We start from the raw sequence: 103,155 nt of genomic DNA, 5'->3' as shown, positions 1-103,155 counted from the left end.
CTGGATCCAAATATCTGCTAGTTAAATTCTCACTGACAGAGAAGTAGCAATAAGAAATAATAAATAATAATTCTGTGCTCCTTAATTCATCCTTGCTGAACAGCTCTGGTAATTTTGCCATGTGGTTTTTTGTTATTTTTTTATTATACGTTGTAAGTTTGCTGAAAAGAAACACCGGGTTTGTGATGCTTGATATTTACCATATAAAAGCCGGCATGGCAGTACTCATTAAAAAAAATCATATTAACATCTCAATACCAATGTATCAAAACTTAATTGGTTTTTGTCCTTTTTGCATATCATTAGCATGTGGTGTTTTATTTGTCTTTGACTAGTGCTTCCATGAAACAATCCAAATGAACAGTTTGCTGGCAGCTGGTTTAATGAACACGTTATCTTCAATAATGCACTAAATTAGACTGAAAAGCTGTATTGAGAGATGATGTACTAAATTATGTGGGGGTTTGTGATTCATCAGGCCCATTTTTCAGTGTGTAATGGATACTTTATTTTACAAAGCTGGGGCATAGCTCTACAGGGGGGAGAATCAAGCAATAAGAGGAAAGGAGTGAAATAATGCATATAATACATATTGATGCATTTAAATATGTAGATGGCTTCAAAGCTACTGGTATTTACAAGAACAAGGAATGTCACAAGAACAGCTTTGCTGTTTTAATATATTCTGTTGCATCGTGTGTAGGTTCTTACTGAATGCTCAGCCTGAGCATCCCCCCGCCCCAGCAGTGCTTGACACAAGGTGACAAACATCTGTAACATTTTCCTCTCGTTCTCTTCCTCTTGAAATAAGTATCTCTGTGAGTTTGACAAGACATGCTCTCCCTTACTTTGTAGAGCCTCCTTAGCTAGGCTTGTAAAGAACTGGTCAAAATCAAAGGGCCTTGCTTTTATTCAGTAGGTCAGCTCTATTCCTTGCTCCTTGGTATGGAGATCCATGTCGTGTTGGGATGGTTTCATGTGTTCAGTTTATTTACTCAGAATATATATAGGTCAGAACTCTGCTACTCTGCTTGCCTTCCTTGATATTTTAACATAACCCTGTTGTTTAGAATGAAGTATCCACTTTCGAGGTTGGTTTTGCTTTCTGATCATACTTGCATGTTGCTCACTGTAGCTACTCTGTTACACCAGGAGGTGGTCTTAGCTTCCAGTCAAGTTGGTATCAGGCTATGAGGGAGAAATGTAGCCTTCTTTTCTCCCTTCTGCTGCACTAAAACACCTCATTTTTCTTCACAGACATCCTTCATTCCATAAAGACAAAGGGTAAAGACACTTAATACTTAGGTAGGTTTGATGTGCCGAAGTCTGAAATTGCTGACCAAAATAGCTCTGTTTAGCTGCTTAACAGATGCAGAATCACTGAAGTCTTAAACTCATGAGATATTTCCTTCTTTGAGTTCAAAGGCCTACTGTCCTGTTTTGTGCTTTGCTTGGTCTGAGCAACTCAGCTCTAATCTCCTACATCAATAAAACTGTGACTTAGAAACATTCCTTGCATTTCAGGGAGGAGAATCTGCAGATACTCTCAAAACATGTTTGGCGTGACTTCTAAGATCAGACCTCCTCAAAAACCTCCTGGTAACTACTGCCTTCTAAAATCATGGAGGTGGTGTTCTCCTCTTTGAACAGATCAATGGCCCAGAAAGTGGGAGGGCCAAGTTCAATTTCTGCCTCAATGTACCTGTGTTTTAACCAAGTCGCGTAACACAGTGGAACAGGCTGGTGTGTGGAATAAACTAGATGTTCCCATTAATGTTTTTGCCAAGTTCCCCGACCTGTGCAGGGTGGATCCTTATGGCCCATGGCCCACAGGATAGCTGCACTGCCTGCACATTCACTGTGTGCATATTGGCCCCTCAGGAATGACTGCAGATTAGAAAATATAGAGACAGTCCTGGGAGCAAAGACCAGGTCCCGGAGTTTCTCCATCTCATGTGAGTGGTCTAATCCATAATTAAAAGCAGTCCGAATGATTCTCTGTTTATCTCTGTGAATGCTTTGTTCCTTTCTAGCAACATTAGAGGAGTTGTCTGCACTCAAGATTTGGCTGGAGTAGGATGGTGAGGGAGTGGAATTTGGGGGGCTTTCATGTGAGACTACTAGAAATGTCTTCATATGATGATCTCTTCTAAGCCTTAGTATCTTCTTTGCCTTTCCAGTCTCTGAGGTCTTTTGGATGGGAACCAATTCCTTCTCTTTGTGCAGTGCCCAGCACAGCACTGGCCTCTGGGTGGTACTGCTGCACCTGCGTAAGTGGCTCAAGAAAAATTCAGATTTCACCTCCCTTTCCAACAAGCTGCTTGTAAATGTACTATTTTTGTGGAGTTTTTGTAACTGTGTCAGTTATAAATTGACAGCTACAGTCTCATAGCCTGTGCCAAGACTTAAAACTGGTTGGTTTTGTCCTGTTAGAGTCAATATCTGAGTATAATCATGCCAAAAGCACTTGTCTGAGTCTTGGCATTGCTGTGCAGTCATCAGACATCTGTTTAGGGAGCTTAGACAGCTATTGGGGTCAAAATAATGGGCAGCCAACATTTTAAAACTACCTACTCAGGAAAAAAAAAAAAAAAAGAAAGAAACAGAATCCTTTCTGGAAAGAAAATGCAAAGTTTTTCTGGCATTCAAGCCATTTTTCCTAATGGGGCAAAAAAATAGTGTTCGCATGTCAAAATACCCCAAAGAAGCAGAAAAAGGAGAAAAGATTAAGAAACGGATGAAAGCATTATGCAAAGAAGCCAATTAAGGGCAAGTAGAATCAGTGATTTTGAAAACTGGGCATAGGAATTTAAAAAGTAATAGTGTTGCCATAAATAATGGTGCCATTGAAATCAATAGTCAAACTTGACTGTAAGATGAATATTCCAGAAAACATTGGTCTGTCATTACATCTTCTGGTTCCTCTAGGGTGTTTGCACCCATGGAACTTTGAATTATGTTATCCCTGTATGTAGTTCAAACCTTGGAATTAAGAATGAGAATCCAGCTAACCATACCTGTAGCATTATAATCTCAAACAGCCAAATATTTAAAATACTAATATTTGGAAAATCTACAGAAGTATATGATTGATAATGCATTTGAACACTGTTTTTATCTGTTTATACAATTGATAATGCACTTGAACATTGCTTTTATCTGTTTACCAAAGTAACAGATAAGTAAAAGTAACAGTAAAGCCTTTTGTAGTAAAATACCAGTTTTCTCATGACCTAATTCTCCATGGGAGCAAGCGCACCATTTTTGACATGAATGACATCTGAGGAAAGCTGAAGGAGGAAAGCAAGGAAGGAGCACTATTTTTTCTGCCTCTTCTAGTGTAAGACATCCCAGATACTCAGAGGAGAGCACATGCTTTGAGAACTCCAGTTTCTGGTTTTTAACTCAGAGATCATCAGGACTGTTTAAAAACTTCCCTGCCTTCAATTCAGAACCAGGATCTCCCCAGTAGGAACATAAATGAAACAGGGGAGTGGAGCTAACAGGGACTTTGCTTCTCATAATGAAATTGGAAAAAACACAAGGAAAAGATCTAGCTAAGAAGAACATGCTCTTTTTGTAACACCACAATTCATACACCCTTCATCAATCCAGTGAGCGTACTCAAGAAATGCCTTCGCCGCACCGCATTTCTTCTATTTCCAGATTGTCTCAGAAAGGGCTGATTGTATTGCAGCTCTCCTCCAGCCTTGGAGGTGTGTCTGGCACTGACTGTACACCTCCAGAATGGACAAAAGGGACCCAGAGGCAGAAAGATTGATAGATCCATCACTACCCGGACCCAGGAGACCTGGCATGGCAAGAGGAATGGCAAAGGTTTTTATGCTGGTCTAATGATCCGTTGCAGGAAAGATCTCAAGTACTCTGCAAGTTCTATAGTATATGAAAGAGAGGGTCTGGAAAACAAGTTTGGATTTAGGTTTTCTAACTGTACCTAAATTCGCCTTTAGGTATCTTTGCCATTTATTGGATCTTTTGTGACTGAGTGGGCCATAGATAGTGCAAGGACAGGTTTTTGCATGGTAAGCTTTTTTTTTTTATCCCATCTGATGGGAAAAAAGAAATCACAAAAATAAATTACATGGGCATTTCTGGATATTTGGCAAAGATTTTTGCTTGATCAAACTGAACTTGGATGAAAGTTCAGACACTTATTTTTTGAAACCATTCCCCATCTAAAAATTTAACACACCCACTTTGACACAAGAAAAACCTTCCAAGCAACTGCAAACTTTCCATGATCTTTTGACATGGTATCAGTGCCGCTCAGATGTGCCTTTCCAAAAAACATATTTACTGCTGGACTGAGGGGGTTTTGTAATATTTAATTTTTCTGAGATATGTCACATAACCAATGCTAAGCATATTGTTGCTTAGTTTTTTAACATGGTAACTTCTAAACCATTTTACAGTATCATAAAGCGTTCAGTCTGTTGGCCTATACTTACTAAAATTTTACAAACTGTAAAAATCACTTAGTTATCCATATGATGGAGTAGCTAACATGGATAGTAATTTTTTTCCGCTTTATTGCAAAGCTGCTGAATTTCTTCAATCTGCTTCTCCAACTATATGCAGATAGACAAAATTAAAGATGACAGAAGACAGAAAAAAAAAAAAAAAAGAAGAAAAAAAGGACTAGAATTAGTTGAACCCTCCAGGATATTAATGTCATCATGAAATAAGGCATTTTTCCTGTGTCAGTGGCCACTGTTCCTTGAAGACAAATCAAGCTGAAATCTGGATTCTGGCAAAATGCGTGTCATGGATTTTTAGCCTCCTGGAGAGAAGCTGTACTTTTGTCATTATGATCTTCAGCATTTTACACTTAAACAGCTTATCTGCTATTTCAAAACCTTTACTCTAACATTATCAGCTCATTCATTAACAACCTTGAACTCCACATCTCCCCCTCTACCTTCTCCTTCTTATTCATCAGTGGTAAGGTTCTGTGAACCAAATTATACTCTCCAATATACTTGTATTCTGGAGACAATGCAAATGCTCAAGCTTCTTTGAAAGCATAATTCGTCTCTGTTTTTGATGAAGACTCATTAGAAAGAAACAACCCATCCTGACTTGCAAGATTCAGGTTGTTGCTTTCTGTCTATAAGGAAAGGAAAGGAAGAGAAGGAAAGGGAAGGGATTAATGCATTTGAAAGCCAGAGTGATTTGATATGGAACTGATGAGTCAAAATAAAATAACAAACCATTATATTAGAGCTGTCATGGATAGTTCTGTCTAGGTGGATCTACAAACTAGCAGTCCCTAACCTTAATGCACAGACAATATCTTTGGATACCACAAATGCTGGTTTTCTGGAGCAACTGGGGCTCACAGAAAATGATGCAGTTTTGACTTTGATCTATAGAAAATCCATTCTAATCATGATTACAACGTACTTCAGTTTAATATTAATTCAGTAAGGAAAAAGCCAGAAAGAATCATGGTAGTTTAAAAAAGGAAACCGTATAATAAAGAGAAAGTAAATTAGCAGGAAATTAGCAACAGCTAGGGAGTCAAAATGTTTGCAGGAGACATTGAGAATGAAGAATCTGTGCTATAACTCTGGGAAAATGTCTGATTGCTCAAACATTTTAGGGCAAAGTTATGAATTTAACAATAACAAATTGCTAGGACCAGGTAGTATCTATGCAAAAACTCTACAGGAGCTCAAGTGTGACATTGTTGAACTTCTCACAGACATTTACCCCCTCATTCAAAGCAGACTTGGTGCCAAACGAATTGGAAGCATCAGCTTGAAAAAACATGAAAGCTGCTCTGGGGAACTACATTTCAGTTAGTCTGATTTTCTATCAAACCAATTTGTACAAATTATAATAAATAACAGAATATAGAGGCATCTGGATATGTATGATATATAGGAGGAGAGTCCATAGAGCTTTTTTAAAGCAAGGTATACTCGTGATATATGAGTGTTTCTGAAGGAGCCAATATGCTTTTGGTTAAGCTGATTTCTTTAAATGAGTATATTTGGATTTACAAGAATTTTTTGTCAGAGTCTTTCCCTAAGCTATCATGACATATGAAAACATGGAGTATTAATAGAAAGGAAACAATGGGTTAGAAAATTCAGTTTTCATTATGGAGGGAGACAGGAAACAATGGGAGGTTCAGCCTGACTTCTGTAGGGGCAAGGCTATATAAATTAGGGCTTGTCAGCTTGGAAGAGAAGTAACTGAGTTTTCTATAGTCATGAATGACAAAGAGAAGCTGAATAGAGAATGATTAATCATTCTGTCTTTCTCAGAAAACCAGAACTAAGGGACACCCAATTAAATTACTAGGCAGCAGATTTAAAGTAGATAATAGGAAGTAGTTTTTCTTACAATACATAATTAAATTGCAGCGCTAATTGCCACAGGGTGTTGTAGAGCCCTAATGTTTAAATGGTTTAAAAATGGGGCTCAGCAAATGTAATATTATTACACAGGTAGTTATCAAAAATAAACGGTCCAGATGTCCCGATTCGGCAACTTCCGAAAGCTGGAGAAAATCCCTCTATACTTTTCTTGTTTCTGAGATATTTTCCTTACAAAGCTACCACCAGCCTTTGTTAAAGACAGAATACTGGATTAGATGGGCTTCTGCTGGCATGGTAGTGGCTCTATTTTTATAAAACTACTTTCACAATAATTTTTCAGACTGGAACTGCACTTCAAAATAACCTCCCCAGACTTGGAGTTTACTGTCCGTGCTCTGACCTTATTGTAAAACATCTTTTGTACAGCCCAGACTGGATTACTGCAATTAATTCTTTACTGGCTTGCCTGAAAGGCGGGTCCTGCCTGCAGCTATTGCAGCATAAAGCAACAGGCTTATTATCAGAGAAGAGCAGATGGGATTTGTAGACTTCCTGCTTCTTTGTTCTCTGCATTGGGAGCCTATTAGTAACTATACTGATTCAAAAATTTCTACTATAGGATACCATGTAAGTAGCATCCTATAGTAGATCTCTATGGATTTAGGGCATATAATTTCTCAGGTCCAGGAATAACAGGTTCCATGGACACATTAGGATGTTTGGGGTCAGTGTTAAACACATTTTATCAATGCCTTAAAAAAAGAAATGGAACCATCAAGTCTTCATTGTGGTTTGTAAAGAGCTTATGAAGTTCTGGGTTGATCAAACTCATCAGCTAGCGTTGGGATATCAAATGGAGCTCATTAACAATTATTAGTAACATCAATACTGGGAGGAAAATAATTTGTGTTTTAAAAATGAAACAATTAGGTCAAATATTTTAATGACTAAAAAGTTCAAACCATCTTTGCAGAAGACTAGCAGGCCAGCATGAAGACCATGAGATAGCGTGTTCATGAACACACATTTTATCTGCCAGCACCTCTACGCGAACCTACGCTGTCAGTGAAATTACATGTTAGTGAAATTAGATGTACATTTAAAATACAGCAACAAATACAACACAGCGAGATGCATTTTTACGCTTTACTAGATCCACCCGTCCAGGAAATGCCTGGGAAAAACACAGGGTCTCTCACACTGACTGCGAGCATGGTGTGAAGCGTGCACAAGTTTAAGCTGTTTTCTACCCATACTGCTGGATGGAAATTAGGCTCAAGGCAGTCTCACTCAAGGAAGAACCAACCTTCCGGACCATTTTCTTGGGGATGAGATGTAATGAGCCTGATCCTGCCTGTGATCAATTCATCCGAACTGCCAGGAAGAACTTTTGTACCCATGCTAGGGCACTATGCTCAGTCCTAAGCTTTTTCTCCTAGGGAACTCAGTTCTGAAACAAGTGTCTGCATGCAACATTTGCGTAGGCGGCACAAACAGAAGAAGGCAGTTGAAAATTTGCAACTACTTTTACTCATAACTGAGGACGAGCATTTCCATGGCGACTCTTAAGATTCTGCGCCATGATGCTACATGCTCTAGCTTGTCTCCAAAAGCATCTCCTGATGTATCTCCAAACTGTTGTCTGCATTCGTTAGATTTTTTTTTTTAACAATGCAATATCCTGACCACATTGTCATGTTCCTGTTCTGGCAATTGAAAAAAATCAGATACCCGTTTCCTGTTTTTTTGCTGGCCCACTAAGTAACATTGCTTGCCTGGTTCAAAGAGAAAAAGTAATTCCTCCATTTTGAATCTCTTTTGAGTATTGCCTCTCCCTCATTGCATCATCCAGCACTGATATTATCATAAACTTCTTCTTGGCTTTTTTCATTGTATATTACTGCTGTCTAATAAACTCAATATTACACACACTGCTAATTATCTTTTTTAGCACTTTACAGTCTTACTGGATTAGCATATGTGTTTCTAAGAATTAAGGCTAGTACCATTATTAGTGAAAATAACCTGAGAGATATGCCTTTTGCCTGGGGCTAAACATGTAGAAACTCAATTCTTCTTTTACTTACGGGAATAAAGATTACAGCTATATGTAGCAGTGAAAACTGGATTATGTTACTCACTCTGATGACGCGTGGCAGAACTGGGGCCAGATGGTTTTTACTCTCATTTTTCCACTTCTTTCTTCCAAAGGGACAGAGGACACCAAACAAAAGTTTTGGATTAAGCCCTATCTGGTTGCAATGTAATATACTGGGGGCTGTACTTGCTCTCTTCTTTGATAAAAGTTACGTTATCTGGAAGCCATTGCTTTGTGCCCTGCTCTATCTTCCTTTCCAGTCATTCCTGTAGTTCCAGCTGTTATTATTTGCACTGTAAGAGCGCTTAAAAGACTGACAAACATTAGTGCCATTGTCCCGTGCACGCGCAGAAGAAAGTTTTCAGGCTATAAACAAAAGAGAGAAAACTGTGACAGGCTGGATGATTTAAAAGTTGACTTATGCCCTGAACGGAGAATTAGTGTCCGTTCCTCCTTACCTAGGAAACCTGAGACAGCGACGCAGCACCGTGGAGGCAGTGGTGGCCGTTACGGCTACTACTCTGCCCGAAGCTGATGCTCAAGAATTGGGTAGCGACCGACTGACAGCTATTATTAGCGGGGGCTGAGCAACTTCCATGCTTCCTGGAGGTTTGTTCTCCATTTCATATCAGAGCTTTAGGAGACTTCAGGACAGTAACTTGGGAGGTTGTCCCCTGCAGCTGCAGCTAGGAGCAATGAACCCGATGAGGGCTGCGTGATGGCTGAGCTACCTTGGGCGACACGGAATCTCTGCTCACCTGCTAGGTGGGAGGAAGGGACGCAAGCGATGGTTCCTTCCGATACTAGGCAACGAAGGACAACGTAAAACACTACCATGAGTGAGCGTCGTTCATCCCTCTCTCAAAGACTGGAACGTTACAAACCCATCTACGTATCTGGACTGTGTTAAAAAAGTCATTTCAATGCGAGGGCATCTTTCACCTCAGGGGTTCTCCTATCCATAAACAATGAAGTAGTTATGCGGGTTTCTGCTACGCTGGGTTCAGTATTCCTGCTTCACCAGCAACGCATCTTCAAGAATACGTCGCTTTCCTCGCTGTGAATCCGAATTCCTAGAATCAGCACGTTTCTACCCCACAAATGCCTGCTTTGGGCTGAATTCGTTCCTTTCAAACCCAACAAAGCCTCTATTCGCGATTCCCATTCCCATCACACTTGCGATCTGCATAATTACAACCCTGACACCACCAGGCTCTAATTACGCGGCTCACGAGAGGAGCGGCGTCCTGGGCCACATCCAGCCCGCGGCTGGGGTGGGGTTGGCGGGGGGGGGGGGAAGCCCCTTTGTTTCCAGACCCGCGCTGAGGCGGCCCCGCCGCCCCCGGGGGCTACCCGCCGAGGTGCCCGCCGAGGCGGCCGCCGCCGCCCGTCCCCGGGGCCGATGGCGGGGGAGCCGGGCGGCTCTTTGTTCCCGCCGCCTGCGTGTGCGCGGCGCTCCGGCTGCCGGAGTGGGAGGGGATCCCACCCGCGTCCTCGTCGCCGCTGACGGGAGGCGCGGGATCGGGCAGCGCAGGGCCGGGCCGGGCCCCCAGCGCGGCGAGCGGCGCTCCCCGGCGCTCCCGCCTCCCCGCCGCCCGCGGAGGAGGGCGGGGGGGGGGGGCCGGGCGCTGCCCTCCGGCGGCGCGGCGGAGCAGGTGCCGGCGGTCGGCGGCGGGCCGGCAGGATGGAGGCTGCCTTGCTGAAGCCGGCGATGATGGCGGAGGTGAAAGGGAGCGGCGCCGGCCCCGCCGTCAGCGCCGAGCTGGAGGTGAAGAAGCTGCAGGAGCTGGTGCGGAAGCTGGAGAAGCAAAACGAGCAGCTCCGGAGCCGCGCCGCCGCCGCCGCCGCGGTCGCCACCGGCCCGCCCGGCCCGCACCTGCTGCTGGCCCCGCCGCCGGCCCCCGGCGGGCTGCGCCCCGCCAGCCCCCCCTCCGTGGCGGGCGGCGGGGCCGCGCCCTGCATGCCCAGCCCGGTGCCCACCCTGCTGTGCGCCGCCGCCCTGGGCCCCCCGGAGCCCCTCGCCTATTTCAAGCCCTCGCCCGGCCTGCCGGCGGCCGGCGGCGGCCAGGAAGCCGGCGGCGGCGGTGGCCCGGGGGCGGCGGCCGCCGCCGCCACGGTGCTGGACGAGGTGGCGGTGCTGGAGCTGGAGGACGGCTGCTGCGGACAGGACGAGGATACATGGTACGTGCGGCTCGGGCCGGCCCCGGCCCGGCTGTGCCCCCCGGGCCCCGGCGGCCCCCGCCGCCTCCCGCAGCGCCCGCCCCGCTGGCGCTCCCCGGGCTCTCACTAGCCTTAGCCCCCAAATCCACTTGGTCTCCTTCTGCTTAAATCTGCCTTCCCCCCCCCCCCCCCCCCACTAAAACGTGCCATCAGTGCGGTTAACTCTGCCGGCGGAAGGGGGCCGTCTCCGGGATGGCGTTCAGGTGGGGGCTCTACCCCCCAGTCTCGCCCGCGCCCTCGGCGGGCGATTTGTGCTCGTTGTCCCCGCCGAGGGCGGTAGCCTCTCTTTAATTTCAGGTCTCAGCCTAGTTTCGGCCTCCTCTTTACATAAGGAATTAAAAATAGCGGAATTGTTCCGGGAAAGCCGTTATCTGAGCAGCGCTGCCTCCCCATCCTAAAATCTGTGCCCAATTGTCTCCCATCTTCAGGGATTTGGGAGGGCTTTTGTCTTTTAGACATTGATCTAAATGCTTGGCTGTGTATCTTCAGCGCCTGTGTAGCTCCAGAAGGCACGGCTGGGCGCCGGTAAATTGAATTAAAAGCAGAAATGAATAGCGAATGAATATAGTGGAAAATAAAATCGACCTAGAGGAATGATAACGCTCACTTAAAAACAAATAGAAGGGGAAATTAGACTAGAGAGATAAATAAATAAATAAGTAAGCCTGGTGCCTCAAAACTTGTCTCAGCAACGTGGACAAACGTTGTAGGGACACTGCTGGAATACTATGGAAGTCGTTGGCTGCATGACCACGTTAAACATAATTGATGCTCAGTTGTCTTAAAGTGTCAGTAATAAAAAATATATTATTTATATTTAAATAACTCTTAAGTACCTGTCAAAGTTTCAGTGTGTTTTTTTTATGTGGTTAGCTTTTAAATCGAGCTGAGGTTTTACATCAGCTAAGAATAAAATACAGTATAATGCAGCTGAGATGCATGTAAACATCCTTATTTTTGGTAGAAGAGAATTAATTTATTAATCCATATGTCATAAATACGTCTTGAATGATGGTTGTGTGTACTTCGTGGCACAAAAAAATACCATGCTGCAGTTTCTGAAAATTGCTTTTGAGAATCATCAACAAATTGTATGGAAATTTTTGTCAGTGTTGTTTCATTGTGTGTACCATTAGTCTGCGCAGGGCTGTTTTGAGGTTGGTGATCCTGACTTGAATCAAATTTTACCTCGGTCCTAACCTCTAACTTTCCTTCACATTAAGGAATATTGAATTTGTTTGATCCCGTCCTGTTAAACAAAATGTTTTCCCTGTTTATATTTCAGTGCAATACAAAGTCAGTCTTTTTTGATGTGCCTCAGTAGAGTTTCCTATTTGATTTGCCCCCTGGAAGCAATCCTAAATGCTTTTGGGGGGCCAAAACTTACCTTCATGACACACACATATGTGTCTGCAGGAAGAATTTGGTGACAGGGATTTGTTAACAAATTTATCCCACTAAGAGTGAGTTGTTTTATCTGTTGAATGTTTTTAGTTCAAGGCTAAATCTCCCTCGTTGTCCATGAAAGGTCAGCTGTGTGATGCCAGCTGCTTGGGGCTTTTTTGTAATGTCAGTCTTGAAAGCAAACTGCTATCTGGAAAGCCAAAGACCAATGTGTATCCTAGTTGTTGATTAGTAATTTTAGGCCTTAAATACCTTTGCTTTTTTTTTTTTTTAACTGCAGTTACAAAAAAACGTAGAAAAATTAGCATCGTTGCAGACAAGTCAAACCTCTTTTTGCTGTTCAGCTTTTTACGCAAACGTCTGATCATCAGTCAGATACTTAGCTTCTGAAGCACTTCTGCAGGTTAACAGGAAAGCTGAAAGCTTTTTTAAATTTTTTTTCCTTTTCATTTTTTTTCAGTATCATTTTTTAAACGTGTAGCCAGGCACCACAGGAAGTCAGGGGAAATGAGTCCTCTCCTCAGAGAAATTCAATAGTTCATCTCTGCTGGGATTGCCAAGAGAGATAGCAATCGCAGCGAGGATATTTATTCCTTGTGAGCTGGATAGAGAGTGCTGATTGACTTCAAAGGAAAAAAAAAAAAACCAACATAGAGCAGACATGGGAGAACAGTTGCTCTGGGGGGACTTGGGTGGCTGTTGAGCCAAAACCCTGAAGGTGAAAGGCTGCTGCTACCTGTTAGCGGTCCCCTGAGGAGCTCAGTCTTTTTTTTTTTTTTTTTTTTTTTTTATCTTGGTCTTGCCTTTTGCATCCGCTGTGTGCAGGCCAGATTCTTTTGCAGCCCGTGGAGTGTTTTGCTGCTGCCTGAGAATCTGGCTCTGACTGTCCGCGTGGATCAGAAGTGGTCAGGCCAGAGAGCTGCGAGCCGTCTCCAGCGGCCCGGAATAGCTCCCTTCCCGGGAGATTTGCAGTCTGCCAGGTGAACCGGCGTCTGCTGGTGTACGCTAATCTGCAGGGGCGACGGCAGCAACGCAGGTCCCAGCTTCAAGAATTTCCCCATGAAATCTGCTTTGATACCTGGCTTCCTAATGTGCTGGACCATCTGATGAGTTGCCTGCTCTTGTCTGAGAATAATGCATATACGCTAGCTTGTCTTGCCTATTTCTTTTTTTCCTGCTGGAATTGAATATTGAAATTGGATTTTCATTGTTTCTCAGAACATGTTTTCTAATCTTTAAAGGTCTGACTTGTACAACATTGGGTTAATCTGGGAGAAGATATTGTGTATGAAAATTAAATTATAATCAGCGCTCTGACAAGCAGATTAAATTGTTATAGGTAAAAGAGTGAAATAAATAACAGTGAAATTGTGATTTAAATGTAAAATCAAATACTGAAATTATCTGATCTCCAGTAAAGATAAATATAAAAGGGAAAACTGGTAGGACCTTTGGCGTGTCTACAGCACCTAATGCATTTCGACTTTGGACAGTGCTGAAATTCAGACAGTGGTAATGACGAGATGGAAGATTTTTGTGAGAAATCTACTTGAACTTTGTTTTGATGTGCCAGACCCGTAGAGTTCATATTTCGCCACCTACTTTTCTGAGGAGGGAAGAAGAAAACTAATGTAAACTCTTCTACTTCGGAATATGTTTTGTTATTAGATATCATATTGCAAGGCTTTGCACTGTTATAAATTATTAGTGGGCAGGAAAGTGAGAATACAAAAGTAAACTTTTAAGTATTGCATATCTTGCTGATATTTGTGTGTATTTTGGTTAAGGTTGTACGTCTTGCCTACCAAGACTCTCACTCCTCAAGAGAAATCACTGAGTCCTATGCAGTGGTGCAGGCGTGTTCTGGATCATCCAAGTCCTGAGATAGAGGCTGCAAAACGTTCCCTATGCTTTAGGTTGGAACAAGGTAATCCTATTCTTTGAATTTCTTTACTAGTAAGTTGGCATTTTTGGTCTGGCATTTCACTCGTGTTTGGTGTTTTTCACAATTTAGCAAGCTTTACGAATGGCAGACTTACAGTTCTTTTCCTATGTACGCAAGTCTTCCTTCACTACATAAATGCTAACAGTTGTTTGATTTTTTTTTTATTTTCTTTTCTGATCATGCATTTCTTCAAGTGTTCTCCTCCTTTGTTATCCTTTTCTTCCCCTGCATAACTTGTGTCTTTTAAACTTCACAGTTTTCATCCATTGCTTAAAATAGTGGACATCTTGGCAAGAAAACTTTGATGCTAACTTCACTATTGGTACCTCTTGAGATTTGAAAACAGTGGTTTTGGTTTTTTGTAAAGTCAAAAGTATCCTGGTGCTATAAATTTTTAAAGGCATATTTGTCCACATCTAAGGTAGTATCAGGACTTTGCTAAGTATAGGACAGACCAAGAAAAGCTGTAACTTGACTGCTAGCGCTACTTTGGTGGGCTCTCGGTAGTCTCAAGTACTGGGATCAATCTGGTGGCTGTTCGGTGCCGTTATTTTTACTTTTTTACCATCTGGGGTCCCATTAAGATTGTAGTAAGTGTTGTTGAAGAAAGTGATTAAGGTGTGATATTATCTTCAGGTTTATAACTTACTTGGAAAGAAACAGCAAATGAACGATATAGGAAGATGACAGGAGAAGGAAATAAAGCTAATGACAATATGAGCATATGGTCGTACAGCTGTCATTAAGAGAGATTGAGCATGCTCCTCTATGCTTTGGAGGATATGGGTAGCTGTGGATTAGTCTTATCCAAAATCAGGCATTTAACTGAATCAGTCTCTGAAGGCATCTGTCTCTTTGCATTCACTATAAGAGATCCTACAATGATTATTGTCCTAGCAATATTTAGTTGAGCTCATTTGCCTGCAGTTCGGTGGGCCGAACTGTGGTGCCTATGTTGGTAATCATCCCACCCAGCTTTAGGGTGGAATTTGGCTCGTGATTTGGCCACCGGAGTTCGGGCGTCTGCAGCGTGAGCTGGGTGTCCGTGCTTGGCGGTCAACGGGAGTTCTGTCCGTCCGCCGAGTCGGCGGAGTCTGCGGAGCTGCCCAGATGACGCGGTGTAGGTGCTGGCCTTGGGACGAAGTCAGTAGCTCTCCTCAGCCCACTGGCGGTAACGGGCGCTTGGCCCTCAGCGCCCACCTGGTGACCTGAAGGTATGTCTGTGTGGTGTAGGGCGTCCCAGTCGGGAGCCGAGTCCCGGTGTAGAAGCTCCATTTAGATTGTCCCACACAGGCATCTGGTGCCGTTTGAGACGGCCTCGGTTACCCTGGCTGACCTCCAGCTTCCACTCAGGACGGGTGCAGACCTCCCGCAGGTCCTGTGCCTTACCGGCCGTTCCTTTGATGGTATCTTGGCCTCCCAGGTGGCCCAACGCATCCAGGTATGGGCAACTGAATCAGGTCCATAATGTGCCTGTGGAAACAAGCCAGGGGAGTCTGTGACCTCTTTTTCCCCTTACAAGGTATTATTTAAATTTAATAGGCAATAAAGACGCTAGAAAAGCACGTTTATCGTTTCAAATTTAAGTCACTCTGTGGTTATTGGTTCAATCTCTCTCTGTGCAGAAGTCGCAGCGAGTGATATATGTCACGTAAGGTTACGTTGGGTTGCTTTGATCCATATGTTCTAGTCATGATGATGGGTTCACGAATTTCCTGGGCTCTGCAAAAAGTTTCTGAGAAATTATGTGCCATGTATAAAACCCATTATGGGAGCAGTATGTTCAAGGAGGGAATGGACTCGAGTTTCTGCTGCAGCAGTTTTATGCTAAAATTGTTTTAATTAATAATTCAGACTTGATTAATGCTCATATTTCTAAAGATTTTATCACCTATACCTTTACAAATAATACGTAATAAGCAAATGCCATGTTTCTTACCCTCACTTTGTAGAATTTGGTTTCATGGTATTTATTTCTTCTTCAGTTTTGAAACCAGATGTGAGATTGTTGTAAGTATCTAATAATTCTGTTTTAAAGTACAACAGATTTCTGTAACTTGACTTTCCTGTTTTTTGTTTTGTAGTGCACTCTATCAGTAAGTACATGTGTATAAATATGAACACGGAATTTTATCCTAATTTTAAAAGTGACTCAGTAAGAATGGCATTCTTCTTTTCTGGTACTGAAGTTTCAAACTTTGTACTTGTAAGTTGAACAGTGTTTTCCCCTTTTAGCCATATGCTTTGAAAGGGCATTTTAGAGGGATGTTTGAAATCTCATTGTGCCTCTTCTGTTTGGCACTGAGTCAACAGTAACACTAATGTACTTGAGAATTATTAAATGTGCAGTCAAAAAACTTTTATAATGTACCGGTCTGTGATTTCTGAAACGGCTTATAGGTAGAATTCGCTTAGTACTTTTGTCCATGGTGCATTAGCCAAAAATTAATCCACTTTAGATTGTCATAGCTCTTTAGGCACTATAGTGTGCATAGAAATAAAAAGCAGTAAAAATTGATTTTTGTCTGCAAAGTCAGCATATCTGAGTAAGTGCACACAGAGAGAGAAGCTGTGAGCCAAAAGAAGTAAAATTTTGCCAGGCTGTTTTTCTGAGTTCTAACTAATTCCTTTATCTTCTTATGATTTTTCAAGCTGTGCTCATTTATTCCTGCTCATGTAATTTTTCCGTATTATATTATATCCTGATTTTCATAAAAGTTTTCATTTGTTGTTTGAAACATCCCAGCATTAGGATAGCTCAGAAGAAGGCTAAAGGTCTTGTGAGAGACTTCTGCCAAAGCAGACCTAGGCGATGAAATAATACAGGCTGGAGAGTTACTTGGATGATGCTAGTTAACTTTTCACCTTGTTGCGCTCACCAGCCTGTTTCGTTTCTGATGAAAATGTTTGGTTTAAGTATTTCATGGTGGAAGTAAGATTTCATCTTGGCATAAATCTTTAAGGGTATAAGCACAGAGGTGGTCTCTAGCAGGTTGTTCTGCTGTGAAGCACTTTGAGAACTTGGACAAGCTTCACAACGTTCCTCTGGTCTACCACTAAGTAGGTAAAGCTTATATCTAGTTTATAATGAACTAGGCTTGTTGAAAGCCCTGTTTCTGTGGATTAAGTATGCTAGCTTTAAGAAGGATGAAAGTTAAATGTAACCTCCTATGATAAGATGTCTGCTTAGCTTTTTCCTGTTTTCCATGAGCAATTCTAGTGTTGAGGTAGTATTTGTGGTTTGGTGTTTTTTTTTTTTAATCTGTGACCTGACCTGGACCACTTCTTTCTTTTTCCTCTTCTTCAATCATCTTTTGTTTGAAACCTTTCTAGTTTGTTTTGTTAACAGCAGTTCTCTATCTACTGTAGGGTCAGCTCCCTCTCCCTTTGTTTTTTAATATTGCTGTCTATTTTAGTTCTTTAGCCTCATTCAAATCAACAGGGCCACATCACAGTCTTAATGGTGTGGTAGAGCTTCTTCTATATTTTCTTGGTAATACTGGGAGATGTTGGGACATGTCAGTATTAAGCCCAGCGAGCAGAGAGATGGTGATGTGTAAACTTCCTAGCTGGTGCAGAGGGGTATAACTCCTCTGAAATTGATGAGAAGGTGTTGATTGACACCCTGGCTGTAGATACCTTATATAGCTTCACTTCTGTAAAATGCTGTGGAGTGGGTGGGTGGATAAACTGAGGAGTTAAGAGGCTTAGTGAGGAGTCGGTCTGTAGGAGCTCAGCTTTTATGCAGGCCTTCAAAGCATATCTCATCCAATTCAGCCTTCCAGACAGAAAACTCCTCTTTCCTGGAGAATATGAAGTATTGGCTAGATTCAGAGTTTGGCTTTGAGTTCTTACTCAGAAATACTGCTTCAGATGTTTAAAAAGAGTAGGCAACAGAAGTCTGTAGGTTTTGCAATTGGCTGCAGTAATTTATAGTCTTAAGATTAAACTCTGCTTCATTTCTTAAAATGAGTAATGTGCTTCAGGATGAATGCTGTTATGTCATCAGTGGACAATAAGGTATGTTGTGAAACAGAACCGTTGTCGTTTCTCTCCAATTGCTTATGATTTCACAAACCCCAAGAATCTCATCAGTGAAATTTTAGCTTTTATTGTGACACTGGGATCCAGTACGTGTCAGTTAAGTTTGATATCCAAACATATAACATATCCAGAAGAAAAACTAGGGGGGGAGATTTAATTTGACAGTACTACAGTCTTTTTACCTGTTAAAAAAAAAAAAAAAAAAAAAAAAAAAAATCTTACAGCTAAAAGGGCCCCAGAAAGTTTTACCTGGAGGTGAAACTTGTTACACAGAAAGAGGTAAGGTTCTGTCCCATTGTCCTAAATTCTTTTCCACTTCCCAATGGTTCATAGTGAAGTCATTTAGTTTGGAGTCTTTAAGATATAAAGTACATTTCATCAACTGTTAAGAATTGCTGTAATAGTGAACTTTAAGGCTGTACTATGTTAACAGCAGAAGCAAACAGAAAATACTATAAATGGATGAAAGCTTTTATTTTGTATGCTTGAGCTGGATCCAGTGCTGCACCCAGTGCAGGGTGGGATTTTTTTTTATTATTCTAAAATAGGTTTATTTGCTGTCCACTGATGCATCAGAGATGTATGTTCTAGCACTCAGGATGGGATTAATAAGATTTAATACAGCTTTCTCATCCTTATTTTTCATATGTAATGGAGATTAAAGTTTCATGTAAAATGCTTATGGGGTAGCAAATGATAACGTGCTGAAGCTTGCAGATGATTGGATTGTTGTTTCCATCATAAATAATAAAATTTATAAAGCTCTAGAAGGAACGAAAGAAGTGGCACAACTGATTCGGTTCCTTTTTGTGTATGTTTCTGATAATAAAAGGTGATGAGCAGCTGTAACTCCTATCAGCATCTGAGCACCTTGCAGGGAATGTGACATCTCAGAGGACGGGGTACATAGCAGTCTTCTGCTGCAGTACAAGCTTAGTGCTCAGAGCACGCATATACACGCAGAGGAGTTATTTCCTATTAGATTGCATTTATTTGAAGTAACCTGTTGTAACAGCTGCATAATTCCAAGCACTTCTTAGAGGTTTTGCAAATGCTGATATCGCTGGATTTTTTAATGCAGCTGCTGAGGATGATTTGTATATTTCAATTGGGAAAAACTCAGGTTTGATATTCTATTTAGAAGCGCGTGCTTGCATTTCACACAGAGTATTTCTCTCTAGCACCGAACATTTCTACTCTGCAAGTACGCTTCAAGGTAGAAGTGTCTCATTGAAAACCCTTATGGCAACAAGTGCATAGAAGATCAGACATTTTGTATTCACTTCACAGATATCCCTTGCCTTTCTAATATGGCTCTTAAATATGACTTCTACTTGTTATTAAATTATAATATGCATACTATTTAAGAATTTAATTTCATATTTGAGGATTGATTGTTGTGCAGCTTATAATTAAATATTTTCCTAGAATTGATTTCTGGTTGTTATTAGAAGATGATGCTGAATTCTGAAGTCTATGTAAATGGTGGTAGAGAGGTGGTGTTGGATCTGACCTCAGTTGAGAAGATACCCATCCCGTTTTAGAATATAAGTGTTCTGTTAATCCATGCTAGCTACTGAACTGGGATTATCAACTCATCATGAGTAGTTAAACAGCTAGAAACACTGTCAAATTTTATGTGAGGATTTTAGTAGGCTTATTTAAGATAAGAATAATTTGTGCTTGTAATATAGGCTCAAATGCAGCATATGTCTAAAAGCGATAGTAGTAGCATCAACACTGACAGTTACACTAAAAATACAGGCACAATTAGTGTTATCCAGCAGAGTTCTGGTCACTGTTTTTGTTTCCAAAGTACATGACTACTTTCCTGGATAAGAATTAAAAGGAAACCTAGGTTTTATTAATGGACCTGTGAGCACTTGAAAGCTTATCCACTGAAGATATTTTTTCTATGGGGTGTTCTGGAGCTCTCATTTCATTTTTGCTCCTGATAGTCTATGTGTCTTGCTCATTGTTTGCTGGTCCCCAAATTATTGTTACAGCTTTTGTCTTTACATTCTGGCTTTCTTTCACTGGCTATTTTTGATGTCTGCAGAAGAGAGCTGGGAGTAACATTTCAGAATGTAGACGAGCTTCCCCCATGTGGTATATAGAGGTAGCACTGCTTCTTTACTAAAATTTTGTTTATTTCTCTATTTTCACTTTAGGGAGCACTTTGGTTCTTGTCTTCATAGCACTGCATCTTTTGGGAAGCTTTTGTTCGGATTGTTTTATTCCATGACCCCTAAGTATCCTTTGAGAGTTGTGTATTTCTGGGATATAGTCCACAGTCCTGTAAATATGCCATACAGTCTTTGCCCTTAGCAGCTGACCTCGCATTTTGATACATCAGAAAGAAGTCGATTATCTGCACTTGCTTTACCAAGTGTTCCACATTCAGTATATCTCTGTTTGTATTTTGTGGAAATACAACATTTACACCGGTAATTTCCTTTTGCTTAGGGATCATGCAAAAGTTCTTGTAATACGATAAAACTTTTTTGACTCTACCTGATAATGAAATGTAGTCAGTAAGCTCTAATCTGAGTATTTGTGAGGCCTGGGCATTCACAGATATGCTTGATCTTTTTTCTGTTGCAAGACAGAGGATAAGTTAGTATGAAAGATAGAGACATAGGAGTTTATAAAAATCAAATTCGCGAGTCTTTTATATAATTTTCCCTTGTGAAGCTCCCCTAAAATATTATTTTCTTAATTTTACTTCTAGATAGGATATATTTGTAAAATTTACAGTTGCAGAAGAAGGTTTTTTTTGTGGAATATTCACTTTTGAGGGGGTTACTAAGCCATTCTTAAAAGTCTTTGAATATGGCTTGATTGCACACTGTAATTGAATACTTAATTAAAAGCTTCACACTTCTGAGAAGACTGAGGGAGAAAAGTAGTGTAAGTCTGCCTGCAAGACTAAAAATTGCTTTTCTCAGGGGAAAAAAAAAAAAAAGCTGAAACCTATGTAATTCTTGTTTTGAAAAGCACTTGCAGCAGTATAAAGATTACATTTTTACTAATTTTAAAGAATCCTAAGGCAATAAGTGACAAAATAGACTGCAGCATGTTCTTGAATATTTTATTTTACGATCGAAGTATTTGACTATGAGATGTTACGGAAAACTGATATGGAGTAACAATTTTAAAGTGACATTGAACTGATAGCTTAGGCGTTATTTATTTATTTTGTTGTTTTATTTATTTTATTGTTTTACCACAATTAAAAGGTCATGTAAACCAAGACATGAGGTGAATTTGGACCACCATTACCACTTCTACAATGTAAAGTACCTGAAAACTGATTGTACCCGTCTGGCTGAGCTGAGATTGTACCCACCTTGTAACACCAGAGAAATTGGTATGGTAACACCATTTGGGGATAGCTTTTTCATGAAAGCAGAAGCACGGAAGCACAGCTGAACATACTCAACCCTGTGTGCCCCCCATGCTGCAGAGGGTCATTGCAAATGCATAGTAACTTGGAACAAATAAGTTTTCCCACCTTTGGAAAGAAAGCCAGCTTCTTTTGGATTCATTTGTCTTCATTACGTAGTACCAATATTGATCTTGCTACCTGTGCTATATTAATTCAGGGTGAGATGACTTGTACCTGAAGTGTGCATTTCTAAAATGGTTACACATAGAAGTAGAGGTGGCTAACTTTGATGAAGTTGCCATCATGTAGGCAGATAAATTCCACTGTAAGAGTTGATGAGTTGTATCCTGTGCTGCATAGGAGAGAAGATCAGTTAATTTCTTTTCTCGCTTAGTTTTTTCTGCGGTTGCTGGAGGACAGATTGTTTCTCACTAAGTAGGGTAAGCATTAGTAACTAGAGAGCTCTTGTAATGTTGGTACTAAAAGTTATGATTAATTTAATCTAACTTTAATTACTAAAGTTAGATACCTAGAAAAAACTAGTTGTCCATTGACTCTGAAGAAGCCAAAGGGCAATTCATCCAACCTGTCTCACTCCATTCTTAAGCAATTGTCTGAACTGAGTCTGGAGATACTCATTTCTCTCCACTCATTAGAAAAAAAACTTGGGTAGTACTTAACATTGGAAGGGATTAGATGACAATATTCCTTCATACTTTTAACAAGTCTTGAATACCCTCTGCATTTTGCAAGAATAGCCCTGATGCCTTTCGTTCTGAGATGGTTTTTCATTGTCTCCTTTTTCTTCAGTCATGGCACTTCAGACCTTGCTCATAATCATTTGTTTAGATGCCTAAGTTCATTCTCCAGAATGGGGACAAACAGGACACTTGGGGTTTTTTGTGTGTGTTTTCACATACTAGTAGCTGATGTGAATCTTTCTGTGGTAGTTAGGCACAACAATTTTGTGGCGGAGTCCATACAGCTGTGAAGTAGTTGATGGAAAAGCTATCGTATGTGTCTGCTGGTCTTAGCTGACGTACACGGGGTATTGCTTTGTGTTGCATCTGAATCGCAGAGGAAAATCTGGGTGATTGAATCTCCCCTGGAAAGACTTTTTTTGTGTCTCAGTTACCAGAGCCAGACATGGAGCTGTTTCTGTTGTATCTGACTGTAAGTACCTTGTCCTTGGGTCTCAAGCATTTAATATGTGGATTCATAGAACATGATATGGCCCAGATTTATTCCACCTAATTTTAGGCGTCTGGTATACCTAATTCAATAGCACAGTCACTTTGGCCATGATTTACTTATCTTAACAAAGTTGCTAAGTGTAATTTGACATGCTCTTGGGTCCTTGAGATATACAGATGGGGCATATGGGTATGATACAGGAGCTGCACAACAACCTCGCTCATCTGGACCAGCTGGAGCACCTTAAATGTCATTACATTCTGGTTTTAGACAACTGAATCATGCCCCTGCTGTTTTGGGCCGAAGAGTGGGGTCTGCTCCAGACGCTAGGGACTTAAATGAAGCACTGCTGACCTTTCAGGACTCTGCCCCCAAAGATCCCTGGTGCTCTCCTTCAGCTGCCTGTGATGTTCAGCTGTTTCTCATGGAACGCCCCTCAACCCGCCATGAGACCCAGCCATCTCTTGTGGTGGTGTCGGTCACTTTTGGCAGCTTCACAGCCTGTTCTTTGTTATGTTGAACAACATCTCGTGTCCAGTCCTGTAGTTCCTCATGTTGCATTCAGTTACCTTCACCTCAAGCCAAGGAGGACAAGCCATCTCCTGGCATACCTTCACGCAACTGGTATTTAAATTCCCATTATAGCCAACAGAAAGACAGGGCTAGGTTTGGTTGTCCATATACATGGGACTGATGCCTTTGAAATGCCGTGACCAATTGTCTAAATGGCATGAGATGCTTAACTGTAGGCAGTTGAATTGACTGTAATTAGAGCTTATATGCGAAACTTACTTGCGGATGTTGTAGACGCTCAGAGGAAAGGTCTGGGACATAGCAATGAATGCGTGAAACAATCCTACAAGAGAAAGTTGTTTTCTTTTTCTTCTTAGGGATATATGTGTTAGTGTGTTAATTTTTTTAATAAACTTTGGTTTTATCATTAACAAAACTAATCTCTTCAACAATACATGTATTGACATTGCAGGTGACTTTAATATGTAACATGTTAATTTGATGGAATTACTCTAAGAGTTTTAGAAGGAAAACTTGTAATTCTTTTCTAATTAATTCTGGATGTAGCTTCAGGCTATAGCTTTTAAATTATTAGCACGTTGGCATATGGTTCCCAAGGTTTTTCATGTTCATTTCAGCAGTATGTATTCATTATTTTGCCTTTTCCATTTAGAATTGCTTTTTACATATGAAGAAATTCAGCGTGCGCTTTATATTGATGCTATCATGTCAATGAAAAGTTATCAGCACACAAGAAAATAAGTTGTGCAAGATAACTTGCATATTTTTAGCACGTGAACAGACTTTAAGTAGCATTAACTGCTTGCCACTTCTTTTAAAGTCACTTGAAAGCCATGTAAAGATTTGTGTCAGAAATGAAAGTAAGCTGTTAGGGCTAGGGGCTGTCATTTGTTTTATCCTTCAGGAGTGGCTCATATAATGTAATTCCAATTTCATTGAGCTGAAGGTACTACCACAGTATAGCCTTAGTAAAAGCGTGGGATTGAGTATTAAGTCTTAAGAATTTGCATCTGACTGGTAGCATATCTTTTTTTTAATTTTAAAGTTATTTGGCACTTGATGTATTTGTGATTTTTGGCTTCAGGCAATTTTTTCTTTATAACATGTCTTAAGTCTTTTATGGCTGCAGGGAAGGATTTTGTGGCCTGTAGTGTGTGGGTGGTAGCAACTTAGTCATCTGTTGTGGTTTTGCCTGCAAATACAGAGGACTGGGCTCAGCATCCTAACGCCTTAAGGTTCTTTCTTCCTGGAAGTCCACCACGTCCCTCAAGTAGCTCTGTGAAACACTAGCAAACCTTCTCAATGTTCTTTGTTCCTCCTTCCCAACCCATAGGAAAGGCGGGGGAGAGAACGATTTGTAGGCCAGCACAAAATAGGGCAGGATGGAGTGATGGAGAGAATCATTGCTTCAGCCTGTTCCTCCATGGTGTCACCAGTTTTCTTTTTTGTCATTTCTGCTTCATGTGTTGCAGTTAAATAGCCAACGTTATGAGTGCCTCATGGTTGTTTCTTAACGTCTTTTGAAATACTGGGTGTGAAGTACTTCACTGTAATCACAAATGGATCTTTATTTATAAATAAAAAAATAAATTTCAGTATGTAAGTAGGCACATATGTTCTTCTTGTGATGGACTTAGTCCAAAAAAGATTTTGTTATTTTTGGCCTGTGTGGGCGCTGACAAATCTGAGATAATTACTTGGAAGAAACAAAATGGTTTTCATGGAGAAGCTTGAAGAAACATCTTAAACTTTTGATGTCCAAGCCCATTTCTGCTTACTGTGGACGTGACAAGTTCTGGCAGTGGAAACGCTTAAAAGATACTGTAGAGTGCCTTTTATTCCTAAAAAGTAAGATGTGGGCAGAAGGATGTTGCAGCAGTGTAGCAATTGTATTGACGGTGCTTCTGCAACTTGTGCGCTTTGACTCTCATCTCTTGTGCCATTCTCATGCTTTCCCTGTTGTACTGTACTCTTGGTTGATAACATTATACTCCTCTCTCCTTCTCTGTCAGCTTATACCTACGAGTTTGCGAGGAGCAAGGATTGCCTCATTATTAAATGCTTGTACAGTTCTTGCTGCAGTGTAGGTACTTCTGGGAGGTACTTGCAAGGCAAAGTTTACTGAGGGAGTCTCTCTCGAGATGTCTGAAATCACCCCAGGGGTGCTTAAATCTAGGAATGTGCTCTGAGTTAGTGCCAGGAGAAATCAGTCTTTCTCTAGGGAGTCTGAAGAGAGAAACCTGCTTAGGCTAAAAATTGTCGTTGCAGAAGCCCTGACCCCCATGACAGTAATGATAAGGGTAATAGTATCTATAGCAAACATCTATGTCATTTTACCCATTTTCCTAGAAGTAACTATGGTTAGTACTTCTTAATTTGACTCTAGGTTGGTGTTGAACCTTAATTCTACATGAGGATATGTATTCTGAATACTTTTATTATATGTGGCAGTCACTTAAACCTTTATCAGAACTTTTCTTAATCCTAAAATGTCATGATTTTTTTTTTTCCCTGTTTGGTGTTTTAGAAGTATGAAAAACCTATTTTACAGTATATTTTATTTTTGAAGGGTTTTGTATCTCTTCTCTGCTTTGGGTAATAGTGTTAACACTTTCTCATAATAGGCACATAACTGTGACACCTGCTATATTTATCCAAAAGCCACAGGGGACCTGGAGGGTAAGTGCTGCTTTTGACCTTGATTTGAGCCTAACTTTTAGCTTTTCCAGTCTGATTCAATTTTGGCAGCAGGTATACTTGTGCAAAGAAAAAGGAGTGTGGCATCTTGGAACAGGGTGTCAAGAGTCAGAAACTGTAGACAGAGAAGCTCTCTTGCAAAACCCTCCTGTCAGAGGTTTAACCTGTGAATAAAGATGGCAAGTAGATACAGTCGTAGGGGGAACTATAATGTGTTTATGAGTGTTTCTTGGATGCAGGGAAAATTCAGGACTAACTAATAGGGTTAGAAAACATGTAGTTTAGGGTTAATGTTTGAATTATTTTATCTTTTTTGTGTTATGATAAATGATCACGAGAGTTATATCCCAACAGACACATGTATTTGAATTCCACCTGGTATGTAATTATTATCCTATACTGTTAGGAGAAGGATGGGAAACTGTCCTTCTGTGAGACTGTTACTTACCGAATGGATCCCTTACTCTTTATGCTTACCTCCCTTGCAGATGGTAATGAAAAAAAAAAAAAAAAAAAATTATGTATGCTACCAGAAATTTTAAATTTAGGAAATGTAATTAGCTATATTTTTCTTCCAGCCACCTGTTCTCCTGAGCAAAAATTTACATCTTTGATTCAAATTTTTGCTAGCATATCTGGTTAGCAGTATAGTACATGTCCACTTAGGAGAACTGTCGTACATCCTGTGTGGCATGTGGAAATGAAGTTCTCTTTTATTAACTGGAGCAAACCCCTAGCTAACTTCTCTGAAGTAGTGCACTAACCACTAGATAATAGTCTTTTTTTTTGTTTTACCTCTAGTCCAATGAATAGACTAAAGGAATAGGATGTCTTCAGCAGAAGAGCATGAGAGCACCTTGTGTGGTAGCTGAGCTCTGATCTGCAAGGGGAGTTGAGCTAATACCTGTTCTTTAAATCAAGCAGAGAAGGAGTAAGTATGCTTGTTCCTCATCGTGGAGGAATCCCCTAAGCGTGGACTTACAGAGTGAAAGGGCCAAGGCACCCTTCATCTTCCTCCATTTTGTGAATGACAGCTGAGCCTTTCTTGAAATCTATATTAAAAAATCTGTTTTATTCTCTAAAATAATCCTTTCAACTTTTTTCTTTTTTTAAATAAATTTGTTTACACTATGGTTGAATCTTTGCCCTAATTGTTACATATTTGTGAAGAGTTTTAGTTGATGTGATTTTATTTTAATTTTTTTTTCTGGAATGGCACTTTTACTGCTGTCACCTCTCATCTTTTATTCAACTCCTGAGACCAAAGTTTCAGAAAGGGAGCCAGTCCAACAGAGTTCTGTGGGACTGCTGTGACTGCAATGACTCAGCTCCTGTACTGAATGCACAGGAAGATAAATACGATGGCACTGACGATCTTAGACCTACCAGTACAAAGACACAAAGACTCAAAAGATCACAAAGCAGCTGTTGTTTTCTAAGGGATGAAAACAGCACTTCCAAAAGAGCAGAGGCACTGCTATCATTGGGGTGTTGAAACTGCTTTTGGCTGATTGAACTGGAGACGTCTAAAGTACAGTTGCAAGAGATTAGGGAGATTTATTTCTGCACAAAAAAGCCCTGTTAGGTTAACTGGTTCTGAAAACGGGCCTCCTTCTCAGACTGAAGTTAAGAAAATACACAAGTTCTATACTTTTTTGCTATGTAGAAAGCAGCTTGCTGACAAGATCAAAGCTTCTCCTGTTCTTAGTAGCCTTGAAGGGTATGCTTGTATGTAGAGCATATACAGGCACACAGAAGACCTCACCCTTCCTGTGTTATCAAAATGTAAGTAGACTCTAGGAGTTGATCCTGTCAGTGCATACAACCTGTCTATACCACGCAGAGGCATGCCAACCAGCCTAGCTCCAATGCATCCACACACTGCAGCACAGCGCTGCATGGATAATATACATCGGTATAGCTGTCACTTGGATCCAACTTGAATGAATGCCATGATATTCCTTGTATTTCAACTTTTAGATTGTGTCTTCTCTAGCTACCATACGTGTCTCTGTTTCTGTGTGGTAAAGATGCTATAAGTGCTTTCAAGATAAGGTTCATACTGCTTTATTTTAGCCACCTTAAACTTCAGGCTTGAAATCAGGGACTAGTTGAAAAACAGAGGTATCTCCAGAGCATGTGATCTGTCTTTCTCCAGTGACAGGGAGGGACAGAGAGGAGCATAGTTGGTTAGGTATGACTGGAGGTCAAATTTGAACACTGGAAACTAGTGGAGGTGAATACAGACCACAGAGTTTATTAAAGACAGAGGACATGCTGCATTTTGCAAAACGTTCTTCCTCCACCTTTCCCCTCCTGTGTGGCTAAAATACAGATTGGCTTCCATACCATAGCTTTTGTAAGAATTTTTAGTCATCAAACAAAATTAATTTTCAGCTTCTACTTATGCTGTGGCAAACTGGAATTATTCTGTTGAAAGCAGGCCTTCCACCACTGTAAAATTAACCTGAGACAGGGATCAAGTGAAGTGTCTCCAGTCTTATGGTAAGAGGGGAGGTAACTAAATAAATAGTATTAAAAAAATTATCTTTTGTAATTACATCTCATGTACTAGATAGAAGTAGTAGAAAACTTATAGTAGTAGAAATGTAGTAGGAAAAATACCATGTTGATCCAAAACCTATTGAAATCACTGGAAGTCTCTACCTGTCTTTCTCGTGGTTTGTGCATTGTCCTTATGTTAGTTCCTTAAGGAACTATTTTGCCTACTAATTGTATGCTTTTTGGGATGAATGTCAAATAACTTTGAGAGGAGTCTTCTGCTTTATGTTTGAGGTTAAAAATATGATAAGCTGAGATTCAGTATTTATTGGTTCCCATGTGACTGAAAATACTGTAGGTTCATGCTTGTGATTTGTCTGGGAGTGATCAGTACAAACTGTTTAAAACTCTGGAGCTTGATTCCCTGTAGTTGGAGATTTTCCTTGAGGAGGACTTTGCAAAGCTTGCCTAGATGCCATGGGGTTCTTCTGACGCACATTACAGAGCTACACATGGTATTCTTGCCATTGTACAAGTGTCAGGAAGGTCAGGTCTGTGCTGGAGACCTGAATGCAGCATAGTTTTGTTCATCAAGAATGTGAAAAGATGTGAATCCATGACCTGCTTTGGCAGAAGTCCCTGGTATATACATATGTTTGTTCTGGAAATTTTTCCTTGTATTGTTACAACTTTAGTTCATGGCAATGCTTGTAGAGTGTTGGCATAAAGAACAGCTTACCTCAGTGGCATAAGAGTCATTTATAGGTCCTACTGCACTGTATTGGCAAAATACCCCTGCACCAACAGGTTTACTTGGTCTTTAAGTAATTCAAAGAATTGAGTGGATGTGTGGAGTTGACTGGTTTGGGGAAACAAGTATCTTTGAGCTACAAGACAGATGCCCAAGAAAAGCATCATTAGCATAGGTACTAGTTCAAGGAGTGATCTGACAGAGAACTGTCCAAAAATGAATTTAGCTTTACCAGCTTTTACTGTAACTGAAAAAGAATATCATTGCACCTACATGACTTGTACAAGGGTGGATGAAGCCCCTCTGTGAATAGGGGACATGAAACTACTTCTCCGTCCCCTTGGATGCGGAGGCAAACTCCACACATAAGGGTAGCCCCAAGGGACAGAGCTGTGTGGCTGGGGAAGAGGAGAACCTGTAGCAAGAGTCACATACCCAGTATGTGTACCAGATGGATTAGCAGTTTGAAAGACTGCTCCTGCATAATAGATAACCATGTCCAAAGAAGTGGCAGGCCAGTTTTCTCTAAGGCAACTTTACCACCACATACTTTTTAGGATGATGAAGTGCTTACTTAAGTGCACAGATTTATGATTATGGGCCCATATTACAAGCAACCCCCTCACTCCAACATACATTAATAAGCTTATATATGATACTAGGTTTCTCTCTTCATTGATCCAGAATCTCGGCTAGTGAGGGTGGTGAGTTAGAGGGTTCAGCACGGCCCAGGGGACATGCCTGGGAAGGTTTGTAAAGCTGCAGCTCCCCAGCTCCTTTCTGTAAAGTGGTTTGCAGTCTCTCAAACCAGGAACTCTGGTAACTACTCTCCATCTCAAAGTGGAATGACCCGTCCTTGTGATGGGGCACAAGGAATTTCTGCCTTCTCTCCTGGTTGAGGCAGTTTAATTAACATTTTTGTTGAATATCTTGATTAGATTATGGGCCTGGCTTTAGACTTTAAACTTTCTTTGTTTCTTTACAGCAGACCTGAAAATTAGTGACATAACGACACATTTTATACAGAAATTGGAAATACTAACTGTGTATATTCTTAGCTGTATATAACCTTTGCACAGGGACAACTGTAAAATACAAACCCTGCAAGCAACCTGATTTCAGGTGGGGTTGCCAAGACTGCACCTCCTTCCCCCTCCATGAGCATATGTCACTGATCCCATTACAGTTAAAGGCACCTCTCTGAGAGATGATGGCAGTATGGCAGTTTTGAGTTGGAGAAAACAGATTTAGGTCCTCCTTCTATTTTTGATAATGCCATGCTCCACAGAACCATGGCGTTAATAATCTAGCACTGTAGCTATCAAACTGCTGGTCATCAATGCTTTACTGTGCAAGAGCTGCATCCTGGGCAAGCATCTCTGTTGCGGATGCTGCAAGTGTTGAATTATGGAGGCTGTGGAGGTGACTCCTGCAGCTGCATACTCCTCACTGCTGCTTGTCTGCAGACATTCCCTTCACTCCTTCAGACCTAGAGAGAATATGTCATACTGGTCTGGGGAGCAAACGTCCACTGGATTGAAAAGGTATGAGTTATATGGCAGACAAAGGTTGCCAGGGCTCTGCAAGCAGTAGGCAGTGAAGACATGTCCTGAGACCCAGGCACACTATTTCTCAGACCTGGGAGACGCTTCAGATCTGAAAGCCAGCATTTAAAGAAAAGGACAAAAAGATTGTTTTCTGTTAAAAATTTAGTTGGTTTTACTATTTGTGGAGTATTGTGGCAAACAGAGCATTTAAAGCAGTGCCAAGCGATTGCAAAATATGCTTCCCACAGTACTCTGTGGGATTTTGCTGTATCACTCTTGTCACTGAAATACAGACAAAGCAGTTACCAAAGGTAATGAATTCAAGAAGGAAAAAAAGGTTGTGATGAGTTTCACAATGCTTATGCGATGAGCATGAGAGTTCAGATTTTGCTTGTGATGACGTTAGAGAATACAAATGTCTCTTTCACAACAGTAACGTTGGAGTGTGTGTACTCAATGATAGACCTGTGTTTTATAAAGGAAAATGTAAAGTACTTCACAAATTGTCAACCACAATGTTTTCCCTTTGGATTAACAGGCAGTAAGTAAAATGTGATTCACGCTGATCATGATGCTCAGATGACATTAAAGTGGTAGATGTGTCATGACTTCTGACACAGCTCTGCTTAAATCTAATGCTTTGCCATGCCATAGACTGCAGTAGCAATGTCTGTGTGAAGACACCCCACTCATAAATTAGTATGGTGTGGAGCTTTCTGGAAGGTTATTTGAACTATTGGAAACCAGATTAGTTACAACCACCAGGTTGGGTGCAGTCAGCTGCTAGTGAAGGTATGTTGGTTGTGGAAGAGACATTAGTTTCTTGCCACAGTCCTACCTTTCTCTAGGTAGATGCACCAGCTTCCTCAGGGCTTCTTCAGGGCTCCTGGACACTCTGCTCTACTGTATGTTGTAAACAAAACTAAAAGGCTCTTGTGGATCCACTACATTTGGAGTAAGGTGATCTTAGATTGCTGTGGTTGAGTCGTCTTCTCATCCCTTTACAGAGGAATGTAACCCGCTTTCTCCTTGGCAGGGTTATATGTCCTGTTCTGACTTCATTTGTGCCTGCAGGAATTGCTGCCCCTTCAGATCTACTAGCTGAGATGATTAGATGATGGCTTCCTTGCCCGTTCCAGTCAGTACGTGCTGGGTGAGCCTAACCAAAGAGCCAGTAACGTACAACCAGAACCAGCAGAGGCAGGAGGTCTATGCAGCTGGCACAGCAAGAGTTGGAGGAAGGTGTTTCTGTAGCTTTATGTGCATTGTCTGTGCATCATGGGGATAGATCTTTACCCTTTGAGTGACATTGTAAGGTGGTTACTATTTTGCTCCCTTTTTTGTTGCTAATCGTTAAAATACAATGAAAGTGCCGTTGTTTTGCTCTGCACTGTATATGTAAGCAAACACTCAGCGTCAGACATGGAGTTCATCTCACCTGCCTTTACGCACATCATGGAGGCTGTTCTCTGACAAGCGTTTCTGCTGGAGGCAATGTTGTCTTCACCAGCCCCACCTTCCTGCTGCTGTTTTCTGCTTCTCCATCTCTCCCTTAAATGTCCTGGTACAACTGGGCTCCATCTTCCTGGTAAAGGGGATTGAGGAACTTTTCCTTGTTTAAAAAAATAAATTAATGAAAAGGTCTTTTTAATGCAGATTGGGTAATTGATCTGATTTAGCATGAAGTCTTGCAAGGACGGTTGTACTTGCTGGTACAGCGTACTAGTACAGCCGAGAGGATGGCATGGGGAGGATTAGGGTAAAGCATTAGCCTGCAGGAAGGTAGCAAGGGCTTCCCTTTCAACTGGAACTGCTGCCAGCAAAGATATTCAACAACTTTAATTGGATATCTACAGCTCTTTCAGTAGGACGGATGCAAGCATTGCAATGCTCTAGCGCTGCAGAAGAGTTGTCTTTATCAGTTGCTTAGAAAAAGGGAAAACTGAGTGCAGTCTCTGAAATCTGTTTTTAAGCTCTGTTTATTGTTCTCTGTAATGAATGCTGTCAGAGTGAGTTTTGTTTGAATATATGCAGAGATCTGTATCGGAGCCAGTCACACTGGGCTGCCTTTGTAGGCAGTGCAGACAAACAGGCACAGCTCATGTCCTTTTAAAGTGGAGGTGAGTTGAATCGTGCCCCGTCCTTTCTCTTGGAGTGTATTGTGTCCTGTGGTGACTAGGTCAGCCATCAATGTCTATACATAAGAGCATCTTCATTGTGCCTGTGACACAGGATCCAGTGTCCAAAAGTGCCATCAATAAATACTGGAAGAGGGTGAGAATACCAGGAAATAGTTTACACCCTCCCAGCTGTATTTCCAGCTCAGAGACTGACTGAACCAGACGTGAACTCTGATTTAGATGTGATTTATTACCCTTTGGTGGATTCCTCTTCTGTGAATTTGTGTAGTCTTCCCATGTAAATTTTTGCATTCACAGTGCCCTTTGGTAAGAATTCCTTACTTTGGAAGGCTCCTAATTCCTTATTTGAAGGCTTCTAAAATTAAATGGGGTAAACACTCTCCTCAATGAATGAAATGCTAATACTTTGGCAGAAGAATCCGGGGCTGTATATTTTGTTCTGGGTTACCTTATGTAGTAGTACATGAGAATGAGTATTCTGCTCAGAAAGGTATATCTTATTTCAAACTAGCTGAAATGTGAGAGCTTGTATGCTTGTGGGTTCTGGTTAAGCATCCACCAAACGGAATGAAAATGCATCAGACTGGCAGTTATATAAAATAGCACTTGCTGAGTATGGGAGCTGGGGAGGGAACAGACATTTGAGCCCTAGGTCATGCCTAGGGCTTAATACTTCAGCATAATATTTGGCCAATTTCTCGAAAAAGGGAAGCTGGGAAGCCAAGTTTGGCTATTAGCTCTGCTCAGAAAATTTGATTTTGCACCTGTGCGTGCAGGCAGAGTTGTACACCCAGAAGGAAGATGAATGCTGAGACAATTAGATTTTTCACAAAGCCTCTGTGCTTGTCTGTTTATATAGCTTGTTCGGTAAAAAGTTTGCCTTAAAAAAAAAGGCAAGTCAAAAAAAACCAACAAAAAACCAAACCCTCCAAAGCACGTAGCTAAGGTGCAGTATCCTTTTTTGCAGGAGTTTTGTAGGAGGTAGCTCATACCTCTCAATTCAGTTTCCTTTGTAGTCTTTTGAATACTTTGATGTCATAAAATAATTTTTATGACAAAGTTGGGTCAGAGAATGGTGGCTAGAATCTCCCTGCCCTTCAGCACGCTGCAGCTGGAAGGCAGTGTGGTCATTTTTCCAGTATGTAATGTGTCTGAAGACAATTTTCAGGTCAGCCTTCCACTGAATTATGTTGAAATACAGTAGTTGTGCATCTGTCTCAGAAAATATATAAAGCTTCCCTGCTCACAGTGATAGGTAATCATTGGCACAACTGGAATATGTCAGACAAACTCTGTCATTCCTGAATCTTACTTAACTTTACATTTTTGTCACCAATTGCAGTATGCCAAACGCCACTGCTGATTGCAGTGCTTTGCTGTGCTAGCTGAAAGTCCTGGAAACTACTGCAATTTAGGTAGGCTTTCCGATTGTACCTTTAAAAGAGGTCTGTGCTATTTTTGCTGGGGCAGCTCTTGAGGTATATGAATTGTTGCAATTCTATATACCAAACAGTTGTATACCAATACATACCAACTGTACTGCTTTCTCATTCTACACTAATATTGGATCCTTTTATATCATTTTTCAAAAAGGACTTGCTTTATGTGAATGAATTAGGAAACGAACTTTTTCAGGTACTCCCAGTTCTCACATACTTTTAAAACTGACATTCTTTTTCAGTTTTCCTAGGCTTAGAGGAAAGTGGGCAATCTTGATTAATTTTCTCTGGTCCTCCTAATCTGTCACTGTGTGTCCATGTGGTGGGTTGACCCTGGCTGGATGCCAGGTGCCCACCAAAGCTGCTCTGTCGCTCCCCTCCTCAGCTGGACAAGGGGGAGAAAATATAACGAAAGGCTCGTGGGTTGAGATAAGGACAGGGAGAGATCACTCATCAATTACCATCATGGGGAAAACAGACTTGACTTGGGGAAAATTAATTTAGTTTATTGCCAATCAAAATCAGAGTAGGATAATAAGAAATAAAACTAAATCTTAAAACACCTTTCCCCCACGTCTCCCTCCTTCCCGGGCTCAACTCACTCCCGAATTCTCTACCTCCTACCCCTCTAGCAGCACAGGGGGACAGGGGCAGTTGTTTTCATTAGACATTCGAAGCTGAGCTCGATTTGCTTTTTATTATTTTAAAGTAGCATGAGATGAGTATTTAATCTCTTTTTTTACTTTACATGGCAATCCTGTATACTGACTATTAAAACCACTGTGAAAACTTAGAATTTTGCACAAATGGAATTTCTCTACAAAAGACGATGAAATAAAGCCATTTCATTGCTATTTAGTTTCTCTCTAGCTGACCTATGTTAAGAGCTTGAGAAGCCATAGGATTTAGTGTAGAAAACCAAAACCAAAGAGAAATGCTGGCATATATTTGTTCAGTTATTGTAGTCTAATTATGGAGGTTGAAGGTTCAAGGGTAAGGATGTACACTAAGCTGTATTTTGGAGACCCCTATTTACTGACTCTTGAAAGAAGTCCCCTTGTGCAGTCTACATTTAGGGAGTTTCTCTCTGTTATTGTTGCAGCTGGGAAAGAGAGGGTGCTTTACCTCTCTTGACCAAGAAATCAAAGGATAGAAACAGCATACAAGCCCCATGAGCGTTTTGTGAGCTGTGTGTGGCAGCAGGGAAACGGTTTTGGGCAACGAAAGATTCAGTGTGACTGAAAATGTGAATTAAGCATATGAAGTGTGGCTCTGTGCTGATGGCAAAGTTTCCACCACTAGTGGTGAAGCTACAGCTGTGGTTAGGAAACCATACGTGCTGGAACAAGCTGTTGAGACGACCATGGCTGATGGCTGTGGGAGACTGGAACTAGGAGTGTGCTGCTGGAAAAGTCAGGAAGTTCACTGTACAGTAACATTCAACAAGATGGGAACAGGTACGTGCCCCAGGCTAACTTCCAGTTTTACAGGTACAACTGTAAAAGTCAGGAAGTTCACTGTACAGTAACATTCAACAAGATGGGAACAGGTACCTGCCCCAGGCTAACTTCCCGTTTTACAGGTACAACTCAATACTCTTACTCACAGTTACTAGAGCTGAAAACATTGCTGTCTTGGGCCTGGAACTTGTGATCTTGTAACTAATAAAACCACAATTTTTTCAAAAAAGTAAGTTTTTAGGACTTGTAGTTGCAAAGGAAAGCTTTGAAGCACTGGGTTCAAATAAACCCTGGAAGGTGTTACAGTCCTTCTCTTTTGAGCACAGAAACTGGACGCCTCACCCCATGAAGTAGACCTAAGGGTTGTACATACTTCTGAGGTCCACGTATTTGGGAGCTACTGAGGTACTCGAAAGACAATATCTACTTAGGCTTTGCTTTGAAAACTTAACTACCTGAAGATCCCTTCCTGGGTGGGGACACCACAAAGTTGGGTGCAGTTGAGTATCTAGCACTGCTCTTCTACCTCAGACTGCTTCAAGTTCTTACAGGAGCTCTGGGTTTTCCAGGGACCTGAGTAAATCTCTTCAGGCTGGTGACTAGTAGGAGCCCACATTCTCACTTCTCAAGGAAGTGTCCCAACAACGGCACTATGAAGCGAGTAGTGGGAGCTACCTTCACCTCTTCTTCCTCTGGCTGTCTTTTCAAGCACGTTAGATACTTACCAGTTCCCAGGTGTACATCCGACTGCAGAAGTAGTTTTCAGACTCTGAATCACTGTTTTGCAGGGACCAAAACCAAAGGTTAAAGACCTGTCTTTGGGAGGAAGGTGTTAGATACGCCTCACTGAGGTGATACCTCTTAGCTGGTTTAGACATTCTTATCTACAGTAAGGAGAGGGTTTTGAATTCCCTTCTAGCACTCTTGAATTTCTCCAGTGATGAACAAAATACTTGTGTTTCCCATGCAGGACTGTGCATTTTACTCCTGAGAGAGATATTTTGCTTTTAAGCGTGGCTGCTGTGCAACCGTGCATATGCAGAATGCACCAGCGATGTGGTTTGGGTTTCCTGCTCTAAAGAAAGTATGTCGGCAGGAAAGTGCTGTGTGTTTAAAACTTGCAGTTTTGAACTTGCTGGATTGACAGTATTGTAAATATTCCTCCAATGTTGGCTCAAGACGGGGTTTGTTCAGGCTGTGTAATTAGCACCCATATTCAAATGTCTGCATATATGCAATTTAATTTATTTTTAGCTTGAGCTTAAAAAGTATTTTTGACTCTGGCCTGAAGGCCTATATAAAACTTAAGCTAATTGAGTGGAAAACAAGCTAGATAACACCTCAGGTAATTTAGTATGTTTAGTCAGTAGTACAACACAATTATTTATGACTATTGTTTTCTGTCTTTATAGCAAAGAAGTACTTTTTATTTGTGTTGCTTAGAGTTGAAAGTAAGTTCCTGTTCTGGCAAACTGAGTTCACCGAGTTTCATAATGGAGTTATGAGAATAGAAGGTGTTTAAAAAGTTCATGTACTTCTTTGGGTTTCTTGGAAACCCTGGTATCCTTAGGTAATATAACCTCCTAGGTATATCTGATTCATCAAGTAGAGGACCTGTACTTGATCTATCCCTGTTCACATTAGTGTAACCTCATAAAATTAGAACAATGTAATGAGAACCTATGCTGGTTTTTACTGCGTGTCCCAGCTTATGAATGTTCCCATTAATTTGAACAGCAAATTTTGTCTTCACTTTCAAAAACACACTTCTATATATATTTAGAAATTGCATACCTTATGTAGCTTAAATGAAAAACTGCTTTCAGTAAAGCAATTGCTTTAGATATTGTACAGCATGCTGTGGTTTTGCAGGGTGCTCTGTTCCTTTTGAGCCATTCAATTCTGTAGATGTTTACTTGTTCAGGATTTCATGTGAAATTTTCCATCAGTTCTTATCAAATGCTGATGATTCACAGGAGTATGGTGAATATTTGTGTTTAAGTAGTTGCTCATATTTTTCTATGTGAGTTACTATTCTTGTCTATTTTAGCATTTTGATATCTCCAGGGAAGTTATAAAAATAAGGTCTTAATTTTTAAACCTTCAGTTGGGTTAGTAAATATTTTAAAGTTACGAACAGGGTGCTTGTTGTTGATTTTATTTTTTAAAGGAAAGGTTTTGCTTGATTGCTCATGTAGTCATTTTGACAAGTCCTTTTTTAAAATATTAGAGTAGACATTGTGTAATGCAGTACGTTATCAGCAGTCTAGTTACAAAGAATTGATCAAAACCACGGAAATCATACCTGAAAAGTTAGGCACTTCCAATCTAACTGTAGACTTCGATGACTGGGACAATTTGTGCTTATTGTATTATAGAATATTAGGTTCAACAGTTTCATGCTTCAATAAGTCAAATTGTTAATGTGTTTAACTCTCTGCCGTCAATATATCAAATGGATTTTTTGGCTTCTTTTCTCTTGATGATTCTTCAGATGCCCCTGCTTTCCTTTCCATGGCTGATACTCTTTATTCCTCCAGTGCATCTTCAGTATAAGGTACTCAGAGCAGGATTGTTCATGTTTCTATTCAACTGCAAAGGTTAGAAACTTCCTTTGTTTTTAAAGGGTACCTGAGTTTCTTACTTCATCTGTGAGCAACTGGAGTTTGGGCTTTAAGAAGAAGCTACAAATATTGTAAAATTCAGAGCTTAACAGCTGGGCTTTTAAACTTAAAATAAAGGTCTTAACAACATTGTCTCATCCATGCATACCATAGTGGTGTTTTATCGTGCTAACCAGGGCAGTCTCAGAATCAGTCTGGAGCAAAATAACTATCCTAAAATGACTATCCATTGCACAATTTGGGGATTTTACAAATTATACCTTAATTTACATATTTGCCTAGATGTCTGTAGCACTTGCTTCCTACATGCCTTTTTATGTTTTTGGCATTAGCACAAGACTTCAGTAAGTCTAATTTTGCTGTCTTTGTTAATACTGTAGAAGTACTCAATATGTACTTTGATATTTCCATTTGCAACTTAATGAAAACAGTTTTCTATATTTGATCCTAAACAATGGAGTTAATCATATGCCTAAAAAGTGTCAATCCTTTGCTGACACTTAAACACTATGAAGATTTATTTTAGGCAACATGGCAGAAGTTCTAGAATTAGGGATATTTTACATTGGTATATCTAGAGATTTAGCATATAGGGAGGTGAGTGTAAATAGAGTTTCTTGGCTTCTTTGTCCATTTTTCCTTGAGAACACATACTATTTGAAAGAGGAGTTTGAAATCTGGTTTGCCGTAAATACTAATTGTATTCTTCATGTGGGTTCTTGCTTTCATAGTCACGATAACTGTTGCTTTGTGCTTAGTGGGCCAGCTCACAGCAGTTATTGTAGAGAATAATGAATGATGTTTATTTGTGCTGTATGGTTGACCACATCTGGGGGTGAGAACACGCTGGCAGCTAATTGTCCTGGCAAGTGATCAGGCTGCTACAAAACACGATCTTGTGTTAGGCAGAAAAATAAAATCTCAAGGAACTGTCTTCCTTTGGTCCTTACTGATGGTTTCTAGTGGAAATGACAAACATTAGCTGTGGATATGATATTGAGATCTACTCTATTGCGTGCATTTCTTTCAATGAATGCCTCAAATCAATTTGCAGTTATTGGTGAATTAATCTCATCCCCAGCGATTTGTGTTAATTACTAGTTTACAGAGTTGTGTCCATCTGTGTTTGCTTCCCTTTTTGTCCGGAACACTTGTGTGCTTGACTTTTGAACTGATCACGTTGGTGAATGTTAAGGACAAATAGCCCTGCCAGGAGGTCTGTGTCGTGTTGCTCGGCTTCGAGCCATTTCCTAGAAGTGGTGCTGATGCTGCTCCTAGTTAGGATCTCAGACCTTTAGGTTTCTTTCAGCTTGGAGGAACTAGAATCATCAAAAAAGAGGGAATTGCAATAATTCTTTGATGAGGGGACAGCAAAGATCACAATTTGAATTTTTGTATCTTACTAATGTGTAAGTTTAGCTCCTTCCCACAGGGACTGATCCCTGCAGGTACTCGCCTTCCCCAGCAGACTGCTTGGTGCCGGTGCTGGAACCAGGCGGTTGCCTTCGCTCCGAGCTTAGTAGCGCTAGTGGGAAGAGTAGAAAAGGTTGCTTATTCCTTACAAACCCAGGAGTATCTTTGAGTGGGTCAAAGCAAAAGGAATAGAGGGGAAATAGCATCTTTTGGACTGATGATGAACCGATTACTCCAAAAGGTTGCAAGGATGTGATTGACAGCCCACCAACGAGATACGCTTCCCTGCTGTTCCCATGGCCTCTCGGTGTTGATGTTAGCAAGGAGGAATAAAGTTCCTACGTCCTGCTAAATCATTTTGGTGGCAGTGAGGTTTTAAGATAGAGAGAGCCTGAATATTTGAATATGTGTGTTTAAAACGACTGGATCAACAGGTCCAAATAACATAGCAGATTTGTGGTATTAACTAGCCATGTGATGGAGAGTAGCTTTTGAGGGCTTTGGGGCCCTTCTAGTTGTGAAAACCGGTTTGCGGCATCTTACGTTGCAAAGTACACCTGCTAAGCGTCAAGGTTATGCCATTGATTTCTAAGCTAGGTGTAGATATGTTCCTAGCTCCCTCCCTTGTGGCACTGTACATGACACATGTCAGGACAAAATAGATTCTAACACAAATAAACATGCGATACTATCATTTGTTTTTCATCTGTACAAATTTTGCTTGTATCTGAATGGGTTTTCTGAAATTTATGTTTTTTAAATTTTGCCTTTTCCTTCAACTTAAAACAACTTTATCTCTAATATTTATTTATTTTCTGAAGAGCATGTGGATATTGTTTGTTTTGCCTTTTGAACACATGTTAAAAAATAGGCAAACCAAAGGACAGTTGGATTCATATTTTACTGGATGAGCTAAAAAATGTAAATTAAACAAAACTTTCTTTTTTTTGCCTATTCTGAGCTCTTTCTGATGCTACTGAGCAGACCAGATGCCTTGCAAGCTTATTGTAAGCAATATGTAGAAAAAGAGGTGCCCTGTTTTATTGTTTGGTTGATCCTCCAAAAACACTGAAAAAAAATTTCATGCTTATGTAATCAGGAATTTGATGCTGTAAAAAAAGAAGGGGAAATATGGTAGCTTAAAAGCTTGCTATGGGATTACAGTTGTTTTTAGCACTTGATGGTTAAGCGTCTTTTACTGCTGCGTCTCTGAACTCCCATAACTGCTAATTTAACTGCTAATTCAGTTGTGTGATGATTGATTGCCATGAACAATTCCTTGAAAAACACTACAAATTTCATCTGTGTTTCTCTATTAACTGTAGTGGTTTTTACTTCCTCTGTTACTTTGTGTGTTGGCACCCAGTGATATACGTGATGAATAGATACCAAAATGGTGTATACATAGAAAATGGTAAACTAGACATATTTGCTAGGAAACTTTCTGGAGCATACTTTTACATGTAGAAGGCTCTGCTGATCCTGGTTTGCTGCTGAACTTGGGCCATTATTTTCCTTTTGCTATAAGGAAAAAATGTATAGTGAACAAATTAAGATGAGATTATTTTTCTCTGTAACAGCACTATTCTATTTATAACTATAAATCTTTTTTTTCCTCCCTCCTCCCTTGCATCTGTAACAGCTAGCCGATGGCGGAACCTCTTCTCTACACCTGTCTCCTTGGCTTTTCCCTATAGTCCTGTTGCGAGACTCACCCCATATACCAATGGCTTTAATAGTCCCAGCTTCTCTAAAACCTCCAGTAAAGCAATACTAACACCTGAACGGACAGGTAATGCTTATCTTTTTATTGATTTGCAGTGCTTACAGAGTTGCTTAATTTAATCTAATCTTGCTAGCATTTAACAGCAATACACTGTTCGGATGATTGTATACAGACTCTCATCTCAGAGGGAGATTTTTTAAAGATTACCTAAAATGTGGCAATTAACTAGTAGTGTAGTTTATCTTCTGTGTTACACAGCATGTTATAGGAAAGTGATGGTAGTAAACAGAGCCTATTTCTCAGCAATGGTTTACCTGAGAGTATAGTTGCAACTGTGTCAGCTTAAACAGTCCCCAGCTTTGTCTGCCCTTTATTGCTCATTTGTGCCCCACTGTGCCCCTTCCTTATGTCTACAGAAACATCTGTGCAGCTGTGTAATGAAGTTGCAGGGAGAATTTCTCTATAATAAAAATAGCCAGAAGAATCATGGCTGTTGTCAAGCTGGTATTGTCGCTACTATCCAAGATTTATTTTGTTTGCCACTGATTTTCAGGGGACATAGGAGTTTTAGGAAAAAATGCAAACTTTCTTCTATAGGCTGTAAATTGCAAAGAGTTGCATTTTTCCTTCTTCGCTACAGGTGTCAGGAGTCAATTTATATTGTGATTTCTCTTAAGCTGCAGTGGCGGTAGAGAAAATAATCTTCTGGGGAAGAAGCATTAACGTTTTATTGCTGGCAGGAGCGGGTGTGGTCTAAGGAAGTTAGCATCAGTGTCACACTGATCTGTGCACAATTTTCTTTACAACATGTGAAATCAGTGCAGAAAGCCCTGTTAGGGATATGGCACTGCAGGTGAGATACAGCTCCAGACTGAACGCCTGGTGTACGTGTCTGTGAGCAAGATGTCTAAGCTCCCCTATTCAGTGGGATGTAGTTTAGTCCCTAATGAAGGCATCTCATGCTATCTGAGATACCCTCAGGTACCTCGTCTAGCTTGCCACTGCTGCTCCAGTAGGGCACAGCTGTTACTACCTCTGCAAAACCTCAAGGACCATTGTAACTTGCAAATTTTAAAAAGCAAACACATTACCCCTTGCCATCCTTTCAAAGCAAAGTAATCCCCTGTGTGTCCTTTGCTGTTGGAGGTATTATTAGACGGCAGCTAAATTTAGGATGAATTTGAGGTGGCTGCTTTGAGCAGTGCTAGAGGATGCAAACACATCTGTGGTACAAGCACAGCTGATGAGCCATAGTCGCAGCCATTCTTGCCCTGCAGGCTGTGGGCCTCTGGTGGTCCAGAGGATATTAGAAAGTGATTTACTGTTTTATTTGAATAATTTTTCTTTAAAGTTGGGTAACAGCTAGCTTATGCAACTAGTTGCAGTTGAGTGTGTATTTTACTGTCATGCAGGGTAAAAGTAGAATCCAGAGCCCTTTCCAAAAGGTAGCTCTGTGAGGGAGGCAATGCTTTCTCTGTTGTTGCACAATGCTCAGTCTTAATTGTTATTGTCATTGATTTATTTGATGATTATAAACAATTAAAAAAAAACCAGTAAAATTTAGGTAAACGGCTCTGATATGGAATCTGAGTACTGAGCAGAAGTTGGTGACATACACACTTGCTTTTCAGAAAGGAGTAAGGAGAACCACAGTCCCATAGGAAGGATTCAAATGCAGATGTGTTTAGACTATGCTAACTAATCTGAGCTGTATCAGAACTGTATTGGGTAAATTATTCATTGTCTGGGCTATGTGATGCTATTTTGGGAACAAGCAGAGGAATTCCTGATCCATTACTACACTTACTACTTCTCAGGAGTATCAAAGCCTTTGCTAATTGTTAGTGGATTGCACTACACTTCTGAAAGTTTTTATCTGGTATACAGAAAAAATTTTTAAGTTGCTGTAACATAAAGGGCTGATAGTCATGAATGAAAGACATCCAGACTAAAGGTTATGTTTTCTTACATAGGTTACATTTCTAGGAGCTCCCCTTTGAGCCCACAGTCATCAATAGACAGTGAACTGAGCACCTCGGAGCTGGAGGATGATTCCATCTCCATGGGATACAAGCTGCAGGACCTCACCGACGTTCAGATCATGGCTCGTCTACAGGAGGAGAGTAGGTGGCTTTTTTTCATTTTTCAAAATAATCTGAGAAATATTTCCTGTAACAGTCAAAACTGCTCCAGTCTGGTCTCAGTCAAGTGGATCTTTCTCAAACAGTGTCTTGAGTGACAGGTGGAAAAACACCTCACCTGCATGGAGAAGGTGAGCATGTTGTTGGGTTCAGGTAAATGGTACTGGATCTTTCAAAGCTTGATGCTTACATTTTTCTGAATCCCAGCTGGTAGCTCCATACCTGTTGAGTACCTGTTGAGTAGATTTTAAATGTCTTACCTATTAATTAATTAAAATAATTTTATTTCTGTGGAAGGAAGAGGCAAAAGCATTTTTCTCATGCATATGTTTCATGAGAAAGGTAAAAATAAGCAGCGTTCGTGGATTTCTTTGCCTCTACTTTGATTTTCTTAATTGTCAGATGAATTTTGAGATTAGTTCCTCTTTAAATCCTGAATTGGGGCATTTAAATTTAACATTTTGGTTTCAGAGTAGTGATTATGCACAAATCTGAGCCCAAAAGCTTGTTTGACATAGATTATAGTTTGGCTTGATAGTAATTTTTGGAAAATGTCTTTGTTCATAAATAAAGGGCATTTGACTTAGAAGTGACTCAGTAAGTGCAGTATCTTTCTCACTTTCTATTAGTGCCAAGTGAGATATCAAGGAGGAGATGATGAGATGAAAACCAAGAGAAACTCAGAGATGGTGACTGAAGGAAAATGCTAAGTAATAAGTGATTAAATAAAATAAAAATAAAATGTGAAGAAAAAATTAGAGCTGCAATCTGCCTGCAGCAACCAGACTGAGCAGGCTGGAGTGATCGCTTGTCAGCAGTCGAACGTCTGGTAGCGCTTGTTAAGGTTCAGCAGAGAGATTAGCAAGTGTGAGACTTTCCAAGATAGCTGAATTCTCAGCTAGCAAATGTGTGTGGTCACAGCTCGGAAAATTTCTGATATTATGTGAAAGTTGCAATAATTTAAGAAAAAAAAATGTATGAATATCAAAGATCCAAAGGATTGCATTACTTAAATGACAGCTATGCTCATCTCCCTCAGAGTGAGGTTTAAAAAAAGACAAAAGACTTCAGCTACTTAGCTCTTTAAGGAATCAGGTCATTGGTAAACTGGAAGGGAAAACACTGTTTTTCTTCTAATCTATGTCAGGTGTAATAGTTGTATCTCATCCTTGCAGTAGCAGCTGGTACAGAATGTTTGAGCACGTGACAGTTGTTGTCCACTTAATCCCGTGGAAAGTGATGGTGTTATACGTGCATGCAGGCACGCTCTCTTCACGGCCATGAATAGAAACTCCCCTCGAGGAGGGGCGGGAAAGCATGTTAAGAAGTTTCCGTTATGAAGCAAAGACATCTGCCAAAGCTGAGGGCTTTTTGTAAATCCAGGAAAGTTGTTATCCGCAGCTGTCGGTGGAGTTACTCGGCTCCTGGAAATGCAATGTACATCCCCTTTTTCCCTGGCTACTGTGCAGGTGCAAAAAGGGGGGATGTACAAGGGATGTGAATGTTTCCCTCTCTCACTTGACCCGGAGCAAACATGCTTTTCTGGGGCCGTGCTAACAGTGGGATGGTTTTCAAAACCTGGTGTTCTGAGAAGGGGTGGTAGGATGCGTACCTGTCTAAAACACAGCTGTGTTACCACTAAGCCTTGTCCATGAGATCGGCTGCTAGCAGGAACTAATTCTGGTTCGGGGAGGTTGGAGAGCCAGAATATTTACATGGGTTATTAGTTTAGGAAATGAAGTTGTCAGCATTTTCATTGCGTGTATATAAAAGTTTAATAGCAATAACTTGGAAAACTAATAGAGTGAGTGTTAATTCCTCTAATTAAAGGTGTTTAAAAGTTAAAAACTAGATACTCATGTAGTCTTTCTATTGGCAGAGAAATAGATGCCTCCTGAAGGCAATTCATCTTATGTTAAGAGAGGCGTCTAAGGCATCTCACAGGTACTGCATTTTGGAGATGCCTGTGTTCTTTTTTTAATTTTTTATTAAAAATGGATCTCGAGGGAAATAATTCAGGCTCAGATGCTGAAAGATAGCGAAAGTTAGATCAGATGAATCCTACTTCAGATCTTCAGCCTGGTGACACTAAATCCAATTCTTGCTGTAAAATCACGTCTAGTTACCTGCTTAGTTTTCAAGATTGAAGTGCATGTTAAGAGTTAATCACTTAGCAGAAGCCAAATCATCCTCTTCTTGGAATTTACAGGCCTTAGGCAAGATTATGCTTCGACTTCAGCATCTGTGTCAAGGCACAGTTCAAGCGTCTCTCTGCATGCGGGAAAGAAAGGGACATGCGGTGACCAGGAATACGATCGCTATAGTCTTGAGGACGAGGAAGAGTTTGACCACCTCCCACCTCCGCAGCCACGGCTGACTCGCTGCTCCCCCTTCCAGAGAGGAATTCCTCACTCACAGACTTTCTCCAGTATCCGGGACTGCAGGAGGAGCCCTACCTCCCCACACTTCCCTTCAAATACTTATCAGCAGCCCTACTACTCTCCGCAAGCCCAAACTCCAGAGCAGCAACCAAATAGGATTAATGGAGGTGGGTTGCATGCTTTTCTGAGAAGTGGTCTTTTCTCTGTGCAAAGTGCCAGTGCCATGTTAAAGATCAAGTTATGTCAACAGAGTGAAGTGTGTTTAGTGTGTGATGGCTAGATCAGTCTGTGAATTGTGACAAGCAATTTAAGCCTGTGCAAATGATTGAGGTATGTTATTGTTAAGTAATTTCCTACAAAATGTGATCTGTGACCTGGTCATGAAAGTTGTTGCTTTAGTCTGTTTTAAAGTGCTGCAAGGATGACCACAAGTGAAGAAAGAAGAAAAAGGAAAGAAGAGCATCTTTTAGCAGGCTAATAGTTGGTTAGAAGAACTGATGTGGCTTTCGAGCTTGGCCTAGGCATGTCCATTGTGGATACAGTAAAATACAAAATAGGGTTGTCAGATTTTCAGTCCCTTTCTTATTCCTGACTTTGCTGTTAATGCAGCTATGCTGTGAATCTGCAATGAGTGCTTACGGCAGGGGTCAACACTCTGCTCCTGTTCCAGGTCTGGTAGGGCAGACTGTTAAGGTAGTGGGAGATGATGTCACTCCCAAACTATCTTGAGCCGTTGCTCCTTTTTGCACTGCATCTGAGATGTACTCCAGAGTCTCTGGAATATTTGTCTCTCAGTGCTTACTCAAAACTTAAGTTTCCCTCCATTGTTGCTCTTACCTTCCTTTCATTCCTTATTATGATCACAATTTTCTTCCTCCTGCTGCATCTTACTTTCCTATTCCTTCAGTCTTTTCCCCAAGCTAATTCAAAACAGTTTTCAGTCAGGGACTTGTTCGTAACATTACAGGTTACAGCTCACCCTTGGGCAAGAAAATAAATGTGTTCTTCAAAACAACACAAAGTTGCTATTTATAGAGCACTACAGGTATGCATGTTGCTTTCCTGACACATAAGACATGACAGGTTGGTGCCAAAAGCACTTTGCATTCAAAGTAAGACGTGGCGTGGAAGTATAATCGACAAGAGGCAGTACATAAAGAAAGCTGACGTTAACAGAGGGTAGAGCAATGTGGGTGTTTGTTGGTACAACTTATGTGCCATATCAATTTCAACGTTATTTTTCTTCCTGGTGAGGTACAAGAATGGGACAGCACTGATGGGCTTGCAGAAATGTTGGGGAGATAGAAAGGAAGGTTATGGGGCATTTTTGATTCAGGAATAAGGGCAGGATGTGGTGCTGCGATCTTTTTATATGGTCCCCAAATGCTTTTTCGATGATATTTTCATATTCCATGTCAGTGGAACTTAATATTAGATTCCCACATAGAAACCTCAGAAAGTACTTACAGGGCACTGAAAACTCTAGACTCCTAGTTTATTAACTGGAAAGCGTATAAATGTAAAACGCCACCAGTTTTACCACCTGGTTGCCTTTTTCTCAAAAACTTTGATGTGTTCGATAACCTGTTCGGTGTTGCTCAAAAGATGGACACACATGACTTCAGTTACCTGTTTGCTGGGATGGCAGACAATCCTATAATAGCCAGTACCACTATCTTTAGAGGGGAATTATCTTTTCAGCCTCTGCACCTTCAGCCTCTGACTCATGCAGCACTGATCCACATAGGTGGCAAATACTGAAGTTTACAAACGTTTTACTTTGGCTGTGTTCTGTTGGCAGACAAGGAGTCAGGTGTTCACTGTATTGAGTATGTCTGAGTAGTATTACAACATCTTCTAATCGGCGCTTCTCATCATCTTGGCAACAGTTCCATTGTCTTTCAAGAACTCCTACACATTGAAATGGAGGTAGACTGCAAAATAAGAATTTGTCTGAAGCTCAATATGATGGATGGTGTGTTCCACACTGTTACAGTTTACCAAGGCAAATGAGAACGAGGGGTGTGATAGATGGAAGGGCTAAACTGTTTAGTTACTGCTTTCAATGTATGTGGAAAGCATCATCCATAATTAATCAAAATCGCACATACCACGTGCTGTGCTGCTCTCGGCCATTCCAACAGTTTTCCCAAATCTCTCTTCCTCTTTCCCCAAAGAGATCACTTCTGTTCTTGTATGTGCAGTCAACAGTCTGGTCCCTGGTTCGTCTGATCATTCACAGAGCTCTCCATAAGAGAAGAGTGAGTGGGAAGTAACCGTTGAACTTTGGCACTCAGTCAGGGGTGAAAAAACAGAGTTTAGCTTTGACACAATGTCTCCCCAAAACTAGGCTATGTGTTTAGCTCAAGTACAATTTTTTGCCTTTAGGAACAAATGGTATGAGGGATGCTGTCCTACCTGCTTTTAGTGAAGTTTGTTTAGTATGGTACGCAAGTTGAGGTACTTACTCTAACTTAACTACCTGTACTGTAACAAATATGCTGAAGGTGTGATAAACTTGGAAAACTTCAATAATTCTTTTAAGAGTATAATATTGGTTGCCTGATGAGGAGCGCCTACGTTTAGATGCTGCGATGTGGGTGTCCACATGTGTCTGAACGGCCCAATTCAGCTGCCCACATACAAGCACTTAGCGCTGTGCGAGGTACTTTGATGCACCCTGCTTGGCTTCACCGTCGCCATGTGTCAGTGCTGTTTAGATGCTGTAGACACCCCAGGGTCTCTCAAATGGCGTGAGGTACCTGTACGTAGGCGCTGACTTGCACCCTGGGTGTCTAGTCTCTCACTATAACCGATGGTCTCCTTGTTCTCCATCCACAAGATTGCATTTTAGGTAGCAGAGAGGTTGTCTGGGCTTTGTGGCACCCTTGTAATCTTCTGCCTGTGCTTGGGGTGAGAATACTCTCACAGATGTTGTCCAGCTGTGTCAGAGGCCATAATTTTGAACTCACACATTGTTCTTGCCAATGTATTGTAGCTAAGTGCTGCCCTGCTGTGATTTTTGACACTCTGCCCTGTTTTAAATTGCTGGATACCTATTTCAAAATAAAATACCATACATCTGTTTTGAAATACCACACCATCTAGCCCCCACTCTCAGGTCCAGGTTCTTTCTCTTGCCTTATCCCACCCATGTCTGAGTGAATGGTACCAGTCCCGTTTACTGCCAGTCCCCAACAGCTTGCTGTACTGAAAGGCTCCTGGTGAACGCTAGCATAAGGAGGCGGATGCGTGCAAATGTAAATACGTTAAGATGTGAAATTTGTTAAGGTGTGTTTGAGGTGTATTTGGGGCCACTTGTAGAATAGGCTGTAGGTATACCTGTTACCTCTTAAACAACATTTTTGCAGCCATCACCTGTAGTCTGTGTATGTTATCTTTGCTTTCTACTAAGTTTTATTTCCAATTCTGGCAAGAATACACTAATAGAAAAGCTTTGCATGAAATCTGCTTTTTTTTTCTCCTTATTTAATTACACCCTCTCCGCAATCAGCTGAATTGTCTGTAACGATGAGTTACATTAGAAAAACTCCATCTCTGAACTTTTTAAAGCATTCTGGTTTTCAGGGATTTTGTAATTGGTTAGTGGATCAGAAATGGATCATTTAAAGAAGATCTGAGAGACAGGAGGTGAATAGCTTTTGAATATCTGTTGCAGTTAGCTAAAGTGAGTCCGCCTAGTTAGTGTGTGTGTTATAATTTAACAAAGCTTTTAATATGTTGGCAATGGAAACATTTATGTTTATACCTCTCTCCCCTTCCTCTAATTTGAAGAAGTTCATGGTTAACAACTTAAAACGTTGCTATCTGTTAATATAAAAAACACTTAGTAATTTTTATATAAGAAATACCACCCAATTTCATAAAACAAAGCTGTTTTCTGCTTTATGGTGTACATAAATGTACACTTTTTTATACTGTGACACATAAGTAATATCTTTCATTTTAACTTTTTTAAAAAATTTTTTTATTTCTGTTTGGTCATGTTATTCTTTTTGAATAGATGTTAATATCTATGCCCTTTATTACTTCTGATTTTCTGAAAACGTAAGTAACAGAACTATAGTGCTGTGAAATCATCCAGAGTAGTCAAAATCCGGGATAGACAAGAGGCTGAAAGTGGGATTGATTTTCTTGTGTTCAGGCCCACTTTCCAGCTCTTGAGATAAGCTTACTCATAAAGTTTTATCCTGGCACCCCTTACTTCATGTGGATTTTAAAGTGTTCATTTTTATAATACCTGAAAATTGGAAACTTTGTATTTTGGATGAATTATTCCAGCTAAAGGAGGAGTTTATTACAATGCAGTAAGAAGGGGCAGATGAAAAATACATTCTTCATTGAGTAGCAGTGCATGCGAGCTGATTAATTTCAATGTATATTTTCCATTACCTTTTCATGTTGATTTTTAAGTTTTTAGCTTGGTTGATACCTTCATAAACAGGCCGCAGATACTATTCACTTGAAAAATTTTGCTTTTATTTTCCAGAAATTACTAGTTATGAGTTACTTTATTGCATACGCTTCTGGGGAATAACTTTTCTCAGACAAAATATTATGAACATCATTGGCTGTTGCAACACCCTTGCCTCATTTGGAAAGCTGCAAATGTGGTTTTTGTTTGTTGTTTGTTTGTGTTTTGTTTGGTTGGTTTTTTTTTAAGCAAACTCCAGGCAGATACAGAAGAGCAGCATTTCAGGGGCAGTAGGTTGGTTTTTAGAGATCAGTTCAGTATAGACTAACATTGATTTGTGTGTTTGGAGAGGTAGGAAAAGGTCTGTCCTTACTGATTTGCTGATTTACAGAGTGTTTTTCTGCTCATAACCTCTCTTGCTCAGTAAGGAAGGAAGAATTCACTGTAGGAAATTGTTGCAGACTTTATTAAAGAGAAGGAGGAAAACATCTTACTTGTCACCTTTGAAGTTATATTGAGAATGGTGATCAGTGGGGAGAAGTCATGGAAGGATAATGGAAATATCTTTAATTTGCTATAACAATCTGTGGTGGTAGACATATGCCTATGAAGCCAGGGCGAGATGAAATAATAATTCTGAATAAAATGGAAGTGTTCAACATTAGCAAAATGTAGGTATTGACAATCATGAAGAATGGTATCTCTCGCTTAACTGAAAGACTTGCTTTTAGTTCTTAACCTGTATTTGTGTTTTTACACACTGACGTCTCTGTTGTATCAACTGATGATTCCACAGACCTTTAACTAGACCCTGGTGTATTTGTGATGTCATAAATGTTATAAGCATAACAAATGTAATGCAGATACTGAACTCAGGTCTTCAAAGATGAGGAAAACAAATTAATCCCTTAAGGTGAAGTTGTATTTGAGTCTACAAGTTTGTTAAAGATTTCAGAACAAACTCTGAATATCTACGTAATATAGAACATAATATTTAAAATAGAAAAGCACAGATTTTTTCCTTACGATTTCTCCCCAACTTATTTGTGCATACAATACAGATAAGACAGAGTTGAATTTGCAGGGTTTGTGTAAAGGATTTAAATATGAGTAAGAAACTGCTAATGTAGCTTAAATGGTGATACAGATTTCTCTGAGACACTAATAAGTCATTGTATCACATTCCTTAACGATAGTGCACTTTTGGCGAGGCTTGTGAGTTCTTTTGTTCAAATAAAACATTGACAACACTTGCAGAGAATAACAGTGAATGAATAAACGTGTTTTAAGACACTTCACTGTAGAGTCAACCTAAGCCCTCCTTGCAAGGAAAGCCTCGCTGGATGAGGCGTTTTGCAGAGAGAAGATGATACTTACCAAGAACCACTACAGAGCTCTCAGTCTGGCAGCCCACCAAGAGCGCACCTCTTCTGGGGCAGCTTTGCTCCGAGGGCAAGGTCTGTTTGCATGCTATGCGGACATTAATCTTCAGCCGGTGATAGTATTAGGTCAGGGAAGGAAAAAAAACCCAGAAGCGGTGGAATGGGGATGGCCACCAGCGGTGCTGGGACCAGAAGACAGAAGGCAGGTGCTGCCTGTTCTGGTGTCCTGCCAGAAGGAAGCTGGGCTGCCGATCCCAGGCTTCATAGAAGGAACGGCATCGGGGGAAGAGCTTCCTGGAAAAAAACAGAACTGAAGCAGCTGGGTAAGAGGCAAACTGCTGCCTTTACTGTAATTTTGTGGAATGTTTGACAAAATAAGGGACACTTTTGCCTGCTTTTTGACCCGTTTCTCACCAGTAGTGAATATGATGTGTGCTGTGAGTTGGTCTTTTCATGCACATTTTCAGTTGAGGGCAGAGGACCCTGTATTTCACAATTCCCAGTTTTTCCTGTGCTGTAGGCAACAGGCAATTCAGCGTGGATGCCACACGGGAAAAAGTGTAAACATGCAGTAGGTGGTTTCTGGTGTATCGTTCTGCTTCAGATATGTGAAACAAGGGCAACGTGTCCCATCTATAGAACACTCATGAAGTGACAAGCACGTGTGTATATGCATGAACTATTCTGGTGGTAATAACCAGGAACTGATTATTAACTCACTTGCATGACCTGTTCTTGCATTTTCTTCACGCTTTCAAATATCTCAATAATACAATGTCTGTAGGTCATGCTATTACATCTCAAAGAAGGCTGGGAAAGGCAAAGATACGTCTGTGATGCTTTATATGGCTGCATCCTACTTAGACATCATATTTGTTTATAGTTGAGTAGACTCAGTAGTGGGTCGCAATAACTATGGATGCTGTAGAAGGTGCAGGTCCTTTGGAGTTCCTCGCTGGTGTTAATATCTACATCTTCCTAACAGAACAAACTGTAAACAACCGACGATTTTTTTAGGCTTGCCACTGAACGAGATTAGTGCAGAAGAGGTCGCAGAAACTGTAGCAAATTTCAGCATTCATCATAAACAGGACTATTTGGGCAAATTACTTCTCTCCTGAGAATACATCTCAGCTCTACTCCATCAATCCTCCTCTCTGTTAATTTTCTCATCAGCCTTAGGAGAGCAAAGAGCTCTAGAAAGTGAAGGTTTGCTACTTGCGGCTTGGAAAAATATTTTTGTTTTCTTCTCATATATTTCCAGCAAGTTCATACCTAGTCACGTCTTACTGGCCTGAAATATTAAAATCACGTAACTCCCACCTTCTGCTTCTGTATATCAAGCTTACAAGAGCCAGCATTTCATTTACAAAGAAAACGTCTGTAAGACCCTTTCCACTGTTCTTAGGAGGGGAACAGGTGACAGAATAAACTTCAAGACAGAGATGAAAGAGGATGCATCATCCAAGGAGATGAAAGCTGCAAAAATGCCATCAAGATGAACGTTTCTGGGTTTTCCCCAAACACAAAACTGACCTGCTATTTTCATTGCTTTTCAGGGCCATTTGTCTCAGCAGACACAAGGACCCATCAAAGAAGTAACACAGATGCTCGATGGATGAGAATTTTCAGGTGCAGCAGGAATCTGCTGCCTGAGGACTGAAAGAATCAGCAGCAGAGCAGACTGCTGGAATGAGAAGGGACTAATGAACAGGAGGCAAAAGACGTGGCCACCTGTGACACAGAGGAAATCCAAGCTACTCGTGTACCTATTTTTCCTGCTATTGTAGCTGCATCCACTGGACAATTCAAGGCTCAGATCATGCCTGTGGTGGCTGATGCAGTCCCTGAGTGGAAGAGCATGTAGATTCCAAGGAATTCTGCTTATACAACGTGATATGTGGACAGTATTAGAAAAGCTATTTTATGCAGTGCTATCTTCCCTACCGCCATCCTGCTGCTCAAACCTTTTTTGCCAAGTGCTGTAGTGTTGACCTAGGATTTCAGAAGCTAGGATTTTAAAGGGTAGGCTAGGGCTCCAAAATTAACAGTAGCTACAGACATCCCATATTCATGAATTTCTGCCACTCTGGGCCAAGGATTGCATTGTAGAAAGACAGTTCCCTTTCCAGTTTTCAAAATCATGAGTATTTCAGAAATAGGGACATACAGTAGCTGTATAGATGCCATTGTTTGCATCCCCAGGACAGTTTTAGAAGCCTAATAACTATTTTATCATTGTTATATCAGTGATATTAATACTTACCACGTGACTGAACCACAGTGGTAATCCCTTTGCTAATGTTCATTGGTGTACCGCTCACAGTTTTAGCCTGCCAGCATCAGTGGTGAGTCGCTGAAGCACAACTCTAACTCTTTGATGAAGGATTACCCTGAAACTGGTTCTTTATTAGGATTTGGCTGTACTCTAGTTTCCAGGAACTCAAACCTTGCATTTCCTTTTCCTGCACTGAACTCCTCCCTATCTTACCTTCCATACCTACTGTTTGATTTCAAAAATATGAAAATGTAGTGTATTTAATTCACGGGAATATTTAAACTATTTCCTGGACAGCAATGGTTTTCTATGTCAGACCATCTGTGGTAACTGAAAGTCAGCCTTAGTTGAGGTGGAAGAGAAGGTGGTCTCATCATTACGTGACCAGTGTGCATGATATAGTGTCAAGGGCAGGTAGGCACTAGTAATTGGGACTCAGGACATAAAGATATTAGAAATGTTGGACCTTTGAAGTACAAGGATGTTTTTGACTATTTGCAGGATACTGTACTAGTTCTTATCATGAGGACCAGTCATAAAAAACAGCTGGAGTGGTAGCCTTGCTGTGACTCAGTTTGCTGGAGTTACATAGGCATCCTATATATTGAAGTTACTGTTAGTGACTACTAATACCTTGTATAGATAGAACTGTACTGTCACTTCTTATTACTCGACAGTTGTTAGCAGCTTTAAGGATTAGAGGAGCTCATGATGGTGCTAAATAGGCTATATATTTATGTGGACTGATAAACAGAGATTCCCAAGTCAAAGTTGTTGTTTCTGTGGACTGAACTTGCCCTGCGTGAGCTAGGAGGTCGACCCAAAACAGCAGTTCCAAGCTGTGTGTGATGTGTCGTTCTTACGCATAAATCCAAAATGTCAATCTTGAAATGCCCTGTTTGCTGTTGGAGAAAGCAGTCCTAGCTGCCTATTAGAAGACAAGCAGACCCCTGCTTTCTGTTGCAGCGTGAGAACTGGAGGCAGACATCTGCCAGGCACTGGAACCTACGGCAGGGGCAGGAGATGGCGGCCTCCATGCTGACCACGGTACCAGGAGAAACAAAGCCACCTCAGCAAGGCACAGCACTTGCGCTCCTGAACCTGGCCAGGAGGCCAGCGTTGGCGGTGTTGTCAATGACAATTTAAGAAATGACCCATTACTTGCCCATAGCAGTGCTTCACTGAAGTCTGTCACATCACAGGAGGCAATTCAGACCAGGTCATTCAGTGAGTGCCTTTCTGCCCCCGCCAGCCTCTTTGGATTATACAGAACAGAGTCATCTCCCTTTGGCCCTGCGGCAGAAGAGACCAAAAGAGCTTCACCTTAGATTACCTAATGCTGTTGTGGTTGGCAAGTCTTCTTGAGATGTCAGACTTGGTCTCAGCGTCTCTCTCTAAATCAGCTAGCATGAGTGGGGTTGCAGACATCTTCTGACCTCCTAGACATATGCCTTAGCTGTTGAACATGCCTCCAAAACATTTGGGGCATTTGCAGCTTTCTTTTCCTGAAAGACCCTACAGGCCTGTTCTGAAAATGCCCACCAAATCAGGCACCACAAGAGGGGTAGGAGGGAGAACCACCAGATTTGAAAATCCTGATGTCAACCCAGGGCTCCAAGCAGCTGAACAGCATCGACTTAGCAGGTTTTGTTCGTGGCCACCTGCAGAAACAACATGCTAATAAGGTTAGGTACCAAATGGAATTTTTTAGCATCTCATTGGCACCTGAAGGCAAGACCTTAGTCACTTAGGATGGATTCGTCTCACCTGTCTTTAGACATCCACGGTGTAGATACCTGTGTCTGACTGTGTCACTGCAGCCTTGCTTTGTATTCACTGCAAAGAAACAGGCACAATTAGGGCATGATTCATCTGACCTACTTTACACATTTACGTGAAACTCATCCTTATCATGACACTTTAGTGTTTAAATCTTTGCGATTCTGAACATGTACTGCCTATTCGTGTCTAAAATTATTTGTTAATAATCATGCTGTTACAGTAGTCAGAAGGGTTCAGTTAGTAGGCTGTCAATAACATATTCATATTCTTCCAGCAGAGCAAAACCTTTCTTTGTGTTGAAGTAATTTGTTTTAATTTTTATTTTCTACAGAAATTATTCAGAGACCGCTCATGTTTGTTGCAAATTCTGACATGACTATGGATGTTACCTTCTTTTGCTTCAGATAAACTTCGAAGAAGCATGCCTAACCTCACTCGGATGCCAAGTACCCCCACCATTAACAGTAATGCTGGCTTTGCTAGTTCTCCGGTCACTGTGAGGAACAGTCAAAGCTTTGACTCCAATTTGCATGGAGCAAGTAATGGGATTTCAAGGATGCAGTCGTGTAGTAAGTACCTGTGTTCTTTGGCTGCGTGCAAAGAATCGATGGAGTGGTAAAATACACGTCCCAGTCACTGATCCTCTGCTTTATGAAAAATTAAAAGCAGACTGTGTTCCTTTTGCACCATATTTTAATATAGCACAGGATTTTCAAAGTTTCTATCTTGGAAAGCAAATTCTGCCAATCTTGTTATGCTGTATTGAGAGTTTCATCACCTCCTTTTGTTTTTTTCTTTGGCCATTCATTTTGTGCCAACTTTAAAACTAAAATTATAATTAGTAGCAGTAGTATTGTAGAAGCACCAATAATGCAATTAATTCATATAAGCTTACATTTTTAGTTTTGATACTAGAATTGAAAAGTGCTTTTCTTAGTAATTTGTACAATACTGGTTTTACAGTACCCTGTATAAATACTACTTTAAAATACATGGCCTCTCTCCTACTGAAGTTGAGCCACTTTCTTCTGAGCAAATGTGGTAAACGAGGGTTATATCCTCAAGTATAATATACTTGTTGAGTGGGGGAATTAAAATTACTTTTTAGTTAGTTTAATTTAGGTGACTTGATGGGGGGATGAAGGGAGTATTGATCTAGTGGATGTTGAATTATTAATGTGGAGTGGGAATGAGATAGATTGAGATCCAAACCCATCTTTTCTAGCACAGTGGTTGAGGTACTCTGAGAGGAAATGGAAAAAGTGGATTTTGCTGGACACAGGCAGGAGAAAGTATTTAACTTATGCCTCCCATGTGAGATTTTGGAGGGAGAAGTTGGCAAAACCTTTTCCTGTGGGTGTTTTCTTTCAAATTTGAGCAGCATTTACAAACGTCTCCAAAAGTACTAAACATCATCTTTTCTGGAAAATGTACTTGACTGCTGGATTTATTTTGTTTTATTTTTGTCTTGTTTGAATAGGAGAATCGAAGTAGTTGTTCAGGTTCCCACCTGAATTTGCATGGTAGTGCACTGAGAGTTTCATTTTATTTACTATTTTAGAAATGCCTATTTCTCTGTGTGTTTATGTATGTGTATATATATGTGTGTGTATAAAATGTGATTTTTCTGAAATAATTTTTTTGAGAACATTTCTAATAAGTGGCTGTGCTGGGGTATTTAAGGAGCTGTGTTATGGTAATAGTTCCATAGCAATATATTGTCAGTATTGTTTAATTGAATCACACATCTGTATTTTCTCCTGTGTCTCTAAATGATTTTAAGATGTCCTTTTTCAAAGACTTGAAAAAGGATTAGCCTGTATGTGGTATGTTAGTTTATGTGCTTCAGGCTTTTGACAGTTTGCTTTTGATATGTGGACTCTGAAACAGATGCGTGTTTGATGTACACCAGAGGGCAGGATTGTGTAGAAAGTCTCTATATAAAGCTTCTGAAACCCATAGCATTGATTTAAAATTATAGTTTACATAACATCAGCCTTGAAATATGCTGTTATATTCAAGACCTTTTTATAGCCTTTTTATTGTTTTTATACATAAAGCGTAGACTTCTGCAATCTTTTATGCTTTAATACAATGTTCCTTAAACAAGATAAGGCTATTGCAAGGAACCTTACAGAAATCTAAATAATCTGACAGTAATTAATTTATACCTTCAGCAGTTTCTCCTGCTTAAAGCTCTAATTGCATGGGTGGAATTAGTGTGCTTGTAATGGCTAATGAAACCTCTTTGAGGAGAAAAGGAAGGATGAATATGGGGTGGGATTTTTGTTCAGGATGGGGATGGAACAGGGTATTTTAGTTCAGTGCAGTGTTACTGGATACAGTATTGGATCCAAGAGGTTTTTCAGCAGTTTATAATTAGCAAGTAAATTGTATAATGATGTGTTTATCCCTATTTAGATCTATCTAGAAATCAGCATTACTATCTGGCCTCATCTGTTGCATACTGACCTTGTTACTTTTCTACCACTCTTTACAGTTCCATCCCCAGGACAGCTTCAGCACAGAGTTCACAGTGTGGGACATTTTCCAGTGTCTGTCAGACAGCCTCTCAAAGCTACTGCCTACGTAAGCCCAACCGTACAAGGTAGTACTAGTAGTAGTAGTAGCAGCAGTATTCCAATATCCAACAACTTACAGTTGTATTCTAACACTGGGATCCCAATGCCAAACAAGACTGCCAGTCAAGGAATTGTAGGGCGCAGTGCTCTTCCAAGACCATCGCTGGCTATCAACGGGAGTGGCATACCCAGAAGTAAAATTGCACAGCCAGTTCGAAGGTAAGAGTTAAATAGGCCTCTTTCCCTATGTGGATGGCTTTGGCTTAGATTGTGGTGGGTTTTTTTTCCTTCTGAGTATGAAGCTGGGCTATGAAAGAGAAGCGTTTCTAGCTCCTAATGTAAAGTCACTGAATGGGTGAAGATTTCTTTCCAGAAATAGTGATGGACAATGCCTGCTGGTAGTTCCTAGTAAACTCTAATATTGATAGAATGTAATCACATATAAATAAGAATGGATTGCCATCTATCAATAAGTAATCAAAACAAATGGAAATCTCATATCATTGACATATGTGGCTTGCCTTCTTCTTGACTTGTGCCAACTGCTATTTCAGTGTCACAGAATGAGCAAATCTTAGAGTACCCAAACAGAAAGAGTTGTCTCCCTGTCGTTGTAAATGGCAGTAGACTGTAAAAATGCAATCTGTGACATTACAGCATTGTGAGGAAGGAAATGTCCTGGATAGTACAGTCTTGGGTTGAACCAGCATCTTTTCAGTTCCAGCTGGGAGGCAATGGGCAAACAGGGAATCCTGGAGTATCACATACTTGCAATGAGCTATATGTTAAGCAAATGCATTTTTCCAAGAGAATTTCATCTCCAAATGATTTTTTTTTTTTTTAGGGCAAGCAATAAAATAAGCTTGAGGAAAGAGACTGTGTTTTAATCACCTCATCACAGCTGGGAGTTAAACTCTTAGCTGTGTATTCTGTGATTAATAGGTGATGATCAACTTTTGTCAACTCTTCCAACTCTTTCTTCCCATCGCAGGCATCCCTCCTCTTGTGAGGGCCTGCTGCGTGACCACCTGGTTGTCTGTTGGATGAACTGTCACTGTTTAGCTCTCACCATTTTTATGCTTTTCACTAGATACTGGCTAGATCCAGAATAAGTTCAATTGCTCACATTCTCTCTTTGGTTGAGTTACTTGGGGATTACACTGATGTGACTGACAACAGATTTTGACCAACTGCAGTGAAACTTTGATAAAGAGCTGTCAGGTTTCTTCTTTGATGAAGACTGTACCATGAGATTTCTCTTATAACCTCCTTTGCTCTCTGCTGGAACTATCTGTGTTAGAGCTCTTTATAGTAGAGGGTTTTCTTTCTTTTCTTTTTCTTTTTCCTTTCCTCAATTTCGTGGTCTTCTGCAGACCTCTTAAATCTTTCATAGCAGCATGTGAGAAAGACAAAGGCTTTCTGGGCTGCAAAGACCAGTCCCTTGCTATTTTGTAATTTTTCATATAACAAGCAATATTAAGGAAAAACAAAATTAAGAGGTTTCAGTGGGAGGGTGAGACACTGTACTCTCAACACTGTTTTTAGTAGAAACTGTTTCAAATCAGTAACAAAGCTATTTATAGTCCAGAAAGTCTGGGCTCCTGTCTTTGCACCATCAAATGTACCTTAGCAGCATCATATGTTGCCGTAGAGCCAGACCAATGATCCTTGAACATAGATGGTCTTTGCACTGTGGAAATGACAAGTTTATAGGACTCTAAAAGCACAGACAGATTGGAGCTCAGCCTGCAGTTCTTTTGAGACCCTTGTTTCATTTTATTTATTCATGTGGAAAATAAGGGCGGTTTCAGTTCGTGTGGAATTTTCTTGGAAAGAATTCGGCCGTCAGTGGCAGATTTTCTCACTGTTGATTTTTGTCACTGTGGTCATTTCTAAGGAATGGTATTTAAGTTTAAGAGTTTAGCTTCTGTTAGTATACTAAAAATTAAAGTGGTTTTAGTCATGACTTGATTAAAAGTAGAAAAGGTCTTCTGTTTTGTTTTGGTTTTTTAAATCTATCAGATGTTCAGGAAGAAGTGCACATTCAGAGCAAAGCTGTGCCTTCATGCCTATGGCCAGACTGTTACGTAGCCAAGTTACTGGCTTAAAATAGGTTGTTAGACATTTTATATAGGGCCTGCATTAGGGAACTTCAGTATTTACTGCATAGGATCAAGCATGTGAGGGACTGCTTTTGATAATTTGTAAAATAAAATTATAATAGCCAAGATAACTGACTTGGCTAAATATTAACTGCTTTTCTCCTTGCCATCAGAGATTCATGCATCCAAAAGCAATGTAAAGAAATTTTAACAGTAGTCCATCTCTACTTAGCCTTACAAGTGAAGCAGCACTTTTTTCTTGTTTGTTCCTGTTGAATGGATCCACACAACCCTCAGCCCTCTCCAGCTCTATGCTCAGGGCTTCCTGCAGACCCCTACCTTCCAGTCCTCCGCTTTCTATCCTTACACAATGTGAGGGGCAGCAGGGGCAGCTTCCCGCAGGGCAAGGTGAGCCAGGAGCTGAGTGGGACGACCAGGCTGCCCCGCAGTGCCCAACCAAGAGCAGCACTGATGGTCACCAGGGTCAGGCAACAGTCCCAGCCTCCAGGCAGGTCCACAGTGATGAGGCAGGTCCCAGCTAAAGCCAGGAAGTCCGTCAGCAGCTCAGGGTCGGGATCATCCCAGGTACCAGGCACAGGCACGGCAGCAACGTAAGCGCAGCTCCGGAGCCAAGGTGGGAGGCTCGCTTGTGTTTGCTGCTTTGTGCTGGAGCCAGTCACGGCAATCCAGCTGGTGATGGAAGAGTAGAACGGGACTACAGACCCTCCAAGAACTCTGTTATCTCAAAACCACATGGCATCATACTGACAGCTCATGCTTCTTTGAAACGGTTTTCAACACCGGCGCATTTTCCTATCCACTGCCCTGTAGCAGAGATTCAGCTCTGGATACGTAGCAGTATTCTTACAGCTGTTTTAAGCTTAGTCAGTTATTCTTTACTTTTGCCCTCTCCATTTTTTTTTCAGGATTGTTAGACATACTTTCCTCTTCTTATTTCTGGAAAAAAAGAAATTAAAGTGGCAGTTGCAGAAAATGGCAGAGGCAGGTCTTTTTATGCCTCAAGTAACTCGATTTATATCAAAGATAAGTGATCCTGCAACAACGTGGAGCTGCACAGAAGCAGCTTGGCTGAACCTAAGTTTAACGAACTTTTTTTACTTAAGTGCAGTGTTTTTGCTGCTAAAAAATTGGTTGTAGCAGAGGGGCGAGAAGCTGCTCTGATGACTGCTTTTAACTTACTGACTCTGCCTGCCTTACAACTTACCTCTGCCTTTTTCCAGCCAAGAGCATTTGGAAGGGAGAGGAAGCATCAGTAACTCGCAGAAAAAGCAGAGAAGTGTGAGAACAAGTCTTTGGACCTGGTTTTATAAGAAACAGTTTCACAGAACTGAGACACTTTATTTTCAGCAAATTCTGGTGTAACTAAAATATAGTTGCAGCAAATGAGAGATAGCCTGCCTTGTCACCAGTGAGTTGCCAGTCAGATCAAGTCAGATGGTTGTTTTTCCTTTTTTTTATCTTACTTGAAACAGTTACCTCGGTAGTACCTGGAGTGTTTGGAAGATGGTCAACGAGCATTTTATAATAAGTCCTCGATTAGTGAGAGACACGGCCCCAGTGTGAGGGTGGGGGCCTGGAGGATGGCAAGTTCCCTGCAGGAGTGGTGGTGCTGGGACTGGCGGCTCTCTGAGTTCAGCTGTGGGATGGAAACACATCGCCGTGTGTCTTGGATAAGAGCGTCTGGAGCAGGCTTTGTAGAGTTCTTTGACCGATAAGATGCCAAAATTCTTTAGTGCCTGCATAGTGTTTTTATAAAGTGCTGTTTTTTTCATGAGCATGCTGAGCACAACAGCTTTTTGGAGAATATCTCCCATTAGGTCTCTGCTGTACGTAGTGACAAAAATAGGTTTTTATCGTCTTTAGCCCTGAAAAAACAAATCTTCCCATTTAGAGGGGTCTCATGCATCATGACAACTATTCACCAAATTCATTTTTACAAACCTTTTACCCTGTTAAGACCAGTAACAGTAATGGGGTCTCATTGGAAGTGGCCTTAATTTCACCATAGATCTTTACATTTGCATTAGCATGGAGCCAGAAATATACTAGAGTGCTGTCTCCAAGCAAGCCACAAAACCAGTGTCACTGCAGAAGTAAATGATGTTTGTTACCTTGATCTTTCACATGAAATATGACTTCCTTTCCCTTTTTTTGTCATTTGGTTAATACAGTTTCCTTCAGCCTCCAAAGCCACTTTCGTCACTCAGCACGATGCGGGATGGGAACTGGAGAGACGGCTGCTATTGATGAAGGATGCCCATCAACAGTGGAAAATAAATAATGCGGATTTCATTACCCAGCTGGCTGGGTAACAATGATTTGGGAGAGGAGAGTCATACGGTATTATTTCCCCCGGGATTTTAATATGTAACCATCCATAATACAATGTTATTTTTAAAAAGTGAACATCTTATCAAATACTAAATATTGCACTTAATCAGTTACCTGAACAGCTGCATTGTTATCAGACTAACAATGGCAGTGTTGGCATTTGGAACTGAAGAAAGTATTATATATGTGCAACATACCAGAATATTTCCTTGGAAAGAACTAGGAGATAATGCTTTCGGGCAGCTTTGCCATACTGAAATTCTAAGACAATTTATTCAGTGTAAAGGCATCATGCATTTTACTTTCAATTTGGGGGGACTTATGTATGTGCTTGAATTTTTTTCTAGTGTTTCCAGTACATTTTATTTTGTATACTTAAGTTCATTTAAACTTGCCTGAACCTTGAACAACAGAGAGATAATTTAACTTTTCTGTGCCATAAATAATATTTTTGGGGTAATGTACTTTTATAGCGCTAGGAACATATCTTACAAAATCATACCATTGGCAATACAAAGCAGTATATTTATGTTGCAGAAGCACAAAAAAAGTAGCATTCACTGGAAATTGCCATCCAGCTGGGTCAGCATGGTTTTGTTGGTCTTTCACCATTTGTTCAATTGTTAATTTATTGTCATAGTGTTTTGTATTTAAAATGGCAGCATAAGTCACATTGCACTTACAAAGATACAGTGATCTCTAAAACTACAGTTGGTTTTCAGTACTTTATTACAAAGAGTAAAATTGTAATGTTTTATTAACAGTTGCTTATGGAAAATGAGTTTTAATGCGAATCTTTTTGATAGATCTTTTACAAAATCCAATTGCACTAATCAATGCTTTCTTATAATGGCATATGACTTAATATTTGATTACAACTGTGTATACTGCTGTTTTGGAATGTTTCAGAAATAAAGAATCTATTTCAGCAATACTGTTGTTCTTGAGTGTGCAATGTAAACATTGTCAGAATTTAGCAACTGACATCTACTTAGCTCCTGCAGTTTTTATTACTTAGCATTTATAAAGATTATGCTGGATTTTTGCAAATAGTAACTAAGTTCATCTGAAATTTTCTGATTTTTTTTTAAATTGTGTTATAAAGCTATAGTATGCATAGAAGACAAATATGTATTGTTTTAAAATCAATCATTACGATCTTATATGATGTTAAGATTTTTTTTTTTCAATTTAATGTTCAGATTTTGCAAGTGCAAATGTGGCTTGCAATGTGAAACGGAGATTGTGTACCAAGTGAGTCTTTCACCATGCTCTGAATTTGCTGTCAGTTTTGCTCTGAATTAGCTCGAGGACCTGCTTTTCTTAAAAGGGCAAGCTAAAATAAAAAACAAAGGAGAAGCATTTACTGGTGAGTAAAACCTTAATTACGCTGAGAAATGATTGTATAGCAGTGCAGTAGTATCCCTGCACAACGTAAAATTGTTTAACAGAGATAAACAATTCAATTTTCACACTAGTTCTTTTAATGCAGTTAGAATCCATTTTTTCCAAAAAAAAAGCAGAACTGTTGAAGAGGGTATCAAGAAATATTCCAACAAGGAAATGACCTCTGCACAGGTAAGTATTTCAGCAGGAGTGTGCCAAACCCATCTTGTTTCTAAGAAGCTTTAATTGGAAGAAATTACTGCTTGTTACTGCAGTCAGTCATTTGTGAGCAATCTCTGTTGTTTTGAGCGGTTATTCTCTCTTACAGACTGATTGTGGCAGGGGTGCAGAGCCAGCTTGGGGGGTGCTTTGCTATTTGCCTGTGACAAGGAGGGCTGCAGAACCTCCCAAATTAATAAGCTCTCCTGGCTTCTGGCGCTAGGGAACCAGAGCGACCTTTTTCATAAAAGATGGCTGGAGACCAGTGGCAATGATTAGTTTCTGCTCATTGCTGGCCCTGCTGGCCCTGGGCTGAGCTGTCTCTTCACTCTGTTCCCTAGTGCCGGGATTTTATCCCTGTTCTGCCATTATCTGGGACACCACAGCCTCACATTACTGTCAATTTTTTAAATAGGTTGCAACTGTTAGAGGTAATACTGAGTTGTACACTGGAGGGCAGTATACCCTTTGAAAATGTTCTGTTTTTAGTAGCTAAAACTCTTCTATTTTCCAGGCTCTTGGTTTGAACCCAGTGCATATGTCTTTTCCCAGTGTTGTTTATATATGATGACAACATGTTAAAGGAAGGTGCCCAACTGTTTGTGATTTGCATTTTTAAATTTCACACTACAAAATGTGTCATGAACTGGAGAACCAAGCATTTTGGATATAATGAATTCTTTGAGAAGATGCAGTTGTTTTTCCCTTTTTAGTTGTCCCGTTCCCTTGCAATGCATTCTTTCATCATGTCAGGATTTGGTAACCTTATAGCTTTGCTGGTTTTGTCAAGTATCTGTCACACTGGATGCCATCAGACTTTAGGAGGAAACCCACGGTGCGAGCACCTTGATCGCTTTTCTACACTCAATCAACAGAATCACTCATTTCAACCACAGGCGGTGGTACTGCTGCTGTTCGCCTGTAGCAGAGGGAGCTGGCTGTCTCCGTGGAAAGTAGCATCGATGAACAAGGTACTGCTGCACGGTGCCCAAAGTGTCACGTACTTCACCACAGTACCACTGGGAGCAAAACGTGTGGAATATGCAACACAAAACCACTTCTGTCAAACTTTATTTTGTGAGAGGCAGAATCTCCTCTGGGGCAATGGGAAACAGCAGGGCAACGCAGTTATCTTGAAAAATAAAGACTCAAACTTATTTTTCACAACCAAAGTTTCATTTCTAAGTATAAGGGAGCATTTGAGAACTCTCTTTGGTCCCCTTTCCCCCCCTCTTTGGTTCTGTTCTTTTCTTTTGGTCCATGAATACAAGTCCCACTCCTCTCTCCTTGTTGCTGCATCCCAAAAATGACCTACCTCCTTCTGTACTAACTGTAATCCTGGGCTCAGCTCTTGAGCTGATGGCTGAGTCATGACTCTCAGCCTTTTCCTCTAAGGTTTTTTCCCCTCCCTTTTTTGTCACTGGGGATAAAACCTCTGCATGTCCGGTCATTCAGCCTCATAACTTGGGCACTGTCTTTGGCTTTTCTATTCTGGTTAAGTCAAAGTCCTGCATACTTTGCATAATAAATTGAAGATACACATTTTCATCCCTATAGGTAGTGTATTCGTCCATGATCTCCTTACCTGAAGTGATCTTTGACCTGGTAGTGTCTTTAGCATGTGAGATCTGTCCAAACTAAAATAAGATAATTTTCCTGTCTTCCTGCTTTGACCAAGTCACTTCTTTGACCACTTGTGTATTGCTACTGATTTCCTCCTCTCTGTGGAATACATTTTAAAAGAGTTATAAGCTAGTTGTACTCTTTAACAAAGCCACAGACTTTTTACAAAGCCACTATCCCATCCCACTGCTCATTTCTCATTGAGTGTTGAAGTGGATTCCCATATCCAAGTCCACGATGCCAGCCTGCGCTGTGCCTGTTGCAAGCAAAGCACCTCCTAGCTCCCTTCCATGTTGGCCCTCACTGTGGCGGGAATCCCCCATAAACGTAAGGGACTCAATTTTTATTCACCCTCAAATCCTTCCTTAAAGACTTTTTCTTTAGTGCAGTACCACTAAAAGCAGGACTACAGTTAAACTGTCAGTGTCTTCTGACAGGCTCTTGAGCCTGTTAACAAATGCTGCCTTGTCATTTTTTCTTTCTCTGATCGGTGTTTTTTGCTATACCTAAATCACAAGTTTTTGGAGACATGAACTCCTGTCTTTTCCCTTTGTGTTTGTACAGCATGAAGCCCAGGATCTCAGGCCCAACATTACAATGGCTGTATGCTAACACAAATAGTGAAAATCAGCATCTTCCTATGGAAAACACTATTTAAACATCCACTGTGAATGATGGATAAGACTTCATAATTAAAAATAATTGGGGAATAACACACACTCTCTCTTAAAAACAGGTTTGTGGTGTTTAATCCTCAGGCATGACTTATCAATTCAGAAATTCTGGATAAAAAAGGAAATTGCTAAGCCCAGATGACTTTCCTTGTCGCTATTGTCGTGAAAAGGGTATGTCCTGCCTGGTCTGGTTTAATTTTCTTTTTCCCAGCCAATCAGAGTCACATTTCATTTGCAATACCCACTGCAGCCCATCTGTTCAGCCATCTTTTTCCTTTCATCTACGCTGTCTTGCTTACAACTCTTGCTGTCCCCAGATTCCCACCTTTCTTGTGACCTCTGTCAGTGGTTATGCGTGCTTTTGTGGCTGGTGCTGTTCCTGACCATCTACCTGCAGATCCTGCTGTGGTGGGTTGACCTTGGCTGGATGCCAGGTGCCCACCAAAGCTGCTCTATCTTTCCCCTCCTCAGCTGGAAAGGGGGGAGAAAATATAACGAAAGGCTTGTGGGTCGAGATAAGGACAGGGAGAGATCACTCACCAATTACCGTCATGGGGAAAAGAGACTTGACTTGGGGAAAAATTAATTTAATTTATTACCAATCAAATCAGAGCAGGATATTGAGAAGTAAACCCACACCTCAGCACACCTTCCCCCAGCCCTCCCTCCGTCCCGGCCCAGCCCCACTCCCGGTTCTCTCTCCCTCCTCCCCCCGGCGGCGCAGGGGGACGGGGAATGGCGGTCGGGGTCAGTCTGTCATACCTTGTCTCTGCTGCTCCTTCCTCCTCGGGGGGAGGAGGACTCCGCACTCGGCCCCTGCTCTGCCGGGGGGTCCTCCCGCGGGAGACAGTCCTCCACGAACTGCTCCAGCATGAGTCCTTCCCGTGGGCTGCAGTCCTTCAGGCACAGACTGCTCCAGTGTGGGTCCCCCACGGAGTCACAAGTCCTGCCAGCAAACCTCCAGTGTGGGCTCCTCTCTCCACGGGGCCACAGGTCCTGCCAGGAGCCTGCTCCAGCATGGGCTTCCCACGGGGTCACAGCCTCCTTTGGGCATCCACCTGCTCCGGTGTGGGGTCCTCCCCGGGCTGCAGGTGGAGATCTGCTCCACTGTGGACCTCCACGGGCTGCAGGGGGACAGCCTGCCTCACCATGGTCTTCACCACGGGCTGCAGGGGAGTCTCTGGCCTTGGCCAACAGCGGGTCCATCTTGGAGCTGGCTGGCATTGGATCTCTCAGACACAGGGGAAGCTTCTAGGAGCTTCTCACAGAAGCCATCCCTGTAGCCCCCCCAGCTACCAAAACCTTGCCATGCAAACCCAATCCACCCACTCAGCTATTCTGCTCACTCACCAGCCTGGGGAGCAGGCCATCAGTGCATCTTCTGTCTCCATTGTTGGGACTTTCAGCTGTTACCTGGCCAGGTAAGCAGTTTTACTTAATCTGAATTAATGACAATGGAAGGGAAGTTTAAGGCATGAAGAGATGCTTCAAACTTTCTGGAGAGAAATACTTAATCTCTCTTAATCTCTTTTATTGACAATCCATCTTGACTTTGTAGAGGTGGAGAGAAGCTTGATATCTAACACATTCAGAAGACATGCACTATTCCCAGATGCAGCTACAAAAATTTTATGAAACTACAGGTAGACAGACAATAGATAACATTCACAGACCATAAAGTGACTCTTACTTGAAGAAAAATGTGGCAAACACACAAAATGAAGGCAACTCTCTCACTGCCATCACTCTCTCATTGGCTATTTGGTGATGCACTATTGAATTCAGCCGTCTTAATGTAGAGGGGTTGGCCATCTGAAACTGATTGAGCCACGTAAGTTGTCGTTGTGGCTGGGCAGAAAAGAAACGTCACGGCTCCTGCGCACAGAGTAGATTTGGCCATGCGGTGTGGGGCCGCAGTGCGCATCCAGCGCTCTGCAGCAGCAGCCCCGTTGCTCCCCGGGAGGGCAGCGCCCGCTGCGCGCGTGGTACCCAGGCGCACACAGCCATCGCTGACCACCACCCTCTGCGGAGGGACCGGAGAGCGGACGTTCCTTTGCTTGCTAAGGTGGAGTGCTTAAAAGAGGCTAATTACTGGGGCAGGATCCAACTAGACGATGATACTCAAATGTGTTGTTTTTGTTCTGCGAGCACAGCCAAAAGATAATGTTTTGCCTTTTCAGACACGATCTTTCTGCTCTGTAGAGCTCTTTCCCTATGCTCGTGCATTTAGTATTATATTTTTCTATTGTGTCTAGTTTTTGAGTTAAAAGAATGAAAATAGTCTTTCTTCTTTGTTAAAAAATTAAAATAATATTTATTCTTTGTTTCTGTTCGCTTCACTTACTTCTTGCCCCTGAGATTTCTATTGTTCCCCTAGAAAAATAAAATATTATTCCTTTGTCCTTGTGGCCAGACCTATAGAAGGAATGAGCCTGCAGCCAAATTCCCAAACTGAGCTCTAGCAATCCAGCCAACCTTCATACTTGGCAGTCTGCACACAGATGTTACTAAACAAGGTATATTATCTCTATCCAAGACTGAACTTTTCAACAGTAGAAGCAGCAGAAGACATGATGTGGATGTCATCTACAATACACCTAAACTGGACTATTTGGAACCATTTTTTTGCAATAATAGAAAATAGAAAAGATACCAATATGTTTCTACAACTTTGCTTTTCAACCCTTCCTACAGGAGGTTATAATAGCTTTATTTTTGGATACGCTTGATAAGCGCTTTTTACTTTCTGATTATGAATTTCACTGAGCCAGTAAAAATGTGTTGAATTCATTTTTAGCAAAATGTTTAGTGACTACTGACCTCTTTAGGAGACTTATACTGGTTCTAAAACTGAGATATTCCAATGCTAGCATCAGGATATAATCCATTTTCTTTACATAATGTTGCTAATATCCCATTCAGTTCCTTTAAAATGTAAATAATTGAAGTAAAAGTTCAAGAACTCAGAAGAAAAATCAATTTAGAAAAAGGAAATTTTTTTTTAAGCCAAAGAAAATCATAAAAATGTGTTTTGATTTAATCCGTGTTTTTCTAGGCAGTCACTGACTGCACTGAATTATGCAACTCTGATTATGTATACATATACAACAGGAAGGATTTTTCTGTGTATGAGAGAAGGAAAAAAGCATCAGACAAAATGATGTTGCTGTATCAATGTCTTGCTATTCACTGGATCAGAATTCGCATTAAATAACCTGCCTCCAAAAAAGGAACACTTAGCACCTGATCTTTTCAATCAAAATGAAATAGCTGTGACAAAATTGGCCCTTACCCCCTTAATTTACAAATGCAGCTACTTGGGTGGGTGCAGATGGGCTCAACTCCTTTTAGGTATGCTCTCGTCTGGTTGGTGTCAGTGAAGTCTGATCCAGAAGCTATGCTGAGTGTTCCTGGAGCTTATCTTGCTTCTCAGCATATCTTATTACTTTGGCTACAGTCTCATGCAGATGGAGATCTGTGGTTGGGTGGAAGCAGACTGTGCATCTGCCTTACCTAGTTCAGTACTATCAGCCTGGTAGCTGATAACAAATCTGTGGCTTTATTATCCGGCCCTACGGTTTGCAAGTGAACTACTGAGTTGTGCTCTTTGATGAAGAGCCAACTGTAATTACGCACAGTCTTACAATAGGGCATGTTTTTCTGAAGCACTGAGTACTTGCAGCTCCCATTGCATCTAGCTCAAGTAGTAAGACTTTTAGCACTTCTGAAATGAGACACTGGGCAAATTTTATCTTCCTGATATTCTCTTACTAAAGTTCCATTTGTATTTTCACAGGGCAGTATCTTAAAGTCTATTTCAGAAAGCAGTTTATAAAATGACATTGAGTGAAAATGGCTTGGAATAAAATTCACTGTCCAGACATGGATATTCTGTATTTTTGTGGAATTCCAAACTCAGTGCACAGAACATTCCATTAAAAATAAATTTTTAGATTGTTTTGCATTGTCGATGATAAGTTTTCCAAAGGAAACAGGAAGAAAAGTGCTATTTATTTGACAAGCTATTCCAGACAATCGGAATGATAGTTTTCCCTGGCACCCAATTGCTTTATACAGAATTGAGTGCAAATGCCAATATTCATTAGAAAGTCTCAGGTACTCATAAAAGTCCCAGTTAACTATATAATGCAGCACAGCAAAAACTACACCCAGGGGCCATTTACGTAATGGAGGACTCCATCGTGGTAAGTCTTAGCAGTATTCCCAAGGGTAGGCTTACCGCCTCCATATAGACTAAACCAACAGTTTGCTCGAGAAATCCATGTCTTGCTTCAAAATATAAATCACAGGTGCTTGTCGGGTTTACATAAGCACAAGTATACTTCCAAGAAAGAAATAGAGATGTGGAAATCTTGGAGCGTTTCAGCAGTGTTTCGGAACACAAACTGCTGAAAAGAGCTTTGTTTCCTTCTGCATCGTATTGTAGCCTCACTCAATATCCTGTCTACTTTATATCCTCACTGTGAACAATATATGATAAGATGAAAGGCAGTTTACATAAAAGCAGGCCATCTCCTTGAAGAGAACTTATAAAGTACATCTCCTGTATATTCCTTTAATCCTTTGTGAAGCAGTAAACTACAGTTTTGCCCTCTGTTTTGAAACTTTTCCTTAGTTCCACAGAGCAGATAAGTTTGTTGTGAAATAGCCTTTTTTTCCCCCTTTCCTCTGGGAGAAAAAAGATACGGGAAAAACTGTCTTTTGGCATGTGTTAGCCTGCTGACAAAATCACAAAGCAGTGAAAATGAACGCATTTTCTAAAAACCTCAGTAGTACCAGAAAACCCGCCTGACATGCCCGCACTTGTGTAACAGGATTAAATGTTTGTGCTGTGGTAGTGTCTGTGGGCTGGAAGCAAGTTGGACTTGATGTGATAAAACCAAAAAGCCTTGTCTGAAGCAGCTGGCAGTCTAGGTGAAGGCATTGCCTGAGCTCTCTTTGTGCACCTTGTCGTATGAATAAAGCTCTTCCAGCTGCAAGAGAATTGCAGAACTGATTCTGAGACAGGAGCAAATAGTCAGGACGGTAAACTGGAAATCAGAAAACCTGGGTTGTTTTCCCCAAACATCTTCTGTAGGGCTGATCATTTTTATGTTCTTTCCTAATTGAGTCTCTGCTTAAACAGTCCTTGCTTTAATGAACTTACTACGTACTCACAGAGCCTAGCGTAACATATGCTATTGAACACAGGTAATTGTTTAGCAATGAAGAAAAGCGGGGGAATAGCAGAACTTCCTAATTCAAATTTCAAAACAAATTCCTGTATGGATATATACTGTGGAGATGGGATTATTTCGTGTTATCGATGCATTTAGTTGATGAGTAAAGGCTCTGTAGCAAGTTTAGGTATCCATAAGGAAATAACTGCGTACAGCTTGTTTTGTTCTTTATTCTGTAGGCTGATGAAGGTTTCATACCTTCATGTCATGGAACAAAACAGGACAAACACAAGTGGAAGGAAAGGGAAGAAAGAGAATCAGAAATAAAGTTAATTGATGGGAATAGTACGCATTTGAAAACAAGGAGGCTTCCATAGCAGGTACTGATCCATCATGTGCACTAACAGTCTGCATTTTCCTCACTAGCTTCAAATCCCAGCACAAGAAAGGGTGTTTAAAGCAACCCCTCTCTTTGTTCTTTCACCTTTCCAGGCCTGTATGTTTTTATGTTGTTGGGTTAAGTGCATGTTTCTGAGAAGAAATAGCTTTTCAATGTTCTGTAGCAACTTCGTAGCTGCCAAAGTAGTTTTGTACAGGAGAAAAGTTAAAATTTTCCTTATCACTATTCCCTGAACAGTGAGAACCAGTATGGATGGGGCAGGAACTTGATTTTTTTTAACCTCAGAAGCCGTATTTTGGGCTGGCTTAGCTTTTGCATTTTGTTATTTTAAAATCTAATAGAAAAGGGGCAACAGCGAGCCCATTTATTGGCCCTATGCCGTTTCCTTTGAGCTGTAAACGGAGAGCTATCTTAAAAGATCTCCAGAGACTTTAAAAGCACTATAAATGGTACTACATATCTCATCCTTATCTCACACATACTGATTCTTAAGCCAAAGGACAGTGGACTTTCCTGGGATGTTCCAGAGACAAGATGATATAGGTATGACCAGAATTGAGGTAGCAGAAAATTTTTGTCTAAAATGAGGAAAAATTAGTGTCCTTTAGTGTCGACTCTTATATGTGCCAGCTGCTAATCCAGCTGTCAAGCTTGAGGGAAGGAGAGAGGATGGTAGAAAACTGAGGGAATTGTGGTTCATCTGTATTCATTATTATATTACATTATATTAAGGTGGTTCACAACTGTAATAGTAAGCTAGAGCATCTGGGTAGGACACTTAATGTTCTGATGGTATATATTGGTTATGCATGCACTTTCCATCACAAATGAAACACTATAGTATTTTTGTGTGCGGTCTTCCAATGACTGTAAACAAAATTACCGTTCTGTTTTCTGATGTTCGGTGCAATGTTACTGCAGAATCAGGCCTGTTGTTCAGCTGCTGTGCACGTGGCATTGGTAAGGAGGTAAAACTGGATCAAATCAAGAATAAGCCCCTGTCTTGAAGAGCTTAAGAGTCTGAAATCAAGGAAAAAAACCAACACAATACTAAACAAAACAAAGTGTGTGTACTTTTATAGAGCAGTTCTGATATGTTTTAGATTGGATGTACTTGAAAGGGAAATGTCTCTGGCGACTTTCTTTGGCATCTGGATTTTCCACAGAAGTTGGTCTTGAAGTACAAGTTCTGAGAACAAGGACTGTGAGAGTCAGCAACCACACAAGTGTGGTCATCCCTGAGCTGGTGTTGACCCCTTAAAAGGGGAAGAAAGAGCAAGAGTGATAGCGTCTACAATGACTTGAAAAACAGCAAAGGAAAAGGCGTATGATGCTGTTATTTGATGTTTAAAAATCTTGTGACGTGCTTTTTTTCCTAGCACGTGAGCTTCTGTCCTGCCTGGGCTCTTAACCACTACTAAGCAGTTCCAACCAGGAAGCTTCTGTTCTTCGTCTAAATTTGCATCAGCAGACTGCATGAGCAGAGATTAATTCTAAGCCTGGTGAAAACCCATAAAAGAAAAACTCTCCATGAAGGAGGGTAGGGGCAGATCTGGTAGTGGAAGTGGGTGCCTACACAGTACAAAATGTGATGTCTACCTTTAACGTTCCCGCTCCCCTTGGAGGTAGTCCAAACTCCTGAGAAAAATAAGGAAGCATCCTAATTGCTGAAGGAGAGAGAAACACCACAGAGGAGTGCTCCCATTAAGGCTAGCTAATAGAAAATGCTAATTAAATCCTTCCCTTTTCTAGATTGTAGGTGCTTGAATTAAGGCTGCAACAGGGATGACTCTGCTCACTTGGGTTTCACAACCACAAATCCTCTAATGAGGTTTGACACCCACATATGTTCTTTGAAGCTATGTTTATGCTGCTAATTAAAAAGGGGCTGTGGGCCAATCCCTGACCTCAAAGCCAAACGGCACAAACTGGCTCATGGCTACACAGCTGAGGGGTAGCTCCCTTTGGAACAAAATTTATCTTGGAGAGAGTTACCTGAAGCAGTCCAAAAGGGAGCCAGGGTGTGCACTAACATTTAAATGCTCTGGGTGACTTGTGGGCTTGCTGCTCAACCTAAATCCCTGGCTGTCATAAAGATGTAAAAATGTAAAGATGTGCCTTGTAAGAACTGGGCAGGACTATCAGCCTTAAAAGATAGCCTCCAAGATAGCAACCTTCTATATAGCTATTGATAGTTGTAATGCTTCCTGAAGAAGCGGCAGATCTGGTTTCTAGGATGTCACAGCTTGTGTCCCAAAGGAGTGCCACTGCCATGAGGTTCCCTCAACCTCTCCTATCAAAGTGGACAGAAGAGACCTACCAGAAACTTCAGGGCAGAGAGAGAACACAAGTTGCTGCATAACTTCGAATACTAGTGGTTAAGGGAAAGGAAGCACTGTGTTGGTTTGGTTTTGTTTGCTTGTTTGTTTTTCTCCTGGGACTATTTCCATGCTTTAGATTAAACAGGTCTTAAATACAGGAAATGCCATGTAGTTTAAATGCCTACAGTTTCTTTTATTGGCTCTATTTCTAAAAAACCAAGCTTGGAAAAATCACCAAATATGCTACTGTAAAGCAATAATGACAAATGTAGGTACAAGATGTGTACAAGTTGTAGATGCAGGCTGTGTATATTATCACAGAAAGGATCATGTTCTGCAGGAGGATCTGAAAAGCATCTGTTGTAATAGGCCTTTTGACTGCTACTTTCCTGGAAGCCACTGCAGCTGTTAGATGTACTCAGCATAGTAAACCTTTATGCAGATGTTAGTAACTAACATCAGCAGACAGAACCTGTGGTTTCTGTCTGGGTTCTTTTTCTGGACATAGCTTACAAGACTTGTAATTATTCTTTCAAAATGTGACCAGAAGAGGGAAGATCAGGGAAGGGAAAATTAGCAGTCTTAAACCCTAGTATTAATTGCCTCAGTATTTTGTTGCTATACTTAAAGCCATATGCCAAACGAACATGTTCCTTTCTATTGCTCTGCAGATGAAAACTGGAATGTAATAGCCAAGGGCAAATACATTCATCCACAAATATTTTGCAAATACATTTATGGAGTACTTTGTTAAAAAGGTTGTGCTCAGTTTTCAGAGGCTTTCGGTGTGCACTGGTTTTGAAGAGTTTCCAGAAAAAAAAATGTCTGCAGTTTCTGTGTCATGGAAGAAATCAGGGAGCATTTTACTACCTGAAATGATGTAGAGCCACCTCTCGATCCAAATCAGGCCTAATGTAACCGAGCTGTTGCTGATCACCGGTTTGTCATCTAGCAAGATCCCAGTTCTCTCTTCTGAACAGAGAGGTGTGTCAGCCAAAATACCAGTTAAATGTTTCAACAGCCGAAAGAATAAGGGAACTGAAAAGGTTTTCTTTTTGTTCTCCATGGTTCTGACACCACCAGCAGCAGGCACTGTTAGGACATCAGGAAATTTTCTGTTTCTGAAAAATAGAAGTTCACAAGTAGAAGAACTTGGAATGAATGTTGCAACTTAAAATGGTATGCTGTGCAATATCATTCCTCAGTTTCTAGGGAATTCCTATTAGAATTAGATAAATAGAAACTGTATCTACATTGCCCACCATCCTAGAGCCTCCCGTGTCCGAGGTATCTTTCATAACCGGCTCAGTCTCTTCCCTCCAGGGCAGGACTTTACATACCGCTCAACATCGCTGGAGTGACAATTACAGAGGTGGTTGTGGAAGGGCATCTCTGCCCAGTAGAGTCCTCCAATTCAACTGATAGCATACAGTATTGGTTTAAGCATCTTTATAGCAGGAGTACTACTCTAGTTTTGTTCATTTGGCTTGGCTTGCTTTGCCTGGATTTTATGACTCCATGATGATTAAAATCTTTCCTGTTTTCTACAAGTTTACCCACCTACCTCACCATTGACCTCTGTGTTTAGCTGAATCTCTGGGAAGTCATCTAGTCATAATTTGAAGTGCTTAGGACAGAGAAGGATATAAAAATTCTTCCCTGATAAAGTTTTCTTTTGCTAATAGCCCTCCTCACTGGTAAAAATATATGCCTTGCTTCTCACTTCCAGTAATGTAAAAGTCATTGACCATCATCTTGATCATTTAGGAAAAATAGTTCAGGGAGTTTTCTATCCCATGCTAGTAATAAAGACAAGTTAATAAAAATCCTCAGGCTTACCAAGAAAGGTAGAAGGCAAAAGTTTGGAAATTGACTGTAAATGCCAGTCACTGGAAAGATGAAGAAAATGGGTGTCCAGCTCGATATATTTGAATAGATTTTCTCAGTGGCAAGAACTGGTAAACTAGGAGCGTTGTGAGTTGCTCTGAGTTTGTCATATGGCATGTCCTAGCAACATCAAACATTCTTTGCAGTATTAAACTTCTGTAGCTCAAACCATTTTATCAGACACACGCAAACTAGATTTGCCAGTAACACAGGAAACTACCCTAAGGATATGTTTTTGAACATTTATTCAAGATGTATTTTGAATGCTGTTTCAGCTTTCATTCTTAGATATTGGCAGAAAATATTATTGCTTTTGCTGCAGATGAGCAAGGCTCTTTAATCACTCCAGATGCCAGGGAAATGAGCTCTGTGAAAATACAGTTGCAAAAATAGTTTAGAGAGCTTGTACTCTGTGAAATGAACATTGGGTAGATATTGTTTCACTACACACAGGGGACATGAAGTTCTGTTTTGAAGCCGCAGAAATGGCCCTACCTATCTGATTCTTGTAATAATAACTGCAGCTGGAACCTTACTGAGAAAGCTTTTAAACAACACTGGTTATCACTCCTATTCACAAAAGCATGAAAATAGGTGCCTAGCATTAATTACAATGTATATTTAATTAAGAAGCCCTTAATTGCCATCTCTGGATGGGCTGTTCTGAATCTGAAGAGCCAAAGAGCTCATGTGTTAATTTCCAGTTCTCAAATGTTTTAAAAATGCTACTTCTTAAAAACTGCGGACCATATCTTTTACAGAGATACCTCCAGTTAGTTCAGCACACTTCAGTGAAGCTGCTGTTCTGAGGATCTCGTTCTGAGTGTCTTAGTAGTCCTAAAATAAAATTTCATTTTCTAAGATGGAATTGGGACTGTGCATTAAGATACCTCTTTTTCTATGTTTTTCTGTCCCAGAGAGCTAAATAATCATGCTGTGAGAGAGCCTCAGTGTGCTTCATTGACAGTGATTAGTTAAGCTTTTTAGCAGCCATGCAAGGGAGAACAGTGGCGGTTCTTGCCATTTTACAAAAGAAGTCGGAGGTAGAGATGGTAATGTTCAAGTCTCATGCAAGTCTCATGACTTTCGGGCTTGTGCCAAGTGCTCTGCCTCCTGGAAAAGCTGCATTCACATCAGAGGTCGCTATCAAACAATCACATGGTGTCTACCTGTGAGCCTCTGCATATATCAAAAAGTAATGCTCAAGAAATGTTCCATCATCTCTGGCATGTGTGCTATACTAGTGTACAGCTTTTTTTGGCACTAAAAATAATTGTAGAGCATTTTTCTAGCAGTCCCAAATTTTCTTTTGCAAACATTAGTTTGCTTAATCACATGCTGGCTTCATTTCGAGCTATGAAAATGAATTTTGGAGTGGAAGTGCTACAACAGTGTGTAACTTCATTACTGTAATGGAAAAAAGGATGCCACAGGCAGCTCCTGTGGGTTCTGTGTATGTGAATGCACATGGCTTTAAATCTTCATTCCACTTGGTGGCAAGATTGCAGATTTATACAAGATAGGTCCTCATAATCATGCGGAGATGAGAAGGGGTGTAGAAACTCCCTATTTTTTTTCTCACACTAGCTCTACTTTGCACGGTATATGTTGCTAGTGACATGATGGGGAGAAAATGCATCACTGTGCATGTACAACCCAGCACAGCTGGGTCTGTTTTGCTCCTCGTTACTCTTGCTGAAAAGCAACAACAAAAAAACCTAAATGGGGGCATATGCACAGCTATCTAAAATACTGGAATAGCTTCCCCCTTCCCTGAATGAAATATAAATATATAAAAAAGTAAGTTCTAAAACCATTTTAAAATGCAGAAATGGAAACGAAACTTTTTTAGTTGAATGCCAAGAACTTTCTTGAACTTATCTTTTTTTGCTATTGTGAGCTATAGAAACTAGCTTTCAAAATCATTATAGAAAATATACCACAAAACAAGATTTATATACTCTGAATGCATGCACAGGTCACCTACAATCTTCTAGTTCATTTTCTGGAACCTGTTTCTAAGAAAAATCTTTTGGACCAAAAGCAGATTACTGGTTTTTGAAAGAAAAAAAAATACTCTGTTGGCATAAATATTTCTTTTAAGTACCAGAACCTGGGTATTCAGTAAATCACCATTCCTGATGTTTTAAGTGTATTTTGAAAGAAAGAGCAAGACTTTGCAAGTTATCTTTTCACAGCTCAAGGGGAAAGCTCCCTCCCTTCCTTTCACACCAGCTATTCTTGACCACTAAATTGTCTTCCTGCTTCCTCCCTCTTAGATTTCATGTTTAAAGCTGCAGAAAGTTAAGATAAACAGGAGTCGTCACACTAACATATGACTCAGTAATACTGCAAAGCTTTGTTGGTTTGGGGGTTTTTTTTGCTAAGACTAGGACTACTAGTGCTGCACAGGATAATTGTTTTTTTAAAAAATATAAGCAGCTGTCTGTGGATGCTTTAATTAGAATTGATTTGCTCATAAGAGATCTCTACAGTCTTACTCTTTAAGTAGATGGCTGTCATCATTTACAGTCAGACAAGCTATACATGATTCTCAAATTTAATTACCTTCCTTATAACTTACATTTATGTGGCCTTTAAAATGATCCAAAAGCTGATACATATATATGCATGTATGCTACCACAGAAGAGTAAGCAGTATGTTGTTGGCAAAGTATAAGAGAAAAAAGGCCTAGTTTTATGATCCGTGTCTCAGGATCTCAAATGTCCACTCAGAGTAAACAGGAACTTTTAAAGCTTTGTGCATGACACACACTTGCCAGAGCACTGGTAAACTGCACTGCATTTTGTTTGCCCAGAGGATGGGAGGGAGAGTAAACACTCACAAGTTTGAAAGTCTTGATTCTGAGATAATAGGATATTTTACCACCTAATGCTTAAAATACGTATCTCCTTCCTCTTTGGATAAGTAAACTCCTAGTGTAGGGAAGATAAAAGCTATAGGGTTGATAGGGTTGTGGTATTCCCTCTGACTCGATGGTTCTGTAAATGGTGACGTCTGCTTCAATGTATGTCTGCAGATCTTTCATACTCAGTGAAATAAATCACATTTCCTTTGGGACAGGGAGTAGCTTGTCAAACGTCTGAGCAGAATGAACTGTATTGTTCCCAAAATAATATAAACCCAAATGGTGCCCAATTGGCTATAATGAAGCACATTTAGTCCTGAGCAGTAATAGCCAAAGTATACACATCTTTTAGGGCACCTAACAAATGCTTCACAATACTGAATGACACCAAGGGACACCCAAAAGCAGAAACACTGCAGTATGTGATTCCTTATTTCCAGTTTAAGGAGTACGCCTATCAAAACTACAGGAAAAGTGACTTGCTTTGTTTTATTATTTTTTTAATCTTTAATAAAGCTTGTCTGCCCTCCTGTTAACAAATTATTTTGGAGGGTGTTTTCTCTACTACCTTAAAGGGGACTCACTTTTTAATACCAACTGTATTTTTCCCATTTACTGGCTATCACAAATAATTTTTCAGCAACTCTAGTATTGTTTGGGTACAAGTTCTCTTGCATGCTTACATTTTTGCTTTACTGAAAAACACTCCGCTAATGCATTCAGTGTACTTTCTTCCCTTTCTCTGAGAAAGAGATTTACTTGGAATATGTATTATGCATTCCTCTTTTCTTCTTAATCCCACTATTCTTTCCTCTTGTCTTGTGCAGGTGACTTAGAGTTGAAGCACCTGAGCACCACCACAGCTCTCTAGCTCTTCCAAAGCTGGAGTGAGGTTGTAGCATGGTGCAGCAAGCAGGAGTGCAGATGCCTGGGGCAGGTCTGTGCTCCACTTTCCTGAACTCTGGCTCCATTGCTACCCCATGCAGTGGGGCTGCTTCCACTGTCTCCCTTTCCACAGCCTTCCTCCTGAACATTAGATAATTTAATTCAAAACCTGTTGCAAACTATTCTAAAACTCATACAATATTTCACGTCCTTGTGTTCATGCTGCTTCTTGTTACAACCCTTCCTGACGAGCATTTCTCTTTACTGACTGCTGAATTTCAAGTTGAGGAAATCTATATTCAGGTGCAATCCTTAATTCAGGTGTGGATGGGTGTGTTGCTTATTGGTTGAGGAAGACAACCCAGTCAATTGGAAAAGGTTCTTTAAATTAAATGGTCATTTATTATTCACATTGGCTTAGTAAGGGTTTTGTTTGGTCTCATTTACCCTTCAAAGACTGTAAAACAATGGTAAATTGTTGTGAAAATGTTTTTGAGTTTTGTGCCTCAGGTCTAATCTGACGCTCACAAAATCAAAGGAGATACTCTGTTTTCAAGGGGATTGCCAGTTTGTTTAATTTTGGAGCAACGATCTAGCCACAGCAGTGCCCTTTTTTGTTCTGTTGCGCTGTGGCACTGGAAAGCTCTCTCAGTGGGGATGCACTGAAAAGACCACCTGAGAAATTCAGCTAGAGCAAAACACAGCCACTTGGTTTGCTGAATAAGGATCCTGTAAGGGAGGACCTAACGCTTGGCGGAAGCACAGCGCTCCCAGCTCTGCTTAGCTCAATTCTTTCGAGTTTGGTCGCAGGTGAAGAAGAAGTGGTTTACAAGAGTACCCTTGGGAATCTGGGTGTCTTTTGGATGGCCTACTGCTTGCTCTTGGTGGGCACTGTTCAAAATGCTTGAACTGCTGTATCTGTTCTGGGCACAGGATTTGGGCTAGGGGAGCTCACTGATGGATCTGGATCCTGTGCTTGTAATAGAAACATGAAGGAATTAGAGGACTTCCAGGTCTGCAGTACCATAACGGACTATTTTTGCTTTAACACGAGCAATGTGTTCTGCATTTGCAGTGTCTTCTATATACATTGCAAAGCACTATTGGATGTGAGTAGCCTACAGTTTACAAGACAGACACAGAAAGATAGGAAATTCATTGGTGAAGATAACTTAGTGCTTATTGTCATTGCTTCCATGTCTTCTAAGCTTTCTTGAGTAATAGTTGTTTTTATTAGTTTTAAGTATTTTATATGAAACAGTGGCTAAATTATACAAAGCAAACTCAAAAGCCAACAAAGACAGTTGGCCCAATTTAGATTTAAAACATAAAGGGTAGAAAGGAAAACCCTTCCAGCTTTGAGAGGGTAGCTTTTTTGTGCATGACTGCTAATACAGTGAGCAAACCACAACAGCACTGAAAAAACTAGACTCTTAGTTTAAATACAACGCAGGTTTTCATCTGTATTTCTTAGCATGTTCAATCCTCCAGACCAGGTGTGAATCACTGTCTCAACGGTTTGGCCTAAATCTGTCAAGATGATCAGCTTGCTGGTGGAAATGCAAACTAGTTTTAGCAGCTGCCAGCAGTAACATCCGAACTGCACAAGGGCACAAACTGTCTAGTCAATATGAGAAGGTGTTTCCAGCAGCATATCTTGCTGTATTAAAATGAAATTTGCTTGTGGGATATAGTTCAAATACAAAAGGGGCCTTTCTCTTTTGTTTGATTTGTAGTGTTTGCCTACTGTATACGTCTGCTCTTCCATTGCTTTCATGTATTCACAGTTCAGCACCAGTAAAAGACTAAAACATTACAGACAAGTAATAAAACAAGAACGGCGGTTTGAGTATTTGATTTATTAATCTAAGTGGAGAGAAAAACTGGCAAGTAGAGCAACTGATGGAGAACAACCATGTGGTACACACTGCTTGTTCCTGCTGGGCCCACTGCCTTCCCCACTCCTTCAGTGTCATTACAGGTGCACGGATGTTTCTCTGTCATCTGTTCTTTGCTGTTTCTGAAATACAAAAAATATTTCTTCCCAAAATATAATTTCTAAAGGTATGATTTATTTAAGCTAACTTTAAGCTAATCCAAAAGTTAGGTATCTCCTCCAAGCTAGTAATACAGGATTTCCCTATATTCAATGAAGAAAGATAAGTTTCTTTTTGGAGCAATTTTTCTCTTTTACGAAGACCTTTATTCAGATCACCTTTCGCATGGAGGTGTCCGTGTCTCTCTCTCCATTAAAGCAGAGGAGACCTAGCAACTAGATCAGACTTTGTGGAGAGAGGAATCTTGCCCCCAATCTAACAACATACACCTGTCATTTCCTAGGGCCTCTGGGACGGTTGCAAAGGCTGTTATCTGTGCTTTCAAGATTCCTGCCAGTGGAACATTAGCTTTTATATTAAGTGAATTAAAAGACTCTTTTGTTGTCAAAATTAAGGTACATTTCATCCAAATGCTGCTTGTGTTCCCGGTGACAGCTATGGAAAGTGGTTTTATACATTTTAAATAAGTCACTCAATGTCATTTGATATGTGCCCATGGGCAACTTTGGAAAGACTTAAATGGCACTGGAAGATAAACTTTCTCTGTCTTCTTTGTACACATACTCACACGTAATATTTAATACTGCTTGTATAGTAAATTTTTTACGTCTGAAGCACCACAATTGCTACATTACTCTAGACGTATTAAAGAAAATATGATGGACTGTAGCTAATCAAGTAACCACTGGAATTTGTGCAGAAATAAGGTGCTGATAGGCAACAGGGGAGGCCCCCATCATACTAATTAAGTAGCATTAAGACATTTGTCCTCAGTTTTTTAATTTCATCCTGTGTTTGGTTTCAATGCTCTGCCAAATTATGTTTCTTATCCTTAAATGTCAATTTGTCATCACTTACTGCTGTTCCTCACCACTACACAAGTACACTCCTCCACGGTTTCTGCTCACAGATTGTTTACTCTGACTCCTGGAGTTATATGAACCACTTTTTTCCCCTGTGCATTCCTAAACAGGTATAAATGGGACACATCTTATGTTGATGTGTAGTGGTTTTACAAAGTAACAGCTATGTACAAGAAGCAGTACTCTCTTAACAGGTAACAGAGAAGAAAATCAGGTTGTCTGTCTTTTGTCTGTATTACAAAAAAAGTTTTCTGAGAATTGAGTTTTCATTTTTACTGGAATTCAGTACACAAGAATTATATATTATCTATTTCAGAATTTCATAGGAGGGAGAGCCAGACAATAAAGAGGTCTAAATTTTGTACTGAAGTTAGTAATACTCCTAGGAAATTATGCAAGGTTTAATTTTCTGGTTTTTATAGAGAGAGTTTTTGAAAAGATTTTAAGATCTTACCTTGAAATTCAAGGCTTGACATTAGTCACACTAGCTACCTCAGCCTGACAGCATGGCCCTTGAGATTTGACTTGGCGTAATGAAAAACAATAGATTTTCCAGCATGGTAGGAGAGAATGAGGGCTGAGTGATTTTTAGAGAAAGACAGTGCTGGAATTTTAAATCTTCTCGAGAAGACTGACTATAGAAAATGGAAATTCTTGGCACTTAAGTTAAAGCAAATTCAAAAAACTTAATCTGAAAAAGGTGTCAAGATATAAAAGGAAGGTCCAACACCAAATTTCCTGGAGATTAACACAAGATATTATCTATCAGATGAAAGAGTGATTTTTGCTATGATTTTTTCTGTGAAAACCACATTTTTCCAGCCTCCTTACCTTGGTTTTCATGGTGCTTTTCCAAGAAGGTGAGGAAGCTTTTAGCTGCTTTCAGTGTATAGAAACACACATGATTTCCCCATCCTTGTTAACCTCTCCTTTCTGATGTAACACACCACAAAACCCATCTTATTAAGAACTAGTTCCTTACATGGCTGTATGAGTTCCTTGCTACATTTCTATTTTGAAATTCCCTCCCTATGGCTGATGTAATTTCTTGCTGTTTGGTGGTTTTGGAGTTTGTATTTTGAGTATGTTTTAACATTCATTCCCCAGAACTCTTCTGAAATACATGCTCTTCATTGTTAGACTTGAGGTTTGGAAAATGCGGTCTGCCCCGGCCCAAGACCAAGTTCCTTGGGGTGAGGTTATACCTGGAGAGTACCTGTCCCAGTCATCCTGTAAGGCCAAGGAAAACATGAAGGGCAAACAGCAGTACAAGAGCTTTTGTATAAGTAGGTAATCCATGGCTACTGACACATGGAAACACTGAAATGTAGCTGGAAACTGTAAGCTGGTATTAAGAACAGATCTCTCTCCAGGATGGGAGCCACAAATAAGGAGATTGCATTGGTGCTTTCCTTGTTTTCCTTTCAAGGAGCTGATACACTCGATGCACCTTCAAGACAAGGTATCTGTCTCTGGATGTGCACAAAGACTGGAGTGAACTTTACTTACCTAGCACCACTTTAGGATTTTTCAAATGGGAAAAGTTCATCTTTCAACTGCTGTTGAGTCACCACCACCTCTACACAAATCGTTTGCAGTGGGATTCTTCTGCTCAGTTTTGGTACCTGAGCTACCAGCTATTCTTTCTCTATACTCAGGAGACAGAAGCAGGCACTTCTGTGATACTGTTCATCTCATCTAAATGTTGACATGTAGGAAGCAATTCAGTTGTCTAAACATAGTTGCCTGTTGCCGTAGGGTGTCTCGAGCTGTCCACATGAGACTGGTAGATAAAGTACAGGACTTGTGGGAGGCCTGTGCTCTTCCCTAATGGAAAGCAGGAGGCCTAGCACGATGCCTTGTTGTATTTAAGCTATTGAATGGAATCCTAAATTCTCAAGTTTTCACCACTTAAGCCATTTAGGAGTGGCATTTAGTACCAGACTGTAGATGCCTGAATGTAATGCTTGCAAATGAACTGCATGTCCAAGCTCCCATTATAATCAAAGCACTTTTAATTACTACTGTTGGTGGTGTCTGGAGAGCTAGGATGTAATTTAACAGAACTTTTTCAGAAAACAAGATTGATGATTATAATAGTTTTTGACCTGACCTGTGGAAGCCAAATACTTCTATTAGCAGGCATATGGAGGAGTGTTTCAGTGATCAGTCTCATTTGAGAGCAGTGGAATTATTTATTAAGAAAACTTTTCCAACCTGCATACAGATGCCAGATCTGGGCTTTGCATTAAAGTAATTGATCTAGCACCAGTTAGATGAAATTGAATATGTTAATTCTAAACAATAGTGACTTTGGGTTTATTTAGCTCATAAACCCCTTTTTTCATGCTCACCTTATTTTCATTTGTTTGAATTTTAAGTGGTAGGTTTTAATCAGTACATGTTTATATATTTTAGGATGTTTATATTAAGCTATGCAGTGCCTCAAGCAGCCCTGCAGGACAGAGGTACTCCATACATCGGTTTGTTTTTACTGCTAGTCAGATGGTATTCTGTGACATGACAGTACACCTTGTACTTGCCAAAATGTTGTAGAAAGGTAATGCCTGAAGGCGTGATAAAAATATTATTTAAAAAATCTCTAGATCATGTTTGTAAGAGACTTTTGCATGAGGAAAAATATTTTTCTGTCAAAGAGGGCAATTAATAACATCTGTAAGAAGTATGACCAACACAGTAGAGGGTTTCGGTTTTTTTTTTAAATGGCTATGTTCCCCTGTCCAAAAGAAAATTCCACAGGATACAAACTTAAAGCTGACCATTCATGTAACATAATACCTCTAGCAGCTTTTGGTCCAGAAATGTGCTCTGTCACAGGCTAGAAGTCCTTTGGATGCTCTGTAGTGCCTGGAGCATTTTTTAAATTTGGATTAAACGAAAAGAGCGCAAGTGTAGTACAGGCTTTGAGGTGACAACTCAGTCACTTCCTCACTTTGGCAGAAGACTTACTCTCAAAAAGGGATTATCTGGATAAACAAACCATCCATCAAAAGGCGACCTGGAAAGACAAATGCAATGGGATCATTCCAAGCCACCTCTGGGCAGGGTGGCTGACAGTCTTGAGCTCCCTAATCATAAGACCCTTCCAAAGAGCTGTCAGCACCATCCCTGCTAACAGCTAGACTCAGGAACTTTTGTGTCGGAGTCAGCTTCCGCAGAACTGCTTGCAGGACACTCCCTGGGACTTTGCTTTATGCACCGCACACAGACGAGCAAACTATGGTGCAAGGCTGTGGTTTGACAGCCTTAGTTAAAAGCCATGTACTAGGATGTCTGTACAGGTAATAGCTTGGAAAAACCAAAGCTTTCTGAGGAACAATCCAAAACAGCTAGCAGAGCTGCCTCCTCTATTCTGTCCTAGTTTGAATGACTTTGTCCTGCTTTCTTGAGCTGCATTACTGCACCTCTTTGCAACAGTCATTGACGTCTGAAGGTGGTATGAACTCAGAGTCAGCCTTTCCATATTGCTTGGACAGACCGGTCTCTCTTACATTTGATACACTCCAGGCTTTGTTGCTTGATTTGCTCTGGTTTCTGGTTAACACCGCAGGTGCAGCACTTCGCTGTGCTGCTTCTGCTCTCTTTGCTTTTCTGTCCTGCAGCACAAAATGAAACTATATGACTCAAACCCTGCCCACCCCCCCGGGACATGGTAAGACCTACTACCAAGCTGCTCCTGAGCCTCCTCTAAAAGGGTGCAGGCACTCATTAGTTGTATGTTGATGCCATCTCACTTCCAAAGTAGGTGTTGAAAGGTGAGGGTAGGGCTCAGTCATCACTGCTGAAGTGAAGAGGGCTGGGGAAAGAGCTCAGGCACTATACCCAACATAATCTACATTGATTAATTCCTAGCTCATTCCCTGGCTTTGTTTTAGACTGCTTCAACTAGCCGTCTCCAAGACAAATCTCCAGGACTTTAGTCCTAAGCCAGTTTGAGGTAAGCAAGCTGGTGCCATGTGGCCTTCAGGCCAGCCAAAGTGGCACGCTTTGTTGAGCAGTTTAAACGTAACCTCAGGGTCTGTGGTAACAGACTGAGATCCTTTTTGATCAGTGACACGCTTCCCAACATGAACCCCTTAAAGGTAAGATTTCATACACGACATCTTATTTTCCCGGATAAAACTTGATAACAGTAATCTTTTTGTCAGGCCTTATTGGCAGCAACAAAAGACTTCTAGAAGTCTCTACACTAAAACAGATTTGAATATTCACCTAGAAACTTGCGAAAATAGACCTAGTTTGTCTGGACAAATACTTTTGCAGATGTATGTGATGAATCAAACAAACGAATAGATTAATTAAACAGTGTTTTGCAGAAAGGAGGGAAGGAGGAAGGGAGGGGTGGGAAGCAAAGAAGCAGAAACAATGCACAGCTCCTTCCCTGAAGTACACAGCTACTAGTTTGAGTCCTTCTCTATCTAGCAAGAGATTTAGAGATCTGGTTACTTGCTTCGTACTTTTGATTATATGTCAGTCACTGTTGGACCACCCAGGTGTGAAGTCCGGAGGTCTATTATACTTCCCAGTTTAAGATGAAGGATTAGGAGGCCTTTTACTAGAGTTGCAGTTACATAGTATTTTTGTTTGTATGACTTTTTAGATAAATACACAACATGATTGGTTCATTCCTCTAGCTTCCCCTCTTTCCCCTCTATGCCAGCAAGGGGGCATAATCTACGAGAGCTTCCATGCACGCAGAGCTCTTTTAGAGAGGCTGATCTTCTTTGCTCAGCCTCCTGACCAAAACACTTAAAATATCAATCCTTAAGCAACGTGTATGGGGCTTACTTCCAAATATTTGTAATCAGCCTACTGTGTAAACTGCCTATCATGTGCTGAGGCTAATAACTGTTTTTGACTAGTCTCTGAGGTGCCTTTCATTGGCAGGTCTCTCTCAAAATGTCAAAACTGCTGTTAATAAGAAATTGTAAGTGGTTGTTTTTTATAGTATTAAGGACCTGGGATTTAGCTGTCTTATCTGTTGTAACAACTGCCTAGTCATTACTATCTCAAAGAAGAAAGTTGTCAAACTGAATGACTCTTACCTCTTCTCCTGAAACTGGAGATACCTGCATTTGTCTATTGATGCCAAGCTCATAAGCATGTGGGACAACCATATCAGAGACCATCTGAGGTTTACAGGGCTGGGTCTAGCCACAGTATAAGTAGGAAAAGGTGGAAATTTGGTCAATTGTCATATGATTAGAGTGCATGACATGAGACACTTTTAATTGGACCTTGTGCTTCCTCCATCTCCTTTGTTTTCTGATCATTGATTTCCATCAAGTTCATATATGGTGCTTCAAGTCAAGGGATTGTTGAGAACTCTATGACCATCAGATCATATTGCATATAGCTGTATTTATACTTCCACAAAACTCTGACATCAACTTCTATCATCAGTAAAAGCATTATAATTCTCCCTGTCTACAAAAAAAAAAAAACCAAAACCCAAAAAACCTACAGGTGGCAACCTATATTTAGTTGTTATATCCTGTAATTTAATTGTAGTAAACTTCTTCAAAGTCACTGTTGGATTATGACTAAGGGTGCATTAGCAGTAACTTGTCTATACCCAATCTTCTCAAAATACTGCTCCTTAGTAAACTTAGTCCAGAAAAAAAGTACATTTATTTTCTTGGCCAATCTAAACAAATCTTAGCCTGTGTTGCTCCAGGGGAACAATTTTTCCTGTGCCACCAATAAGGGCTCTTTTGCTTGATTTGGCTTGTTCTTCTGGCATATAGAACACATCTCAAAAGTTTCTTCAATATCTCTGTTCAGCTGAGCCAACATAAAGCATTTCTGTTCTCAGGTTTTTCAATCCTTAAATGACCTGTATGGTCTTTTTTATAAAAGCAAGAGTGCAAGAATGACCTTTTTTGTTTCCTTAAACCAAAATTGCATCTGGGTCTAAAACTCCCTCTTGAACTGGCTGGCGGGGCCACCCTCTGCTAATTGCTTTTGTTATTTTTTGAAAGACATATCCTTAGCTAGTACTCACCCTTTTTGTTCATATTCTGCATAGCCAATTGATGCTTAAAGATCCTTGCAAAGCTGTATAACTTTTCAAACCAAAAAGTATGGACTAGGAATCACTGGGGCTATGTCTAGATAACCAGGGCTAGAAGTGCATCTAGGGCTGAGGTGACGAAGATAACACAGCTTTCCCAGTTTACATTGAAATGAAAGCTAGGAACAAGGGCGGAGCAAAAGTTACTGTGCTTAAACACATTGTGATGTGGACATCCGGGAGTACATCACTGCCCATCCAGATGGCAAATTAGACAGAGCTTAGATGTCTGCCTTCCTTTGCCATACAGGTTTTAAAACCTACAAAATAAGCAGCAGACCTGAGTGAGCCAATGAGTAAAGTTCTGCCACTGCAGAAACTGTGGAATCTGAAAGCATTAAAACAATGATGACTTTAAAAGCTTATTTCTGCTCTCTTAACTCTGTATAGCCTGTTGTCCATACAGATTTGCCATTTGCTCTCACAGATTTGCTCCTATCCTTTTGGTTTTCCACCTACCTAATTCCTCTCAGAACTCCATTGAAAAGATTTAAGCAATAAATAAAGCCAATAATAACAATGCTAACAGAGCTAATATTTGCTACTACCACATTGTTTGCTGTGCTCATATGTTCTTCCTTTCCTCTACCCTGTGTCTGTCTTGTGTATGTATTTTCTGAGTTCTGTGGTCCTGAGACTTTCTCTGATTGTATATTTATACAATTGAGGTAAATTCCGTGTTTCTTAAAGGTTCTATGGCACAGTGCGAGCTATTACATCTGCAAAATATATGCATACCAAATATATGCATATCAACATCAAACTTTTACGAAGAAAGAACAGAGTTAGAGATTGTGATGACAAGGGGGAAGTAGCACTTTGCTATGTGTTGGACACCAGAAAGTTGTTTCTTTGATATGGGTTCTTGTGTTTGGTTATGCACGGTTACACTTAAGACTATCACTAACACATCTCCTATTTGAATACAGCTGCAAATATACTTTGACCTTGAAAGAGAGACTACAGAACATGATTTCATGTTTAAGTCTACAGATATCTGCATCCTCTTTTGAAAATTAGTCCAAGATGTAGACTGTCATTAAAAGATTGTAGTCTCATGCTACATATATTATTTGTCACAGTGTGTCTTGTATAGTGAACAATTTACTGCAGAGTCCTGTACATAAAAAGTAATTTGAAAGTTAGTCCATGCTGTCTGTTATATACATGCTTTTTATCACATAAGTAATGAAGACAGAGAGAAAGAATTTATGTTCAGCCTCAAAGAACTTTCAAGCTCTACATTGTACCGTCACAGTCACTAGCAATGATTTCATTTGGACTCCACATTGGTCTTTTAAGTTAGATTATTCTTTTTCTCTTACAGTTGAGTGTGATGATATTCTAGCATAGATATATGTTAGAATACTGAATTGAAGGGTAATTTAAGTTGGAAGAGACCTCTTGATGCCCTTTGATACAACTCTCTGCTTGAAGCAGAGTCAGCTTAGATCAGATTGCTCAGGATCTTGTCCAGTTGAGTTTTAAATAGCTCCAGTTCTCTATATGACAGAGACAGGCACTGAACCTCTTATTTGGGCTTGCTACATAATTTGTCCATTGCTGTGGCTGCTGATGTTGTTAGTGGCAGTGTTATGCCTTTGACTGAGAAGAATATTTCAGGTTTGCTCATACCACATGTGTTGGAGCAAAGATGTCTAGCACAGGATGAGCAGACCCTGGCAAGACAGGCCTCTCTCATCTCAGATGCTATCAGACAAGGCTGTTTTGACTGGGACGTTACCCTTTATCTTGCTTTGTCAAGGAGGCAGCCACAGTCTTTGTTGTTGAGCAACAGTTTTTGATGAGGGGGGCACTCTCTGGTGGCAGCATTATATTTTAGACTTGGGATGCTCAAAGTACCTCCAAAACTTTAAGGTCGGTATGGGAACATATGAAGTTCTTTGTGGGGAGCTCATTCCTGCCCTGCAGCAGCAATATACCATCATCAGTGCCCTTCTGCTGTGGACAAGAAGTGGCCCTAGGGGGCTGTCCACCCCAAGCCAGTTTGGAGAGAGAAAGTTCCAAGCCAGGTAACTCAGAGGAAAGGCAAGCAAGAGCCTTCTGCCAGGTGTCCATGTCCATGCATTGCTGTGCTCTTGGCCTCTCTGAAGTAGTAAGTGCATCTTTCCACTGTGCATGTAAGACACTAAAGGGACACTTCCCTCATATTTCCTTCCCAGTGCTAGGACCTACAACTGTGTAAATTGGTCGAGGCATCACTCCCTGATCCTGCAGAGCGTTGTTGATCAGTGAGGAGATTCACGAATGCCATGACCATGTGCCTGTCCACTTCTTCCTGGGCGCCTCACCACCATGGTTACCACCATCTGGAGGCTACTTCTGTGCAATGTTGCACAGCTGGGCCCTGGGGTGTTTGGAGATGCTGAGACACAGACCTGTCTCTTGGACTCTGGCACCTCTGTATAGGGCTTGGCCTGAGCACATGGGATCATGGACATATTGGATAGTTAGTTGTCCATTCAAATTGTTCTGCATATTTTGGAAATACTGAAACTTCCCTCAAATTCCAGCTTCTTTTTTTGGCCTCAGATGATGTTTTCTGAATTTGGACTGGTGCAACCATGAGTGTTGATCTCCTCTTGACCCCAGCTGACACCTCTTTAAATGCTGTTTAACACCGTTCTATTCAGCAATGGACACAAACGAGGCGGCTGCCTCACAATCTAACACAGGAAAGTTTTGTAGCATGTTGTCAAGGCTAAGGCATGTTGTTTTGGTCTATAGCATGAGAGTCAGGAAGGGCACACAAGGCCATGAAGCCTGCAGGCTGAAGAAGCCAGATCTGCCAGGATTTATTTTTATATTTTATATAGGAACAAAACCCTGGCATGCACTGTTTTCCAGTTCATGCTTGCAATTTTTTTTCACAAGGGAGCTGTTTAGGCTCCTGGCCTTCCAACACCACCCCACAATGGGATCTTGAGTCGTAAATAATATATATGTAACCAAGAAGATCAAAGGACTCAGACCTGTGTGTGAAACACGGGACATAGCAATGCAACAGTATAGATTCTACACTACTTGGAATTCTGCAATGTCCAGGACTCCTCTATATTTAGTGCTTTTCTAATAAGCACAGAAAACACAGACCCTGTCCCAGAATTATCTGAGACAAGAGCTGAGAGAGGGGCATGAAAAGATGTGGAAATAGAACAGAGCTATGACACAGTATTATCCAGCATAACAAACATGCAAGCTATCTCCCTCATCATGTAAGAGACTGAGGAAAATTTCCTAGTAATGGATTCACAGAGCAGTACACAAAGAGCACCCTGTGTGAGACAGTCATGCAGAGACATTTTTGGAAGAAGACAAGTGAGCATTTCAAGCTATTACCAGTACAGAAGCACTGGCCAATAAATTAAAAATTTTGAGAACTTATCTGCAGGGGCATGATCTGTCCTGGCAGAAAAAGAGCACTTAAAATGAAAAAGTAATAGTAACAACAGGTCAGTGATAAATACTAGACAGAGGGAATAGAGAAGGACCAGGCTGTGAAGGACCAGGAGAATAAATGTTTGTGTTTATGACATGAAAAAGGAACATAAAAATTATTTAAAGGGGCTTGGAGAAGACAGAAAAACACTTTCCTGATTTCAAATGGTTAACTTCAACATTTAGTGAATATTAGTCCAGGATACCCCAGCTCCCTTTATAAGAACCATTAGTACAGTGAATTGCTGTCAAAATCCAGCATCTAATACCAAAAAGGTTAACTTATCTGCTTAAACCAACAAATAAATCATCCTACAAGAAGCTCTTTCAACTACTGTTTTTTTGGAATGACTCCCAATAACATTAATGGCATGAGTTCTTTCAACTTGAGTCTTTTGGAAGGGCTCCCAATAAAGTTAATGACACAAAGCTCTTTCAACTAGTGTCTTGTGGAATGTGTCCTTGTAATATTAATGTCATTCCCTCAACTCATTTGTCATTGTAACATCTTAGTAACTACACATTCATTTTCCTATATATTGAACTACCTTTCTTTGTAATAAAGTAACACTTTAGGTAATTAAACAGCATTTTGATCTAAACTATATTCAATATTAATATGTGCAGTGTTTACAGCCAAACACAGAGAACTGAATTAGTAAAACAAAAATTTCACTAAACTGGAAATACTGAGATTTTCAGATGGAGTATATGCTTTAATGAGTGACTATTATAGGATGAATTTGGGTATGCAAAAAGTAATGCAAAGCAGTCTCATTTCATAATTTACCCAATAGAGTTGTCAAGCTAATTGATGCAATAAAATGGTTTGACTTCTTTGTGTGGCTACATGGAAAAAAGTTGTAAAAAGGTAATTTATCTTTTAACCTTTTTAAAGTGCCTATCTCTGAAATGCCTACATTGTTATGAGGTGTAGTTATTCTTTGATGTACTTTTTCATGCTACAATGAAGTTGAGTCTTTTGGACTCATCCAGGCTGAGTTGGATCTGTGGGTTACTGTGGACAATAGTAACTTGTCTAAATTACACCTACTGAGCACAGACTGTCTATCTGGATCACACTTAGGACTTTAATGAAATACCACCAACTGACTCAGGCCAGGTTTCTCCTAACAGTCCCGTCTGTCATCCCACCACCCCCCCCCCCCCGAAGCTACAAATACCGGATGCTCAGAAATTTGACATAAATGCAAAGGAAGACACATGGATGAAAATATACATCCAGGCTGTATGCCATATGTTTTTTGTTGTCTCACCTGTTTCATCCTTCTTTCTCACACAATTACTGACCTCTAGGAAAAAAGAAAAGGGAAAAAAAGAAATACTTGTTGTGTATCCTGCTCAGAAATAAAGCAACAGCCTCAGGTGGCTCTAAATGGAGATAAAAAGAGAAACATCCTTTCTGTCAAACTTCTGAACTGTCAGAGAGTTCTCATATTGCAGAGACAGGAATGCCAGCTTTGTGACAAGAAGTCATCTGAATATAAACCTTTCCAGAAACAAGTGCTGTTGGCAGCACTTGGTTTCCTTGTCATGCCACAATGCCAGTTCTTTCTGTACAGCTTTTCCACCATCTTCTTTCCTTTTTCCTTCCAGAAAGAATGAAACTGAAGTCTGTTTCCGATGTAAGTGGAGAGTTGAAGGAAGAAGGCACCACGACATTACCCAGGTAAGATTAGTTCTCACTCCACTGCTGGCCTACGGAAAGGCCCACATGGATATCATGGATGGGATCAGAAACAGAGGCTTCTCCTTCCCAGTGCAAAGAGCATAAAGGACTTGTAGCAGTGCTGTCACCTCCTCTGTTCCCTTCCAGAACCTCAACTGAAGACAGCTTCTCCTGTCCTGTTGGGGCAAAACAGTCTTGCCTCTGCGAATTTAACTGGTTTGAATTTATAGCCCATCAACATAAACTTTCGATTATGGATTTGGGTATTGAGAAACAAAGAAAACAAACAATTAAAGAAACACAAGGAAAGCACTTTCCCACCCCTTTCCCCAGGTTCAAAGCCAGTCAAGGCAGCTCTCAATCCCTTCAGAGAGGCAAAGGCTGGCACAGGAGTTTGGGATCAGCTCATAGTGGTTTCTTTCTGTTGCTCTTTCTCATTCTTGCTCTGCTCTGGTGTGGGTTCCTCCATAGGCCACAGTCCCTTCAGGGGTGTACCTCCTCCAGCATAGGCTTATCCATGGGCTGCAGTCCTCTGGCAAGTAGTGCCTCCTTCAAGAGTGCATCTCCATCTATGTCCCCCTCAGTGTCACCTTCTGTATGCCTCCTCCTGTATCTTCATGTGTTCCCTCCTCTGTCTCCTTTTGTGTCTCCTCACATGCCTCCCTTTGGGCCCCCAGCAGCTACTGCCCTTTCTTACGTATGTCTGAGCAGAGGCACCGTGTGCTCCTTGACCAGCTGAGGCTTTGGCACAGGCTGGGTTGGTTGTTGAGCTGGCTGGAACTGGTTGTGTTTGTACAGGATGGTTCATGGTCTCCTCCCACACAAGTCACTCCTGTAGCCCCCTGCTACCTAAACCTTGCCAGTTATGCCCACCCTACCCTCTCAGGATGGATTTTGGCCTAGCTCTGCTCTTGCACACGCACACACATGCTTTTTCTTGTCAAAGCAGTAGCCTGCTCACACAAACCTCAGGCATACCTGTAGGCACTGGGGTCACCCGAAGTGGAATGAATGAACATCCAGAGATGGGACTTGTGAATGGAGCTCTTTTGCTGTACTCATGTACATTTTATAACTGCCGCCTTCTGTCTTCTTCCTTGGAGTCCCTCGTACTCTGGAATCCTATGGCTGCAAGGGAAGGGGGGAGCAGAAAATGCTCACCTCTCTCTACTGTCTGCATGGGACAGAATAGAAGATGCACACACAGTGCTGGGACTGCTGGAGAGAAAAATAGTTTGAGCTAAGCATTTGATGGGTTTGTGTACCCAGGGGGAAGAGCCCTTCGACCAACACATCTTGGTGAACCCTACTTACAGGTAAGTAACTTATCCAGCTCAGAATTTAATGTTTCATATATCAGAAAAACATCAGTGGTAAATATAGGAAGGAAAAAGTATACACAAACAATAAGAATATTATGCATCAAAAATTGAAGAGCACTGCAGGAAACACACCTACGAAATAGTCTCTGGCACTGATGAAACTTTCAACATTTCTACGGTGAAGATAAGTTTCCTTTCCATCTCCCAGGGTAAAAACTGAAATCCTAAAAAGTTAAATGACATGGTAATTTAAGAGGTTCATAGCTCATTCAGGAATAGATACTCTGGAATATCTCCCATATATATACCTAATAAATGAGCTGTCCTTCAAACATGCAAACTATTAAGCACCAAATACCAGACCCTTATCTGCTCTTGACAGGTATCACATCACTACCTCAGACTTTAGAGCAGCTGAGAATCAGACTCCTTTTCTTCATGTCCTCTGTTTGAGGGGATACAGACTTGATGGTCTGATTGTCAGTTGGTTGTCTAGACTTAACTGTTTTTACAAGCTATATGTAATTCAGTGGTGTGGACTTCTGAATAAGATACTTTATTAGTAGGAAGGGTTGGACTGTTTAGGAACATGGAAAAGACATGTACGGCTTTTAACCTTGAGGTTATTAGTCTAAGCTTTGTCCAGCCTGATAAGAAACCAAAAACATTAAGTCTGTATGTTCTCATGCAACTCTTCCAAACAAGCATTTCCTAAAGTATAAGAGGGAGGTCATTGCTGTTGTTTTCCTTCTTTTTCCTGCTTTCCCTTCTGAGTTCAGACTTGAATACTCTGCCTGGTATGATGATCTGCTTCTGCTTTTAGAAGAAATGCAGCAGGGTTTTTAATGAGATTTTTCTTTTTAGAAAGAATGTTTCTGCTTCCTGCATTCATATTGTACATGAATAGTATTTTATGATTACCCAGTTGACTTCACTAGGATATTTAAATGGAATCTCAGCTAGATATTCACTGTCAACAGCTTTTTGTCCAGGCCACATGTTCTGCATTTATTTCAGATAGATTCAGGCACCTAGGCAAATCACATTATTTAAGGGAGGATTTCTCTAAACTCTATCATCCTAGAAGAGAGAAAAGCACCAGCAGAGCATGCCTGAGGTTCTTACATGTGACACCTTCTCTGCAATAACAATACAATTGTGCAATTTTGCTTAATGCATTTTGAGAACAGGTATAATTTGGGATTATGCTCAGGTACAGAAGGCGCTCTCAGTGTCAAATTAGAATGTTCACACTGGGATTTGAGAGGTATTCAGATGGATTTGGGTTGAGTTTTGATGCCAAGGTTCAGAAGATAAATTAAGGATGTCTACAATACATAGCTGACAGCTCTTGAAAACATGTAATTCTATTAGACTTGCAGCACAGACTTCCCTGAGCGCCGAAAATGCAGGATCTCATGTATCCTCAGAAGTTTCCCACTCTAGACCTGTGGGAACCTGAACTCCAGAAATTCCCTCTGATCAAGGCTGATTTACAGTGATCAGACTGGTTAACACATGGAAAGCACTAATTTCACTTGAAAATGTACAAAGAAGAAGGTGGTGGCACTGCCTAAAGACTCTTTGAGGCTGAAGAGGTCCCGGGGTTTGGGTCCTCTGTTCCTGGCACTACTGCCAGCTTCTTGTGCTTCAGGAAGCTTCCTCTCTGTGCAATCCTGGGTTAGACACCAGTACAGGTATGAACCAATGCCGCAGCTTTCTTATTAGCTACACACTCGTTGCTCAAGGGCTCAGATTGTCTAAGATCCCTGTATAGTGAATGATGCTACAGAGGTAACTGTCCTTATCTCTTCTACTGTTATTCTGGATACGATGTTTTATTTTTGACATCTCTTGCACTATGAATGTTGCTTCTCGTTAACAGTAGGCCATTTTTTTTAATATATACCTAAAGGTATTTCATGGTTACTGCCACAGCGACTATATTGTGTACACTCCATGTTTCTGAAATAAATACTTTACACAAGTCACATTTTAGAAAAACTGTTCTCCCTGCTGCTGAACATCAGTTAGACCTTCTTCCACCAGAACTCACTACTGCTTTGATCATGATGCTGCTTAACTTTGAAGCTGCTTTTCCCAGCTAACACCCAAAATACCAGTATTCGGGGTGACCAGCTACTCAAACTGCTTGTGAGACGTAATCCAAGTAAAATATCTGAGGAAGATGTTGTCAGGTCTTCAGTTCCATTTGTTTTCATGGTCAGAAAGCAGCGTAGACACAGTGCTGATGTGAGCTGATGCTGATCTCTCTTAGTCCAACTTGTATCTCCGTATTGCTCAGTTGCTCTGAAGCAGCTGACTGTGTCTGCACTACTGTTTTCCTAAGACCATGTGAAGGCATGAGTTTTATACTCCATAAAAATGCCCATAGCGTTCAGCTGCCCTCCTTTTGTCATTTTAGCAGCTGAGTGGAGGGGAAGCAGAATGAGGAAGAGAATACGCCCCTTAGTGTTCAAGCAGTCAAGTGAATGCAGTGTGTGTTACTTGCAACTGTTACCAACAATGGGGTACTGTTGATGTTACTGAAGTCTGTGATATTTTCAGAGATCTGAAAATGATATTTTGTTTTCAGCAGCAGAAATACATCATTTGAATTGCTTGTGCTTTCCCACGTAGTAAATATTGCTGATACAAAGAGGAAATAATCAGCTTCTCATGGGGTTTGCAACTGTTAAGAGTTGAGCATTCAAATAAATTTGCCTGTGAGCTTTCCAGCATTGGTGGTGCACTGCTGGCATTGTGTGCAGCTGTGGGAAAGCTGGGGTGGGCTTGAACTGGGCATGGGAGAATGGCGTCAAAAGCCCTCTCTGTGTAACAGCCTTAAGCTATTTTATAACCCAGTTAGAGCACTGCTTTAGACAATTGCAGTCTGTGTTTGTACCTGTCATGGCTTGGTCACAGACACTGAAGATATATTTGAGCCATATTTAACCCTGATCACAGTACTGAGCAGTTATTGCAATATATAACATTACTTCCATGTGCAATGCATTCAGCTTTATATCTGTATAGATAGGATAGCAAGGTGTTCAGACTGATTGCTGTTTATACTTGAGGTGATCTCATACGTATAGTGTTTCAAATGCTCTTTTTGTAATCGAGCCTTCAGCCCCTCTATCCTCACATGGAGGTACAGTGTTGAGTACACAACAGGTAAACCATTGCCAAATTACATTTTCAGCTGGAACTGGCTGCCAACACTCATTTCTCAGAACTGTTAGCAGTAGCTCTCAGTCATAAAATAATCTCCACATACATGTAAAGGCACAGGAAGCACAAATATAGACTGGGTAGAGAATGGTTTGAGAGCAGCCCTGAGGAGAAGGACTTGAGAGTGTTGGTTGACAAGAAGCTCAACATGAGCCGGCAATGTGCATTTGCAGCCCAGAAGGCCAACCATATCCTGGGTTCCATCAAAAGAAGAGTGACCAGCAGGTTGAGGGAGGTGATTCTCCCCCTCTACTCTGCTCTCGTGACACCCTACCTGGAGTACAGCTTTCAGCTCTGGGGCCCCCAACATAAGAAGGACATGGACCTGTTGGAGTGAGTCCAGAGGAGGGCCATGAAGATGATCAGGGGGCTGGAGCACCTCTCCTACGAAGACAGGCTGAGAGAGTTGGGGTTGTTCAGCCTAGAGAAGAGAAGGCTCCAGGGAGACCTTATAGCAGCCTTCCAGTACCTGAAGGGGGCCTACAGGAAACTTGGGGAGGGACTTTTTGCAAGGGCATGTAGTGATAGGACAAGGGGTAGTGGCTTTAAACTGAAGAAGGGTAGATTTAGATTAGATGTAAGAAAGAAGTTTTTTGCTGTGAGGGTGGTGAGGCACAGGAACAGGTTGCCTAGAGGCTGTGGATGCCCCATCCCTGGCAGTGTTCAAGGCCGGGTTGGATGGGGCTTTGAGCAACCTGGTCTAGTGGAAGGTGTCCCTGCCCATGGCAGGGGGGTTGGAACTAGATGATCTTTAAGGTCCCTTCCAACGCAAACCATTCTATGATGCTATGAATGGTTCAGACAAAGAGTCTCTCTAGCACAGTACCCTGCCCTAGCAGTGTCTGTATGTGGACATAGAGGGAAGAGAAAAAACAGGGCAACTCATTGTCAGTTCCTATTTTCTACAATGAAGACATCAAAGCTATACACAGTATTTATTCAAACTGTGGGTGACCAATGGATTTAAACAATGACATAGCAATGTTTTCTGTTCTGTTTGGTATTCCTTGCCTAATGTTTCCTAATATTCTACCTGGTTTTTGAGCACCAACTTGGTGCTTTCACAGCACTGCCTAGCCTAACCCCAAGATCTTTCTCCAGAATGTATCAGCTCATTTTATAAGTAATCACCTTTTTACATGTGATACCAGGGATTTTTTTCCAAATGGTTTCTCCCATGAATTTGCATTTATCTGCATTGAATTCCACCTGCTGTTTTACTGCTCAGTTGCTTAAGGTGCTTCTGTGGTTCTTCACACTTTACCTTTGCTTACACTACCTCGAATGACTTTGTATCATTCACAGGCTTCACCACCACACTGTTGGCTTTCTTTCCCAGGCTGTTTATGAACGTCTTGAACTGCACACGCATGACCAACTCATGCCAACACTAAGACTTTTACACTCCTTGAATTGAGGAGGTTGCACAAACTGATCAGAGATCTGGAAGAATTTTACCTGTGGGGAGAGAGCATCCCCTAAGTACTTGTTCCCTGTGAACTAGACCAGTAGATCCACACTGCACTGTTCTTGATACAGAAGATTTAAATACTTCCGACATACCTGTATGCTTTTTGGGTTTTTTTTTTAATTGTAGTTACGCATTACAGATTTCTTTTCTCAGTGCTGAAATTGTCTTGAAAGGTTCCTATCCACCCACAGCTGCTTGGTCCCCCACATCAACTTTTTCCAAAGCCACAATAGCTATGTTTGGCAGGGGGTAGAGCTTTTTTTTTTTTAACCTAGATCATTGTAAAGACCTGGCACATCCCTGTGATGTTTCCTGAACACAGTGTAGGGTGGAGAACTACAATAGGGAGTGGAAATAGGTGATAGAAGGGGATGGGACGTTTCAGGAATTCATTTTGTTACCAAATAAAATGGAACATGTAACCAGCACTCTAAGAAAAAGATAGGTTAGATACCATTTCCTGGATAAGCTGCACTTAAGCAATGTTAACTTTAAGCTTCGGCATTCAGATACTCTCAAAATTTCTTAGGCTGAGAGCTCTTGACTTTCAAGAAGTCACAGAGGTTTTTAGTACATCAGCATGACGTGCGGCACTGGCTCCCATGTTGCAAACTCCCTTTTTTATGTATGTGTCTCTTTGGTTTTCATCATCCCTTTATGAAATTCCGAACCAACAGAAATTTTCACAGAAAGCTAAGTGACTCATTGGGCCGTAATGGAAAGATCTACAACTTCCCGCCCTGAGCAGCAGCGCTGGATAGTTGCCTATGATTCATACTGGGCATGGTCCCAAATTCATCAAAAGTATTGCTAGAATTGTAGAAAGTGGCAAGTCATTTTGGGTGCGTGGACCCTGCCAAAGGCAGAACTGAGGAAGCTGAGGCTCAGCTAGTGTTGAGTCAGCCTGACTTTGCTGTCATCAGTAGAGCAATCCTATTTTACACCAGCTGACAGCCTCATCACAGAGATCAGATTGCAGACCCAAATGCAACAGGATTAGAAACAATCGCTCTAAGTTACTGCTTTGTGCAAGACAATTAGGGGGCTCAGCAACGGATGTGCATAAGTAGCATGGAAAGAATGAGGCAGCAGAGACAAAAAGTAAAAACATCAGCTAGGCAAAACGATGATCATATCAAATTATCAGGATAATATATTACTGAGGTTTACTTTCATTTGTTGAGCAGCAGTTCGTTTTATAAAAATGTTGTTTGGCATGCAGGAGTATTCACTGTCTCATTAACTGATTTGGTTCTTTGCAGGGAGAGATTATTCTGTCTGCCTTTTTCAAATTCATTTTCTACTTAGTATGGAAACAGTCACCCTGGCTCTGGGTTAATCCATCTTCTGGTTAGACATGATGAAGATCTGAATGAACTGAAAAAAAGACAAATTGCAGCGGGCATGTAACAAGCCCCTCTTCTTTCTGTTAAACCTCTGTTAATAACGTGTGAAGGACTGACAACAAAGAGCTTCTGTCCTCTTTATAAAAGACCCTTAAGGGCAGAGGCAGGCTGTAAGAAACTATTCTTTTGCTAATGATAGCTGAATTACTGAGAAAGCTCAGTGTTAAAAATCCACGACAAGGATCTTGTACATGGAAAGGAAGTATTTCCTTGGATGACTTTCTAATGACGGTCAAACATTTGCAGCCGTCAGACAAAAGGAAGCATTGTAATGGCAAGGCACAAGCAACCTAGTGCTAGTGCTGTGGTTACATCAGTTGGGTAGCTGTGAGCTGTAAGCGCTCGAGTGGTCCCACAAACAAATTAAAAATCGACTCCTGATTCTGAATTTTCTTTACTTCACTCTTCCTACTTGCTTTTTTTCTTTTTTTTTTTCAAGGGTAGATTGATTGATCATGATTTTACTAGGAAGATCTTAGAGCCTTTCAACCGCATACGACTCTTTTTTTTTTTTTCCCCATAGTTATATAAAAGTATTTTTCATACCAGTGAAGTTGTTCACTTTTTGAAGATCCTTAGGTTTCTATGTCACCATAACTCTTTCCTTAGCTCAAACCATACCCATTAATATATGTGTTACATGTAAAACTTAGTGACTTGAAGAATACGCTTGCTCAGACACAGCTATACATTTTCTATGTGACTCAAAGTTTTATGGCATTTCCTGTGTTTTGACATGTATTCCAGTGTATAGTTTACAAGTGGGAATTTAGTCCTAGGCACATATTTTTTATACTTTCAGAAAAAATCCACAAAAAACCTGACCTCCCTCTATGCAATTGTAGCTTTAATATTTTAGATTTTTTCCTCAAATACAAGGCAGAAAGAGAACAAAAGAGTTCATGGTACGATAATTACATTATATATAACAAAGCAACTTCATCACATAGTCCACAACTGAACTCTCATAACAGTAATTTTTTATAGTAGTCATATTTTGGCAATAACAAGGAGAATTAACAGCTAAATAGTGAGAAGGAAAGAGCATTCATACAGGTCATATTGCAAGCTAGACTCAAACAGGTGTTATACACTTTTTTCAGCACTGTGATAGCAACAAGGGACTGATTTTTGGGGGTGGCACTTCTATAACAACAAAAGACTTAGAAATGAAGCAGTATAGAAGTGCGTAAACATGTAACGGG

The 103,155-nt window shown here is 40.7% G+C and overlaps 1 protein-coding gene across 5 annotated transcripts; it reads left to right on the top strand.

Annotated features, from left to right (window-relative positions):
- The first annotated feature begins 9,997 nt into the window (after positions 1-9,997).
- SLAIN1 (SLAIN motif family member 1) lies at positions 9,998-63,841 on the top strand. 5 transcript variants are annotated; one of them, XM_030036582.2, is made up of 9 exons: positions 9,998-10,626; positions 13,857-13,996; positions 41,391-41,540; positions 43,448-43,597; positions 45,825-46,163; positions 56,278-56,442; positions 58,374-58,462; positions 58,571-58,674; positions 62,750-63,841. In XM_030036582.2, exons 1-9 carry the CDS (start codon positions 10,130-10,132, stop codon positions 62,823-62,825), a joined length of 1,710 nt encoding a protein of 569 aa, XP_029892442.1. In that variant the 5' UTR covers positions 9,998-10,129; the 3' UTR covers positions 62,826-63,841. The 5 variants fall into 5 exon arrangements, with proteins under 5 accessions (XP_029892442.1, XP_029892444.1, XP_029892441.1 ...); XM_030036584.2 differs by having other exon boundaries at positions 58,374-58,481; positions 62,750-62,911; XM_030036581.2 differs by having other exon boundaries at positions 58,374-58,674.
- Positions 63,842-103,155: the final 39,314 nt, after the last annotated feature.

This window comes from Aquila chrysaetos, chromosome 14, assembly GCF_900496995.4.
Source record: "Aquila chrysaetos chrysaetos chromosome 14, bAquChr1.4, whole genome shotgun sequence".
Taxonomy (NCBI): Eukaryota; Metazoa; Chordata; class Aves; order Accipitriformes; family Accipitridae; genus Aquila; species Aquila chrysaetos.
Note: the sequence above shows the minus strand (reverse complement) of the source record. Positions and strands in the feature narration are given on the sequence as shown.

Coding starts and splice junctions, on each gene's coding strand:
- SLAIN1 (XM_030036581.2), top strand. CDS start 10,130: ATGGAGGCTGCCTTGCTGAAGCCGGCGATGATGGCGGAGGTGAAAGGG. Junction 43,598..45,824: donor GGCTCGTCTACAGGAGGAGA/GTAGGTGGCTTT, acceptor TGGAATTTACAG/GCCTTAGGCAAGATTATGCT. Junction 58,675..62,749: donor ATTGCACAGCCAGTTCGAAG/GTAAGAGTTAAA, acceptor TGGTTAATACAG/TTTCCTTCAGCCTCCAAAGC.